This window comes from Borostomias antarcticus (genome assembly GCF_949987555.1).
Source record: "Borostomias antarcticus genome assembly, chromosome: 21".
NCBI classification, from domain to species: Eukaryota; Metazoa; Chordata; class Actinopteri; order Stomiiformes; family Stomiidae; genus Borostomias; species Borostomias antarcticus.
In genome coordinates, this window is record NC_140254.1 from 3938839 (window position 1) to 4083017 (window position 144179).

A 144179-nucleotide genomic window follows, 5' to 3' on the forward strand; every position below is an offset into this window, starting at 1 on the left:
CTACAGCACCACAGCAACATTAATGGCTGTTTTTCCTCAATGCCGGCAGGCTGTGGAAACTCCCGGAAACAAACACCGGCATTGTCTGTGCTAGCATGAGTGATGTTACATCACGACTAGGGGATGTCACTTCATATATTTGAGCAACCCAGGAGGATATAGGACAACAGAATAGTCTACCCAGTGGTGTAGTGGATGGTATTGGTACCTCGAGAGGTCGAACGGCCGGCTGGGGTTCGGAAGGTCCCCTGGTTCAGTCCCGTCTCCTGAGTGCCAAAGTGTCCTTGAGCAAGACGCAGAACCCCAAATCACTCACGCGCGGCACGGTGTCACACGGTGGGTCACTTAGCATTGTCACCTCACAGCAAGAAAGTCCTGGGTTCGATTCCTGCTTGGGACGATGTTGGGCCTTTCTGTGTGGCGTTTGCATGTTCTCCCCGTGTTCACAAGGGCCTCCTCCCTAGAACCCAGTACGAAAAACATGCAGAAGTCCAAGTTCTGTCCCTGACCAGGACCAGGACCGAGCACTTGGACTGATGAGACTGCCCACTGCTCCTGGCTGCCTCTGGAGGAGGACAGCTGGTAACGCTTTATAATACAGCCTGTGTCTTACATGTGTCTTACAGTGTCTTACCCGTGTCTTACAGTGTCTTACCTGTGTCTTACCTGTGTCTTACCTGTGTCTGAGACACGGGTAAGACACAGGTAAGACACAGGTAAGATGCTGGTAAAACAGTGTAAGACACAGGTAGGACACAGGTAAGACATGGGCTGTATTATAAAGCGTGCAGAGGACAATGTGTGTTGTGTGCTCACGTGTGTGTGTTGTGTGCTCACGTGTGTGTGTGTTGTGTGCTCACGTGTGTGTGTGTTGTGTGCTCACGTGTGTGTGTGTTGTGTGCTCATGTGTGTGTGTGTGTTGTGTGCTCATGTGTGTGTGTGTTGTGTGCTCATGTGTGTGTGTGCTCATGTGTGTGTGTGTGTTGTGTGCTCATGTGTGTGTGTGTTGTGTGCTCATGTGTGTGTGTGTTGTGTGCTCGTGTGTGTGTTGTGTGCTCACGTGTGTGTGTGTTGTGTGCTCACGTGTGTGTGTGTTGTGTGCTCATGTGTGTGTGTGTTGTGTGCTCATGTGTGTGTGTGTTGTGTGCTCATGTGTGTGTGTGTTGTGTGCTCAGGTGTGTGTGTGTTGTGTGCTCATGTGTGTGTGTGTTGTGTGCTCATGTGTGTGTGTTGTGTGCTCATGTGTGTGTGTTGTGTACTCATGTGTGTGTACTTGTATGTGCTGTGTGGTTGATTAAAGACCCCTAGAGGTCTTGTAATTATATATGGAATATACCCACTTTCTTTATCCATGGACCCACAGTAGACCCACTTCTTTAAACATGTAAAAACTGTAACATTATGCCACAGTATACCCACTCCTTTAGTAAAGAGTATACCCACTTCTTTAGTCACCACTACACCCCTGATAAGTAAAGAAAACTAGACTTCCTCTCCTAAATATGTGGCAATGTGATAAGCTGTATGACTGTGCCACCATTTCGCTGGTCTAATATGTACAGTCATTGGCATACGGTGACACAGAGCATACTGTATCTCAGGCTTACAGCAGCTGCCCAGGGACGACAGCCTTCACTAATCAGCTAATATAATAATAGTTTGCGGCTGTACCTGGATCAGCGCTCGAGCGGGCGCCGTCACGCTCCCACTAATTCAGTGATGAATCGGAGCAATTGTGTATTTTATGGCGGTCGGAATGAGCTCTGTGCTTGGGAAAGGAGCGCGGCGGGGAACAAACGCCTCATAAACAAGCCTTCACTGACAGATCAGCCAATTCATGGAAATGTAGGAATGCCATTATCTCCACTTGTAAAACCACAGATGACCTTTAAATATATGCGGAGCGGGAGATATGGGCTCTGCCTCTGGAAGATTAGTATAGATTCCTCAGCTAAAGGAGCCGCCTGCCTCTATCTGCACTGCTGGGAAAGTTCTGCCATTTAGAGGGCACTCAAGTATATCTACCTTTTCAAGGCTACCTAACCCAAAAGGAGTGTTTGAGAGTAGTTATCAAATCACACATATGTGTGGTTCTAAACGGTTTTGGCCTTATAAGCCTACAGTAAGTAGATAGAAAGTTATTAACAACTCAGTGACTTGCTGACCGTATGCCAATACGTAGGTTATTACTGGTTCTGAGGCATGGTGTACAATTCCAGTGACATACTCAATACCTTGATTTAATCACCTGGTTGTAGTTATAAGGTTGTCGTATCACTGGCAGTTACAGATGTTATGGATGTTGGATCTGACCTCAGTGACCTCCCTAAACTGGACTATCACAACCACAGCCTTGACCTCTCTCTCTCACTCTCTCTCTCTCTGGACCGGACTGAGATAAAAAACCAATCATTCCTTCTCTCTCTGCAGCCCACCTTGCTACAGGCCCCACCTCCCATTCTCTACAGTTTCAACAATTTCCCCCTGGGGATCAATAAAGTATCTATCCATCTATATCTACCTCTATGAACAGCTGACAAATCACAGCGCAGGGAGACATAACTGTGAAACAAGCTAGCAGGAGCCAATTACACTGAGAACATGCTCCCAACATCCGTCAACAGGCCCATTCAGGATGAAAAAGTTTTGTTGGCCTCCGTCACTCACCCTTACCCCCCTCTCTCTCTCACACACACACACACACGCATGCACGCACACACACACACACACACACACATGCACGCACTTACACACACACGCACGCACGCACGCACACAAACACACACACACACACCTACACACACATACATTACAGCTTTCACCAAATTAGTCCAATGATGTGTGTGGAGTGTTGATGGTGCTGGAGGTGAAGTTGGCGATACCCCTCGGCTGGAGCGATCAAATTCCAGACGAGTGTCGAGGTTTTTAGGGCGATGTGGACCCCCCGTCTATTCAGGAGCCAATCAGAGGGTCTATTTTTAGAGGTTGCGAGCACAGCGCTGTTCGGGATGGCAGATGGTATTTGGGAGGGAGTGGGGTGCAATTTACAGTAAACAGATTCTTTATCCTTGGCAGGTCATGGAGAGCGCTAGAACGGCATGGCGATTTAATAACAGAGTGCCTAGGCAAACGCTGGCAGGAGGAGACTTAAGTGAGATGGAGTAACCTCACACCGTCGCAACTCTGAAATACTTGCAAGCAAGCAAGAGCGTTTTGGCACTCGTGGCCTTATACAGTAGGTAGTGGTTTGTGTGCTATTGACCTTTGATGGGATGGCCAGTTGGTAGGGGTGTAACGATACACTAATCTCACGATACGATACACGATATTGGGTTGACGATAACAATACGATACGATACACTAAGGGCAGGTGTGAAGCGTTGCAGTAGTGCTGCTGTTCACACCAATAGTGCATTTCTCCACATTTCTACTCCACTACACTTTGAATTTAGAGATTAACTGTTGTAATATCATGGATAGGCCTAGAGACAAAAGTGTTTGTTACCAGCGTTGTGTAGCCAGTGTTCACTGATATACAATAAACATATCACGATATTGTTTTCACCTTGACAATACGTATTGTGACGTTTCTGTATCGCGATATATTGTGGCACGATATATTGTTACACCCCTACCAGTTGGCCACAGTAGCAGACCAAGGGTTGATGAACAGGATGGGAGTCTGTAGATGTTTTACAAACTCTATTTATGCACAGGCTATCGTCAGGTCAGCTAGATGTCAGTGGAACACATTCTAGGTAAATTAGAGCAGAAATGTGTATTCCACTGAGAGGATAAAGATATTGTGCAGATAGAGAGAGAAAAAGAGAGTGAGAGATAGAACGAGCACAGTGTGAATCTGAAAATAGAGATCATATTAGCGTATGTTGAATGGTTGCAGAGACAATTAGCTGGACTGGTATTTTCCTCTTTCCTCTTTACTTGATAATGTATCTTTCCACTGAGGAAGACACAACTGGCCTCTAGACTAAACAATAGTGCACAACATTGTCAAGTTGGTTGATCATTATTGACAGAGCAGGTTGCATTCAACCATGAGTTTTTTTTGTAATCAAAGAGTGATCTTTAGAGCCTTGAGGGAAAAGGGGGAATCGAACCACCAACCTTCCAGTGCGTGGTTGTGTGGCTCCTTGTGTGTGAACCACCAACCTTCCAGTATGTGGTTGTGTGGCCCCTTGTGTGTGAACCACCAACCTTCCAGTGTGTGGTTGTGTGGCCCCTTGTGTGTGATGTTGCTGCAGTGAGAGCGTAAGAGAGCTAAAGCATTTGGGCAGGGGAGGAAGTGAAGAGTGACATAAGTGATGTGTCTGTCCTTGGCGGAGGGAGAGAAATGGCGTTTGGTGGCGTGCTGAGCTCCTCTGGTCGTCAGAGCCCAGTGGTTTATGAGTCGCTGGGAGATAGTTTCCTGAGAGAGAGAGAGAGAGACACACACACACACACACACACACGCACAGCAAGAGCCAATATCCCCCAATGCATCCTATGACTGCTCACACACACTCCACAAAGAATTTATCTTCCACCTGCTATCTGCCCATAGTGTGTGTGTGTGTGTGTGTGTTGTGTACTGTAGACAACGACTGAAACAATCAAAGAACAGATGTGTCCATACTTCCATGCTGAAGTTCTAAATGATAGACCAGTACTCCTTCAGAAGTCCTGGATCCGGGAAGGTCGGCAGCCATGTTTAGACTCACAGCATCGACTCACAGCGTTGTCGAGTGAAACACAGTAGGTTATGAACAGCATTTAGGCTTACAAGCTGTACCCTGCAAATACAGATAACTATGACAACCAATCAATCTCCCAAAGCCTCAGTCACCAGGGTGTGGAGGAGCCTATTACCAGTCAAGGCACTATCAGAACATTGCCCGTTGATGTTCCGAAGGTAGACGGTTCTCTCAGAAGCTTGCTGGTGTCGGTGTGAATTACACCTTCCATAAACCTGTAATAGGACGACAATCAGTACCTTGTATCAGAACGGCCTTGCGGAGTATTTACCTTTTTATGTGGGTGTAAATTTGGCACGGACCAAGGACAAAGGCTCTCTGCTCCTAGCGACAACTAAAGGACTGGATCAGAGACCCTGCCAAAAGAAGACATTTTCTATAAAAATCACACCAGCGTTTTATAGTATTACTGCCAGGCCTCTGAGACTAGGAGAACACAACTGTGAACAAAATGGTGGATAAAGGCACATTTTGGGGCTGGGTTACTTGGAACTTTATTAGTAAGGTGATACAGGGAAGCAATGTTCTTCTCCTTTATTCTCTTTTGGCCATGATATAAACGGAAAGTAACGTCACAGCACAAACATTTCTGGAACGCTATCAGAATTATCACCCTGCCTGCGTCGCAGTTCTGATTGCTCCTTGTTGCAGCTGTCACAATAGGGCCATGTAGAAAGGCGTCTTGAATCACGGCCCGTTGTTTTAATGAGCGACGGTTCTGCGTGTGCTCTCACCAGCCGGGCGGGAACAGAGGTGGGCCCCTTTGCGTTCCTCTCCCTCTCACTTCTAATTTAGTCCTACTGGTGTGCATGCGTCACTAATGTCGTGCCAGACTGGAGAGGGAGATTCAAGTGTGATGGAAACCTTTTCATGGTCCTCTCACTTAATGAATGTCCTCATCCGGAGGCGTCAAGAGGGAGAGATTACATGAGAACACACAGCATGCGCACACGCACTCTTGGAGCAATAAAGTAGGAGAAACTCATGTCATAACACAGTAAGCCTGGAAAAGGTCAACGAGGCACCTCTCCCATACTGAAGATATTATTTCAGGAATTATCCATAGCAATTAAAACCGGGAGACACACAGAGAGCTAGAGAGAGAGAGAGAGAGAGAGAGAATAAGAGAGTGAGATAGAGAATATTTAAATCCCCCTGCAAATGTCACAGTGCCACTTAAATCTTTATACGTTATATCGTGAGCAAACAGACTGGGTGTCAGGGGAGGTCAACGCTGTCAGAACAAAGATTCTCCTGATTAAGATATGGCAGGAAAATACATCTACACAATCACCTGGAGAGGCGCCTCCGGTTCCAAAATGTTTACTACTCATCTCAAACATTCTCAGAGCTGCAGTGTACCATTATGTCTGCTTTGGCGAGAGTTTGTTCCATGGGCCTTCAGCAGTGTTAACAGAGTAGGCCTCAGGTGAAACCATTTTCCCAGTTCTCTGATTAATTAATCAAAAAATATTTCATCTGTGAGGACTAAAAAACAGATAGAGCAGATTGGGATGGTATATGGTTCTGTACTGCAGTCCAACCAAAGGATCTGAGCTGTGGAACATCAGTCAGTTGTCTATGTTGCGACATTAAGCAGTCCCAGAGAACCACTGCCATCAGATAAGGCATCGCATTACCTGCTTCAGCAGCCATGAGAGTGTGTAGACACCGCCGAAGAGGACATCAAGTGGACATAAAGACACAATAAAGACACTAGTGTTCTCTAGTTCTAGACAGCTGGCTGTTGAGCACTGCTCCATCTCGGCAGGGCTGTATGGGCATCGTTAGGGCCTGTTTAGTATGCTGGAGGTGTAGAGGAGAGAATGTCGGGGAGCGGGGCGCCGGAGCGGGCCACTCCGTCATTAATGCACCCATCGCTGTTATTACAGGCCTAATGACATCCCTCCTCAGACGGCATGCTGGGAACTTGGCGGCGGGGAGCCCGGCTCAAACGTCGGCGGGAGCCGACGCCTCCCATAAAAGCGCATCAATTGCAACGTGTCTCCTCCAAGAAAAAAAAATCTGAGCCCCCCAGATAATGTCTTTCACGGTTCAGCGGCCTTACAGGGGTTCCCTCCTGCCAGGCCTTGAAATGGGCAAATTAATAGTTGCTTTGAAACAAATTGGAATTACATCCCTCGATGCATAAATGTCAGAAGGCTAGCGTCTTGGTTTGTGAGGCGATGAGATAGAAAGATCCGAGAGCCTTTCATATCCCACCCACCTTTTTGTGTGAACGTGAGAAAGGTGGAGCATAAGGGAGAAGGAGGGTATTTACTTTGTGTGTTTACTGAGGGAGTGATTGTGTGTGTGTGTGTGTGTGTGTGTGTGTGAGCATGAGGGCGCACATCCCCCTATTAAGACGGACCCTGGTACGTATAGTATATATATATATAGAGCAAGTGTGAATGGGAGAATGAAACCCTTAAATAGGCAGTGTACTCTACTCCCCAGGACTGCTGTGGGGGAGACCCCTCTGAGTCCTTCACCCTACCGACCCTGCTGACCTCTCTGCTGAGTCCTTCACCCTACCGACCCTGCTGACCTCTCTGCTGAGTCCTTCACCCTACCGACCCTGCTGACCTCTCTGCTGAGTCCTTCACCCTACCGACCCTGCTGACCTCTCTGCTGAGTCCTTCACCCTACCGACCCTGCTGACCCCTCTGCTGAGTCCTTCACCCTACCGACCCTGCTGACCTCTCTGCTGAGTCCTTCACCCTACCGACCCTGCTGACCTCTCTGCTGAGTCCTTCACCCTACCGAGCCTGCTGACCTCTCTGCTGAGTCCTTCACCCTACCGACCCTGCTGACCTCTCTGCTGAGTCCTTCACCCTACCGACCCTGCTGACCCCTCTGCTGAGTCCTTCACCCTACCGACCCTGCTGACCTCTCTGCTGAGTCCTTCACCCTACCGAGCCTGCTGGACACTCAGCTGAGGGACCATCCTCCATTTACACACGCTCCTCCACCACACAGACAGCTCTGCTCATATTAAAGTGAGCTTTATTGGCACTTTTGACATTTACAAAGTATCTAAATACAGATTCTTCTGAGTAAACGGCTACCTGTAAAAAACCAGAGTTGACATACAATGTATTCATAGCACTTCGAGAGGTACAGTAATATACTTTAAATCAATAGTGAGGGTTTCTGAACAGGTTTTGTCTGAGAAATATGACTTCATCAAACTTTTGTGTTCAACAAATACAATCAGTATGAAGCGTTATTAAAATATCCCATTTGGGATCATTAGAATGTCCCAATCAGTATTACAAATTAAAAGTATTAGATACCAAATAGAAAACCATCCAGTTTGAACTGATGACTCAATCGTGGTATTTGCGTGCTGAATAGGAAATAGAGTTTGCAGACCAGAGACTCAACACCACTCTGAAAGCTCAACACAGTAAACAGGGCACTGTAAACATTATGCTGATTAGTGTATGAAAATAGATTGTAGGGAAATGTTTCAGTCGGACTCATAAATACATTGAGCAGACGAGTTAGCCAACTGAACACTTTCCCTGAGTTTATCTCTGCTGCAAAATTCTACCGTTGCTTTCCCTGGAAACATAAATCTATCAGCCCTCTCTGAATGGACACCCCCCCCAAGGATACATAGATGTGCTTCATGAAGATGTCACATACAAACACCACAAGGCCAGTGTCATCATCTCCCGCTAGCCACCGTGAGGCGACCTTGAGCCCTTTCCTCTTTGTACATTCTTTTCTAAAATATACTGTTCCTCTGGCTACAAAACTAATGTGAGTGGTACCTCGGCCGATGTGCAGTGACATCACGACAGTGAGACCAGATATATAAAATATAAAAGTAACTGTGCTATATTACAGGTTATCTGCAGACCCCTGGGGGTCGGTGCCACGAGGACATGGGAGCGTGACGGCTTGAACGCTTGCTTCGCTAGCTGGATTGTACTGTCTCAGTTGGGAATCTCGTGCTCAGCCATTTCCTCTTTGACGGAGTCCACGTCCTCTTCCAGTTCCTCCTCTTCCTCCTGAAACACACGACCGCACGGTGTCAAGTAGGGGTGTAACAATATATCGTGCCACAATATATCGCAATACAGAAATGTCACAATACATATCGTCAAGGTGAAAACAATATTATGATATGTTTATTGTATATCAGTGAACGCTGGCTACACAACGGTGGTAACAAACACATCTTTTGTCTAGGTCTATCCATGATATTACAACAGTTAAGCTCTTAATTCACAAAGTGTAGTGGAGTAGAAATGTGGAGAAATGCACTATTGGTGTGAACAGCAGCGCTACTGCAACGCTTCACACCTGTCCTTAGTGTATTGTATCGTATTGTTATCGTCAACCCAATATCATGTATCGTATCGTGAGATAAGTGTATCGTTACACCCCTAGTGTCAAGTGTCAAACTCGGACTCTTTCGCCACAATATTCTCTAATAACCTACATGTAAATAGCCTTGTGAGACCATCCTGATTTTGCGAGCTCGCATTCTGTTTCTCTTGCAAATCAGCCTGGGTACTCTCCATAGAGATCCGTTTGTGCCAGATCAGAAAACAATCTCATTCTGAGGAATTTGAAATACAAACAGCTACACTGGGCAGGTTTTATAGCGAGACGCAGTTGAAGTTAGCGTGTGATAGACGGTGATAGGCAGATGGTTCATCCAATCATCTGCCAAGTATTTCTGAAAGTGCCTGCCCTTTTCCAAACAGTGTCCAATGGAGAGTTCCTGCATCAGGTTAGTTCTCAAATGGCATCTATGGATAAAAAGAATGCCCAGAAGACCACAGATGAATGCATTGCACACAACGATCCTCCAATCAGAATATTTCTGAAGTGGCAACTGGTGACTTCGGAGGTAATGCCAACAATACAGGTAAAAGGTGATGGTAATGCTTGGCCTCTCCTAGCAAAGAGCCAGGGACAGAGACAGAGAGAGAGAGAGAGAGAGAGAGAGGGAGAGAGAGAGAGGGAGAGAGAGAGAGAGAGGGAGAGCGAGAGAGAGAGTGGCCAGCTGAGTTAGGAGGGGACACAAAGTGAAAGTGACGTTGGCAACGTCCGTGGCCGCGGTTAAACGAGTCTGACAGATGCAATTATCTCCACCCTCCCGAGGTTAATAAACACATCTCCACTCAGTAATGTGTGATCAGCACCCGGCCAGGAGGGCCACAGGCCTGCAGCACCACCCAAGAGGCCGCTTGGCTGGGACTGAGCCATACACAAGCCTGGAGGCTAGATACACACACACACACACACACACACACACACACACACACACACACACACACACACACACACACACACACACACACACACACACACACACACACACACACACACACACACACACACACACACACACACACACACACACACACACACACACACACACACTCCTTCAGTTAGGTTAGCTACACACACAATCCTTTAGTTAGTTTAGCTACATTGTGAAGGTCTACACAAATATTCCTCCACTATTGGGTCATCTATCCATGTGCTCCGATCCTGGAGAAAATCTATCATGAGTGGTTACTTACTGTATGGCATAAATAATGATATACTGTATGAGGCAGAGCAGATATAGTATCTCACTACAGAAGCAAGTGTGGTAGAATATCAGCTAATTGTGCCAAACTGAGCATTTAAATGCTAGCCCCCCCCCCCCCTTCCCCAGTTTATACAGTATCCAGGTATCAGATTATGGCCTGCCTCCTAGCGTAGCCTACGGTAGGTGCTGTCACCAGGCCACTTCTCTGTTCTGTTAAGATGTTGCTATAAGCAGTAAATCAGTCCAGCTGCGGGGCAGCATGGTCCATAGATCATCTCTCCATTCGCAGGAACCTTGTCTTCGTCTCCTCATGACTTCTGATATGCGGTCTCCCTCAGTGAAAAATGAGTTACTTTTTCCTGAACTCGGGGCCCCTTTCCCGGGGGGATGACACCTCATGAACCCCGCCTCCGTGTCTTCTTGTGCCATCCACCAAATCTCCCTGACAAGCCTGCCAATTTTCCAATTACCTGTGGCGCCATCCGTTATCGGAGTACCAGTCAGCTCTAAAATGGGAAACAAGAGGGGCGGTGGGGCCGGCGCATGCTAACCATCTCATAGAGACGTGGCCCGCCACCCCCCCCCCTGATTTAATGTCTGTCCTGGGGGCCGTGCTCTTGGCCTCTTGGGGCCCTTGCTCTCCCCCATCTCCGCACCCCCCCTCTGTGTTCCTGTTTGGGCCCGGGGGAGAGGAGGGGCTGCGTCTCCCCCGCTGAACTACACTAGCTCTAGCTGCTAGCGCACTCTTCTCGTGTGGAGAGCGAGAAAGGGTAATCTTCATTTCACTCTCTGCACAGGAGACGATACCTAAACATTGCCTTCCGTTAGGAGCCACTCGTCACCCCCCCCAGTCAGGCTTACCGAGTGAGTTTACAGAAATTGCCTCAGCGGCATGCAATCTAAGCTGCTGGAGAGATGGAGCAGACTAGCTGTTAGTCATGTTTGAAATACACACATATCACTTGAGGTATCTGGAGACTGGTGGCAGAATGTAATCCCGCGTGCGCACACACACACACACACACACACACACACACACACACACACACACACACACACACAAACACACACACACACACACACACACACACAGTGGGCACCAAAATTACTGGCACCCCTGACAGGCAATGCACAAACAATATTTTTAAATTATGAAAAATATAATTATAGAGAAACTCCAACTACCAGCATGTGATATGTAACCTGAGAATGTCTGAGACTGGTAATTTTTAAGCGAGATCTGAAAACACACCTTTTTAACATTGCTTTTACCACATAGTTTTACTTGTTTTAATATCTTAGTGTTCTTAATTTGCATTCTGTTTTATAGTTTTTTAAATTCTATTTTACACTATCTTTTAATTTTGAATGCTTTTACTTTTATTGTTTCTTTTAAATCTGTTTTCACTGTTGATTTATGTATGTATGATTTATGTTTTTATCCGTCTCCTTTAATGTAATGCACTATGTGCTACATTGATTTGTATGAATGGTGCTATATAAATAAAATGGCATTGACATTGATAAATACTGTACTATATTAATTTCCAGTGGAACCAACCAAAACCATTTCATCAAATCAAACGATTTCAAGTTCATCAAATCTATTTTTCAGTTGTCATGCTCAAAATGACCTGCTCACAACGAATATAGAATATCTCCCCAGCCACAAGGGCCCTTATAATAATCTTGGTGTCTAATGAAAGCTGTGTGGAGCTATGAGGAGCTATGAGGAGCTGTGGGGAGCTATGAGGAGCTATGAGGAGCTGTGGGGAGCTGTGAGGAGCTGTGGGGAGCTATGAGGAGCTATGAGGAGCTGTGGGGAGCTATGAGGAGCTGTGAGGAGCTGTGGGGAGCTGTGGGGAGCTATGAGGAGCTGTGTGGAGCTGTGGGGAGCTATGAGGAGCTGTGGGGAGCTGTGAGGAGCTGTGGGGAGCTATGAAGAGCTGTGGGGAGCTGTGGGGAGCTATGAGGAGCTGTGGGGAGCTGTGTGGAGCTGTGGGGAGCTATGAGGAGCTGTGGGGAGCTGTGGGGAGCTATGAGGAGCTGTGTGGAGCTGTGGGGAGCTATGAGGAGCTGTGGGGAGCTGTGAGGAGCTATGAGGAGCTGTGGGGAGCTATGAGGAGCTGTGGGGAGCTGTGTGGAGCTGTGGGGAGCTGTGAGGAGCTATGAGGAGCTGTAAGGAGCTATGAGGAGCTGTGTGGAGCTGTGGGGAGCTATGAGGAGCTGTGGGGAGCTGTGGGGAGCTGTGAGGAGCTGTGGGGAGCTGTGAGGAGCTATGAGGAGCTGTGAGGAGCTATGAGGAGCTGTGTGGAGCTGTGGGGAGCTGTGAGGAGCTGTGGGGAGCTGTGAGGAGCTATGAGGAGCTGTGGGGAGCTATGAGGAGCTGTGGGGAGCTGTGGGGAGCTGTGAGGAGCTGTGGGGAGCTGTGGGGAGCTATGAGGAGCTGTGGGGAGCTATGAGGAGCTGTGGGGAGCTGTGTGGAGCTGTGGGGAGCTATGAGGAGCTGTGGGGAGCTGTGAGGAGCTGTGGGGAGCTGTGAGGAGCTATGAGGAGCTGTGTGGAGCTGTGGGGAGCTGTGAGGAGCTGTGAGGAGCTATGAGGAGCTGTGAGGAGCTGTGGGGAGCTATGAGGAGCTGTGGGGAGCTATGAGGAGCTGTGGGGAGCTATGAGGAGCTGTGTGGAGCTGTGGGGAGCTATGAGGAGCTGTGAGGAGCTATGAGGAGCTGTGTGGAGCTGTGGGGAGCTATGAGGAGCTGTGAGGAGCTATGAGGAGCTGTGGGGAGCTGTGAGGAGCTGTGGGGAGCTGTGGGGAGCTATGAGGAGCTGTGTGGAGCTGTGGGGAGCTGTGAGGAGCTGTGAGGAGCTATGAGGAGCTGTGAGGAGCTGTGGGGAGCTATGAGGAGCTGTGGGGAGCTATGAGGAGCTGTGGGGAGCTATGAGGAGCTGTGTGGAGCTGTGGGGAGCTATGAGGAGCTGTGAGGAGCTATGAGGAGCTGTGTGGAGCTGTGGGGAGCTATGAGGAGCTGTGAGGAGCTATGAGGAGCTGTGGGGAGCTGTGGGGAGGCTGCACAAGTGTCAGAATCCTAATAGATGGTACTAATTAAGAGCAAATAGAGCTTGGACATGGTAAAACATCTAACATTTAATCTCGACCTAAAAAACCCAGCTTTTAGAGTGAATATCAGCTTGGAAACATGAGACAGTAGCCCTAATCATCTAGGAATCATTCCAATGTACGATCAGTACCTTTCCCAAATTAGACGCTAGTAATGTGAGCCAGTGCAACTTTGGAGAGGTTTTAGTACTGTTCTGTCCAGGCGGACCACCAAATTGTGCCATTTGGAGACCTTTTGGCACCATCATCGGTGCCATTTGACCTGATGCACCACACTGTAATGCTAATTATGGCTGTGAATCTTGTAGTACCTAGTTAACATACACACACACACGTACACACAGACACACATCAGTCCAGTGGATGCCCCACTGTCACCAGCAGACCACCCTGAGTCCGATAGATACCCCTGTCTGCTGTGGATGTCGTAGCATTTAGTTAACACACACACACGTACACACATACACCAGTCCACTTCCGGCTTTAGGCCTGGGCCATGGCAAACACACACCAGTATTTGACATGTCTCTCCCATGATGTTTTTAGCCTCTATTACTCTGAAAATGTAATTTAATGTAATTTATTGCTTTATAAATGTTCTTAGCCGGTAGACAAACATACTCCAGGAGCTTGCTCGATCGCCTTGTTGAGAGGGGTCAGGGAAGAATGTTTACAGCTCACTTATCTGGCCCCCGGGTGATACCGTTTTTTTGCTTCCCTCTGGAATATGTAGGGCTGGGTCGTACGCCCACCTCCCTTGTTCTCTGTAAAGCGCATTGTGTTGCCTCTGGGTATGAAATGCGCAATACAAATAAAGCTTTGATTGATTTGATTGATAATCTCAATGGAAAATGCACATCTGTGTGTGAGCTCACTGTGGGGTGGTAAAGGAGCGGCACGTAGCTCAGGAGGTAGAGCGGCAGGCTGGGGATCGCAAGGTCCCCGGTTCGCAAGACACTCACTCAAGTGTGGCACGGTGGCGCAGTACCTGGTTCTGTTCTCCCCATGTTCACAAGGGTTTCCTCCCAAAGTACCCAGTACGAAAAACATGCAGAGGAACAACTGACCAGGACTTGGACTGAGCATGTGGACTTGGTTCCCAGGCGCCATGAAAGATGACTGCCCACTGCTCCTGGTTGCCCCTAGAGGAGGGCAGCTTGGATGGGAGAAATGCAGGGAAAAATGTCCACCCGCAACCACCAAAGACTTGTGTGTGCTGCGTCATCCTCACTCATGTGTGTTTGTGTGTGTCACGTCTGGCACACACACAAACACCCCTCAAGGTCCAAGATTTTTTTCTTAAGCAAAGCGGTGAAGTGGCAGAGAATGACAGAGAGGGCAAGGGAGCCAACTGGCTTTAACTCCAGAACGTCTTCTGTAGAAAACTTCTTCCCTTTAAGCAAGAAAATGACCGAAAAAGAACTAAACACGACCTCTGTTCCAATCACGACGCGTCTATGCTAACAGACCATGGAGCTGAAGAGACGCAGTGACCTTGCATGTTCACTAGATCATTTTTAATCTTGTCTTTTGCGTGCCCCCCACAATTGACTCGCTCGTGAGCGTTTCACTCGGTTTCACTTCCTGTCACCAGCTGCCATTATCAGTTGACATGTCTGTAGGATTGTTAATGTGTCACTTTATTAAGTTTTAATGTCATTTCAGGCGAGAAAGTAAGGATGTAGATTCTCAATATGTGACCTTGCATGTCCACTAGCACGATCGACGTGTGATGATAATCTCAAACCCATTCAAAACCAAAAGCATCAGAAAGTGGATGATGCAAGTTCTGGTGGCAATGTGTTCGCTCGCGATGTGCGAAGTCTAGACACTTCGAATTAGCATAAAAGAGGATGGATGTCTATTTTATGCAAATTCCAGGTGAATTTCGCATATTTTAAAAATTCAAAAGATATGGAACCATTGAACGTCTCATGGATAGAGGACTCAACTGCATCCTCCCCCCAGGATACTGAGGAGGATGGTGAGAGAAGCAACACATCCCCAAGAATCACTGTGAAAGAATTGCAGGCCTTGGTGGGATCTTGGGGTCACCAGGTTTCAAAAAGCACCATCAGACGCCACCTCCACAACCACAGGCTCTTTAGAAGGGCTGCTAGAACATTTCCTTTTCTGACCACAAGATCAATCAATCAATCAATCAAAGCTTTATTTGTATAGCGCATTTCATAAAATAAATAATTAATGGGCGTAGCCCTGTGCTCTCTGAGCACCCTTTCTAGTTTAAATTGTGAATGGAAGAAGGTCCTCTGGTCAGATGAGACCAAAATAACATTTGGCGTTGAAACAGAGAAACATACAAAAAGAGGCACCTCATACTGTACCCATGGTAAAATATGGTGGTAGGTCAGGGATGTTTTGGGGCTATTTTAATTCCAGAGGTCCAGGGGAACTGGTTAAGATTGATGGCATACTGAATTCCACCAAGTATTAGGCAATTTTGTTTGACAATCTGGTTGCCTCTGCCAGAAGGCAGGGACTTGGCCGTAGGTGGACTTTCCAACAAGACAATGACCCCAAGCATACCTCAAGAGCCACGCAGAAATGGCTCTATGATAACCAAATCAATGGTATGCAATGGCCATCTCAGCTGCCAGACCTCATAGAAAACCTGTGGGCTAAGTTGAAAAGCGCAAACCCAAGAATGTGAAGGATCTGCCTAGAGGAATGGTCCAGAATCCCTCTCAATGTGTTCCTTAAACAGGATTTTGGTTGGTTCCATTGAAACATTATAAAGTACAGTATTTCACACGTTGGTATATTCAGTTTCTTTATATATAATGATATATATCTCATCTCACCCTTCCCAGGACTCACTGGCAGAAGCTGAGTTTTGCGTCGGCAGACCCTGACAGACACTGATCTTTTCTGGGTGAGATGGGAGGAGAGGTGGAGGAGGGAAGGAGAGGAGAGCCATGAGGAGGACCCCCCCACCTCCCCCAAAGCTCAGAGCCTGAGGGAGAAGACAACTGCTCAGGTATTATGGGATGTCTCCATCACTTCCCTCTGGGGAGAGAGGGGGGGGGGGGCAGAGGGAGAGATAGAAGGGGAGGAGGAAGAGAGAGAGGGAGAGGGGGATATAGAGAGGGAGGGGGAAGAGAGAGAGGGAGAGGGGGATATAGAGAGGGAGGGGGAAGAGAGAGAGAGAGAGGGAGATATAAGGGGAAGGAGGAAGAGAGAGGGGGATATAGCAGAGAGAGAGAGGCAGAGGAAGAGAGAGAGAGAGTGAGTGAGAGAGAGAGAGTGAGAGAGAGAGAGAGAGAGAGAGAGAGAGAGAGAGAGAGGGAGATATAAGGGGAAGGAGTAAGAGAGAGGGGGAGATAGCGGGGGCAGAGAGAGAGAGGCAGAGGGAGAGAGAGGGAGAAACGCAATCGCTTCCCATGGCGTAGCGGGCCCTCTGGCACTCCCATATGCATATATGATAATGAAATGTCACATCGTTCATTCTAATTGAGTTTGGGTGTTCTTAAAGGGCACCAGCAGCCTGTCCCCCGCTCGCTGCCGCTCATGTGATGCAAGAAGTGGAGGAGAGCGCCGACAGAACCCTAGGTGGCAACAAAGGCCCGTCGAGCGCTAATGCGTTTGAGGCTCAGACCCCCGCCGCCTGCAGCAATGCAATCTCTCCGAAGAGGAATAAAACAACCCTCACCTCCCCCGCCCCCCCCCCCACCGCTCTCTTCTTTGCCCTCACCCCCCCACGCAGGCAACTTCATAAACCGGGATTAAAAAATAAGGCTGTAAAAGAATTAAAATTTACAGCGCTGCATGTACTTAAATAAGCTTTGGCTTGCCTTTATCAAGCGGGTGCAGGCCTGAAAAGAATTAGTGGCTAATTACTATGACTTATTTCCTTATCACGTTTTTCTGCTTTTATTGTATTTACTTGTGCATGTGTCTACTATGCACAAAGTGCATGTTGCAGAGGAAGCTGGGTTATCGTTCCCCCTCTCCTTTGATAGACTGTGTCCCTCTGAGCTGGGTAGCGCCTTGCCGGGAGGACACACGCGCGCGCGCACGCACTCCCCTCCCCCCAACCTGGCAACCGCTGATCACACCTCATTTAATGACCCAAACCTTCCATTACAAGTCTCTTCCTTAGCGGATCACACACTGAAGGCAACGCTTGGTGTGTCTCTGTGGGTATTCAGACACACAGAAAATCATGTCTTTTCACAGGAGGGGGGGGGGGTACTGGGGTTCTGCTCCTTTGAAGGCAGATTCCAACTGAAAAAAGAAAGCCGCATAAGCGCAAAAGACGCATGGTTTGGGTAAGCAGTGGCGTCCTGGTGCATGTGTGTGTTTGAAAGAGAGACATGGGGATGGAGCGAGAGAGAGAGAGAGAGAGAGAGAGAGAGAGAGAGAGAGAGAGAGAGAGAGAGAGAGAGAGAATGTGTTTTATCTGAGTTTGAGCGTGTGTATGAAGGTGTGTTTGGGAGTATAAAATGCACATGTAATGTACGCGTGTGTGCGTGCGTGCATGTGTGTGTGTGTGTGTGTGCGCGTACTGCATGCACAACTGTGTGCACTGGTGTGATTTAACGCTCCCGTTGCCACTCGGGAGATGACACAATTGCAGTCCGTCATAAACAGTGGGTTCATTAGCCTGTTCCGACTCGGCGTTACGCGCTACATTTAACCACCTCTGCCCGCTCCGCCTCCTCTCCTCTCTCTCGCCAGCCCTCCGCCAAGCCAAACCAGTCACCAGAAAAGCACAATTAAATTTCATGACTGGGCATATTTGCAATTCCTATTTCGTTTATTACAAAGGGCATTCATTAATCTCCCCCTTTTTTCTCTCTCTCTCCGAGTAACGGATTTCCATTTTAGTGAGGCGTGACAGATACCGAGGTGACTGGCGACGGCTAATTTAATCAGAGGTAAAATGCACAAGCCGTTTTTTTTTTATCCTGTCTCTGATAAGAGCTGATGGTCCAAGTTGAGGATATATGGTGAGGGAGAGGTCCTTTCTCTGGGTTTCCAATCTGAACCATTTAGAATATGGCACTAAATCACAAACAAGGCAGAGTGCCCGGGCACCGTGGGCAAATTGGCCGTGTGTCTCTGCTATTATTGTTGAGTAATGTCCAGAAGACGGAAAAAATAATAATAATAATAAAAAAAAATGTCACGTAAGCTGAAAATGAGTAACCAAGAAGAGTTGTTTGCTGGCGGTATTGAGGGATGGCTGGTCAGTGTGTGTAGGTGTTCGGCTGCACTAGGGAGATATTATATTGTGGCTGTGAGGTGACTGATCTCACTGGAGGCTCTGGTGATGACGCACCGCCCCTGGGAACACAGCATGCTGGTCCAGGAGGAGGGGGTCCACTTCTCTACCTGTGGGTGCCGTCTCCTAAATGGTTCCCCCTCTTGGTGGGAGACAGACCCCCGGGTGTAGGGGAGGAAAGGAGACTTCAGGAGGGGGACACAACACTATGGAGAGCCTGTATAATATGAACAGAAAGCATTCCCCTGGTCGCCATTAGTGTGATTTATGGCATCAATGAGACACACTCCTCCACCCAGGCATTTGTTGAACAGTGTGTGTGTGTGTGTGTGTGTGTGTACGTGTGTATGTTCATGTGCGTGTGTGGGGGGCGGTATTACGACGCAGCCTTCTGCAGTCTACCTTAGTGTTTAGAGACCTACAGCCTCCATGTAACATACATCTTCCACATGAGGGGGAAAAAACATGTTGGAAAAATTTCAACAAAATGTGTCTCAGACGGTACGAACAGACAAGTGCCCATGTCAATGTCTCAGCTAGCTGTGAGCCGTGTGTGTTCTCCATGTGTGTGTGTGTGTGCTAGAGAGTTGACAAAATCAATCTCCAAACTACTCTCCTTATGTATCTATTAGCTCAACACAAGCTGCTGCAGCACTAGAGACCGGTATTGATTCTAACACATTGCCTAGGTGTGATGTGGCAATACTGTAGAACAGATTGTACCTTTGGGTTTTTGGATCATTTTTTGAAACTGTGGGCATAGGTGCTGCAGTGAAACGTTAGCCGGTTACAGGCAACAAACAAAAGAATACTCAAAAGAAAACAGCACCACTTTCATTGAATATAAACGTTGGTCAACACACTGTGACCCATGCAAGACTTGTTACTGTAGAGAGAGGGGCTTTTCTGCCGTCTCAGCAGTTGTAGTGGTTCTAGTGAGGAGTTTCCCAGTGTCAGCTCCAGCTGATACGACCATACAGTGTGGAGTGAGTCGGTTCGGTAAGTGGCAACATGCAGCGGGGTTCTTGTAACAGTGTTATTAAAATGGACGTTGGGCCAGAGTAATGGGGGTGCGTGGGGTGCACACAGGGGAACCCCCCCCTGTAGCAATCACACGGTCCTGTTTACTCTGCAAATTGGCCCCTGAGAGGGGCGTGGGCAGTGGGCCAGCCTAGTTAAAGTGATGGAGGTGACTCTCGCCCATCGATTTCCCCTCCATCTTCAACCTGCCGGCCGGCCGCCACCGTGCGCCCGGTCGCCCTGCGTCTCCCCGCAGGCTTGTTTAGTCCGCCGCGCCGGCCTCTAAATCACACTAAACTGTGGTTAAACTCCGGCCTGCTCTGAAATACCACCCTCATTTATGAGTTTATCATGCTTTAGCTGTTTGACTCTCTGGAGGGGCCAGTTGATCTGGGGTAACGGTGGAGCAGACCAGCCTTTACAGATGGAACAGAGAGGAGGCGTAGGGAGGGATTTTATTCATGCTCGGGGGGAGATTGCACTGCTACATCATGCAGTCACACCAAAGGGACATCAACACGAAGTATAAAAGGTGCATTTTTAAATACACTACACCCTACAATATACAGACATGTAAATATACAGATGAGCTGTACAATCCTGCTAGAGAATAGTAAGTGTTGAACCAGGGATCACAGCAGGGTCTTTAAATCCCCACTCTGCTGTCTGCTGGGTCACAATAAAACACTCACACTTCAAAAGACAGCGACAGGCTGTGAACACCCAAATTACCTCGTAGAAAATGTCAGATAGTTATCTTTTTCCTCCACTGAGATGATGCCTATTTGATGGTAAGATGGTGAGTAAGTTTTTTCTGTTCTCCATCTCTCATACACTTTATAAATACCATTACATCCCAAGAGTAATGAACCCGATTTTTCTTTCAATTTTCTCTCCATGGTGAAGTCGGCGGAGTGTGACAATTCATTAAGTTAATTAGGCTAACTTAATTACGCTGTTTCACAGGTCAAGATGGGAAGACTCTGATTGATGGCACTGCTTGTAAAGGTAATCTTCCTCTGAATGGGGTACAACATCAAAACGAACATTAACTGTCGCTGGCCCCCGTAAACAATGACAACTTTGTGTGAACATTTCTCGTAAAAATCTCCAAATTAAATCAAACAAGCGATGGAGAAAAACACCTTTGATCACTTAAACACCAGAGAGTGAAGACAAGGTCGCGGTAGAACTTCACAAACAAATTAAGCGTTGCGCTCGCCGGCTGGCCTTGAAGATACAGAAGAAGGAGAGAAGCACATCCACACTTTCACGGGCGGTAATTGCAACAGTTAAAGGCCTTTTGATGACAAGTCCAAACTGTATCTATAGCAGCACGGCCCACACACCCCCTCAGTCCAGTGCTGTAACTACTGCCAGAGCAGCTTAAAGCTGTTGGCATTTCCAAACACAGCCGCCCTCCAGATCCAGTCTGATTCATCACAGAGGCGAGTGCAGCAGGCCTGCGTCCCTACCAGGGTGTAAATAAAGCTTTAAACAAGCGCCTCTCGGCCCAGTAACAGGCTCTCAAATTAAAGGCCATCCGTATATTACGGCAGGACTGTCACTTTATTACTGGAATCAATTCGGCGAGGGTCCAGGGTGACAGCCAGAGGGATGAGGCCTTGGTTGGCGAGAGGTTTATCTAAGCCAGGCAGGCAGAGGGAAACACAGCATCCTTAATGAACTCAAGCCTGTCTAATAAAGCCTTTTATTGCTCCAGCTGCAACTACGCACGACAAACGTGTGTGTGTGTGTGTGTGCACGTGTGTGTGTGTGTGTGTGCACGTGTGTGCGCACGCGCACATGTTCACTGACAGCAACGGGGCTCAACAAGCCCTTTTTCAAGACGACAATTAATAAGAGACAATTTCATAACACAAACTACACAGACAAATCTTCCACACTGAGCTACTGTACTTGTGGTATAAATCAAGAGCCTCGGAGGCAGAAACCCATTTACTGTGACCTTTGTGGGAGAAAAACAATGAGATCGAGAGAAGTTGAGAGAGGCCAAGCAGAGCGGAGAGTAACAGTAGTACTGTATTTCCAAATGATTCAGGAATCAGTATATGGGCCTGCAGCAAAACACACTCCTATGACTCACAGTGAGTGAAGGCTGCTGGGAGATACAACATGTACTCTGACAAATCAACTGTCATCTCACTCACTTCCCCAAGCAGCCAGCTACAGACGACAGGCAGGCATGACCCCTGCTATCTCCTCAACGGGCGAAATCACACTCTGAGACGGCCAGGTAAAGTTTCTGAACTTAAAGTTGGCATTTAAAAATAGAAAAGAAAAAAACATTCCTACCCCGCAGGCAATGATGCTGTGCAGCCTGACATTTACATGCAGGTGATAAAACTTTCCTTAAATACAGCTCTCATCTCCAGAGTGCTTTCTCAGGCCTGAGTGGAGTCAATTATCTCCCACACTTCCTGTTATTAGAGATCCTCGGAAAAACCACTCATCTTAAAAGGTCTCATACGGCATTACGCTTGGTCGAGAAAGGAACGTTTTACACCGTGTTACAGTAGGCTACTTTTCTTTTCTTTATCAGAAACTGTTGTATAAATGTGCTTCCTTATTGCCACTGGTTGGAAAGAAGTGAAATACGTCTGACATTATGAAGTGACAGTTAAACCCTCTACAAGGAGTTTTTGACTGTTGCCACATAAAACAGTGTCATTTTAATACAGATGCCTCTACATTACCTATTAGCAAATGTGGCCATCTGCGAGAAGATTGGCTGTTTATGTACAGTATCTGCTCGTCTGATCAGGTCGTCCAGAACTAGCCCTAGTCCAGGTCGGTATACTATTCAGGGCTATACCCCGGTATACCGCCCTGCCAGGGACCATTCATTGCACCATAGACTTTTTTCACTGGGTCTACATTACCGCATCTACAGACAATATTATTTCAGAACTTACCGAAGTGAAGACATTTTTCAAAAGATGAAAGCTTTTTCTCTAAGGTGGCTACAGTTGCAGGCCCTCACCTTTTATCCACAAGCCTGGCTTTGCAACCCTGATCACATGATCTCTTTCTGATAGAGAGCATGTGAGATCACATGATTAGGGTCGCGAAGCCAGGCTAGTGGATACCATAATAGCTGAGTGGATGTTGGTAGATCTGTGCTATTTAAGTGCAAAATGTTAGTTTTTATATTAAAGGTGGGGGGCTACAAATGTACAAATGTCTTCAATGTCTAACAAAATAATATTGTCTGTAGACAGTGTGAAAAAAGTATATGGAAGAAGTGGTGCTCATGGGAAATGCTGCTTTAAGGTCCAATCAGTAATTAAAGATAGTAGACAACTGTGAGTGTAAATCAAATACATTATATATAGTAAAATATGTGTTTGCTCTAATGTTTAGCGGTTGTGCAAGTTTTCAGTTAGACCTAGGGGGACACTTGCTGACAGACTATATAGAGCTGTTGTCTGCTGAAGGTGGTAGAAGTGCCCTCACTAACCCTCCTCACATAACTCTCCTGTCACTACAGAAATGCTGGCTGCTCTGGGGCAGAGAAAGAATGGGAGCCTGAGGGGCTTGGGGAGTAGATGCAGAGAAGTGGGTGGGAGGAGGAGGAGGAGGAGGAGGAGGAGGAGGTGGAGGAGGAGGAGGAGGAGGAGGAGGAGGAGGAAGAGGAGGAAGGGAGCGTCTTCACAAGGGCAAGATATTCCATTGGGGATGAAATAGTCCCTTGACATTTGAGAGCTGTGTGTAAAGAGTGACCCATACTAAGAGAGACAGAGAGAGAGAGAGAGAGAGAGAGAGAGAGAGAGAGAGCAAGAGAGAGAGAGAGAGATAAGGGGAAGGAGGAAGAGAGAGTGGGAGATAGCGGGAGCAGAGAGAGAGAGGCAGAGGGAGAGAGAGCAACTGCTCATGTGTAGGGGCTATTTGTGTATGTGTGTGTGTGTCTGTGTGTGTGTGCGCGTGTGTGAGAGAGAAATAAAGAGAGATGTACATGTGTAGAGGATATGTGTACATGAGTGTTTTATTCCATTCTTTGCGTGTTGCGTGTGTTTGCATGTTTGTGGGAGATACACGCGTTTGTGGGAGATACAGCATGTTTGCATGTGTTTGCATGTGTGTTTGTGAGTGATAGAGTGTGCGCAAGTGTGTGTGTGTGTGTGTGCATGTGTGTGAGTGCGCTTGGAGCACACTGATTAAACCGGATCGGGTCTGGACCTGACGGTCTCCAGCGAAAGCCTGCTCTTTCTGCAGGTAGCACACATTTAAAAAGCAAAGACTTGTTTAATCAACCTCCCACTGCTAAAAGACCCTTTGTCTGCCTCCACAGCCATCCTCCCTCCTCTTCGGTCCAGAAAAGCACACTCCTGAATCAGAGTCCTGACGAATTAACAGTGGACAATTTAGGAGACGTGCCACGGAGCTACAGCTCATAATGCCCCTGTGTGTCTCCTGGTTTTAAAACGTTTTAAGTGGGCCTCGTCTCTGCAAGGCTGTAAAACATCCATTAGCTGGAAAGCTCCTCTTTGTGAAGCGGCATGAATCGAATGTGATGGCGGGAGCCACGGAAAAAATGGACAATGTTTGCATGAAGGAAGAAGGAATGTCGGACAGACACAGCAAGCATCGGGTCGTACGCTGTCCAAGATCTGTAGCAGAAAATGCCTTGCCCTTCCCGAGGAGGTTATAACCGTGATCTTTACAAGAGAGAGCGACGTCTGTCCTCTATCTACCATTTTAACTGGGGTTTAACCTTTTCAGTGTTTCAACGTTCCGCTCCCACTTCATGTCAATCAATCAATCAAAGCTTTATTTGTATAGCGCATTTCACACACAGAGGCAACACAATGCGCTTTACAGAGAACAAGGGAGGTGGGCATACGACCCACCCCTACATATTCCAGAGGGAAGCAAAAAAAACAGTATGTGTTCCTCTTCCTCTCTGGCAACATCAATTAACCCTGGTTTTCCACACAGACAGAGCCGAGCAGGACGGGCTGCCCTTTCCCAGATAAATTGAAATGCGTATACATTTATCAATTCAATGACGCTCCAGAGCCGTTGCACGCACGCTATTCTTGATTACACTGTAATTCAATAAAAATAAAAAAAAACATTACTTCAATTTGCGGTGGGGGGGGGGGTAGAGAAACAAATAGGTGCTCTGGTGGGACGGCCATTTTCAGGGACATTTGAAATGAAAATGGAATAGTGCTCTCAAGGTATGAGGGACGGCCATTTGAGCTCTGTCACTATTGGTTTAGAGGTAGAAAGACGCACACGCACGCACACCTCGGCCATCACAGCTCGGTCAGTCCCAGACATATGCCAGCTTCCGCTGAGCAGAGAGAGAGAGGGAGCAGGGTAGAGAGCGAGGGATCCGGGAATAAGAGCGGAACCGGAGCTGTTGTCCACGCCGCCATCGGGACGCTCCGCGGCACTTCAAACACGCTGCTTCCCTTTGAGCAATTAAGGGCGCAGCGGAGGTGACGATGAGTCTGGTTGGGGGACTAGTTCTCTAGCTGGGGAAGGGGGCTGGTTCGGGAGACAGTAGGAGCGTTACGGAGAGATTTACAGAAACACGCCTGAGGGACTCCGGTGCTGCCGGCATGGAGAGTCTCTCGGTCAGAGAGCGGTCTGAATGAATATGCTGCTGGAGCAACTGTACTTCAGTTATCATACAGCACCGTACAACGCATGCAGTATGTAGTACTACTGTACTGTACTACTGTCCATATCACATTCTCTTTTGTTCCAAAGATTCACATTCACATCACATGATTCAAGAATGAGAAACGACAATGTCAACTCTCCACCCAACTTATCGTAAATCATATTCCGCTATAAGTAAAGCCATTATGAGAATGAAAAAAATTGCTAGGAAATAGTACATAAATTGGCGACAACACATTTGAGATGGCTTATCTGTTATGATTTAATGGCTCCGTAATGTGATGATACCCAAAGATGCTGGAAGCCAGCCCACACCCTTAGGCGCTTGCCTGCACGCACACACACACACACACACACACACACACACACACACACACACACACACACACACACACACACGCATACACTCACCTTGGAGGAGGACACGTCACAATCCTGACAGATCCAGCCGTAGCCTGTCTGCTTAGGGGACTTCTTCAGGGGGGGGTCCAGGCACCCAAAATGGTAGCATAGATTGCACTCGTCACACCTGGAAGAGGGAGCAGAGAGGGGTTTAAAGAGTTGTGTGTACCCGAGTGTGTGTGTGTGCGTGTCAGGCCCACACACCATAAATAAGAGACCCCATACAACCCTCCTCCCCACCCCACCCACTAACAATGATTGATTATGACAAGGCAGTTAGTTGTCAGGCATGGGATTCTTAATAGATTCAAATCACATTCTGATTACACATTTCCTTGACCTTACATGGGCGGTGGGGAGAATGAATGGCCAGATAGATATGAGCTTCGTTATCGTTAGACAAAAGGTCTGTCGTCCGTCCTAAAGTCGGACTACCTGGGTGTCCTTGGGTTAGGCGGCTGCAGGGGTCAGCGACACACGGTCAACAGACATGAAGGGATATTGTCCATCACACATCATGTGAAAATGGTTTTGCCTTGTAGGCCATCTTGTGCCTGTATAGACTATGTACCTACAGAGAGTGGGGTTTATTACAGACCTGGGTCGAAATACTATTTGAAATTGTTCCAATTACTTCAGCGTTTGCTTGAGTCTGCCTGAAGAGACGGGTTGGCTTAAAGTGGACCAAAAAGTGTACCAAGAGAAAGAGAACTCAGTTTTCCTTGCATTCACACTGTCCCTTTTGAAAGAGGACTCGGATATCTTTCTGGTCCCCCCCCCTGATTGGGTCTCAGTCCACTTTCCGTTCACACTATTTTTCACTTGGTGTGATATTTTGACGTGAGTAGCCAAGACTACACCTCAAAGGCAGGAGAGAAAAGCCTAGCAGAATCACATTAGCCTAATTACCTCCGCCCCAGGGGCAAAGCCCCTCAGAGCGGAAGGTAATGTTTTCACCCGTCTGTGTGTGTGTGTCTGTATGCGGACAGGATTAAACAAAAACTACCAGCCCGATATGCATGAAACTCGGTGGAGGGGTGCAGCATGGGCCAAGGAACTCACCATTAAATTCTGACCATGATTCATTCATAGGTGGCTCTACAGTACCCATATTACTGTAACTTCAGTGTAGTGGGGGATTTAGGTTTCAGTTTCCTCATGTTTCAGGTTCTTGGCGCCAATTACAATACCGAGCTTGGCCACTTCGCCAAAAACTGGCTGTTCCTGGCCATGGGGGCTTGCTTCATGCGCCACTGAGCAACTTTCATTGGATTAAATGGGCCGCCATCTTTGCATGCCTTATCCACTTCTTATAATACATCCATGATCCAGCCATGATCAGTTATGCTTGCGTCAACAGGCTGATGTCTATTTACTTTACAGCTCGATCCAGAAGGTAGAACGCTAGACGCCTGACGAGACTACTGGCTGCAGTGTAGAGAGCGACAAACAAGCTGCTAAAGCTATTGCTGATTATGTTTTTTTTTTTAGCACAATACCACTTAGTGCGTTGTTATCAACTTGTTTGCTAACAAAGGCTAGAGCTACTAGTTAGCTGTTGATAACGAGATCAGCTGTTGCAACTGGAATGCTGACCTCGGGAGTGACCATTGCCAGTTCCCACTCGCACCTCCCGAGACTAATGGAATGCACCATTACGTTATATTTCTCATTTGTGTGGATAGTTGAAGCGATGCATTCTGTAGGCTACCTCAATAGAGTCCGCTAAATTACCATGTTTAATGCTTTATGTATACTATCTGTTAGTGTGAAGTGTGATGATTTCTATACAGTTCTGTCCGCTGAAGAACATTTTTCATTAGACCATGTTTCTGTATGCTGGTTTGAAATCCTCCTCCTGGTTAGGTAACTAATGTGGCTAGCAACTGGTTAGGTAGCTGACTTAGCTAGCTAGTTGACCTAACCGAACCTAGTGTAGCCAGTTAGCTATTGTGGTCAGAGGGAAGAACACCAAGCCTGACCGAGCTCCCATCCCTACCACCAGCTAGCTAAACGTTACATTTTTAAAAGCTATTTATTTACTTAAATGCAGATGTACTTGGGGTGTGGATGGGACATTGTCACGAAGCTAGCAACGATTAGCCGATCGGCTAACGCCATTTGTGTTTGGCCTGGGGATGGCTCATCAGCTAGCCAACTTCTGTGGCTAAAAAGTTTGACGTCTGTGAAATGCGACTGCTTGTCTGTCTATGGCCAATGGTCATAACATTTCAGCTTACCCATTCAAGTTGTAAAATAGATATAATACACAATCTATTGAGATAACAAAACAATAGATTAATTAAGAGACGCTATACATTATACATTAATTTATTTTATTTTATTGTACTTCAATAAAACTCTTCTTATATTTGCATTTCTTGTATTGTTGCCTATTTTTGAATTGTTGATGCTTTCTTGTTGACTAAGCATACTAACTGGACTCTGCTAGATGTTTTCCAGACGCGCAAAAGAACTAATCACCCCCTGCAGACCAGGCTGAGCCTTCATATACTCTCAAACACAAAAGTAACTCTTTCCCACCTTCAGACTATTCACAGCCAACTACATGCCTTCTTGACTACATTGAAAGAAATAACTCAAGAACACCTGTTGGTTTCAAATGTGTTTATTATAGCTGTAACCCAGTTGAATTGATTCAACTCACTCATTACAAATACTGCCCACCCACACCATCAAACCTTTTCAGTGGCATAGCTGACTGAAGCCGTGTTTATGATAAGTGGTGATGTGTGTTGCTGACAGAGGAAGCAACATCAAACCTGAATTGAATTAGTTAAACTCACTCCTCAGTATAAACACTTGTCTTGGCAAGTCAGAGGAGCCAATATTGAACTCAGTGAGCGTAAAGGCAATACTGCCAAGCAACACAGTGACACCTGTGATATAGACTTCGGTCTCAACTTGCATTTAAACGATAATGTAAACTTCAAGCATTCAAAGTTAACTGCAGACACTTTCAGGTGGATGAAAATAAAGTGTCTGCATAATAAAATAATTGACTTCATAGAAAACTATATCTCGCCTATAGACTACAGATTTAACATGTCATTGGCTGTATAACTCCCATCTCAAATGTACATCTTGTAAACTACTGTCTGCAGACTATGAACCAGCCCACTCCTCCCTCCACTACTGCTCTGCTTGGCTGTTAATTAATGTGAATGGGAAGTCTTCACAAAACTAGCAACGTTTTGGAAATTGGAGAGGAAAGATGTCAAGCAGAAAGAGGAAACTACAGGTGGTGCTACAGTAGGGGTGTAACAATATATTATGCCACAATATATCGCGATACAGAAACGTCACAATACGTATCGTCAAGGTGAAAACAATATTGTGATATGTTTATTGTATATCAGTGAACGCTGGCTACACAACGCTGGTAACAAACACGTCTTTTGTCTCTAGGCCTATCCATGATATTACAACAGTTAAGCTCTAAATTCACAAAGTGTAGTGGAGTAGAAATGTGGAGAAATGCACTATTGGTGTGAACAGCAGCACTACTGCAACGCTTCACACCTGCCCTTAGTGTATGGTATTGTATTGCTATCGTCAACCCAATATCGTGTATCGTGTATCGTATCGTGAGATTAGTGTATCGTTACACCCCTATGCTACAGTAACCAATTCAAAAAGCCAGTAGGAGAGCACAGCACATGAGAGGTGGTGGTGGGAGGAAAGGTAGAGGGGGGGATGTGAAAGGGGGAGAGCAGTTGAGGGGGGGTGGGGACAGGGGCGGAGGTCTGCACTCTCGTTCAAAATAGTTTTCATGAATAATGATGACGACAAATGAATAACAATAATGATGATGAGATTATTTCTCCAATTTAATAGAGACAATTATGATGATGAATGCTGTTTTCATAGCACAAATGCGGGGCTCTCTCTCTGTCTGTCTGTCTGTCTGTCTGTCTGTCTGTCTGTCTGTCTGTCTGTCTGTCTGTCTGTCTGTCTGTCAAAGGATACACAATAACCCGTCCAGTTCCTCGTAAAAGGGGCATTTGTCTTTTATGTCAGAGGAGGATTCTCCACTTTTTCTCATTGGTCTAGTAGGCTACATCGTTTTGACGATGCCGCAATGCACTGCGTGCGGTTCTATGAAGCCCCACGCTTTCATAAACGGACCATTGGAGCTTTGGGGCTTAATTCACCATTAAAAGTATAATGTAAGGTTATTTTTCACGATAACCTTATTTATTTTCGTATGTGGATTTGCTTTTTCCAGCCTTCCGTAATAACACTGCCATTCCAACAGACGGTGTCCGAAAATTATGTTCTTAGCCGGTAGACAAACATACTCCTGGAGCTTGCTCGATCGCCTTGTTGAGAGGGGTCAGGGAAGAATTTTTACAGCTCACTTATCTGGCCCCCGGGTGATTACTGTTTTTTTGCTTCCCTCTGGAATATGTAGAGAGTGGGTCGTACGCCCACCTCCCTTGTTCTCTGTAAAGCGCATTGTGTTGCCTCTGGGTATGAAATGCGCTATACAAATAAAGCTTTGATTGATTGATTGATTGAAATAGGATAGAGTATGCGCTTAAGACAAGTTTAGAAAGGATTTGGTGTTCAACAGTCCAGAATAACATATATAAGAAAAGCTTTTTACTGGGCATTTCGAATAGACACTGAAGCACTCATGTAGCCTGCGTTTATTGCAGGCGAACAGGTGACTGTCAACAGTGTTCCCTGCGCGTCTTTCAGCACCATTCTCCACGGATGTTCCAAAAGCATAAATCAGTTCCCCATTCAATGCATTTATTTCCATTAGTAACCTAAATCAACTTCTGAAGCATTTATTTAATATTTACAATTATAAACATTTATCAGTAGGTTTTATTCGTTTTGATTTTATTTGTTTTGAATAATGATGCAGTAGGCTAGTTTATTTCACTGACCAAAATACTCCTCCACTCTTGCTAGAGTTACCACCATGGTTCGGTCAATGTTTTTTTTTTTAGCTCACAAACAGGGTAAAGGGTGAAGTGAATCTGTTCACATTGCACAGGTTAACCGAACTGCAACACGGACTTAGCCCCCCTAGGTGGCCTGATCCTACAGATTGCTTCAGAGGGGTCTGAGTTCGTTTGGAGTGTTCAAATATGCGCAAAAAGAGATGGCTAATCGAGTTAATTTTGAGGGCTGAAAGCAAGAACATATGTGAAAACACCCGAAATAATTATGTCCTAATCCGTAGTAGATTCAGATTTTTTCAAATCTGATGAAGGAGAGGACAGGCGGACAGGTCAATCTGTTCCATCTCTCTATTCGTCTCCTCTAGACAAAGTAAAGTCAGGTGGGGTGGGGCGGGCTGTGCCTGTCTGGATTAGCAAGGGGAACTGGAGGCTGTATTCCCAACCAACTGCATCACAACAGTAGTCTCGTTAGTTTAGAGATAGGAGTAGCTCTACTGTACACTCCAGTCAAAGGCCAGGGTTGCAGGCAGAATGTTTTTGTTGAATGCCAAAATAGATTATGATATGCTTAATCCATAAATGGGACCAGTTGATACATTAGATCATTTCACCACCTGAAGGTACCTTTGAGGGACACCCAGGGAGGAACAAAATGTCTCACCTGTAACCATGCCAATGGTGTGTCTTACCATTATTCTGGGATATAGTGAAGGTGAAACTCACAGGCAACACAACCCAACAGGCCAACTAGACACAAAGACGGACCTGAACCAAAGACATATCAGACTGCCTCTTAAGGTTGGCTACAAGAGAGAGTTAGAAAGAGAAAGAGAGAGAGAGAGAGAGAGAGAGAGTACATTGCTGAGGAGCAGAGTTGCAGTCAGACAGTGCAGTGAAAGTTGCAGTGTTCTTGTAGAGTAATGAACCCATCACCTCCTGTCAGAGGAGCCCTTTTCACAGAAGGACCTAGCAGGGACCCCCATTCTCATCAGGGAAAGGCCAGGTCCACATCATACACTAATGAGGAAGCCCCCCACCCCACACACACACACACACACACACACACACACACACACACACACACACACACACACGAAGACCAGAGAAACACTGTAGGCTGTTACACTGCAGCATCACAACAATAGTAGTCTCGTTGGTTTAGAGACAAGAATAGCTCTACTGTACACTCAAGTCCAAGGGCAGGGTTGCAGACAGGGCCGGCCCGAGGCATAGGCGAAATAGGCGGTCGCCTAGGGCGCCAAATGGCCAAGGGGCGCCTGGCCAAGGAGCACCAAAAAAAAAAAAATTTTTATTAAAATAATTTCATTCCGTAATCCCTACTGTCTCTATTACGCTTCGCAATGCGATGCGGCGCCTCCGCCCAGCGCCGGGCGCCTCCCCCGTTAACAAATCGCGCAGCAGCACCCCCCCCCCCCCCCCCCCCCCGTCAACAAATCGCGCAGCAGCACCCTCCCCCCCCCCCCCCCCCCCCCCCCCCCCCCCCCGTCAACAAATCTCGCCTAGAGCTGCTGAAATGCTAGGGCCGGCCCTGGTTGCAGACAATGTTCTTGTTGAATGCCAAGTTAGGTTACGATATGCATAATTCATAAATGTGTTTCTAGTTCTAGTGCTTACTTTCTAAACTCAACTATCTTATTTACACTCAGTTATTTAAGAGTTATGTTTGGAAATGATCATAACCATTCGGTATTCCGATAACGACTGATGGGGGTTGGAGAGGGGGCGGCGACGTTTATCGCTGCATTTAATAGGGTTTGAGCAAAGCAGCAGTTTCCCATTGATGTTTAGGGGGTTGTTTGCCCTCTCCTGCTTCCTCCCATAGTCCACTAGCATCTCCTTCGTCTTACTGACATTCAGGTGGAGGTTGTTGTCCTGACACCACCCAGTCAGGAACTCCGCCTCCTCCAGATAGGTCTTCTTATCATTGTTGGAGATCAGGCGTACAACAGCTGTATCGTCAGCAAACTTGATGCTGGAGCTGGAATCAAGAGCGGCTATTCAGTCGTGTGTGTACAGGGAAAACACAGCAGCGAGGACAAGACACATCCCTGGGGCGCTCCAGCGTTGAGGAGGAGCTCTCACCATCTGAGGTCTGCCCGTCAGGAATCCACCTGCACAGGGGGGTGTTAATTCCGAGGTCCGAGTTTGGCGATGAGTCTGGGGTGTGGTTTGGTGTTGAAATTATTGAAGAACTGTCAACGAATAGTAATCTCACATAATTCCCCTTCCCTTTGTCCAGGTGGGATAGGGTAGTGTGGAGGATGTGGGCAATGGAAATCTCTGTACACCAATTGGGACGATAGGCAAACTGTAGAGGGTCGAGTGTGCTGGGCAGCTGGGAGATGTAGTCCTTGATCAAAGCACTTCATCACCACAGAGGTGAGCGCCACTGGGCGGCAGTCATTAAGACCGGCTGCTCTCAGTTTCTTGTGCACGGGGATAATGATGGACTCATTGAAGCATGTGGGTCTGACAGAGACAGGTTAAATATTGCTGTGAACACCGGCGCCAGTTGGTCAGTGCATGACTTGAGGACTCGCCCTGCGATACCGTCTGCTCCTGCCGCCTTCCTGGTGTTCACACACTTAAACTCGCTTTGCACGTCGTGTTCAGACAGACTAAAGGCTCTCTCCGGTGTAACTCACAGGCAACACAAGCCAACAGGCCAACTAGTCCCACAAGATCAAAAAACATCAACATCAAACGTCATTCAAAGCTGGAAAATGAATCAATTCACTCCACTTCTCTGCCAAAAGAATGAACATGGGTTCAATGGCAGATAGAGGGGTGATGTTCACTCACCACTCCAAAAAATCTATTCCACTCCACTTCTCTAGTCATAGTAGACACTCTTTCTTTGGTTATAATATACAAAGGAACAGAAGCCACTGAGTGTGTGTAGTGAAGTGATGTCTTCATCTGTGTTTCCTATAAGAAGCCTTCAAACTGTTCTCATTTGGACATCTGCATCAGAAGCAATTAGACATTAGTTCTGATACGACCATGCCCAAGGGGGCAGTCATTTCAATGCACCGCCCTTGGTACAGGAAAAAGAAGAACATTTCATTATAATGGAGGATAAATTGGGAAAACATCCAATTTCAACAGTTAACATGGAAAACGGTCGCCGAAGGATGTTCTTTGCAAGGTGTTCCATGTGTTCATCTCCTGTAGAATGAGTGCTCCCTTTCTAATACCCTAGAGGCATATGAATGTCACATTCATATATCAATGTGATTGCCAATTCATTCTGCAACCACATCTTTTGCATTCCAGCTCTGTCTGTATACATTGAGCTGGGATCAGTATCAGCCCAGTATATTCACTGTGACAGGCCAATGAAGATGGGCGGCCCCCGGCGACAGACTGTCACCTCTGAACAGCCTGGATCACACCATCTCCCTTGGAAGTGGGGGAGAAAAAAAAAATCTTCAGAGGAAAACGGCTGCTTTGCTCACAACCTATGATCCAACCTATGATTATGTAGCGGTGAATGCCCTCCTACCCTCACCAGTTGTTAGTGTAATACCGAATGGTTTAACGTTCATTTCAAAACATTACTCTTAACTGAGTGTAAATAAGTTAGTTGAGGGTAGAATGTAAGCACTAGTATGCACACACATATCCACAGAAGGTGAGCTCTGGGTTCTACGAGGACAGGACTAGAACTACAGGTATGGGGTAGATATTGGGATGAAGAATAGACTTGTGTGTATCTCACTGTTGACACACTCACCACAGTAGATTTACAGTCATTGACTTTGGCATTGGCCTAGATGGGGTTATTGGCATCTTACTAGTTGCAGAAGCAGAGTCCAACAGCTGCTGCACATTAGCAAGAAATCTGCCCGGGCAGGTGGACGTGCATATACACTCTATCTCTCTCTCTCTCTCTCTCTCTCACACACACACACACACACACACACACACACACACACACACACACGCACACACTTAGGCTACACAAGTGTAGATGGGCTGAGCAGGCATATCTGCCTAGGAAACGATGGGGAATTTAAAGCACCCCCCCCCCGTCACCTAGCAGGCCCGTGAAAAGAAGACAAATGACCACAAGTGTGTGTGCACCGCTAATGAGCACACTCCTATTGTTGCACACAAACCGCCAATTGATTTCACATGAATCTCTGGCTCAGGCGACGACCCCCCCCCCCCCCCCTGCCCACACTTGAAACACACTCCCCAACCCACAGGAGGGGTCTGTTTTTATTAGGCGAAATGTGAGACAATTCTCGCCCGCTTACTTCTTTAATTACTTTACCTTAATGAACCTATTGTTAACTTTTGTTGTGTATCGTGGAACATCGTGGTGTTGTGTATCGTGGGGGGGGGGGGGGGGGGGGTGATTACGGTTAATTGGAATTAAAAATGCAGATTTACAGTATTCATTATTTGATGGTGTTCCGAGAGGAGGTAACCTTTATGTTAAACTTATGTTTTCGGTTACCTTTTCTTCCTTTTAGGAAGTAGAGCGATAACAACTTACAGTACAGCAGCCTACATGGAAATAAGTTGGAAATAAAGGCCCATTACACTTAAATACATATAGCAAGGGGGGGGGCGGGGGAGGGGGGGCTGAGGCAGAAGAGGCTGAGGCCCTAACCGGCGATATAGCTAGCTGTGTGATGCACAGAGTCCCAGAGTGTCTCTGTGGGCCGGCGACCCACCTCCATCAGCTCCCCAAACTGCCCCCTGATGGCCCCTCGTCACAGCAAGGTCCTTGATGTTATCAAAGCAATTTGGCTCTGCTTTAATCATTGGGAAAATTGAGCAGCCCCCCCCCCCCCCCACCCCACCGCTCTCCTCTGGAAGCAGAAACAATCCAATCACTCATAAGAGAGGTTATTGATTGATGTAATCTGATTGGGTGTGAGGTGGGTTAGTGGGCGGCGGGGCAAGGGGACACGATTGATTGTTTTTGTCTGCTACACATGTTGCACTCTGCTGGTGACTCGTATCCCCCTTTCATCTGGTGTTTAATCTCTGTGGAGGGTTCTCGGGGGGGCCGATCCTCTGCCCCGCCCCCCCGGTACCCTCCCGCCTGACTGGGGTGAGAGAGCCTGGTCTCTAAGCTGGGCATGATCCGCTCTCATCCAACTCTTAGAGCCTTCTTTGGCACGCGCGCACACACGACCAGTATCATCTGCTATAGATGGATGGATAGATAAGTCTAAAATCTAAACTGTCAGTTAAGTCCATGGCATCCCGCCTCAGGTGGGAAGGACCTACAGAGGCGTTCAGTGGAGCATCATGGTGCTCCTGTGCCTGCCCCAGTCATGGAGAGCGCGAGACACATTGTTCATGGTGGCCTTCGGTTTGGCAGGCATTCCTCTCTCACTACTACTGACTCCAAGTTCAGGCTGACGCCCAGTACAGAGCCCGCCCCCCCGATCAGCTTGTTCAGTGTGTTCACTGCCTTCATACTGCTGCCCCAGCACACGACAGCAAAGAAATTGGCACTCACTACCACAGCCTCATAGAACATAGACTTGTGTCTGTCCTCCCTTCTTGTAGATGGCCTTGATGCTTTCTGCCCATTCCAGCCCATTGCCTAAGTGCACCTGCCTAATAGGCTGGAATGGGCAGGAAACATCCAACTTCCTCATTTCTTCAGATAGTTATGACATCCTGCTTCACATCTACAAACACTGTATTGTACAATACTCAGACATAATTTAATCCACCCTTTCACTTTACATTTATTGTTCGTCTTTCATATAATATACATCACATTGCTTGTATATGGATTGCATATTGCAAATATGTATGTATTGTCTGTAAATAATATGTATATTTTCGTATTGTGTGTATTGTTTGAGAGTCACCAACCGCTAACGGCCGGACCCAAATTCATTGCGTGTTAACTTGGACAATAAATCTGATTCTGATGTAAGCACGCCCAACCCCACCACACATAGGCCCACACCTCACAGTGCGAGCCCACGAGGGCCTCTTTCATTCCTTCACCCACACAGCCTGCCTGCCTGCTTACACTCATGTGGGTGGGGTTGTGGGTGGGGTTGGGGGTGGGGTTGTTGGGGGGGGGGGGGGTCATGCAACTGAAAGGGAGAGGTTAGTGGGCTTGCATGGAGATGTAAGATGAGCGTTACTTGAATCACCCTTGTTCTATCAAACCGCTTGAGAGGCTGCGGTTCAAGTCATATTGATTATAGAGGAACCTGAAAAACAACTGGATATCAAACAGATACGGGGCGATTAGAACAGTCTAGTCGTTATTGTAAAGGTGCTCATGGTTTTGTGAGTCAGCTACTGTAGGTTTGTACGTCAGAGCAACTAGCGTGGAGCTTGGCTTCGAAACCTAAATGAATATTGAATATTCTAAACAAGAAGGAAAATGCACGCTCAAGAACTTTATACAGAAGGCTAAAAGTGCAGAACTGCATTCTAAATCTCAAAAGGAAGAAAAAACACTCCAATTGGTTAAGAAAAGATTAGTGCTGCAAAAGATTGTAATTAAATGCTGTTTACTTGCATGAGGCAGAATTTGCTCGCCCTATTTTGATTAGCCTCGCTGTGGATTCACTTTAAGATCAAAAGTTCCCAGTCAGCTTAAATAACACATCGAAGCTGTCATCCATCTTTCCATCGTCATCATCATCCATGCTCTCGAACTGCCTCGCAACCAAAATGTTCAGACACATATCAACAATGTTCAACATGCAGAGAAAGTCAACGCTCCATGTCAACGCCCCATGATAACGCATCGAACCTGCGCTCCTGATTGCTATACAGCCGTTTCGGGCGCACGTACTAGGGGTCCGTGTATCGACAGTGGGCTTGTGGCCTCCAAACTTCTCTTCCTCCCTTGCCCGGCGCCCGCAGAGCCCCAGTGGCCGAAACAAGGCGCAGAATTTATCACAAGAGGGCAGTCCAATTACCTGGGGAGTGGCCACGTGACGGGGATCAATATGGCACAAAGCACTCAGCCATTGACTCCGGCCCATGACAAACTGCCCCGGTGGCTTTCTGTGAATCCTCTCTATAGAAAGGAGTAGATTATCGGTCTTTCTCTGCCTCCCACTTTTTGATTTACTGTTGGGCCGCTGCGACATTATTAAGGAGCCATTGTTTTACAAGGGGGGAGGTAATGAATGTGCAGCTGGAGTCAGGCCTGTGGATAGAGCCCTGCCAGGGAAAACTGCCTTTATTAGCTCATTAGGACACAACTCATTCACTGCTGGGGCTCTCTAGCCCTCACCTGGGCGGCCGTGTGGCTGCAGTTCCCCCAGTCTTCCAGCAGGGGGCCTCCGTGAACCATGCTCCGATGGAGGGGAGGCTAGACCAGGCAGGCTCCGTTTCAGGCGGCGGCGTCTGTGGTCTCTGCTCCCCGGGAGGAGCTCTTCCCCCCGGCCTCCGACCTAAGCAGAGCTCCAACCCGCTCGCCCTGTACCTCCCCGAGGCCCGCTGTGTCACAGAGGCAGCGCAGGTACGGCCTGCTCCGCCACCAACGCCTCCCCGGCCGCGGAGAGGGTGCTGGGCCGAACTGTGCTCTAATTAGGGTATGAGGCACCTCTGGGCAGTGTGAATCATCTTCAGTGTGTAGTTACTGAGACATGGTGGGGTGTGTGTGTGTGGGGGGGGGGGGGGGGGCGGGGCACTGCACTGCAGCTGATAAAGAGGAGGTATAGAGGGGGGACGGGACGCTGGGAGGAGGAGGAGGAAGGGGCTGCACGCATCCAGGAAGTAAGCCGAGCGGATGGACACACACTGCGGTGGAACCAGTAGCCTAGGATAAAAGAGGCAAGGGAGTAATAGATTTGAGCTGCTTGGCCACTCTTCCCACACAGCGCCGGCCGGCCTGGCCACTCGCGTCTTCTCTTTTAATAGAAGGAAGGGGGGTGGGGGGGGCGCGGAAGGGTGAAGTCAGCAAAAACAAAATGCCGCCATTAAATCATCTTCCCCGGATCCTGTGTCAGAACAGTAATGGGAAACGCACTCATCATGGGAAAGGTTACTGCTCGTCCAAAACCTCCCCCCATTCCACCTCTCTTTCTCTCCTGCTGGCCCCCCGCCTTGGTCCTCGGACCAGAACCCCTGGTCTCCACGGGCGCCCGGACGGAGGGATGAGGGATCGGGGGCATTTACAGATCGCCACGCTGTGCTGGTTCCATCTCGCAGACGGGCAGGGAGGCCGCCTCTGACTGGGCGCACCGCCGCGCTCTCCCAGCCTGCCTGTGCACTCGGCTGCTGCTGAGGCACCGTGCCGTACGCGCCGCCGCCGCTGCTCGCCTGCTACTGTTGGACACGTTGGGCCTTTGTCACGCTCCTCACCAGACTGTCCGTGAAAAAGAAGACCTCTCAATTCTCTCGCCCTTCGGCCTTGTATGTGGCTGTTGGCAGTGTGTGTGTACAAGTGAGTGTGCGAGTGATAGAGAGTGCACTGTATGTGTTTGAGAGGGAGAGAGACGGACGCGAGAGAGAGAGACAGACCGAGAGAGACAGACCGCGCACAAGAGAGACATACCGAGAGAGAGAGACTGACAGAGAGAGAGAGAGAGAGGTCTGTGAGAATCTGGACTCTGCTGAAATAAACAGATCAGTTCTCTCTTACTCTCTCATCGGCAACCTCTGCCCCCCCCCCCCCCCCCCCCCCTCGCCTGAGACGACCCTAGACTGGGGGCACTTCCCAGGTGATAAATCAAACATGACAGAGGGGGTTGGACGCACAAACGGACCGCCGCCAACGCACCCTTGCAACAATTAATTAGCTCACTGACACTCATTTATCACTATGGCAATAAGGTGAAAATGTCAAGAGTTTATTAAAGCTCGCGTAATGCTGTGAGCTGGAGGCCAAAGGCCTGGATACACACACACACATACAAACAAACAAACATCCATACAAACATACACACGAGAGAGCAGCAACATTCACATTCACGCTCAATATCACATTTAAGTCATACAAGATATTCAAAAATTACATGTAGGCATGTCTGTAAACAAATATGCAGGAAATTGAGTCATTTAAGATCCCATCTGGGGAAAAAAGGAGTTCAACTCCATTTACAGCACAAAAAGTCTTCAATGATGTAATAATCAAGTACTGTATGTAGGCATTAAAAAAAAACATGTAGGCACAAAAAACAAAGAGACAGCAGGCCTCTTCAATAAATACTGTACACATCACACAAGACTACCAGTTATCAGCTTTCACACTCTAGAGGAACATCACATATTCTCAGGTTAGTGTTATAAGGACTACTGTACAGGCCTAATGGTTAGATACAGAGTTAGCCATGCAGGGTGTGTGTGTGTGTGTGTGTGTGCTCGTGTGTGTGTAAAGCAAGGACAATCAACGCTTTCATATGGCTGTGGATGAGGCGGGGGGATGGGGGGGTGACATGGTAGAGAGGAGTCAGGAGGTCAACCTACACAGGGATCTCTTAATTTCCTGAGGAGACCTTCTGAGTCAGTCTGTCTTTTTGTGTTATCCAGCGGACCTCCAGCGATATCTGGGGTTTGGCTGCTCCCTGGGGCCCGTGTGTGTGTGTGTGTGTGTGTGCCGTGTGTGTGTGTGCCATGTGTGTGTGTGTGTGTCGTGTGTGTGTGTGTGTGTGCCGTGTGTGTGTGCCATGTGTGTGTGTGTGTGTGCCGTGTGTGTGTGTGTGTGTGCCGTGTGTGTGTGTGTATGTGTGTGTGTGTGTGTGTGTGTGTGTGTGTGGAGTCCCAGGCCGCGCTGAGGGAAATGACATGCAAGGGGCGGACTGTGACACTTGTCAGGAGGCCTGACAGGCCAGTAGGCAGCTGTTCTGTTGACGGGCAGCGAGCGGCAGGCGCTGGGGGACGCGCAGACGGGGCTGGGCCACCACTGACCACGTGTCAGTTCAACTGTCAGCCACAGACACGGAGGAAACGGCACCTCTGAAAATGCTTCAAACACACACACTCACGCTAATATCGCAAGTACCGCTAACTATTTACAGTGGCTTCTAACTTGTTACAATTGATATTCTATGGTAACCCTCTGTTAATATGCTACAATGCCACTACCAGAAATGGCAGTTGTCTTTATCAAAAGCATAGGCTACGCCTTCCTTTTTTTTTACTCTAGAAAGTTCTACACAATACTACCACAACACTAGGAGACGAGAGCTTAAGTTCAAGTGCATCGGCAATGCACGCTGGAAAAACACAGGGTGATTGGGGCACAGATGACTCCAGTCAATACCACTGATTGGATTGGATGATAAGCTTCTCGGGGAGGTCAAAGGAGCGACGCTGTCGCGGGAATGAGAAGGAAACAGACCAGGTGGGTGGAGGGAGAACGTGGCTCTGGACTCCCAATGAAAGGAAGATGGGGTGATGGTGAAGGGAAAAGAGCACATTTACCACAGAGACAAAGAGAAGAGAGGAGCGAGGGATAAGAGAGGGATGATGGGTTGAAGTGAGTCGGGGTTTGAGCTGAACTAAGCTCAGGACTTTGTGTTTAAGAATCCCTCCACAGTCCAACAGGCCTGAAGTCCAGCACAAATGGGACTGAAGGGCTGACATGAATGGAAAACAAAAAGGTGCCCCCCTGGAGGCCTGTCTAACAATGATGCATGACAAAGGAGCGTCCACAGGGTGCAGTCATACTGAACCCACATAAAATCCCTTAAGCAAACCTTATCGGCTCAATATAAAGTTCAAGTATTTAGATTCCTCAAGTTCATCACTGCTTCTCTCCCTCAATTTTCATTGGACAGCCGTGGGTGCAGTTTGTGGGGTCAGGCTCGCTGGGTCAGAGGCGTCCTTCGCGGGGACTCCTGCCCGCACCCCACCGCCATTCTTCAAACGCCTTAATTAGCCTCTCTCTGTCTCTAAGCCAAAGGTCATCAGTCCAGAGTGTTTTAGGGGAGGTGGGTGAGGTGGCTGCCCCGGCTCTCACAACCTGTGCAATGCAAAGATAGAAAGAGTCAGGGCAGCACACCTCACACCCCCGACCGACACCCCTTAACCCAACACGCTGACTCATCAAATCATTCCTACTGCCCACACTACGAAATAAACAATACAATAAGACACACATGTAAGGCCCACATAAAACCACATTACAGGGAACTATGTTTGATTTCTACCTAGTAAATATAGTCACTGCAAATCAGCGCAAATGAAATATGAGCAGTGAACATGAGCCAGTGATGGTTTGTACATCTCGTGGCAGACACATACGAACACAGTTCAGTCCCCTGTTCAAGTCCAGTCCACAATGGCAAAGATTCTGAATACTAAGTTGCTACAATTGAAGCCTACAGACGAAGAACCATATGAGTGCCATTTACATTAATAGTTGTGTTACTGTTTTGTAATCTTAGGATCTTCTGACTTTTACATAAAATAGGGTTAAATGCATGGCACTACATAGAGGACATTGTATACTTGCAAGTGATGTATATCATTCACACAAAATATTATCAGTATAGTCTGTATATCTGTTACTAATCAAGCGCTCAATAAAAAATCAAAATGCACATATATGGTTATTCATCTATAGGCCTCAATTAAAAGAGTAGTAAAGGGAAAATTCATGTTTAGCCCTGTTTTAAGGTTACTTATGATCATATACAATGGTTCAGATCAAAACGTTGACAAAACTAGCACTTTTGAGAAAGTCTGATAACTGCTCTACCACCCTTTTGGTCATACAATGGATGTGGGTGGGCACTGTGAAAAATCATAAAAAAAACATGTTAAACTCTCAATTTCAAAGACAAGAAACTCACCGAGGTGTTAGTTGGCGTTCTGACATATAATTCGCCGTAAAGTAAGATTCTAGTTCATCTGGAAAGGCTTTTTAAAATATTTAGCATATAACTATTTAGTCGCAGCACATACGTGTGTAAATGTCCGCAAACTAGGTAGCCTAGCAACATAAACAATAACAATAGCTACCGTAAGTAGTTCCGCTTCCTGAATCCCCTCTGCGGATTGATCTACACATCTACAACGGTCGCATCAATACAAGTCAATGGATTTCATAAAATGATCAATAAAACCCTACAGGATTCATACTTTGCGGCGAATTTGATGATTAACACCAACGGACACCAATTACTCCCTCGGTGAGCTTCTTGTCTCTGAAATCGAGTTTAACATGTTTTTGAACGATTTTTCAAGGTGCCCACCCACATCCATTGTATGACCAAAACGGTGGTAGAGCAATTATCAGACTTTCTCAAAAATGCTAGTTTTGTCAACATTTTGATCTGAACCATTGTAAATGATCATAAGTAACCTTAAAACAGGGCTAAACATGCATTTTCCCTTTACTACTCCTTTAACTGATTCATGATTAATGCAGAGCACCGTGAACCGGGCACTGAATTTGACTAAACTCTTAAGAAAGGTTCTGTTAAAGGGGCACAAGAAAGTGACACCCACAATTCTGCGAGAGGACCCAAATAGCTAGTGCTGTTCATTAGGCCCTAATGAACTGTGCCCAAGTGGGTGGCAGCTGGATGGAAGGGGCCAGGCTGCTGGCCTCAGACCCCTCATTCTGCAGATGCAAGCCAGCCACCACCTAATGAAGACTGAACTTTAATCATCGGGAGGATATGGCGGCCGCTCTCTCGCGCCTACAAACACACACGCACACACACGTACGCACACACATCACCCCTCCCCCCACGGGCACACATGGTCACTCACCTCACTAGGTTCTCGTTGTCACCCGGCCCTTTGCAGGTGGTGCACTCGGTCCTGGTGTCGTCGGCTTTGGGCTTCTTCTGCAGGGCCGACTGCCGCTGCCGCCGTTCCCGTGGCGGTGGTTCCTATGGAAACACGGGGGGGATTAGAACTGGGGGCCGTGTGTGTGTGTGTTTGTGTGTGTGGGGGGGGGGAGTTCTTGGAAGCAAGCATGTAAATACTGAGAAGGAAGGAAAAGTTCAGGGGAAACACAGCATTATTACATTATCTTAGATCCTGACGTAGCGTACCTCAATCTTCTCGTCTTCACAGATGGACACCCTCTTCCTCTTCTGCCCTCTGGTTCTCTGTGGAATTGCAAATTGCATTACTTTTTGGACACAGAACTAAATAGGTCCTCCATCTTCTCACCCTGTCATCCATCTCTGTCAGATTATATTTGATCAGTCAGAGAGCACGGGGGAAAGCTTAATCACTTCAGATACTGTGCGTAACCCCCCTTCACCCCAGGTCAAACGGTGTTGTACAAGCCAGTGTGTTTCTGTTCTTGTACTGGGGGGTGAGGGAACAAGGTTCACGTCTAAGGTTCTTGTAGGTCTGGTTCTGGTCTAATCCTGTCTTTCAGCCCGGCTAGTCCTATGACCAGGATCTGGGCTCTCTTTGTTTACGGCCCAGCAGACAGACAGAACCAGCCTGACTCACAGGATTAATAGCCGGCCATTCACTACGCAGATCATGCTGATGAACTAAATAGGATTGGTGGACGTGCCAGGCACACACTTCCTACAGTTTCCAATCCCAGAAACCCCCTGGCCAGCACACGCTGGCTCTAATGCTGAGGTCCGGCGTAGATCCCAAACGGCCCCAGAAGCACTGAGACACCTCCAGTCTACGTAGGAAAGGAGCATCTTGGCGTCAGCTGGGCTAAAACACAGGGGGGAAATAAAAATCTCCGTCTTCTTGATGCTAGCGAGACAGTGACACAGCCTGGTGGAGTTTTTTTTTAAAGGGGGAAGAAAAATCGACAACATATTTAAACAGATTGTGAAAACAATTCCATCTGTCGCCTTTGGCTTGCCACCACCACTCGACAGATGGAACACTTATCATTATAAATGCTAAGCGCAAGAAGGTTGCCAACTGGCTCTCGGAAGCCATTCTCCCGCGATGGCAGGATCAAACAAAAGGAGGCAACTTTATTTAATTATTTCTTCAATAAGGCATTCAGGACTTCATTTAGGTAATCTAGGAAAGGTCAGGGAAAGATCAACACAAACCCACAGGAGTTCAATGCAATGCAAACTCAGGTAAAAGAGAGAGAGAAAGAGACACACATACACAAACACACACACACACACCTAATCACAGACTCTGCTCAGGTGGGGAAATTAAAACTGTGGGCAGTTTATAAGACCCGCGCTAAAAATCTATCCTCTAATTAAGTACATCACTGCATCCTTAACAACCATGAATCATTTTGCACCGGATTAGAAAAATTAACAGAGTATAGGACCTAGCAGTGACATAGTAACTTAATTCTCAGGACTCTCTGTAGACTAATGGCATATGTTCATATGGGACGTTCGACTGTAATCACAGAGGAGTGTTAATAGTTAATCAAGTCCCATTAGGGTTGGACCATTCTGGAAGTGCAGTGCAAATAAATCCTTCAGAATGGTGTGTAGTTGTTTTTTTTAAGGTTTGGATGCATTGGATTACTTCCTGTTGAAATTGGAGGTATCGTGTCAATGGGGAGATTACTTATATTGCATATAAACTAAAAAGCATTCAAACATTTCAAGAAAAAATCGTCTTGGCCTTCAGAGGTTATTCTTGAGTCGGTTCTACACACCAGAGGACCACAGGGCCAGAACAAGGTCCAGACAAGTTCAGGCTTCATCTCACCCCTTGTGGCCCAGGGCCACACCACACACACACACACAGACACACACAGACACACACAGACACACACAGACACACACACACGCCAGCGGGAGGTCGATTAGCCGGCCCTGATAAATTGAAACATGGCTTTAGAGCGGTGCCAGCCCTGGAGAAAACATTAAAAATGCAAAGCGGGACCCTTTCAGCGGCTGCCATCGCGCGCCTTGCATTTGAAGATAAATGCTGCATTGAAGCTTCTCGACTGAGGCGACCGCGGCGGCGGCGGCGAGAGGAATCAGAAAAAAGCTGCTTAATCCTTGAGCACTTCAGCAGGATCCTCAGCGCACTCCTGGGCTAACGGGGGAAAAACACATGAACCCAGACCGGCTCTGCTGCTGCTCCCCTCTCTGACAGATACACAGAGCAGCCAGCCCTCCCCAGGGGGAAGGGGGAAGACGTTGCCCCCACACACACCCCTCTTCGTTTCCTGCGTGAAAAGGAAGGAGTTGTTTCATATTTTTTGAGTCAGTTAAATGAGGAGGGGGGGGCAGTTAAGTTAGGGTTCCGCCCGCAGACGTCGGTTACTGGCGGGCGGCGAAAAACAAAGCCGCCGCGAAGAAGGAGACAAAGACGAGTGTCACGCTGGAGACGCTGCCTCTCCCTCAGCCCTCCCCCTCTCAGATGTCTATCAGCGTTCCTGGAGGGTGGCGGAGGGGAGGGTAGAGCGGGCGCGGGAATCGCAGGATCAGGGTATGGAGGGGACAGATAAGTGGGATCCGTGGAAACGGACGCGGAGGGGCGGGTCCTATCTCCTCTGTCAGCTGGCAGGCGAGGCGGCGGCGGCGGCAGAGCCAGCCACAGGAGCACGGCCCCAGTGGGGCTCGTGTTTAGCCACAGGTAAGACAGGCTAACCGACAAATGGAGGATTTACTGAGCTACACGCAGTATAGCCCCCCCCCCCCCAACCACCCTCCACACACACGCGCTATTTTGCAGAAATAGACAGCGACAAGGTCTGGGATGGTTCTTTATGCTACTACAGTACCTTGGGGAACATTGCGCCTGGACTGCTCCGGTCACTTCCAAATGCATTCTAAATAGTCAGCTGTGTTGTATTAGAACTCACAGCTAAGATATTGATGGTTTTTGTTCTCAAGTGGTCATACTGTGACCTTGCTTGGGTGGCTGGTAACGCTTCAGGTGGTTGATGAGATTAACCAGCTCAGGTCAATGGTCTCTAATCAACACAGATCAATCAACTAGACCCTGAATTGCTCCTCAAGTCTAAATTACACATGACCAGGGGTGAAAATTTACTTTTTGGCTCATGGTGAGTCACCTGCCAAGGGGACTGTAGATGAAAAAAATCTACCGGCCAAGTATATCTTTTTTTCAGATAACTACCGAAATCTAATCGCCAATTGGAAATTTTACCTGCATTTGGCCGGTGGCAGGTGTTAATTTACCGCCCTGCACATGCGCAAGACTGACGTAAATTGTATTACAAAGTGTTGGAAAAAGACTGGCTAGCAGTGGCAAGGCTGACTTTTCTATAGACGCCGCTATTCTACTCTTTGTATGAGGAGTACGTAGCTGTGTGATTGACATTAATAATTTTTTTATTTAATATTTCTACTGCTGTGCGTCGATACACACCGTGCCTCTCACTTGGAGTTTCTTCGGCTCTGGAGACAAGTCCTGAGGGATGAATTTGATTGGCCCTTTGATTTGCCTCCTGGACCTCTTGGTACCGTCGGGTAGCGTCTCCATAGCGATATCGGCTTCGTCACTGCTTGCCTGGTCACACTCGGAACATTGCCTGGGGGGAGAGAGCGTGAGAGAGAGAGAGAGAGGGAGAGGGAGAGAGAGAGAGAGAGAGGTTTTCAGGCCCAAAAGCACCTCTCTCCACTATAGCATATTGATTTTACTATCGGAGAAAATCTTAAATGTAGAAAGTTGGCTTCTGAGGTTTTTTGCTCACTATCGAAACACGATTCAGATTCTGCAGATTACGTTTTCTATGAAACATAAACAAACAGTATGTATCTGTTCAATACCCAGATGAGACATGAGCCAGACTGAAGTGTGCTTCTGCTCTGGGTAAAGAAGACCCAGTGAACCCTGTTTATTGAGAGGCCTGGTACCTTCCTGCCACTGTGAATTTCTGGGCATGCAAATCCATGTAATTAGGTATGACTTGGCCTCCACACAATTCTATCCTTTCAAACGCGGTCTAATTTTCACCCAGTAAAGCGGAACGGCGTCGCACCTTTCTCCATTCATGGATTATACAAATTACTCCAATCACAGGCAGAGACCTGGCTGTGGCGCCACACAAACAAACAACATGCACACACTCTCTCTCTCTCTCTCTCTCTCTCTCTCACACACACACACACACACACACACACACACACACACACACACACACACACACACACTCTCTCTCTCACACACACGCGCACACACTCTCTCTCTCTCTCACACACAGACATACACACACACACACCACACATGCACACACCACACGCACACACCACACACACACACACACACTCCACACACACACCAGTAGACCCCAGGAAGAATAGCTGCTGCTATGCAAAAGCTAATGGGGATCTAAAATAAACAAACAAACAAAACACACCATTCATTTGGGATAATAAGTAATATGGTTAGATTTCCTATCATAGAAAACTAAATTACAGAGATTGAATACTGTACGATTCTTATACGAAAGTATGCACAAAATAACCGTTTATTACCCAATAAGGAAATCTAGTGTTACAGATTGTGGCAGTAAGCGCACCACCACTCGCCACCTCAAGAGGCAGCAGAACATTGTTAAATTTCGCCTAGTTGTTCATGCGGTTTCTTTCTGTGCAGAGAGACTGACAACCTGGTGTGGGACTGGTAGTAAGTCCGAACTGTTACATGTAGACTGCAGAAAATGTCTCCATTCGTGAAATTTGATCATTATTTTGACCCGTAGATAGTCTTTAGACACATAATTGTGTGTTTGTGTGATATTTCCCACACGTCTGCAGTGTGCTAAAATGTCACTTGTGATGTGAGCAAATCAGAGGTCGACAGACACTAATGTGTCTCCAGCCCACGTTAACAGCAGCATGCTCTTTCCACACAATGGCATGACGATTAAGGCGGCCATTAAGGTATGGTGACGGCACACGCTATGGTGGCTTCTGCATGTGAAGACACAAGTCTTTCCCCATCTACCTCCTTCTTTCATTTTTCTCTCTGCTCTCTCTCTCTCTGCTCTCTCTCTCCATTCTTCTGCTTTCCCAGTCCTTCCCTCGCCCCTAGGTGCCCCATGTGTCTCACCAGTAACTATTCTTGGTCTTCTTGGGCATGCGTGTGAGGGGGGGCTCCAAGCACCCCAGGTGGTAGTAGAGCTTGCAGGTGTCACACAGCAGCAGAAGGTGCTGGTCCTGGTTCTTCTTACAGATCCCACAGCTGCACGCACGCACGCACGCACACACACAAACACACACGCACACGATGAATCCATAACACTAACAAATAAAACTATTTATTAAGCTGGTGGAAAACAATACCCATCGTTTATGCCATAAAGTGCTGTGTTTTCCTCCCCTAAGGAACGATACAGTAGGTCAAACAATTCAGCCTCGCTCTGGGACTCGCCATCAATCTCCTTGGTTTGTTTTCCCTAGCCGCTCCTTTGGAGGCTGTTTGTTTACCTGTAGAGGACCGCCGGGAGGCTGGAGGACTTCCCTGGGGCTCCTCCCTCCTTCTTGCTGGGCCTCCTCTCTTTGGGGGCTTTCAGAACAGCTGGAGAGTTCAGTTTCTGGATGAGAAAAACAGACACACACACTCAACACACACAGCAGCTCATCTGCTTCAGGATTCAGTCGCCAGACATTAAGCCGGCGTAGTTGTATTTCTGCATTTTAGAAAGATCTGGCATTACATGGAAGATCTGTAGCACCACTGGCGCGAGTAAAAACGGTGTTGTTAAACTTCCTGAGCTTCCTGGTCCTCAGTGGACTAGCGAGGACTTGGGGGAGCGATGTGGTGAAGGACAAGTACCCACAAAGACGGAGGAAACCTGTGGTCTTTGGCTGAGGAGCACAGAGAGAGAGAGAGAAAGAGAGAGATAAAGAGAGAGAGAGAGAGAGAGAGAGACAGAGTTCGTTCTTCCTGCCCGGTGTCTCGGCAGCATCGCTGCTGTCCAGGTTAATTAGAAAACTTATCTGGTGGGGCCGACGCCACCGCCACCAAACCGACAGCCTCCTCCCTGGGGCGGCTCTAATCTGAGCGTGCTCGGTCCGCCCCGGAGGGGGGGGGAGGGGGGGCTACGACCGCGGGGTTATCTCCTAATTGCGGACCGCGGTCGGCCCTGTCAACACAGTTGGAAAGAGTCTCCACCATTGATATAGCCTCATGTCAGATACTGGTCATATCAGTGTTGGGGGAGTCTGAAGGTATTTGCTCCAAAGAAGATGCTGAGACAAGCAGGCCCCAGGCCATCTGGCATCTTCTGAGAGGGAGCCAGACGGGCTTGGTGGCCATGGGGCGATGGAGGGGATCCAGCAGCATGCTGGGAAGGGTCAGCTGACTCCTGCTATGCCTTCCAGGGACAGTCTCTGTCACAGCCGCCATTCTAAATATGATGTTCCGCGTGCACACACACACACACGCAGCAAACCCCCATTCCCCCACAGAGCACTGCATGGCCTATAGGGGTCCAGAGTTAAGTGTAAGATGACATTTAAACGCCACCTCCCGATCAAATGGAGAGGTTTGAATGTCGAAAGTCGATGGCTGGCTGAAAATGCTTCTACTTGAGTTTGGAGAGGTGTCGTTGTCCCTCGAGGCGTCCTAAACGCAAACGCTGACCCTGTGCCTCATGAAGGATGCGGTGGTCTCCAGTCGGGGGGACATCAATAATTTGTGGTAATGTACAGGCAGAATGACAAATAGGAAATGAAAATGCACCAGATAGATGACAGGAAAGCCGTCTGCCGCTGTGACTGATGTTGCTACTTAAGCCTTGCACGTTTCTAATTACGTGATTTATGGCGGTCGTTGCAGATTTACCAGCCTTCTTCTCTTCTCCCTCCGGTCCTACCTCCCCCTCCCCCTCTCCCTCCCTCTCCAACATCCCTCCACCATTCATCTGTAGAGTCCGCCCTCTCCCAAATAGTACTTTTAATCAAGCATCTTATACATTCAGTTGCCAGTCTACCCAATTGCGTCTAGAGAGAGTTTAGTCTGTTGAAAACCCCTCTTGGAAATCTAAAATGAACCGAGAATGTCCAGAACCTTTACTTTACTGTGAACTGGGTCTGGTGAAGCCAGAGTAGTGTGTGAGTTTCCGGAGGGAGGGGGAGGGGGGGGGGGGGGGCAGGCAGGGTGATTCTGAGGAGTGCAGGGCAGAGCTGCCCCCAGGGGTAAGATGGTGGGAGTGACAGAGTGTCGACCTTCGAGACTTGTTCAGAGGTGCCCTTGACGGCACACCCTGCCCCTCTCAGTGTGAGGCCCTGTGCACTGCAACGCTGTTGCGCCTCCGTGATTAAAATAATGACAGAGCAGAGACAGAGCACAGCCATGCTGTCTTGCTGACAGCCCTGATCGCTCTGCACAGGGAACGTATCAAACAGACCTCTGGTTGCCTAGGAGGCGTTAGGTGGGAGAGTGTGTGTGCATGTGCGTGTGACAGAGAGAGAGAGAGAGAGAGAGAGAGAGAGAGGGGGGGGGGGGGGAGAGAGAGAGGGGGGGGGAGACAGAGAAAGAGAGAGAGAGAGAGAGAGAGAGAGAGAGAGGTGGAGACAATGCCTGCAGCCTGTCAAAGCTTCAGTTCTCATTTTCACCTCATCACAGCACGACACACACACAATCTCTCTCTCACACACACAAACTGGTGCATGCGCATGTACGCTCGCACGCACGCGTACGCACACACACACTAGAGATGCACCGATACACTTTTTTCCAGTTCCGGTCTGATACCTGAATTGGGATATCTGCCAATACCGATCTGATACCAAAACCAGCGGTCTTTTTTCTTGAATAATGATTAACATTAACGTATTAATTATTATCATTAACATAGACTTTATACACTTTGCACACACCATATTCTTACTGTATTGCTACTGTACTGCATTGAACTGTTTTTAATATTAGGATAGCTTGTATGTTGTTGAGGAGCCAAATTATAATTTTACTCATCAATTTTACCCAACGGATGTAGGCCTAACAATGAAAGAATCCTTGAATCCTACTATGTATCCTACTATATATTCATTTTCACATTTCACATTCATTTTCACGTATCAGCACCCACGTTAATCAAATAACAAGAACTAACTAGAGCCCCCCCCCTCCCCCCTCTACCTTTCCTCCCACCTCCCACCACCACCTCTCATGTGCTGTGCTCTCCTACTGGCTTTTTGAATTGGTTACTGTAGCACCACCTGTAGTTTCCTCTTTCTGCTTGACATCTTTCCTCTCCAATGTCCAAAGAATTACTAGTTTTGTGAAGACTTCTCATTCACATTAATTAACAGCCAAGCAGAGCAGTAGTGGAGGGAGGAGTGGGCTGGTTCATAGTCTGCAGACAGTAGTTTACAAGATGTACATTTGAGATGGGAGTTATACAGCCAATGACATGTTAAATCTGTAGTCTATAGGCGAGATGTGAAGTATGAAGTCAATCATTTTACTGTGCAGACACTTTATTTTCATCCACCTGAAAGTGTCTGCAGTTTACTTTGAATGCTTGAAGTTTACATTATCGTTTAAATGCAAGTTGAGACACTAGTCTATATAACAGGTGTCACTGTGTTGCTTGGCAGTATTGCCTTTACGCTTACTTGCCCATGCTGGGTTCGATCTTGGCTGTACAGAAATCATCACACTTCACACTAACAGTTAGTATACATAAAGCATTAAACATGGCAATTTAGCGGACTCTATTGAGGTAGCCTACAGAATGCATCGCTTCAACTATCCACACGAATGAGAAATATAACGTTATGGTGCATTCCATTTGTCTCGGGAGGTGCGAGTGGGAACTGGCAATGGTCACTCCCGAGGTGAGCGTTCCAGTTGCAACAGCTGATCTCGTTATCAACAGCTAACTAGTAGCTCTCAAACAAGTTGATAACAACGCACTAAGTGGTATTGTGCTCAAAAAACACCATAATCAGCAATAGCTTTAGCCGCTTGTTTGTCGCTCTCTACACTGCAGCCAGTAGTCTCGTCAGGCGTCTAGCGTTCTACCTTCTGGATCGAGCTGAACAAGTAAATAGACACCAGCCTGTTTACGCGAGCATAACTGATCATGGCTGGATCATGGGTGTAGTATAAGAAGTGTATAAGGTATGAAAAGACGGCGGCCCATTTAATCCAATGAAAGTTGCTCAGTGGCGCATGAAGCAAGCCCCCATGGCCAGGAACAGCCAGTTTTTGGCGAAGTGGCCAAGCTCGGTATTGTAATTGGCGCCAAGAACCTGAAACATATGAGGAAACTGAAACCTAAATCCTCCACTACACTGAAGTTACAGTAATATGGGTACTGTAGAGCCACCTATGAATGGATCATGGTCAGAATTTAATGGTGAGTTCCTTGGCCCATGCTGCACCCCTCCACCGAGTTTCATGCATATCGGGCTGGTAGTTTTCGTTTAATCCTGTCCGCATGCAGACAGACGGGGCTGAACACCTGCCCCCGGCCAAATGCAGGTAAAATTTCCAATTGGCGACTAGATTTCGGAAAGCTATCAGAAAAAAAGATATACTTGACCGGTAGATTTTTTCATCTACAGTCCCCTTGGCAGGTGACTCACCATGAGCCAAAAAGTAAATTTTCACCCCTGCAGACACACACACACACACACACACACACACACACACACACACACACACACAGACACAGACACAGACAGACAGACAGACAGACAGAGAGACAGGGGCGAAAACATGAGTGAAATATAAGCTTGGGGTGCGACCCCTGTCTGCTCCGCGCTCACTCACTCAGCATGAGCAACAGAGTGGGTCTCAACCTGAGCAGAGAGCAACAGGGTCATATTTCACTATGACGCGACAAGAGTAAGGAGAGCAAGAAATGGCTCTACTCTACAGTATATTGCATACTGTAAGTATATAATAGAGTCCCTCTGTTAATAATAATAATTTTTGTCATTGTACATTGGAGACTCCTTGGCTCATGGTGAGACACCATGAAGGAAAGCTTGTACAGGTATACTGCTGGGAGTGAATAAATAACACAGTGACTGAATGTGAATAGGTTTTATTGGCGATTGCCACTGAAATCAAGTCCTTCTGAAGCTGCCTATTACTTAAACAAAGAGAGGTGCCGCAGTATTCCTGTACTCTTGATTTTGCCCTCATTAAATGGCCCGTCACCCATGGCGACGAGCCTGGGCGACGCGGTTGCCATGGTGAGCGGGAGTCGGCAGACAGCTTTTACCTCAGAGAGTCGGGTCTGACTTCATGGCAAATGACAGGTCAATCAGTTAGTGCAAATGAAAGGTTTTATTTATTTTTTTATTTTTAAACAAGGGGGGGTAGGGCTTTTACGACCCAACCGAATTGCTACTGGCAATCTAGATTCCTCTCCATCACAAAGTATTACCCTGTCTGGACCAGGCAGGGGAAATCCACCAGGCTCGGGTTAAAAACTGAAACAAAAGCTCTGCTCCTCGACTCTTTAGGGCCGTCGGAGGCACACAGACACGGGGGGTTGAGGAAGAGCGTGGGAGAGGGGAGGGTGGGAGGGAGCGGGGGTTTACCTGGCCCAGGATGCCTCCCAGCAGGGTCCAGAGGGCCTGGCCTTCGCTCCGCAGATCTCCGTTCACGCTCTGCAGATCCTCCAGAGACTCGCAGAGCTGTGCGGGGGACAGAACAGGGGGACAGGAGAGATGACGTGTGGCACGGGTACACCGGGGCGCCCCGGCCTATTAAACCATGCATAAGAACTAGCATGTACGCAAGTGTACACACACACACACACACACACACGCACACACGCGCACACACACACACACACACACTCACACTCACACTCTATGGTCTTGCATTCATCAGCCTTTGCACTCCCACTTCCCCCCCCTTAGCAGCACAGAGAGCACAGACAGCTCATTTGTGTATCTGAGAGCATTGAGAGCAGTCTCTGTCTCTTCAGACTCTGTCTCTAGACAGATGATGAGCCCCGGGGTTCTGACAGGGACCAGGGGTGGAGGTGAACCTCGCTTAAAGCATCCCAATCCAAAATGGGGTCAAATCTCTCTAGCGCTCTCCGGGCTTTACTTGATCAGACCAGCCAGAGGAGAGAGGAGGCCACAGCAAACGTTCACACACACACAAATACGCGCACACACACGCGCACACACACACATTCACACACACACACACACGCACACACGCACACACACACACACACACACACACACACACACACACACGCACGCACACACGCACACACGCACACACGCACACACACCTTGTCAATGCACTATAACTGTATCAGTTACAGCAAGACTCCTCCTAACGACCATTCCTCTCCCGTCTCTCTCCGAGGCCGGGCCCGTGTAAAAGCGAGTCGAGCGGCGCAATTAGCAACACACACTCCATTAATAACGCTTAACACGCGGCGCGGCAGCAGGCTGCACGCAACATTAACTCTTCTGACTTCCACTCCGCCGTTTCATTCCCTCCATCGGGGCTGATGGGAGCCGGCGAGGCGGCGGTCGGCGAGGTCACGCGTCGGGAGGAGAGACGGCGAGGGCAGACTGCAGAGGAATTGGCCTATTTAAAAAAACAAAAAAAACAACGCACATGCGGAAAAAAAACTCCGCCCTCGCGGAAAAACAGTGCTCCCGGCCTGACGAACCGCACGGCTAAGCCCGGTCAGAAAGGAACCGCCGCGCGCATCTCCCCCCCCCCCCCCCCCTCACCCCGGGTCACTCCGCGCACGTGGAAGCGGCGGCCGCTCACTGACCTTGTTGTACTCCACGTGCAGCTTCTCCTGCTCGCTCTCCAGCTTGTCTTTCAGGTCCTTCTGCTCCGCTATGTTGTCCTGGATCTGGATCATCCGCAGGTTCCGCTCTGCATAGCAATGGAGCCGGAAAATCAATAGTGCACGATCGCAATCTATATACAGGGAGAGGCCCACGCGAGAGTGTACTGATGGCAGATAGGCCGCCCTGCCGGGGGGTGGGGTGAGGGCGGGAGGGGGGGGTGGGGTGAGGGCGAGGGGGATGGGGGGGTGTGGGGTGAGGGCGGGAGAGGGGGGTGGGTGGGGTGAGGGTGGGAGGGGGGGGTGGGGTGAGGGTGGGAGGGGGGGGTGGGGTGAGGGTAGGAGGGTGGGTGGGGGCTAATGGAGTGTGCTCTCAAGGTTACCGGCGCACCGGCCGTCTACCCTACATCTGGCATCATCATCATTCATTTGGAGAGAAAAGCGCCTTAATGTGAGGCTTCACGCTGAGTGCCTGGGTTAAAGTCTGGCACTCGCTCTTAAACTGTCCCTCCCTAGTCTTTCTGAAGAGGCAGAAGAGAGAGAGAGAGAGAGAGAGACACAGAGAGAGAGAGAGAGAGAGACACAGAGAGAGAGAGAGAGAGAGAGAGACAGACAGAGAGAGAGAGAGGTAGGGGCTTTGTTCACACTAGGGATGTGCGCAGCGACTATTTTCACTGACGACTAGACGGTGGTTTTGTAACCGATTACACGACTAGTCTAAAAACAGGATTCCCAAGTTTCTACAACAAGTGCTAGTTAGAAAAATTTAGGATGTTTCTCAAACGATGCAAGCTAAGATGCATGACTATTCTTGATGTTTCCCAACCACTCAGCGGCAGCCAATTTGCACGCGTTGCGCAGGGCTGTCACACACTGTTTGCCTGTGCAAAACAGTAGTTCAGCCTGTCCTTACAGCTTATTACTTAGCTAAGATATCAATGTGATTTATTTTGTTTAATTGAAGAAGAGTAGGCTAGCCTATAGCCTGTAATGTTTCAGTAGGCTAAAACTAGATTTCACATAAAGACCACGGATGTCAGAGAGGGCAATAACGTTCGAAGGCAAATTTATTCAAACATTGGTCCACAAGGAATGATGCAAGTGAAAGAAATAATAGCCTACCGTGCAAAAAAATAGTGTTGTACATTTATTAAAGTGTTATATATAATGTTTTATATGGACCTGCGTGTCTGCAATAAAGTTCCTCTATCTTTCTAACCAACATTCAGCAGAAGCCAATTTTCACTCGTTGCGCAAGTCTGGTTTGGCTATTTAAAACACGGGGTACTTTGTGACAGTTGCTTGGGTGTATACTAGTATACATAAACCTATGTTTTGCGAATTTAATGGTCTGCCTCCTTCAGAGTTCAACTCGGCAATTAGGTAGTGAAAGCGAGCGCGCCTCTTGGAATCTAGTCATAGCCTATTGTTGCGCAGATTTCCGTCACGTCTTGACTTTCACAAACCAAATGATTAGGCTACATTAATTAATATGAGCACACTTTAGTGGCAATGTGCCGTGCACCTCTGATCATTGAATAGCATAAGTTAAATTACTATAATATTAAAGACCACGGATGTCAGACAATAGGCTAAGTATTAGGTGTATAGGCGCCAAATCCGGAGTTCCCATACAAAAGGAACGCAGCATAAACAATAGGGATTGCGCAGATGAATGAATGAGGTGACTAATTATTTAAGTCTTTTTATAAATATATTTATTTTTATCTAATTCTATTATATTTAGTTTAATCGACTATTATTTCTTAAACGACTAGCAAAAGCTGCGCCGTTTAGTCGTTTAAACGACTAGTCGCGCACATCCCTAGTTCACACGGCAGTGAAATGTGACCCAAATCCGATCTTTTTGCCTACATGCGACTCAGGTCTGATTTTTTCATGACCGTGTGAACAGCGCAAGTCACATGAAATCAGATTTTTTTTCAATCCAACCTGGGTCGCTTTCAGAGGTGGTGTTATTTCGGATACATGTCTGATGTTTTGCAACGCGCCCGCCGTCTGAACAGTCATGTTGCGTTTAATGCTACGTTTTACGTCACTCTAGAGCGGTGACTTGCAAATTCGTGAAGCGTTCCACTGTGGTGTGCTTGTGCGGCATACTGCACGTCACAAGACGATCCTCATCCTTCTTCTCATTACCATTTGCTCATACCGTCGCCGGCTTCCACTGCACAAATACTTGAAAATCAACCTGTAGTAAAGGCTAACTTCAGTTGTGGTTGTAACGTTATCCATGGTTAACGTTACTTCCGTAAACAGTGCGCTGCGCGTGACGTCCTGACGTCTTTGTTATTGTTCTTCTGCGCATGCGGGTCTGTTCAGGGCCGTGGGCTGTTCACACGGGAGTCAAATATAGGTCAAATATAGGTTACATTTAAAAAGTAATGTGAACAGCTAAACAAAAAAATCGGATCTGTGTAAAAAATCGGAATTGAGCATTAAGACCTGCCGTGTGAACTAAGCCAGAGAGAGCCAGCAGACACAGATGAGGCGGATAAGACAGGAACACATTCAGACATGCACAAGTGGCGGGTTAGGTTTCTCTTTATATTGCTGCTTTTTTTTTTTGTTGCTAACCTTTCTGTCATCGCCCAACAGTGGAAATGATTCCGCTCTGTAGTTTTTGGCGCAGAACCGTTTGCTTCCAGGATGGGGAGCTGCTAGGGAGTGATGGGTGTAGACTGACCGGACTTACCCAGGTAGTAGTTGACAAAATCTGCGGTCAGGGCGGGCTGCTTGTGCTTCCTGCGGCCGTCCACACTGGCACTGGTGTCGGACGTGTCCACGGGGAAGATGTCTGTGCTGATGCCCATCAGCTCCGCCTTCCTCATCAGCTTCCTGATGGCCGAGGCGCTGGAGGTCAGGGGGCGGGGCAGCTTCTCGCGAGGGACCCAGGCCTGCGGCCTCGTGTTCCGGGAAAGCTCAGCCTTGGCCCGGTACTGCTGCAGGCGCGTGGTGATGCGGGCCTGTCGAATTAACATCAATAACGCACAAACACACACTTCAGACTGAGGACCCACTGGCACTGGTTTGAATTCTCAAAACCGTACTTTTTTCTAACAAGACTGGGAAGATGAAAACACGTGCTTCTCTAAACAGCGGTTACTAATGTCATTAGTGAGGAAGTTCAAGGAGGTGATGAAGGAAGGGAGCGTTTTGAGAGAATCCTAATGTGGCCTTGGCACAGAGAAACCGTGTGAGCTGGTGACCTCTGACCTGAGCCTCAGGCGCCAGCTGCTTCTCTCTCTCCTGCAGGGAGACCTTACAGTAGGACTGCAGCGCCAGGTAGTTCTTCCTCTTCCACTTCCTGTCGAAGCGGTCTGCATGCTGCTTGCAGTAGGCAAAGAATGGGTCCGCAATGTCCTGGAAAAAAAAACAGAGAAAGCACAGGCCAAACTCGTAAGTTTACGGACACAACAGAAGCACCAGGCACCAAGAGCACAATGTACAGCCTGAACATTTGGAGTCCCAAAAGACAGAAGTGGCGTTGTTACTCCTTTCTATGGGTAACTAGAGTAGGTACAGTAAGTGAGGAAGAAGACTCCCCTCAGGTGGCCTGTCCACTGTCTGTCCGTCCCTCTATCAGGGCTGTCTGTCCGTCCCTCTATCAGGGCTGTCTGTCCGTCCCTCTATCAGTGCTGTCTGTCCGTCCCTCTATCAGGGCTGTCTATCCGTCCCTCTATCAGTGCTGTCTGTCCGTCCCTCTATCAGGGCTGTCTGTCCGTCCCTCTATCAGGGCTGTCTGTCCGTCCCACTCATATTTCGCGCGGGTATCTGCAGGGGTCCCAGACAGACCATGACAGGGACAGATTTTTAATTAATTTAGTTTGGGCTAGGGTTGCAAAATTCCGGGAATATTCAAAGTTTGAAAGCTGCCCAGGGGGGATTGCTGTACGCGCCACGGGAAGAAATCCCCTGATTCTGAGCACCCTTTCTACCTTTGACATAAAATACTGCTCCGAGCCGCCAGCCAACAGAAATACTGCTCCGAATAGAACCCGCCCCCAGCGTTCCAGCTGCCTACTATAGATTATCTTGCCTGCTCATTAGGCTTCCCCGATCAAACACTGAACTATTACCTCTCGCCAGCCTACTCTAGAATTATTTTGCCCCAAATTAGTGAGCGTTCCAGCTGCCTACTATAGAATTTGCTTGCTCATTAGCTGCCATGAGCTGCAGCTTTGCCTAAAATGAATACAGCTGCCCTGATACAAACATTGAATTATTACCTCGCATCAGCCTACTATGGAATTATTTTGCTGTTGCTCAGCTTTGCCCAACATTAGGGCATTCTATTGTCCACCCAATAGTAGTAGCTAGCTAGCTTGCATACAATAGCCAAACTCTGCAAGCTATCATTCAGACGGGACTTGCCAAACATAATATTTCCGCTATACTCTGGGGGGGAGACGAGGATACAGTATAATGGACTAAATGGCCAATTACTGATGCTCCAACTGGTATCAGAACTAGTATACAAAATTACACCATAGGTCGAAAAGAGTGCAAAAAAGGTCCCTCTACATTCCATTCTGCCTCACGTTGTCTACAGTAATAAAAAAATAAAAAATAATCTGCCCTTTTTTAGCTCCTGGTTCCCCAAGAATCATTTAGGCTTAAGGTGCTTGGGTGAATGCTATCAGCACTCTCACATGTTGATAGGGGACTCTCGCACAGCTGACTGGATTAAGTGGATTGCAATGAGAGGGCACTTTTCTGGGCCAGTTTATCGGTGCAGACGATAGTGTCTTCATGCGGCAGAAATAGGTGAGGCGAGGCGCAGACAGCACATGAGCTGCACCACAGACAGCTCATGAATAGCCATCATGACACGGGTCACTGCTGGCCCGAGACACCCAAGCCTGGTTAAAGGACTGTTTAAATGTCAATTTCTTGGACCAAAACCCTCTTATCATTGAATGGAAACCTAGTATTGATAAAGGAGATAATGAAGTCTAGCAATCGATTCAACCAATGGCACTGATGTGAGGCTAAGATGTACTGTGTCTACCCGCCACCCCCACATCCTGCTATAATATTAAGTCATATTTATCAACCACAGAAATCTGTCGTCCACCAATAATTCCTCCCCCGTTATGTTGGTCCAGTGGCATGTGGTTCATGCGACTCCTGTGCTGACTCACCTCCTCTGCCGCGGCCTCTGAGAGCAGACCCTCCCTCTGGGCACAGGTGACGTGGAAGTAGGAGCGACACATGCCGGCGTCACAGCTGATACACACGCCAGTCCGGGCGAAACGCGCGTCCTCACAGAAACTGCACTCCTAGATACGAGACGGGGGGCATGTGGAGAAGTCAGTGATGGAAGATTATGACTGGGGGCGTGGGAGGAAGGTAAATGTGCCGAGTATTCCCTATGAAAATTAAAATAATAATAGGCTAGCAATTTTTGAGCAGCACTTAGTTTTCACTTGTTAAAAGTCTGAATCACAGCGGACATCCTTTCATCAAATCAAGTGCTTCAAAGTTATTCACTTCAATAAAAGTGCTTTTCTGTGGAAGTAGTGACCCTCAAAAGGGGTCTCAGCTCAATAAATGTCAAATCACACCCACTCTGACAGATCCCATTGTTTCGTTGGACATACTATAAGGTGCTGGACAAAAACCAGAGAAGAGTGGCTTTATTACTATCTTACTGTACGTGCTGCTTCAAATTCTGACTAATTTATCACTGTGGCACATTTTCAGTACCAAAGACAGGTCCTGAATTTAATTCATTCTCGAGCTGTGACAAAGCAATTTAAAGAAAAGCTTTGCCAATGCTCTCACAACATTGTTGAATTGAATTAAACTGAATAAACAACATACAGGGCTAAAATCTGCTGGAGCAAACAGAGGGGATAGAGGGAAATGCACTTCCAATTGAGTTTTTCCTAGTGGTGATAACATGACGTTTTTGCATTGTTTCCACTGTTAACCTTACTTGAATGTTTAGAAACTATTCAGGAAAAGCACTAGTATTATATTACTAAAGCACGATATTCTGCGTACTACGGAGTACTACTAGTAGTACTGCTCCGATTGGACCAATTTAGCTCCTTCAGAACCTTCTAAGATTCACAAGATTTAAAAACATAAAGCTACACTTGCCTTGGCACCATATTTGTTATAGTTCATTTCCGTGAGGGTCACTGGGCGCAGTTTATCGATGTCCCCAAACGCCACTCCAGGAACGTAGAGCGCACACACCACGTGGACCCATCTGTGAGAGAATGTGTGAAAGAACTACTTCGAACTACTTCAAACTGCAAAATTGATGGAGCGTTCATTTACTTAAAATATGACCAAGTAAAAATGTTGAATTTTAAGTGGAAAAAGGGGTAGGACTTTAGGAAGTATTACGATATCAAGTGAGGAATGACAAATTAGCAGAAGTCAAATATGTAATAGACTTAGATAGATTAAATAGAAAACCTTCAGTGATAGATTTCTGCAGCCCCACATTCTAGCTACAGTTTGGTGTGACACATTTTCAAATACGGACTTTGGGGAAGAGAAGTCCAATATAAAGATATCCATCTCCAGCAAGCAAGCGCTCCACAGTTTAATTTGCTGTGTTTTTCATGCTCTAGTGAAGTAGTAAATTTGGGTGCAGGCTGGCTGAGGAGCACTATCAGCGATAACGTGGCTGAAGTCTCCACGCTTCACAAAACACACTCTTTTCTCTCCCTCTCTTTTTCTTCCCCTATCTCTTTCTCTCTCTCCCTCTCTCTCTTTTCCTCATTCCTTTCCTCCTCACCCTTGCCTCTGTCTTCCCTCTCTCTTGTCCCCTAATCCAACTTCTACTCTCTCCAAAACTGAATTATGTGTGCAATTAAGATGAGAGAGAGGCTTCTGGATGCCCTCAGTAACTTGACCAGTGGAACTTTTACTGTTTACTGGGCACTTCCAGTGGCATCGCACAAGTACTAGCCTAACGCCCGTCACGCACAGCGACCGTACCGTAACGTAACTTAACATATGTGCCGTTGACTGCAATGAGAGTGCCCACACATCCACCGTACCGTACCGTAACATACAGAATTCTAGAGTTTAGATTTTCTATGTTTTGACGGTAGCTGTCCAAGGCCGTCAATGCATTGAAATAAAGATAAATAACATTGATTTTGTATGTTTTCCGAGTCTATATGGCTACCATTATTTCAGAATTGTCTCTTTGAGCTATTTAGAAATGCAATAGGCTATACAGGCTATCTTCCAGATTGTATTAGCATATTGAACCATATTTGCGCATGTAGGCCTATAATCTCCATTTAATAATAATAATAATAATTTAATCAATCATTTGATAATAGCCTACTATTAATAATAAATATTAATCCGTAGCCGCCAACTTCATGAGTAGGTTCAAGCCATCCAAGTTCATCCTGGTAGAAACGTCAATCACATCTCAAAGTCATGTGTGACCAAAACCAACGTTTTTACAAATTACCGTTAAGTTATCATTCGCAAGATCAAGATGCCAAGAAGATATGGAAACATGATTTCAAGCAGCAACAAAGATTGCCAGTTGCCTATCTGATAAAGTGATCGGTGTATTGCTGTCAAAACCTCGTCTGCTGAAATTATATGTTCGCACGTCTTTCTCATCCCAGCCATTCATGATAAACCATTTCAGTTTAAACAAAGGGTAGCATATGACTGAAATAAATGATTAGGCCAGCTGAGAAATGTGAATTTCTATTGTAGGCTAACAGTTACATTAACACATTTCTCAAAATGTAGGCTAAATCAACATTCACATTTTGTCCTAACAGAAAGGTGTTATTGTATCAGTAGCTTACAAACATTTAACTTCATACAACTAGCTAATGACCAAAACGTTTAATAGGGTAGACCTATAGGCCTACGCCAACTGAAAAATTGGGTCGCTCTAGATATTGTAGCCTATTAATGCACACATTTCTCAAATGTCAACATTCACGTTGTCCTACAGAAAGGTGTTAATTCTTATCAGTACAAACATTTGACTTAATACAATTAATAACCAAAACTAGCTATACATACGCATATTGAATGTGTTCCTCTTCTTGAAATGTTCATCTACTGATTCAACGCTCTTCAGACTTCAGGACGCGCTCTTTACGGTACGGTACGGATTCAGTGTGTGCGTGCTATAGAACGTTACGTTCGTATGTTACGTTACCTTACGGTATGGTCGCTGTGCGTGACGGGCATAACTGAGCATTACAGACAATGTGTCGCCATTCAACCGACCTCCCGGCATCCGTTTCTTTGAAGATTCCGTCCTGATTGGGGCAGAGCTCGCAGCTGGGCGTGACTCCGTTCTTGCAGGCATCACAGAACCAAGGTTCTGTGGAGTTCTCCGAGGCAGAGCTCATGATGGAATCACTTTCGCCGTCCACGCCATAGCAACCTAGAGCAGATAGAAGATAATGTCAGTGACATCTATTTCATAATGTGCTTCCTCCAAACATTCAAGTGTGGTTTTACGCTATAGATATGGGGTCTAGCAGATGAATTTACACAAAGGTACAATACCAATGTAACCATGGAACAAGGAAGACCTGACTGTAGCTCACCTACAAGCCCCCCCAATAGCACTCATAACCCTACCCTTTCAGAGGCTCCAAACTGTTTTCCAGCCTTTTTGCTCCAGCCACCCTAATAGACACATCTGATAATATTATTGAGGCCTCAGACAAGAAGAGAAGAAGCCACAGGCAAGCATGTCAATGTTGTCTTCTTAATTTTCCAGGGTTGCCAAAACAATTATTTTGTTGATGCAGTTTCCATGGTGGCTATTACACCGGGCAAATGTGCTCGATGCTACCAAACGTGCTCAATGCTACCAATGAGGGCGGCAATAGTCCCTCTGCCTCCACCACAGAGATAACAGACTGGCTCCTAATTTAGCAGCCCAGCCTCCAGGCTTCCTGAGCTACGGGAGAGACTCAGAAAATCACTAGCACCACGTTTTACATGCATGTCACAGTGGACCACACTGGGGAGTCAAGACTATTGGGCCCAGAAAGCAGATATAGAGAAAGCAAACACTGGGCAAACAGAAGAGTTGATTGTGTGTGTGTTTGTGTGTGTGTCCTCTCTACAGATCATTTTCTGTTAGAGACCACTGCATGCATGCAGCAGCGTACTGGGCCTCATTTATCAAAGGAGCGCAGATCCGATCGCAGAAATGATGGTACGACAGCGTCCACGTGTGATCTATCAAACATTCGTATGCTGCCAATCCCATCGTACGAATGACCGGGCGGTGTGGATGAAAACAATAATCATTTAAACATCACCACCCCTACATACTCTGGCCTCGCTGTAGTTTACGGCATGGGGATTCAAATTAGGGCCAAGACTAGAATTTCTCTGACTTGTCCAATAGCAACTCTTCAGTCTCCATGAAAAGATCCAGGAAAACCATCTCGCATTTTACAATTTTAAGGGGTAGTTCACGCATGTAAACTCACACAATCAGACAGCGTGCGAGCTGGGCAGCTTCCTTGTTTAATTGTGTCGCCTATCCAAAAACCATTGCACATTGCTGTCAATTTGAGGATTTATAATAATGATAATAATAATAATAATAATAATAATAATAATAATAATTATAATAATTATAATTATAATAATTTAATCTAATAAGTTATTTGACCTTCCATACAGAAAAATGTATTATTGTGACAATAAATTACAAAATAACAAAATATCAAATTAGGGCTAACACCTGTGTGAATGTAAAATATCCCATTTCAACCAGGCCTATAGAAACTGGTGCACGTCAGGTTAAGAGCCTACCTCGCTCACCCACTCCTCTCACCTCGGCTGAATGATGCGCATAGGTCTTCTACAGAGCATTACTGGTATGATGACTGTCAATGCTCTTATTTAAATGAGTGACTGAAGCCTACCCGTTGCATTTCATTTGTTAATTTTGCTTGCTAGTAATTATGTCACCAGTACATTGATTTATTGGTGTAAAATCAATTTAACTTTTATTTTAAGACTTGTAAGGCTGCATAGTCTAAGCTGGCTCAAAATGAAAGCGAAATTACTCTATTATCTACACCAAAAACCTGTTTACCCTGTTAATTGCAAACAATTTGAAAATAACCATTTATGTTAGGGATATATAACACATAGAAGAGGCCTTTACTAAATGTATTTTGCCTTAGGGTAGGCTATATATTTTGAAGTGAGGAATAGGCCTACAGCATGTGGCTGCGCTGCACTTACAGTAGATGCCAGTCAGAATCAGTCTCATGGTAATTCTCAAACTTGCGTACAGGAGCTGAGACTTGACATGAGATTTGGTCGCAGTCTCTGCTCACATTGAAATTGATGAATGCCGAACATGGCGTGGAAATGAACGTATGGCCAGTTTTCTATCGTACAATCGCTTAGTAAAGGAGGGCCACTGTGACTGTCTGGCACATAGGCAGTCCTGCAGGCCTAGCTGAAAGTCTGAATTGCATCAATCAAGCTCCTGATGATTTCAATTGGGCAATTAAGGTACAACTGGAACACCATCTTTACCTCCAACAAAGGAACGATACTCAGAACATAACTAGCTTTAATGGGTACAAACCACCAAACAACTTCCCTTCACCATTCTCACCCACAGAATGTGACAGTATTGGGTGCTCCTATAGCTCAGCTCAACGTTTATTTTCTTAAAGAAAGGTATTACTGAAATACCGCTGGCAACAGTTGGCTGCTTAATACTGATTGGGCTTTGAACCATGGAACCGGGGCTCTGAACCATCACCATGCCGGTTTAACCGACTTATAGCTGAACCGTTGCTGCAAATCTCCGATGTTCCTTTTGAACTGAGATACAAAGCTAGAACCGCTAAGCCATGAGGGTGCTGGCTAATATGAGCTAAGCTGACAAAAAGTGATGACTACAGGATAGCTTGGTAATACACGAAGTGAAGATTATCCTTGTCAGAAATGACGAGCTTGGCAGTAAAAGGGAGGGGGGCAGGGCACTGTTGACTGAATCAAGAGTAGTACTTTGAACTGTATCGTGATTTCATAGTGAAGGGAAGGGACTCGCTGCTGGGGGTTACAAAATGAAGTTGTTGAGGAGTGTGCTTTTTTCATGGGATAAAGGGAAAAGTAATGGGCACATCATAATGGGGGGAGAGCAATCTGTTATTTTGACAGTGCACTGATGGCTCCTATCTTCGCGTTGCACCAATCTCACCCCTAATAATCTCTCTGCCGTTATAAACATGTCCAATAGCATGTTGCCACTCCGGGCTGAGAAACAGGTAGAGAAACACCATCACACTAATGTCTGGTACATTATCATCTGTGCTGGTGCAGTTGTTACTGTACCTGCTCCATTACTACAGTCCATTTAGACAGTCATCATACCTCATGTCTACAGTATTCCCATGCATTTCAAACCTGAAAATATTTCAACTGCCTTTATTCATTTCCATCAGTTCAGTTCATTAATTGGGGTGGATGAAGTAAAGGATTTGAAAAAGCAGAAGCTAACATCTTGTTTACTACATTAGGCCTAGGCCCATCTATTCAACTAACTTCTGTGGCAGTCAAAATATTTAATTTCTCAGAAAAATCAAGCAACCAGCTTCTTCAAGTTGGATGCACTTAGATTGAATTATGCCAATTTCCACATGAATGGTAACACTTTTCCTTCCATGATTAAGCGGACCTATCCAAAGCACTCATATAAGCAGAGTCAGCTTGCCAAACAGAGAGACAGACAACAGAGGCAGCTCGCGGGACCAAGAGACGTCCATGAATAAGCCCAATTACATGTGAAGTAATTGGTGGGTTCTATGATAGATGTAGGGCGAGGAGAGGAACACATCTGCCAGCTGCCTTCCTTTAAATCAGCAGTACTGAATTAAAACTACATAATAGATTGGATGGGGATGTCTCAAATGATTTTTCTTAAAACAAGGCAATCATTTTCATGGCTAGCAATCAATGGGATATATCATTTCCTCGTTATGGGGAAGGGGGCAGACACATTATTATGGTTTTTAATTTTGCATTTTAATTTTAGAAAGGAACAAAGAGAGCCCTAATTCAATAATAAGTAGCATTCAATGCTCCAGCCTGATAAAAGCTTGACAATGGACGATGACAGGGTTTATAAACTGCATTCAAACTGACAGTAAGCAGTACAATGCTTTTGAGTTCTTGTCTTGGTGATGACATACGTTATCCTTCTCTTGGTCTCTGAAGAGACTGAATCCAAGACATTCTATTAACCAGCAGAACATCACTATAAAAACTTGAGGGAAAACACGACAATTAACCTTCAGCAGGATACTGAGCCTAATGCCAAACTTACTCAGCTGCCTAAGTGGATAATGTTCTGTATCATGGTTTTCATACGGCTGGCGTGCACTGTGGATGATATAATCTGCTGTTCTAAGAAGCTGCCTGAGGAGGTCTGGATGGAGTGGGCTATTCACACTACTGAGGGGTATGTGTGCAGCCCAGAACACAAGCTACTGCACAATGTGATCTGACCAGACCACCAGACCAGATAGGACTAGAACAGACCAGACCGGACCAGACTGGAATAGACCGGACCAGGCCACTTGACCAGATCTGACCAGACTAGATAATAGACCTCTGCCTAGTTTTGGGGGTTAGGGTTCAATCAACTGTCATCCCTGATGTGCAGCTCTAGGTTTCCAAACAGAAGTTTAGTGTATTTTGTATTTCATGAAGAGAAATAAAGGATCACACACTTATAATTACAATTATAATTGTGGCTGTTAAATGTGAAATATGTTGTTCTGGGAAATTACTTCATTGATCCATTTAAACAAATACATCTCTAAATCACCCTAAATTAATTCAGAACATTTTGGGAAATACGCTTACCATGCAGCAGAACTCATTAGGACATAGAGTGGAATCAATATCAGTGCTTTAATTGGTGATGGAATGGGAACAGGCCTATTAATGACATTGTGATGTTTGTGTATAAAGTGACCATTTTAATGGCCACTCGCGTTAGAGTGACAGCGGCAATGATTACCGTTTTAACAGTAAAAACGGAACAAACAAGAAAGACCAGAGGACATAAAAACAACAAATTCCTACAAAAAGAGCCACAATTAGCGTACAGTCCAGAAAACATAAAGCAGTGAGGTCTTCCTAATAATGACAGTCTAGTTAATGATATCTGCTTAAACCACTGGCCAGGCGGACGCTAGTCAAAAGCAGCTCGTCTGCGGTCCAGAGCTGCTATAGGCTTTCTGGGCTGAGTGGGTGGCTGGCTCTCATAGGGCCCTGCTCACCAAAAATCTTTTGATCTCTTAACAGCAGACCCTCTTTCATCTATCCTTCAACTCTCGTCTGAGGAGGAGACACGGCGGCCGCCTAGACGGTGCAGTGCACCGGAGAACAAAGACGGAAACTGGAGTCGAACAGCGAGACGGACTCACATGAGCTACGGATAATGACAGCCCATCTCTCATCTCTGCCTCGACAACCCTCCCCCCTGCTCCCTTTCTACTGTGGGCGACCGCTCTGCTCAATGTTCTTTATTCTCAATATCTGATTTTTTTCTTTTCTAAAACAGGTATGCTAATCAACACAACCAGACTATCCGGTAAGCTACCCAGAGGCTCTCCAGAAGGAGCTATTGAATGTAATCACCAGAACTAAGTTCTGAATCGTGAGGCCTCAGCCACGGTACAAGTACCAGCTGTAGCCTTAGCTGTTGAAAATGGAACAGCTGAAACTCGAGATGGCACGGTGCCCGACCATCTTACTAACTTCTCCCAAGGTGGCTGGGCACAGTGTGTGTGAGAGGCTCCGGCTGGCGCCTATTTCATCCCACCATCGTAACGCCTACCTGTACACATGGTGGGTTATGCGTTGACGCCTGTGAGCGGGTCACCTTTCCGTGCGAGCGCACAGGACTCCGGCGAGCGTTTGTGACATGCAGGCAGCCGTGCGGGCTGCCACCCAACTGCCCCCATAAAAGCCCAGCAACTTCAGGGCCGGTAGCGCGGTGGCACAGCTGGCACACAGGGGGGTGGGCAGGCGGCTGGCGAAGGAGTGCCGTTTCAGATGGAACAGCTGTCAATTCAGTTGGGGGGGTGGCAGACCTTGCTATGACGGGGGGAGCGATGTGTAAGGCTATGGTTCTATGAGGGAGGGGACGGTGAAGGAGAGACCCCATCACTGACGTTCTGAGGGGCCAGTGGAGAAGAGACCTCGCGGCTGACGTTCTATGAGGGGCCGGTGAAGGAGAGACCCCATCACTGACGTTCTGAGGGGCCAGTGGAGAAGAGACCTCGCGGCTGACGTTCTATGAGGGGCCAGTGGAGGAGAGACCTCTCTCTATCTCCCCTCTCTCTCTTAAACCTGTATCCACTCTTTTTTCACAGTGGTTACAAATACAGTAAGATTTCCCTGGTGCCTGCCATTCCATTTCAATTCATTTTCCTAATAGACAGTCTGGTAAATGAAACACATTATTTCCAAACTGTAATTGAGCAAGACATTAGAAAATAAATAAAAGGAGGGCCAGAATAATTGAACCATAAAAAGTAATTTCAAGCAAAGCATTTTGTTAAGCGACTTTAGATTGACCTTAGTACAGTACGTGCATTCTTATGTCCATTACACATCATGTACTAGCACACACCACCTGGGGGTGCTCGGCGCATTAATTTTTTCCCATGCCAAGTACATTTTGCTTTATACATAAAAAACTATGTTTGGTGTCTCAGTAAAAGTGTTGTCTATTCTACTCAGGAGCCCGTCTACTTTCAAAATTCAGAGCTTGAGGTGTTAAGTAGCTCTCTTGGTGTTCTAAATGTTAGGATTCTCATAGGTTAGTACTGTATCTGAGTTAGGTGCATTGTGGGTACATATCATTTGTTATAGTCGTTATATAGACAGCAACAGAAAGCATAATACAATTTAAAATGTCTTACTACCAGATGACAAGATGGTTCACTCATTGATTGTGTGGCTCCCATTCACTACTGTTCAAGACTTATGGAAAGTTTGCTCAAGTGTAACATCTTCTCGTATTTTTAACATTTTTGATCGGAAGTTGTAGCCTACCAAGGTAACTCTGCCGTAATCCCACAATGCTGAGAGTTTAACGATAAAAGAAAGATTTTAATTCATGTGAGAAATGTGTCGCATCCATTGTATGGAAAACAACATAACGTTACATTTTGTTAACTTTGTAGGCTTATAGTTTTTATATTGCATTTTAGGCTCATGTCGTACTGGATGTCACTGATGGAAGTTCTTCAAACCGCTCGAGGGAAACGTACAAAACGGCATTAATAAAATAAAATAAAAATACAACTGCATTTCTACCTGCCGTAGTGCACAAACCATGACAAATGGCTGGCTAATCTTCTTTGGAAAATGTGGCACATCCACACATGGTTGTAAAGCTTGAGTTTTCTGTATAGCTAGTAGCTACTGTAGGTTGACATGATTAAAACTGGCCACAGTCACAGCCAGTCACAGCCTTGCTGCAGCACTAGAATAGTGGGTAAAACAACAATTCCTGAACACAGAATAAGAATCTGGAGAGCATTGCCGAAAAAACTCACTCCTGGGCCGTTAGTCATTTCAAGAATGTACTTGTTAAAGGAAAGAAACTGTGTTGTGGACACATTTTAAACGAACAGTAGATTATCATGCCATCTTATTGCATGGTCTTTTTTGTTTTTCATTTTGTTTTTGTTTTTTCCAACAGAAAGTTTAAATCACTTGAGGTTCTTTTTATATTAACTATTATCTATAGCCCTGATATTTTATTTCACTACTTACTTCGAATAAATGCTTACAGTACATTTGAGACCAAACAAAAAATATGATCTATAGATAAATCTAAAGTTGTATCTAGATAATAGGCACTATCAACAGTAAAACTAACGGCATCAGAATACAGAACTATCAGGTGGTTTCAGCCTATGAAGTAGTTAGTACATTTTTTGACTTGCGTAAATGTCCAGATTTAAGGAACTGAAATCTGTCAAATTAAATTGCATAATCTAGATGTAAATTGTGGGAAGAAAAAAGAGACAGCATTCCCGTCTTCAGAGAGAAGGAGAGAGAGGAAGATAAGAAATGTCCGCAAGTGCTCCCCCTGACTTCCTTCTTTCTCAGAGCACACAATCCGAGCTACTCATCTTCCCTCTTCTCAGGGAGATAAGCCATGTCTGGGGGACCAGATAAATGGAGGACCTGCTCCTGGTATCTTATTAGGCCATGGAGTGTTTCCTTGATTAGTGTGTATGTGCTGTTGTGTGTAGGACCGTCTCCCTGAGAGCATTTGTTTGCCCTGCTCTGAAGGACTGACTTCAACGCTGGGCTTGGCACATCAAAGACCCTGGATGCTTCAAGGTTAACCCCTGATTCAGTGCAGCTAATGGTCCTGCTGTGGGGTGGCTTGGTACTGTTGGTGTTGGGCAGAGCAGGTGTGTGTGTGTGTGTGTGTGTGTGTGTGTGTGTGCGTGCGTGTGTGTAGATGGGTGCCTTGTGAGTAAGTGGTCTGCCTACTGCAGGAACACAGGCTTACACAGCCAAGGTTGTGTGGTGCAGGCTGTCATCTATTACAGCATAATTTTTCCAATGCTTTGGGGAAAAATGTCTATTTCATTGCGACTCAAAAGGGAAAGTGAAGTGGGGATGCTAAATGAATACATAAGGGTCACTAGTATGTCACTGTATCAATCTAAACTATCTAGCATAAACCATACATTGCCTGGTGAATGGTGTGCATCCTTTGATGAATACCTGTGACAAATCTTTTCAAGGTAACAAAAGACCCACTCGCATTGTCTGTCATCGAAGACAAAAAAAAACATGTGCTGCTGCCTGTGGCCCACATTCATCTAAGGAGCTTAGATGAATGTGAAGGCCTTAGACCAAATGCTGTGCTAGAACACATTTCAGAAACTCTCTTTATATTAGAGGTCAAATTACACAGAGTACTCTTTTTCCACATTTTCCAAGGATAATTCTGTAGAGAGAAAAACCTACCGCGGCCTCTCTAGTGTTCTAAATCAGTAAAACGCAAGCATATAAATAAATAAATAAATGGGAGTAATTGAAAATTAGCAGTGTCACATTGATCCACCTTGCATGGGTAGCGTTAACTATGCTTGACCGGCAGAGAAGGCCATGTCCCAGAGACGATTTAAAAAGTCATTGATTTTGTTTCCAACAAGTCAGAGACACAATGAGCTGATAAAGCTAGATGATGATGAAGCTGACTCCCTCTTCTCTGTTTACTCCCCAGCTCCCTAGGATGATAATGCAATTTCAAGGGCTAAGGAGCTCCATGGCTACAGGGAGAAGACGAGAAACATTTTTCACATATTACTGGAAGGAGTCTTGAAACACCAGCCCAGACTTAAATCAAATGACAGGTTTGGATACTATCTAACTTTCTCTATCTAACTCACTCAGTGATTTGTCTCTTGGAAACCTAAATCAAAAAGAGCAACAAAAAGCCTAGTAATGCATAGACTAATAGCCTACCTCATAGCTACAGCAGTAAGCAGTGTTATAGCACTAGTAGTAGCCTACCACACACTGTAGCTACCGTAGTAAGCAGTGTTATAGCACTAGTAGTAGCCTACCTCATAGCTACAGTAGTAAGCAGTGTTATAGCACTAGTAGTAGCCTACCTCATAGCTACAGTAGTAAGTAGTGTTATAGCACTAGTAGTAGCCTACCTCATAGCTACAGTATTACAGTAAGCAGTGTTATAGCACTAGTAGTAGCCTACCTCATAGCTACAGTAGTAAGCAGTGTTATAGCACTAGTAGTAGCCTACCACATAGCTACAGAAGTAAGTAGTGTTATAGCACTAGTAGTAGCCTACCACATAGCTACAGTAGTAAGCAGTGTTATAACACTAGTAGTAGCCTACCTCATAGCTACAGTAGTAAGCAGTTATAGCAGTAGTAGTCTACCACATAGCTACAGTAGTAAGCAGTGTTATAGCACTAGTAGTAGTCTACCTCATAGCTACAGTAGTAAGCAGTGTTATAACACTAGTAGTAGCCTACCACATAGCTACAGTAGTAAGCAGTGTTATAACACTAGTAGTAGCCTACCACATAGCTACAGTAGTAAGCAGTGTTATAACACTAGTAGTAGTCTACCTCATAGCTACAGTAGTAAGCAGTGTTATAACACTAGTAGTAGCCTACCACATAGCTACAGTAGTAAGCAGTGTTATAACACTAGTAGTAGCCTACCTCATAGCTACAGTAGTAAGCAGTGTTATAACACTAGTAGTAGCCTACCACATAGCTACAGTAGTAAGCAGTGTTATAGCACACTGTTATAGTAGTACACAGTAATTAATAATAATGACTGAAGCAATAACTCATGAGAGGGAGTGGTATATATATCACCAATGTACCACGGGTAGTGCTGCGGTCGACCAGTACAACCCGGGGTATATTAGTGATATACCACAACCCTCGAGTGAGTTACTGCTTCAGTAAATACTGACTATATTCTGCCAAGAAAAGCCGTTCCTAAAACTATCCCATTGCTATGGAGTTTCAAATGATGATCATATTCCCTTGAGGAACAGCACTGACATCCAATAGTTAACATGGGTTTGGAACAGCTAATTAAAAGTGTCTGATCCTTTATCTTTCAGCAAGTTTCCCAGCCCTGGATACAACCTGCTATTCCATAGCAACGAACAATGAGCCCTCTCAACCAAAACGAATGCCTGACTTGACTTTTGATAGCTGGCAACCAGCTAGCCATGAATGATACTGTTATGCTTTTGCAACATACTGTACAGTATCAACTGACCAGTTGTCAAAACGAAATACCCACTGGTTATGCTAGCCAGCTAGTTTCCAGATAAATGTTACGCTTGTTTGATATGTTATTTGACTGCCACAATATATGATATATAATCAGCCATCCAGTCATGAATGACAGTCCCAGCTAGCATAGCTTTATGAACAAGTTTGTTTTTTGTGAACCAACTATTGTTTTTTTCAGCAACTATTAACACAACAATATATTGAGCTAGTTACTTTATGTATAATAATCATAGCTAGCTAGAGATATTGGCCCCAAAACACTTTTACAACTTGTTTAGTTTATGATGAACAAGTAGAGCCATCAACAAAGACCAGCACCAGAGTCCTGTAGATTTACAGCTGCAACGTTCAGAACGTTTTGGAGCAAGGGGCATCCTTGTTTACACAATGTATCAAATTAATTTGTGGTGATGCTGCTGCTCTCTAGATGCTAATAATAATGCCACATTATTAGCTACACATGGATAGAAAGCTAGCTATTTAGCTAAAATGTAGCACACTAATAACTTAAATAGAACTGTGAAGAGGCTTTACCCATGGTTCAGTATATCGTGAATATACAATGGCTCTTAGCCAATCAGATTGTGAGTTTGGAACTACCTGTTGTATACTAGTACACAATATCATCTGTTAATATATATTTACCAACAGAGAGTATTGTTCCCCAGCTCTGGTATTGCCCCGTCTTAATTCCACAGTAAAAATAACATTAGGCCTACATTAGCCTTAAATTAGGCCTACATTAGCCTTAAATTAGGCCTACACAGCAAACAAAATAGGCAAGAGTTTTTATCTGCAAATGAATGCCAAGGCCTGAATATAGAACTGCAGCGTTTATCCTCACAGTACCTTCATGCACAGTTACCCCACAGTTGTCACACTGGATGATCTCGTCTGCATCCTCGCTGTTGTCTCCCAGACACACACAGCAGATCAGGATATGCTCCATCCTCTGAGAGCTCCAGGTCTGGGCGCGCTCCAGCAGGGCATCCTGGGAAAGCAGGCATAGCCTCAGTAAAGCCTCTCTCAATCCCCGCCTCGGTCCTCTGACCACAGAGCCCAGTTATTGACAGTTAGTAAATCCCATACACCATGATGGACACACTAAGCATAAGTCGCTTACAGCAATCTCTGTGGCGAGTTAGCCAAAGCACTCTCTGTGGTTTGCATTGGACTATGTGATAACTTTGGGACACATTATGACATAGCAGGCTAAGTGCTGGGGTTTGTACTGTAAACAATGGAGTCATAAACTCTCAATGATACTATTTCAAAAATGAAAAGTTGATCCCTTTTTTGAAATTGCCTCCATTCCCAGTGATCCAAGAGCACCAACAACACTAATGATTGATCTCCCTTTTTTGAGCACCTGTTTTCTCACTGATACTAACTTCACTAACAACTTCTGGCCTGGCGAAGTGCATAACGTGCCAACCAAACTAAGAAGGGACTGAGGCTAAGATCGAGGTCATTTACTAAGGGCACGGTCAGAGAGGACTAGTCTAGGCTGGAAAGATACAAGTTGTGTGATGACTAAGTGCCAAGGTGCTCTGTAGCCCGTTAGTGGAATCTCAGCAGTCCACCAACCTCGTTGCCCTTTCCCTGGAACATGCTATCGTTAGTCAGCTCCTCGTCAAAGGCACTGCTCCTCTTCACCTTCCTCTTGGGTTTCTTCACCTCTTTGTCACTGTCGCTGCTGCTCTGCTCCTCCCCATCTTCGTTCTCAACATCATCATCGTCCTCATTTTCGTCATCGTCATCGCTGCCGCTCCCCTCGTCCTCCTCCCCGCTCTCTCCTCTCTGGGCGGAGGCCTTGCCTTTCTTCTTCCCAGCCGCAGGCCTCCAGTCGTTGTCGTCCTCGCTGTCGTAGTCGTCCATGTCGTTCAGCTCCTCCATGGTGGTGAAGTCCAACATGGGCCGGTTCCGACGCAGGTTCCACTTCTTGGGTTCGGCCGTCTGGCCATCCTCGGTGTTCCCGCTCCCGTTCCCGCCACTACTGGCCTCCGTGTCAGACGCCTTGTCGCTCGCCTTCTCGCCCTTCCGGCGGCCCTTAGGGGGGCCCCCTGCGGGGGGGTCTCTGGAGGCGGCGTCGGGGGAGGGCTGCTCTTTGGCCTTCTCCTCATCCTCAGTGAGTGTGTCGTCTGCTGTCAGCTCTTTGGTCTCCTCCTCGTCGATCCCATCGTCCACAGACGCAACGTTGTCCGACTCACTCTCTGAGCCTGCAGCCATCTCCTTGTCGGAGCCTTCCTCGTCACTCCCGACGCCGCTGCCCTCAGAGCCTGACAGGACAAAGGAGGGGCAGAAAGGTCATGAAACGCGGGATAAAAGGTTTTAATCACATCATTATGATACCTATTAAACTCAGCTTTTTTTATTTTATTTGTTACATCCCAGATGTGATAAATTTGTGCCCAAAAATCCGGTAAAGTGCGGCCGGTATTAGGTGTACTGTAGTTAAATTGTAATGCTTCCAGTTATATCTAGACTCCAACACTGTGGAGCCCAGGAGGTTCACAGTGGAGTTAGACCCCCCCGCCTGGGGCCTCATTTAGAAACGCTGCGTAAGCACAAAAGAATGCGTACGCCACTTTCTCCGCAACCTTTAGGATTCATTAAAAAAAAAAAAAAAAAAGGGACTTGAAAATGTCAGAGAATGTGCAGTTCTCCACACACACTCTGAAAAGATGATTTAGGGTGTAGGCCTATAAAAGGAAATAAGGAAATGTCTATTTTTGCAAAAGACACCCTCAAATATGTTGTACAGTTGAATCGAGAATTATATTTGGATCTGAAATCACTGAACAAATGGCTATGTAGGAATTAGTTGGTTCGTGTGTGAGTCAATGACGGTTTGAATTAGGAATAGGCTACAAAACCACGCCACCAACACATGTAGGCCTACAGGTAGCCTATGTTGGCTGATAACGAACAAACAGGATAATCCTTCATCTAAGTCAAATGATTTACACAATACTTGCATATTCTGACATTCTCATAGATAATGAGGTGAACAGTAGGACAAATTGTGCCATTTTTGACACCTCAGTTTCATAGTATAATATTGTTGTCACAGTGACGCGGATTGGGATTGAACCTATGATCTTCAGTTTACGAGTCCGACGCCTTGTCAGTCAGCCATCACTCCAGTCTTGCTCCAACTTCCGCTACAAGAACTTCTATTTAATCTACCATCATTGCTGTAATACAGTCATTATTTATGAATGGACGGATGGGGCGGTTCATTGACCATTTACAGGCAATTATTGGCATTAAAAAGGGTGGGGACAAGAAGCACGCACACGCGCACCAAGTTTAGGGTTGATTGTGACTGATAATAGAAAAGTGGCATGATACGCACTGTGTTGGAATATTTGTGTGCATATGTTTTCAAACGTAAATTCCCTGTACAGTTTAATAAATGAGGCCCCTGGCCTGTGCTGTGTGTATTTGTGTACTGCAGACCTAGAGGGAGGATGGAGAGACCTCAGAGCTGACGATTAGTCCGGCAGCCTAATGATGGGGCGAGATCACCTGAACGACCCCATCAGTGTCTGACTGGGGGTGGAAGACACAATGGAGGGGGGGACAGAATCCCAGACTCCACGGTGAAAGAGACGTGTTGAAAGGCAAAATTGCACCCCTGAGAAAACTTTTTTGGCTTGGGTAAAACTTTGTTTTATTTTTTATGTTGTTCAAGTCATGTCACATCACACTACACATACGATTGTATAGTGGCAACTGGCAACCCCCAATGATGTTGGCCTGGCCTACCTGAGGCATCTCCTACTTGAAAATCACTGTCGTCAGAGCTGTCGTAGTCCAAAGCATCCAGTAGAGAAGCAGCCAGGGGCTTCACCTGCCTGCGCTTTGAGCCGCGGTCCACTGGGAAAAAGAACAGATATTCTCATGGAGAAGAAGCACTATTCAATTACAAAAAATCACTAGTGTTTATCTATAGTAGTAGTAGTAGTAGTAGTGGTAGTAGTAGTAGTAGTAGTAGTAGTAGTAGTAGCAGTTAGCTACTGCTCTGTCTGGTAGGTATTTGAAAACCCATGGCCAAGTTTTAATATTCAGATATGGCATAGTACGCAGGCACTATAGATCAGACAGTCGTGGTGGCAGTTGCCCATGGATGCTCTACAGTAAATTGAGACATACAGTAAGATAGAAGTAAGAAATAGTAAAAAGCTAGCTAGCTAACATGCTAGAGCAATGGTTTTTATGATAAATTGCTTTGAACACACCAGGCGATGGAATGACTAATGATTCTGACCAATCCAGTGAGAGCGCAGGTACGAGTTGATCCGTGGTTCAATTATCTAGACAGGGAAGCTCGCCATGTAAAACTACATGAGTGATGGAGGTAACGTAGGGATGATACAACCACGGTTCATGAGTGATGGAGGTAACGTAGGGATGATACAACCACGGTTCATGAGTGATGGAGGTAACGTAGGGATGATACGACCACGGTTCATGAGTGATGGAGGTAACGTAGGGATGATACGACCACGGTTCAGCTCAATAACCCTGCACTGTGGTGTCGGCACGTCACCTAAACTAACCTGAACTAAAATGTATCTCATTCCCTGTATCTAAATAACGCTAGCTAGCTTTTATCAATGCCTAGTTAATTAGCTACTATCTTAATTTAGCAAGCTAGCTAGCTAACGTTAGCACATACAGGCATGGGCTGGCTAGGACAGAGAGGCTAACGTAGAAATACTGTGACTGGCTAATGCTAGCTAGCTATGCTAATTAGCTATAAAGCTTGGCTAACAATAGCTAACGTTCGCTAGCTAGCACTAGCTGGCTAGCAATGATTCAAGCAGGCTAGCTTCATGCAATTTAAATCGAAAAAATATATTTTGTAAAAATTCTTCATGACACGTCAAACCATTTTGTCAAATAGAAACAATATTCAAAACCGCACTCACTGTATCGTTTTTTTTCCTCAATTTTGCTTGCGAACACTGGCACAAAGAACGCCTCCTCAAACACGTAACGTGCCCACGTAGTCAACATACGTGGTGACGTTCTAGGCAGTTGGATGTTGAAACCATGGCGACGGCTGAGAAGTGTGGTCCTGATGCTGAGGGGGTGAGATGAGGGCTGAGGATTGAGAGGGCTTCACATTATTATCCTGTTCGTTGGAATTCACAGTGTATGTTGTATTTGTAGTAAATTGACAAATGAGAAATTGTTTCAGAATATGACTCGGTAGGCTACTTATTATTTATGGAAAAAAGAAAAGGGTACCCTACTTCATCATCTTGTAATGTCTAGGTTATCTAGTTTAGTTTATCTAACTGACTAAACTAAATACAATATAGCCTGATATATCTGGGGGGGGGGGGGCGAACCCCCCCTCACGACCAAAGGTCCAGAATTGAAGACAAAAGGTCCAGAATTTAAGACAAACCCCCCCCCCCCCCCCCCCCATCAACAAATCGCCAACAATGAAAATAACCTGCCCCGTCAACAAATCGCCCGACAATGAAAAATAACCTGTCCAACCCCCCCACCCCCCACCACCCCCCAACAAATCGAAACGATACAGTCCACTTTTGGAAAACGAACCCCCCCTTCCCCCACAAGGCTGGCTATGGGCCTGATGGACACTGTGTCAGCATGCTTGTGTGGTGACCCAGGTCTGGACATCTGAATTAAAGATGCACCCACCATATTATTCCTCTCGGTCCACGTCTCCTCTCTATCAATATCAATTCATCATTACAAATGACATCACAAACAAGATTCTGCGCTGCCTGCATAAAAGATGAGTATGATTTGTATGTATTTGTTTTACCTGAGTCAGATGCTAGACTGGAATGACTTAACATGTATTTACATTTCATTGAAGTAAGAGGGCTAAATGTGCCCTAGAGAAAATATTGCTGAAGTAATTGATGCACCATATTCTTCCTCTCCTGCCACTTCTGCTCTCTATTAATTTCAATTCATTCATTATTACATTATGCTAAACCTGGGTATGGCTACTGTTTGGGGGAAAAGAAATACAATTACATATATCACTCATTCATTGATTCACTCACTCACTCACTCACTCACTCACTGATTCTTTATTAATTAAAGAGTGAATTGTTTTGAGTGAGGCTTCAACTGACATGGTACCCATCATTTTGGGAAGATTGTATGTGGAAACCTTTTGTGTGAACCCACGATTAACTTTGGGAGAGATACCTCGACCCAGACACTTTCCATGTTTACACACCCACCACTGTTTGGTTAGATGATAAGATGCAGACTTGTGCATTTGATCTTGCCTTTGATTTAATTTGGCCATCGACTCAAAGTGCAGGCCCTGAGAGTTATGACAATACCATGGTTACTGAGTTTCCTTGTTTGCACAACTGGCTGGTGCCACAGGGAATAACATAGTCAATAGGGTCAGGTGGTGTGTCTTATCTCCCACTCCTTTACCCCCCCCCTCACAACTCTCTTGTCATCTACTGGGGAAGGATATTGAATGATAAATCACTTGAAAATTCAACTCATAATTGTATGGACCACAGGTAAGTTCAAAAATAATTTTATGTGCCTGTTTTATGTGCATGTGTGGAGGAGAAGATTTATATCCAACTATATTTCATCTCATTAGTTTTCCATGTCTGTAGTTGAACTTAAAATGAAAAAGCATGAAATGTAATTATGTAGTTTACACTAAACATGACATGTTGGTACAGTAGCATCATCTTTTGGTGCAGTACCTTAAATTAAAACCCTATTTAATTTAACAATATAAAAAATGGCAAACTGGCAAAAAAGGCCCTGTTTTGGCTGTTTTTCAAAATGAGGTTTGTTTCTATTGTCCTCCTTTGACTTTGCCAGTTTAGCAAACAGGAATGATTAAAACAAATGAGCCTAGATTGATCCTGATACACGGTGGGGGGAAGACTGATGGAGCAGGCAAACAAAAGGGATGATCACGACTGTCCTTGCCCTGATGACAAATAGCACTGTATTGTGCTATAAACACTTTTTTTTAATCGCTCTGTATTAAAACACTTTTGGGATATCATCTTAACCATCATCATCATCATCACCACCACCACCATTTCCATCAACATTGTCACTTTTCTCTTCATTCTTATTTGTTGTGCTCCACACATCTCAAATAGGGGCAGTTACTGGCTGAGTGAGAGACTGGCTCTAAGCTGGTCAAGGTCAAAATGCTAACATACACCAGACAAAGTGTACAGAGCCTTTATGTGATTAAGATAAACTCTCTAAAAACACTCTAAAATCCCTCTTAAAAGTCCAATCAGTTATACAACTTGTAACCATGTCTGTGCCCACACACACACAGATGCACATGCACCATCTCTGTGCCCACACACACACACACACACACACACACACACACTCACACACACACACACACACACACACACACACACACACACACACACACACACACACACACACACACTGCACTCAGTGATATGAGATGTTGCTGCACCCCTGTTGAGGATGTCAGGTGTAAACAAGACCCACACTGAGAGAGCATCTGGACATCAGACAGGAAGTTTTGACACTTAGAACGTTTCTTCTTCTTCTACTTAGTTAGATTGTGGTGCTTCTGGGGCTCGATTTAGGAGCTGGAACAGTCCTAGTCCAAGTCCTAGTGCTAGTCCAAGGTTGGCATGCCCGGAGCAGAGTGCTGCTGCTGGGATCTTGAGAAACTGTCCCACTGCCGGTATCAGTCAGCTCGATGAGCCAAAGGACAGAACCAATTACATTAAGAACAAGAATAACACAGGGTTTAGGAAATAGAAACATTACTATAAAGATGGTGCATGCCACAGAAGGTTTAAAAGCTCATTTGAAGAGGAGTAATTGCGTTGGATGTTATTTATGATTCCCGGAGTAGCATGTGATGGAATGTAGAGCTCCCCTCCACCTCAACATTTTGCATTTAAATTGAAATATTTGTCCATTCATATGGTGTGGCACCACGTTGTGTACCATTTCTCTTTCTTTAGACTCCTTTAAGATGCCTGCTATTTCCATATACTACACATCTGCAGAAACTGTGGGAGAAAGTTATCACAACCACTCAGGCAATATCTTTAAATTATATGTTTAGTGTTGTTTTCTTAATGCATGGGTCTACAGTACAGTATTTACCATTTCAGATATGATCATGGTCACCTTATCAAACTAGTAAATGTACAGTAAACTACTGATGCAAGAATGGGACCATTAATACCGAAATTTATGTAATTAATTTTACAGTCCGCTGCTGTGCTAATCTCAGGGTCTGGAATGCAATCTTCTTGTCTGTCGACCGCTTCTTTTCTGCCGACTGCTGTGTCATGTGAGATGAAAAGACTTCTACATATCCATGCCGTACCTTCAGTCTGAGCCCTCTGGTTTATGGTCTTCCTCAACACGCTCCTTGCGCGACCACCTAGCATCTCCATGTGAAGTGGTCATCTTTAATCAACCACTACACTGACCATTTGGTCAGCAATCCTCCGAATTAGACACGGTACAATATTCTCTTTGAAGTTCATTTTGTGATTCCCCCTGGTGTTCAAATTTTCATAGACCACAGACCCACTCAGGGTCTCTCTCTCTCTCTCTCTCTCTCTCTATATATATATATATATATATCTCTCTCTCTCTCTCTCTCTCTCTCTCTCTCTCTCTCTCTCTATCTCTCTCTCTCCTTTTCCATACAAGTGTGTTGTTAACCGTGATACTCTGGGATCAGGTAGTGGAAGGCATTAAACACAGAAGTCTATTCTTTTGAAATTGTGCCACTTACATCCTGACACCGTGGCACTTGGCCATGAATGAATACACCCATCTTATTGTACAAGAAGATTCAATGCCTCCCAGGTAGCCTTTCAACCCTGCTACTTTGTATGCCCTGATGTTTCAATCATGTTCTGTGAACTCATCTAGTGGAGAGATTCTCAAAAATAAAAAATAAAATAAAAAGAGGATGGCATATGTCTGACAACTTCCAATTTCCCTTAAAAATGCGCTACTATTTATAAAACTTCTGGACGCGCTCTCTCCTTGGTGCTTTCGACAGAGCCTCCATTTCCCTGATGGATTGGCTGTCATATTCCGACAGCACGGTGCTTCTTTTAGTTTCTAGACGTCTCTGTGCTCCTGACAGCGGAGAGCATGGCGTCGTTTTTCTCTCTTATCATTACCACGCCGTTTCCTCTGCAGACATAAACACAAACAAGCTGTGGAAGGAAGGGAATATCATCACTTTTGGGGGGCTTATCTGTCGCGTGATGTTCAGGTACCATGCAAAATAATCATCATTACTCACGCTTCATAAAGGTTAATTACAGTAGACGCATGCATATTACTATGTGAATGAATACACTTTGCGAGTGAAGGTGACCAGTGTATATTCCAGCGTTTGGATGTGTGTACTGTATGTATGTGAGCTGTGTGTGTGCATGTGTGAAAGACAGAGAGAAAGAAAGAAAGAGAGAGAGATAGAAAGAGATGTGTATGTTGAGTGTATGCATGTGTGTGCGTGTGTGTGTAGAGTGTAACTCATCTGGTGGAGAGTGTACAGTATGTATGTGTATGTGTGTGTGTGTGTGTGTGTGTACTGTATATATGTGTGTGTGTGTGTGTGTGTGTGTTCGTGTGTGACCTAGTGGACATTGTCTTCCCGGAAAATCTGGTCCCTCCAGCGGAGGCAGCTTGTGAGGAGCGGCTTATCAGCTCCGACCAGAGTCGCCCTCACTTCCCACCACCTCCATCGCCTGAGAGCAAAATAAATTGCACACATGCAGTTAATAAGAATAAAAATATTGTGAGTGTAGCTCACGCAACCATTAAAAAGACCTCATTGAAACGTCTGTAGGGAAAAGTTTAGTATTAGCAAACTCCATCTTATGGCTGCACGAGAGGAAAAGAGTGCCCATCTGTGTTCGACCCGCTTCTTATAATGAACAATGAGGGGGGTTACCCCTCCTCCACACTGCAAAACAAATATTTATTTCCACTGCATTGCACTGGGAGTGTCATGTGTGCATATTGAACACCATGACTGCATCTATGGAAGGTAATTACATATTGAATGCTGTTTTTGTTCATTCAGCTCTTGGAGAGGAAAATCCATCCATGTTGCATCGAAAGGCTGTATGGAGAAATGCATGTTTCTTCAAGCCTTGAACACAACCATTTGCATCAATATCAGAAAATGTACAGTAGGTAGTTCTGCTAGATACCTGTGCCATGGTAAATTAGGTTCTGAGAATACCACATAGCCTATGATATATTTCTTCATGCTCTGTGAAATACAAGATGTATCACATGAGGCCAGTTTTGAAAAATACGGTCTTCTTGCTTCAGTCAGAACCTTATATCATTTCTTATAAAGAAATGTCTATAACTAACAAATGAGTTCACCTTGTAAAGAAACATCCCTTCAAGACATCCCTTCATAATGATTTACTGTAACTATCAGGCCTGCTTAGTTTTATCTGACAAACTCTACCCTTTGTATGGTACTGTACATACAGTATGCATATTGTTCCTTTCCAAACAGTATCTGCCTGCTTATGCACCCCAGCTCCACCACACCACCTCCAAATCCAAGGAGCAACACACTGCCACCCCCCACAACTCTCCAAATCTCTGCCTGCTGCTGTGCCTGCGCCTCTGACAGATTTGGTAGAGAGAGCCTTTGTTTTCTGATGTAAGATCCTTTGCTTCAGCCTGTGGGATTAGCAGTGGTAATGCGCCGGCTTGGCAGAGCTCTAGCTGGGGTCTAGCGTGTGTCAGGCTAGCAGCACGGCCAAGCCACATGCCTGCCTGCCTGTCTGTCTGCCTGCATCCCTGCCTGCCTGTCTCTCTGCCTGTCAGTCTCTCTGCCTGCCTCTCTGTCCCTCTGCCTGTCTGTCTGCCTGTCTGTACCTCTGCCTGCATGTCCCTCTGCTTGTCTGTCTTCCTGCCTGTCTGTACCTCTGCCTGTCTGCCTGTCTGTCTGTCTGTCTGTCTGTCTGTCTGTCTGTCTGTCTGCCTGCCAGTCTGTACCTCTGCCTGTCTGTCTGTCTGTCTGTCTGTCTGTCTGTCTGTCTGTCTGTCTGTACCTCTGCCTGCCTGCCTGCCTGCCTGTCTGTCTGCCTGCCTGTATGTACCTCTGCCTGCCTTTCTGTCTGTCTGTCTGTCTGTCTGTCTGTCTGTCTGTCTGTCTGTCTGTCTGTCTGTCTGTCTGTCTGTCTGTCTGCTGATCTACTGAAGCTGGGTTGAAGGCCTCTACAGTGGGAGCCAAGCCCCCTACGTGAGCCTACAGCGGGCAGATCGGCACCACAATTCGCCCCTCTATGTCGTCAACACCACTACTATCACCACCAGCTACTACTGTGGGCCATTCACCATTCAGCAGCGTTTCTCTCACTCAAGATTCCCCCTGAACAGAAATGACTTTGACTGGTAGCATGTGTTTACTCATTCAGGTGCGTACTGTAATGTAGAACAACACAGCTATCTGTACCGCACAATTCCAGATCATTCTAGGCCGAATAAAGTGTGCTGCATCAATGTTCATATTCATTTCCTGCTGATTGTGTCTTTCCCATGTCTGTGATTACCTTCAGACAGCGCGCCAGGGCTGCTCATTTCAGAATGCATCATAAACAATTTACACGTCATTAGCTTTGTTTTGATCATATTTGTTTGACAAAATGTATACCCGCATGGTGAGTGGTTGGGGATATTTACCACATTTATAGAGGCGCAGGAAACAGGGTGTGTTGTGTTGCACTGTGTGATTAATTGGTATGGAACTTTGAGAAAGGAGAGAGAAAGAGAGAGAGAGAGAGATATAGATAGACAGATAGATAGATAGATAGAGAGAGAAAGAGAGATAGATAGATAGATAGATAGATAGATAGATAGATAGATAGATAGATAGATAGATAGATAGATAGATAGATAGATAGATAGATAGATAGATAGATAGATAGATAGAGAGAGAGAGAGAGAGAGAGAGAGAGAGAGAGAGCTGAACCATGATCTTCCAAAAAATAATAAAATCTCAGGGAACTACATAAAATCTCACACTAGGAAAAAGTATATCCTGGCAGAGTATCTGACCAGGGTAACTGATGCAACCTTCACAAAGTACAGACTCAGTGAGCACAGCCTGGCCATTGAAAATGGTCGCCACCGAAAATCCTGTCTACCTGTCGAAGAGAGGTTGTGTCAACACTGCTCTCTGATGGAGGTGGAGACAAAGCTGCACTACAACCAAATGAGAAAAATATATAAACATCAGAAAAATCTACTTCACTAAATTCAACCGGTTCTGTGCAATTGTCAACGACCTTCCTGATGAAGAAAAATTAAAACTACTCTTGGGCGAAAGAGCGGAGTGCTCTACACTAGCGGCACAGTTCCTTGCTGCCTGCTGCAATCTGATGGACAGTGAGAGATGGAACACAACCACAAAACCACAACACACCTATTTACACACACACATGCACACACACACGCACACACACACATGTTACTGTACTAATGTTATATATATATATATATATATATATATATATATATATATATATATATATATATATATATATATTTATTATTTTTATTATTTTATTACAATTATTAATAATGAGTAGGGCTCCGGAAGGCTGTTGCCATCAGCTAGCACCAATTTTTTCATATATTTCTGGTAATCGGAGGCAGTTAAGCCAGCAACATAATGTTACTCATCGCGATCAATGTTGGTGTTTGTGATCTTTGTTAGCTAAAAACGAGCTTGTCTGAAGTAAACACTGATGTAAATTAGTTTCTATGGCAGCATAAATCCGACAGTAAAATCAAATGAACTTTATTTATATTCACAGTACAGTATTCATGGTCCCGTATCAACAAGCTGAAGGAGCTATAACCTTAACTCATGTGTGGAACGTTAGCTTTTTGCCTAGTGGTTGCGTGCGCATCCTCCTTTGTTTGTAAACACAGAACCCATCTATATAATATTGTTTACTAATATTATTTACACACACATATACACACAGACACATGCGCACGCACACACACAAATACATCTGTTACTGTCAATGTTCATTTACTGTGAAAATCTTGACTGTTAATTATTACTATTACTTATTGTTACTTCTATGTTTTTTTGTTTTTTTGTTTCAATTCATATACATTTAATGTACAGTATCAAATGCTTTGGCCACACAGATGAACAATGTCATGCCAATAAAGAGAATCGAATTGAATTGAGAGAGGGAAAGAGAGAGAGAGAGAGAGAGAGAGAGAGAGAGAGAGAGACGAGTGAGAATGCAGATACAGTAGGTGGGTGGAGGAGTGACAGTGTATCTTGATTGGTTTATTAATCTATGCCAGTCATAGGACAGACGACATGTCCTCAAAAGCTAATGCAGCTGTAATTAATGTATTTACTGTAAGCCACTCATCCAAATGCAAACACCCTGTAGGGGACACACTGTACATCTAGCAATGCTAGAACGGTGTGTGCGTGCGTGCGTGTGTTTGAGATGACACAGAGGCTAGTCTCTCTGATATCCTGAAGAGGGCGGTAAAGACGCCAACAGCAGAGGAGCAGACCACTGCAACAGCAAACCCCAGAGCAAACCCAATCTTCACAGCAGACAGACCCTCACAGCTCTTCCCTTTACTTAACATCCAGTACACTATGCTGCTCTCTCTCGTTCACTTCCAATTCACTTGGATAAATCGTATTCTTTGTCAATATTTCTTACAGACTATTTCATGAACTGAAATGGAGTTGAATGTATTACTTATACTGGCTGTACCATAGATTCCTGATGCTAGATGCCAGTTCACTATCCGTTCACCCAGGCATTGGCCTCAGCTCGCTCCACGGATCGTCAGTTAATTGGCGCAGTGTCCGTGAAGCTGCACATTAACAAAGGGAACAGCTTTGGTCTGTCCTCCCCACCCCCTCCCCCCGTTGACTGAGGGGACAGCTGTTCCAGAGAAGTTGGTTCCTCAAGGCTTGAGGAGCCAACGCTGTGTCCCACTCTCTCCAGCTCCCAGACTGACGGATGCCAGGCCTGCCCAGGGCTAGCCCAGGGCAGCGTACACCATGCCACCAGCTTTGGGTACTGTACATTTAGGGTGAGAAAATGTGGAAGAACAGTGTTATTTTAATGACACGGCATGGTTGCAGACAGTTCCCTGTAACAACTGGGAATTGATGTAGTAAAAGAAGCATTTTTGAGAATGACCATCTGTGTCTAGGCTAATAACAAGCTTCAAGGCCCCCCTTAGATATATGAATGGTATTTGTTCCACATCAATATCATTGAGGGATTTAGAGGATATAAGACATTCATTTAAGGTTTTTATGTTTCTTTTGAACATGAAAAAGATATCTCCTTGCTCCCCCTGCCTCGCAGTACAGACACATTACCTGCATGCTTAACAGCTTGCCTCTTATCTATGATGACATAGCTTCTCTGCGCCCGCTGCTGCGTTAATATCCCTGTTGGAAATGAAATGAAAACCTGTCGACTATCGGCGATCACCTCAGACCCAGGGTTTGAGCTTGTGTGGCCACAGGTCTGAGCTCCAGAGATCACCCAACAACACACACTCCAGAGCAAATTGTCAGGGTCATACAGGAGAATATGACCCAAAACGGTTCAGATGTCCAGTAGGGAAGGAAACAAAGAGAGAGTGAGACAGAGAGAGAGAGAGAGAGAGAGAGAGAGACAGATAGAGAGAGAGATAGAGAGAGAGAGAGAGCAGGAAAGAGAAGGAAAATAACATAGAAAAATATCAAGGGAGAGGCCATTTCAACAATTTCTTCCAATTGATCTCCATCCACTCTCCTCCCCTCCCTCCCCAGAAGTCTGTTCAGTAGGTGAAGAACCGGCTTGCCCTGAGCAGCTTTATTTGAATAATTCATTCCTCTGTAAAGTAAAGACAGAAAATATTCAACCCGAATCAAGGGAGGGATTACGGATGAGTGGTAATCAAAGTCTCAGCCTGCTGTTTTTGTGCGTGGCTGTAAGCCAGCACACCATGGAGAGTAAATGTCGGGTTGTCCCTCTGTCCCTTCGCTTGTTGACCTGCAGTTCTATGTTGCTACCACAAGAGGCAGTGGTCCCAGAACCTGCAGTTCTATGTTGCTACCACAAGAGCATTTACCGTTTTTGGCCACAGGACGGCAGCAACAGGCTTAGATAGACAGTGGTTCCTTGTTTAGTTTCAGCAAGAGTATTTGAGTTAGGCTATTTAGTTTATTATAGTATAGACCCAATATGACGCGAGGGGGTGGAGTCTTGCCACCACGCCACGGACCCCACAAATCAGCCCCTGAGAGTACTAGTGACACATGGTCTTCACCGGTGGGGGCAGGTGGGTAGCCCGGAGAGGGCTCCACTGCCCCCGACCCAATATGACGCGAGGGGGCAGAGTCTCGCCACCACGCCACGGACCCCACAACTCAACCCTTGAGTGGGCTAGAGACACAGGGTCTTCACTGGTAGGGGCAGGTGGGTGGCCCACCACACCACGGACCCCACAACTCAGCCCTCGAGTGGGCAAGGTCCCAGGTGGGTGGCCCAGAGAGAGGTACACTGTCCACGACCAGCTCTGACCCGAGGGGGCTGAGTCTCGCCATCACGCCACTATCCACACCAAGGATCCCACAACTCAGACCCTGAGTAGGATAGAGACCCACGGTCTTCGCCAGTGGGTGCAAGGAGATTGCCCAGAGGTCACTGTACTGCGCTCAATCAGCTCTGACCCAAGCGGGCGGAGTCTCGCCACCACGCCACTATCCATGCCATGAACTCCACAACTCAGCCCCTGGGCGGGCTAGAGACACACGGTTTTCCCCAGTGGGTGTATGGAGATTGCCCGGAAGTAACTGCACTACACCCAAACCACTCTGACGCGAGGGGGCAGAGTCTCGCCACCATGCCACGGCCAATGGGCCTAGGATATAGACAATTAACTACCGGTGGAATGGTGGTGGAGCATCCATCGGGGACTCGCTGCAGGCCTGCTAGCCTTGTGTTATATTCCGCCAGAGGTCCGCCAACTCGTCCATCGGGGACCCACTGTTAGTCCGCTAGCCTTGTGTTATCTGGGTTTATCCCCTACCTTTGTCCAGAAACAGAAGTTGAACCAATTGCAGCAAAATAGCTAACATTACAGAAATCATCAGTGTAACTGCTTTAGCCACTGACTGCTACCATTAATGTTATGGAAGCTGCTGCTAGTTGTTGTGAGCTCATGAGCTAACTGGCTATCTTGTTCTTATTGTGCTGGATTAGCATTGGAAGCATTGGAACTGATGTGTCCAGGCAACAAGATCCATCTTAATTTATCAGAAATCATTTCATGTCATTTCAATTCACAGTGGCATGACTAGCTTCCGTCCTACCAGTCCGGAACAGAAACAAGGATAACATTAAGGTCCACAATTACTTTATTGTGTTAACCTTGACAATGTATCTTTTAAGCCATTGATGTAAAAATCAAATGAGTTTTTTTTTAAATGTCTTATCAAATAAACTAAACTAAACTAAACAAAAAAAAAGCCAGCCACGCACATAAGCCAGGCTGTACCTGGCCTGGTCCCCCCCCCCCCCCCCCTCAGGTTGTGCATGAACAGAATCAGTCAGAGGTTGGTGGTGGGAAGGCTTCCCTATGGCTGCCAGGGGACGTTCCAAAGACAGGTCACCTCCCAGGTAAGTAGGACAAAACTACAGCCCCCATGATGCCACTTGGACCAGGCCACTTCCGGGTCAGTGTGGCCTGTTATGGCTTTCCTGCATGAACAACCCCAGATTAAAGTGTCTAACTTTGGAGGAATATCTTATGTTTGGGATGTGCAAGATTCAAAAATGTTATGTGTTTAATTAAAGCATGTAATTGCATATAAACTATGATTTAACAACCCTATTGACACATAAACAAATAATTTAACCATCAAATATGCTTGAAGACCTTTGATGTTATCCCACAGTGACTCCCATGCTTACTGGAGACGGAGCCAGACCGCAGGGCTGTTCAGGTCCATGAGGCCCCAGATTTATCTAGCAGGGGGGCAGATTGATCTATTAGAGCCCCAATGTTGACATCACATCCACCATAGTCTGTGCTTATGCTGCTAAATGCCTGCTCTCTGTTGAGGCTTTCTGCTGAAATAAGCACTGTATACATGCTCCTTGGGGTAGGAGTGGGACGACCTCCGCAGCATGGCCCCTGGATCATCCATAACGGGGGAAGTGCTGCTCTGATGAACAGAAACGCCGCTGTGACCCTTCCCCACAGCCCAGAGAAGGTGGGGTGGGGTGCTTTGGGCAAACAATGTATGTTTCTTTCAACAACGGATAATGGATTCATTCAATCACACTCTTGTCAGAAGTGAAGCAGCCCCCAAGACGGCGTTGCATTTGATTTTCGAAACTGGCCTCTGATTGCAGGAGGGAATGGTACTCAGTGACAGTGCGAACCCTCCTCACAATTACCAGTGCCGACCGGTGCAGCTCCCAGCAATTAATTCATTTTGATTCATCGTGTATTTCCACAGCCTCCCATGTCATTATTGGTGATTAATTAGGGAGTAGTCAATTCGGTTGTCCTAGGGGTTCAACCTCATTTAACCAATAGTATGGCTGCAGAGACTGCATTCAAATGGTGTCTAGTTATTGCTTTGGCCCTGATATCATCATGTTTAGTTTATTAGATTAATATATGATATGAATAGACCTCCAAAGAAATACCTTGTTACAAAGGCCTGTGGTCTGGGAACCTACAGTATATCAAAGCATGATTCAATATTAAGCTATTTTTCCACTTTATAATACCCATCTTCAAAATCTATAAGCACAGCAGAATGCACTGGCAAATTTGTCTGGTGTGACACAATCCACATTTGTTTCAACTCCTTGTGATGAAAGAATGGGTAGGTTTTTGGTGTTGGACCAGAATCTATGGGGTCCACGATAGTATTGTACAGGGAGATGGGGGAGTATTGTAATACCAGGTTAGTTGTAACACTGTCAGTTTGACCAATCAGAAAAGAGTGTGATGTAATCAATATAATTTCCTTTTTGAGGTCACAGGAGAAGTGCTATAGCATGTACATAATCCATTCAGATTGGTATCTATCTTATTTTACCCTTATCTTTGTACTGTATAGGAATGGTGCCTCTTGTGTACTGTAATTCATAAATTTGTAATTTGTAAATTGGGTAAATCTGAGTTTAACTGTAATGAGCATAATTTCACTATGACTGTACACCTTACATTACATGTGACAAATAAAGGAATCTTGAATCTTGTATGTATATCTGTGAGCAACATTGTGCAACCAAAAATATGATTTTCAGGTGAGAAAGTTTCCTTTTTTTAATCAAAATTATTTTTGCCTTGTGTTCATTGCATTGTATATACAATGGTGTGGCTTACATAACCTAAAGTAGCAGTTTCTCCAGTTTAATTCGATGCTTTGCATTCATGCTATTGCTAACTTCATACAACCATGCTAAATCAGTTATTTGTGTAATGCTTACTTGGGATGGGGATAGTTTTAACAGTTAATTAAAATACAACCATCCCCTTGTGTTTTTGTACGCTTCTCATTTGTTCCAGCATGTCTACTGTAGGCAGGGGAAGTGTAAGACGGACAGGGGAAGTGTAAGACGGGCAGGGGAAGTGTAAGACGGACAGGGGAGTCCCTGCAGACATTCTGAGAGAGGCTGCAATTGAAGTCAGGCAGGGAAAATCAGTGAGATCAGTTGCTAAGGCCCATTCCATCCGCCACATCACATTGTACAGATATTGTAAAGCCTTTCAGAAGCTAAGAGGACAGGTTTCAAGTGAGCAGCCCCATGTACAGTAGGCTACAGTACAGGTACAGTAGTACAACCATAGTAGAGAGTCTTCAGTGAGGAACAGGAGGAACTATTGACTGAGTATTTGAAGGAAGCAGCTGATCTGTAATAAGGGATATCTCAGCGAGAAGTACAGTACAGTAACAATGAGATAGGCCCAAATTAAACATGGGGCACTGGTATTTCCACGGATGTTGTGGCTTGTTTACCACTGACCTACTGCCCCAAGGAGTCGTACATCATTCATGGGCAATAAAGTGTACCGTTGACTTAGATTAGGAGGTTTGCATACCATTTAGCAGTACTGTCTGGAAAGGGGCAAAATAAGAAAAAGCAAACAAGCAAAAGGCCCCAGCCCGCAAGATGATTCGTGAACCAAGAGGATTCATGAACACACTGCTGTTTTTGTGAAAAATTTAAGGTTTTCTAAGTATAAGTGTTTTTTCTCACTTTAAATTGTACAATTTGTTCAAAACAGTTTTTCTTCTATTATTCAATAAGGTTATTGCATAAATTATTTCAGCAAATTATCTCTCATTGTCACATCTATCTACAGCTTGTCACAACTAACCCGGGTAGTGGGGTAGGTTGTAACAATGGAACTCTTTGTATTTGATATTAGCTCACATCATCTGTGATTGTGTAGTAGATGTCCAAGTGAGTTTTATATATATAGTAGACCGTGTGTCTTTTGACAGTGTGTCAAAGTTTGAGAGTTACTGATGCCCAAACAAAAAGCAACCATGGCTTGTTTCCTACAGTATGTGTGGACATGTTCCTTTGGAAAGGGAAAGAGAAAGTAAAAACATGGGCAGTTTATTTAACACAATATCCCTATAGCCTACTGTACGTGTTCCTGTTGACTGTGGAGAGGCTGAGACACACAGTGGGAAAGCATGGGGGGACAGAGAAAAGGAAGTTATCACACTATTGTCATATCTACAAAGCTCTCCCTGCATGCCTCAGATTTGCCCCTCTTAATCTGACACATACAGCCTCATGCCTGCCAAAACCCCACCAAGCATCTCTGTGAGGCATCGCATCCTGGTCTGAAAGAACCGCATGGCAGAGGGGGGGGGCAGACGAAGGGTTGATGTGGAGAGGGCGGAGAGAGAGAGAGAGAGAGAGAGAGAGAGAGAGAGACCATTTTATTTTTGTTCTTTGGAGCAAACATGCGCATGGGTTTATGAAGTCAGTTAAATCGTGGAGGTTAATTGAAAAATGAGATAAACAAAGCCTGCGAGAAGCGAAGGGAGAGATTGTGTCTGGCAGCGCAGGCGGGCCCGCCGCCATTCGCCATTGAACCACGTACCTTCTTCAGACTGCGCAACCCAGATAAAAAAAGCGCAGTTAATTGTCTCGCTATTCTTTCCACCTAATTTCAATCCAATTTGAAAAAAATTGCTTGGAACTGTCTTTTTCCCTGTCATTATTATGTGCGCACCTCAGTAGAAAATAACTTGTGGGATCTTTCTGTAGAGCCCCCACCCCCACCCCTGCACACACCTTTGTGTCATCTTCCATGCCAAAATGTTATAATGCCAGAAGTAGTTTTTTGAATATCCAATAGGGAGAGCATTGCTATTGGTTAAATATCACTTTAAGTGCTACTGTACAGTAAGCTAAATGCTCTTTCAGGAGATGTGACAATTTAGGATGGATTTCATTGCTGGCTAATAATATGCCTGAGTGAATAAATGACGTGTCCTTCATTGCCTTCAGAAGAGCCGTATAGCTCCATGTGAGAATGACATCTCTCTCTCTCTCTCTCTCTCTCTGTAGATTCAGGTATGTAATTAACATCCATCACACCACACAGTTCGGTTGAACGCATCACTGAGATAGAAGAGGGAGGGAACTTTAAATGTCATGGCTCCTCTTATAGGGAATCTGGAGGGTTTGGTTTTTCAGTGAAATGGGGGGAACTTTTTCCATTTACATTTACATAGGTTATTCAGACACACACCTGTTCATGTGAAATAGTTCCCATGTCTTTTTAACAGCCCTTTATTTAGTTCTGTTGGTTATGTAAAGTACAGTAGCATATACTACCACCTTCTTTACTTCTCTTGGACCACAAAGAACTGAGACAGATTTACAAAATCATATGTAATTAGAATAGCTGGTGAGGGACTTCAGAAGGAACTGGCGGTGGACTTTAGAAGGAACAAGACCCCCTAACCCCTATTACCATTCAGGGGGAGGAAGTTGTGATGGTGGACTCATACATGTTCCTGGGAGTGCACCTGAACGACAAACTGGACTGGATGGACAACACTGTTTTTCCTCAGGAGGCTCAGGTCCTTTGATGTGTGTAGCAGCCTGCTGCAGATGTTCTACCAGTCTGTGGTAGCCAGCACACTGTTCTTTGCGGTGACCTGCTGGAGAGGCAACACTAGGTCTGGGGAGACAAGCAAACTGAACAAGCTGGTGAGGAAGGCCAGCTCTGTCATAGGGCAACAACTGGACAGCCTGGAGGCTATGGTGGAGAGGAGGATTAGGGACAAACTGAAGTCCATGCTGGACAACCCCTCTCATCCCCTCCATGACAAGTTGTGGCAGATGGGGAGCATCTTCAGCCACAGGCTCAAACCACCTACAGTAGGTGCAAAACAGAACAGTTCAGGCGCTCCTTTGTGCCAGCGGTCATCAGAGTCTATAATAGTGCCTGAGTGTTCCTGTGTGTTTCTGAGTGTTGTGAATGTATGTATGTATGTATGTATGTATGTATGTATGTATGTATGTATGTATGTATGTATGTATGTATGTATGTATCCTATAGTTATGCTTATTGTATATATGGTAACACTTTACAATAAGTGTACATAAAATGGGCAGTTACTGAGTAACTAACGAGGAACCGATGACTAGTTAATGAGTTACTGATTAACTCTGAGATTAGTTAATGAGTAGTTACTGATGGGAACTACTACAGTAGTTATTGAGGAACTAGAAAACAGACTGGGACTACTATAATAGTTACTGAGGAACCAATGATTAGTTAATGAGCATTTACTGATTAACTATGAATCCATACATACAGAGTATGTAGTCCTTCATTACCTCATCATTACTTAATTAGTTAATCATTAGGATTCAGAGTTAAGTCAAAAGTTACATTTTCTTAACCTGGATCCTGTGGCATTACATACTGTATAAATCATTTTATATCTGAATCACTGGGCAGATAAACACAGTAGCCCTCATTTAATAAGTGAACGTAGGACAGAAAACTGGGCATACAGTCATTTCCGTGACAAGTTTGACATTTATCAATTTGGACATGAGCGGGGACTGCGACCAAATTTCATGTCAAGTCTCAGCTTGTGTACGCAAGTTTGAGAATTACCATGAGACTGATTCTGACTGGCATCTATAGCGCAGCCACATATTGTAGGCCTATTCATCACTTCAAAATATGTAGCCTACCTATGGCAAAATATTATGTTTTGTAAAGGCCTCTTTTATGGGTCATATATCCATAACATAAATGGGTATTTTCCAATTGTTTGCAATTAACGTGGTAAACAGGTGTTTGGTATAAGAATAATTTCGCTTTTATTTTGAGCCTGCTAAGACGATGCAGCTACAAGTCTTAAGCTAAAAGTGAAATTAATGTTACACCAATAAATCAGTGTACTGGTAATTACTAGCAATCAAAAATAACAAATGAAAAGCAATGGGTAAGCTTCAGTCACATATTTAAATAAGAGCTTTGACAGTCATATCGGTTCTTCTTCTTCGTTTGGGTAGGTTGGTTGATTCGTCCTCTTCCCCCAGGCTCGGGGCCAAGGGACTGTCTTTTTACCACCCCGAGCCTGGGTGAGGGGGTCACCCAGGCTAAATATTCGGGCACACCTCCAGGAGCCACGTCACCATTTCCTCATCCACGACCGTCAGGCCACGCATTCCCTTGGGTGTCCGATATATCAGGCAGTTCTGGATGACGTGGTCTGCGGTGTGTTCCTAGGCGCCACACTCGCACGCCGCACAGCCCCATCTGTGCATTGATGAGCGGAAGCGTCTGACGCTGGTCCAGAGATGATTAAGCCTCACCTACGCCGGTCTGGATAAGTCCATCCCGGTAGGGGAAGGATCGGCATCCGGGATGTTCGCCTCCCACTCCGCACGCCAGGTGTAATCCTGCCTCACTAATGTTAAGATCTCTGCATGGCTGCAGGAGATCCCGTGCGGCAGGCACAAAAGAGTGTCTCGACTTGAGGCGCCGGGAAGGCTCCGCTGTTGCAGCGAGCCTGTCGTGGAGCAGGTGGTTAGGCTCCACAGCCTGGCAGGCGAGACGTGATGTGGTTCCTGTGCGGCGGAGGGCAGCGGGCTGGTTGTTGTTGTCCACAGATGTGAGATGCAGGCATCCTGTCATGATGCACAAGGCTTCGTTGATAGGCGGATCGATAAGGCGGGTGTGAGCACTGCAGCACCACAGGTGCGCAGTATTCACTGGTCGAGTAGACAAGGGCTAGGGCTGCCGTGCGCAATGTTGTTGCGCCGGCGCCCCAGCCTGATCAGACTAGTCGCCTCATCAATGTCACATGAGCTGTTAACTTCTTGCGCAGAGACTGGAGTACCGAGTCATATCGGTTCTTCTTCCTCGTGTCCGGCCATCTTCTATATCACGTCTTTCCAGTGGTTGGCGTAGGCGAGTGCAATGGCATTTGGTTCGGCCAGATCATCTCCAGTACATTGTGGAGCGTTGCTACATCTCATGATGTGTTCCATGGTTTGAGGTTTGCATGCATCAGAAGGTGTTAGTTTCCATTTCTTCATGGATGCCTTGCAGCGTCCTTCGCCGACCCGCAGACGGTTCAGTGTTTTCCAAACAGCCCAAGGTTGGTCGTGGCCAGTAGCGAGACATTCGTCTAGGATGATGCCTCTCTCTGTCCATCGGGTTGTCTTGCTGCCCAGGCTGTTCCACTGGTTGTGCCACTCAGTAATCCTGGCAGCAGGTGGTGTGGTCTCCAGTTCTTCAGTGGCGTCCAAGAAGCTACTCCTGGAGCTGAGCCGTTTCGGGGGGGGGGGGGGGGGGGGTGTTCATGGAATGAGTGCCAGTTGTCATTGGCCTGCTTTGTGCGCTCGGCTTTGGCGATGACTGCTCTGTGGATGTCAGGGGGAGCGATGCCAGAGAGGGCATAAAGACAGGGTACAGGGGCTGTTTTAATGCACCCAGTCACTATCCTGCAGGTTTCTTTGAGGAAAGGCTCTATTTGTGTGCGTGGCTTGATTTATACCATGCAGGGCAGGCAAATTCAGCAGTGGAAAAGCACAAGGCTAGTGCCGTTGTATACAGCGCACTTGGGTGAGCTCCCTACTTTGAGTTTGTTAGTTGTCGCAGAAGGCTGTTCCTGGTGGACACCTTGGCTCTCGTCTTCTGGATGTGTTCCTTGTAACTAAGGGTACGGTCTAATGTTACTCCCAGGTAGACTGAGTGCTGGTGGTTTTCAAGGTTTATTCCGTCCCAGGTTACGTTGAGCTCCCGTTTAGCCTTCCTGTTTTTAAGATGGAAGCTGCAGATTTGAGTCTTCCCAGGGTTTGGACGCAGGTGGTTTTCCAGATAGTATGCTGACATATCTGAGAGTCCTCGTTCCATGATTGACTCAACTTCTGGGAAGGTATGCTCCTGCGTTGCCATGGCTAGGTTTAGTTTAGTTTAGTTTAGTTTAGTTTAGTTTAGTTTAGTTTAGTTTAGTTTAGTTTAGTTTAGTTTAGTTTAGTTTAGTTTAGTTTAGTTTAGTTGAGTTTAGTTTAGTTTAGTTTAGTTTAGTTTAGTTTATTCGAATATCAGTTTAAAATACATGGCATGCATTAAAACAAATGTCAAGGATAGGTCATCTGCATAGATAAGCCTGCTGCATCCTTCTGGTAGGGGCTGGTCGTTGGTGTACACATTGAGGAGGAGAGGTGCCAAGACACTGCCCTGCGGCAGCCTGTTGTTCTGGTGGAGCCATCTGCTGTTGTTATTGTTGAGTTTGACATAGAACATTCGGTTGCTCAGAAGACATCTTATTACATTGCACAGTTTGGCATCCGCTGTCATGACAGCAGGTGATGTGATCTTATCACCATTTAGTTTCAGGATAGTAGACCAGGCTTTTTTGCTGTTCTGAGTCATGTTGATGTTCTCCTGCCAGGCTTTCCGCCTTTCCTTCCCTAGGAATTCCATGAGTGCATCACTAAGTTCGCTAGTGGTGTCTGAGAACGGGTCTTTTTGGAACTCATACAGTAGCACTCCAGCAACTGCGATGACTCCTCTGTGAGGCCTGCGATGTATTCTTTTCGACATCCGTGATTCCGTTTGGGATATGCGCACGAGCAGTCTTCTTCACAGCCTGAACAAACATGGTGTAGTTGTCGGGTGTGGGTTCAATGTCTGATAATGCGTTTTCCATTCCTTCACTATACTGTACTCATCCCATTTGGCCTACACAATGGCCCTATACAAACGATGTTGCTTCCGTTGCAGCTAGCCACTAGCACATCAGCCTTCGTTCTGGTGTATCCCTCAACATTGATTGAGGTTACTACTAGTAGTGCCGGCATCGTGGCTAGGAAAAACTTGACTGTCATTGACGGTCAGTGATTGCAGAATTTGCTACTTCAGTCAGTCACTGTGGGACAGTTTCTGTCTTCAGCATTGCCCTGATGCACCACGTGGAGGCTTCTGCTTGCATCCCATATCGGTAATGCTATGCTCTAGAAGACCTATGTGCGTCCTATCATTCAGCCAGGGTTAGAGGAGTGGGAAAGCGAGGTAGGCTATTAACTTGATGTGCACCCATTTCTATAGGCCTGGTTGAAATAGGATATTTTACATTCACACAGGTGTTAGCTCCAATTTGACATTTTGTTACTTTGTAAATTATTGTCACAATAATGTGACAATTGTCACATTTTTCTGTGCAATGGTTTTTGGATAGGCGACACAATTAAACAAGGAAGCTGCCCAGCTCGCATGCTGTCTGATTGTATGAATTTACATGCGTGAACTACCCCTTGAAATAAAATTTTAAAGTTTTTCCAGAATCTTTTCATGGAGAGTGAAGAGTTGTTATTGGACGAGAGTCGGAGAAACCTCTCGTTTTGTCCGTATTTCGTATCTCCATGCCGTAACCTGCAGGGGCGAGGCCAGAATATGTAGGGGTGTGATATTGAAATGACAATTGTTTTAATCCGCAATTTGTTTTATCAGTTTATCAACGCCGGTCATTCGTACGATGGGATTGGCAGCATAGGCCTACGAATGTTTGATAGATCACATGTGGACGCTGTCGTACCATAATTTCTGTGATTGGATCTGTGCTCGGATCTGCGCTCCTTTGATAAAGGTGTATTAGGAAAAATTACATTTTCTTAGCCTGATATCCTGTGGTAGACTACAGTATAACATATAAATTGAGGCATGACTTCAACTATTTCAACTCAGTTACACCAACAAAATGCATTAATGCTCGGAGGCCTGTGCTCTCTGAGCACCCTTTCTAGTCTATGTATATTCTCTATCTTTTCTGCTGTACTTTTTCCACTGCTGAAACCCCAACTTTCCCCCACAGGGATTATTAAAGTAAGTGAAAACATTGAAGTTAAAGGATCTGTGTGTTCCTCACCCAAATGGTCGAGAATACATCATCCTCTCTTACTCAGAGAAGACTTCAGAGAAAGTTTGAGCACATTAGCAGCTTTAGCACTCCAAAGCCTCTACTTTAAAATGAGAAAAATAACATCTTAATTTTAGATTTTGGGGGGGCGACTTTGAAGACTCATGCCTCACGGACACACTGGCATGATTAGCATATGTTTCCAGCGTGCGGCGGCGGTTGAGAGGGATATACATACATTAGAAGTTGTCCCATTAGTGGGCAGAATGACTGATTTATGTTCTTGGTTGCCGTCACCTGACAGGAACATTAGTGTTACAGATGGGGACAGGTGACATTGTCAGGGCGATCAGTCTCCAAGTGACGCCTAGCAGAATGATCTGAGAGGAGCAGGCATGGGGGAGGAGGGTTGGGGTGAGGAGGAGGAGGAGGAGGAGGAGGAGGAGGAATGAGTCATGGCTCCTCCGCTCCCGCTCAGACCACCTGCTGTAATATTTCTGCAGTGTCTCTCTTGTAGGAGTGAACTACCGTGACAAAAAAGATAGTTTCAACAAGTAGGCAAGATTCTGAGGTAGATTTATGACACAAAACAGCTATGATTTATGATCCATTATGGTTATGATTATGATTCATCCTATTAATCTACATGATGACTAGCACATCTGGCTCTCCTAAATATTGTTGACATGGTATGATGCAGTGTATGTTGTCATATGGAAACATCAGGCCAGAATGACATACTCTAAAAGTGGTCTCTTCCATGAGCATCTGGACTCACCTGAAGCACATGATGTCTGTTGAGAGGAGCTGGAGCAACGTACAGTAGCACAGTCAGAGAGAGAACCGGATGGATATGCTGGACTATATGGATTCTTACAACCCCAGTTGCTCAGAGAGAGGCTCTGTCCTGTTTACTTGTTTGTTTACTTATTTATTCAAACAGTGCAGTGATAAACTCTAAACTGTCAGCTGTGTAATACATAGCTCCAGAGGGAGCACAGGGGGCTGAGAGGGATAGAGAGACAGAGAGAGAGAGAGAGAGAGAGAGAGAGAGAGAGAGAGAGAGAGAGATAGAAGCAGAGGGGGGAGGGAGAACATGAGAAAGAGGGGGAAAGGGAATGAGGCATTGATGGAGAGGCAGGGGAGACAAGGGAGTGATGTACTATACAGAGAGTAAGCAGCAGATGAGGAGTGAGGGAGGGATTGAGAGAGAGAGACAGAGTGTGTATGTGTGTGTGTGAGAGAGAGAGAGAGAGAGAGAGAGAGAGAGAGAGAGAGAGAGAGAGAGAGAGAGAGAGAGAATCAAACGTTCGCTGAATTGGGCCCAAATATCCAAGGTTAATTTTGTGAGAAAGCTGCAGTGCCCAGATAAGACCATCCCTGCAAATGAGTTCTGCCTGACTGGATTACAGCTAAATTTATGCAGCTTTCCTTATCCTTTCACAAGCTGCTCTGAAGTGGCATAATTAACTTGCGCACATAAAATGTGCAGATTTTCTGCATGGGGGTAACCATTCCTCATTTCCTGCTTTGATTTTTTTGACCCCATTCTAAAAGGTACTTTTTTTATTTAGCTTTTTTCCTCAAGTTAAGGATTTGGCATAATAATGGTGTAGGATCAGCCGTTAAATACTTTAGCAATGCTCCGCTACTGTGAATCTGTGTTGTCATCAATATCTGTATTAAAACAGCAAATAAACAACCAATGCAAATGTTACATTGTGGCTATAAAGTACAAGGAGTAACCAACAAACAGATAATAGATTTTTCTGCTGGTGTACAGTAGGCTATCATTCATCCTATTTGTTTTCATGACAAGTGAGAGAGAGAGAGAGAGAAAGAGAATACTGTATGTACTGTATCAAAGACAAGAAAATAGACTCTTCCTTTTAGGACACCTTTGCCCAGTACACACACACACACACACACACACACACACACACACACACACACAGGTTACACCAGACTGTCCAATATACAGGCTGTGTGCTGAAGAGTGGAGAACGAGAGTGACCAGGCTGAGAGAAACCTTTGAATCTTCAAAGTGACTGAGATGCAAATACAGTAACGTTAAGCCCCACTTGAGGACAGAAGGGTTCTGCTATTACAAACTTTTTCCCACCATACCCTGGGCTAGTCTGTTTATCTGGGCACTCTCCAAATGTCCAGAGGAAGACTCCATCAGCAGGACCTTCTCTCTCTCTCTCTCTCTCTCTCTCTCTCCCCCCTTATGTCACACACACACACGTTTGCAATCCCTACTCTAACAACAACATATTTATTTTACCATCCCTACTCTTACATCAACATGTTTATTTTACCATCCCTACTCTAACATCAACATGTTTACTTTACCATCCCTACTCTAACATCAACATGTTTATTTTACCATCCCTACTCTAACATCAACATGTTTACTTTACCATCCCTACTCTAACATCAACATGTTTACTTTACCATCCCTACTCTAACATCAACATGTTTATTTTACCATCCCTACTCTAACATCAACATGTTTACTTTACCATCCCTACTCTAACATCAACATGTTTACTTTACCATCCCTACTCTAACATCAACATGTTTACTTTACCATCCCTACTCTAACATCAACATGTTTATTTTACCATCCCTACTCTTACATCAACATGTTTATTTTACCATCCCTACTCTAACATCAACATGTTTATTTTACCATCCCTACTCTAACATCAACATGTTTACTTTACCATCCCTACTCTAACATCAACATGTTTACTTTACCATCCCTACTCTAACATCAACATGTTTACCATCCCTACTCTAACATCAACATGTTTACCATCCCTACTCTAACATCAACATGTTTACCATCCCTACTCTAACATTATGTTTAGTTTACCTGTACCATCCCTACTCTAGCACCACCATGTTTACCATCCCTACTCTAGCACCACCATGTTTAGTTTGTGACATAACAACAGGATTAATACAAATGTATCCTGCTGGGAACCAACGACAGAGATGCTCCCCCTCTCTGCTAGCCCCAATCTCTCCATCTCTCCTACTCTCTCTTCTTTCTTTCTCTCACATCTCTATTCTCTGTCTGGCTGCCGTAGTTTCAAGGACTGACCCCACCTTTGAACTTTGCCCTTGGTTTCAGTCATCCATGAATAGACTCAATATCTCTTACTGCGGTTCAGTTAATTAAATGACCAACACCCTCCATGGATAGGCCTCTCTCTCACTGTTTATTATGATTAAAAGGCTGTATCTGATATAAGTGTTGTATTATCCTGTCTCTCTTTACAGTCAGCAGTGCTTCCATGAATTGGAATTGGAGATGCCATTTCTGAAAATGACTGTAATTATTCAAAAAATTGTGCAAAATCCACTCTCCCATTCAGTCATCTTGCAGATAAAACACACACTGCTGTTTATATCTTGATGCCAATCCAATATGAATCTTAATTTAATAAGCAAAGACTAATTAGGTGATTTAGAGAGAATGTTAATTTCATTCAAAGTGTGGGGTACAGATAAATTAGTTCCACTTACAGTATATGAAGTCCCTTTTAATTTTTCAAAAAGCATGTGAGGAAAATGAGCTTAGAAACTTTCAGCAACGGCAAACAAAATGTGCTGAGCTGTCGCGTGCGTCTTGTTTTCGGTTTGCCGTTATCTTAGACCTCCTTCTGTTCAGTGAGGTCTCCTCACATCGCAGACGCCACAGACCACTGAGGAGCACCGCCAGCATCCTCTCATTAGAAAAGATCAGAATACAAGATGAAGGGAAGGAAGGGACGCGACAGATATGAATTGAAGAAAGTCTTACAGTACACCTTGCACCTTACTGTAGATAATAAACAGAGGTTGATGTTTAGTATGTAACAAATGTTTGATAATCATTACATTCACCTGATTCAGATTTATTTTTGAAATCTACTGCAGGGGGATTATTTGATCAAATTGTGGCTGAAAATGATGGACAGTCAGGAGTTCACATAGAATGTAAATATTCCCTGGAACACTGCTGTTTCTATCTGACTGGCTGGTTGGCGCTGGGACTGTGATATACAGCTTTCTCTGACCGTGACAAATTGACAGAGTGAACAATCAATTAGTTTGGATGTGTTGATTTGATATGCCAAATGAAATGATACAAGAGCTTTGAGAATGAGCGCCACAGGCACTGAGGCGAAAACAAGTCAGCCACATGCAGATGGAAGCAGTGATATGATTTCCCACGCGTTTGATTGAACAGCACCCCATGGCAGAACAATGGAATCAAAATCCCCATGATGTCCCTTGGAGAATATCAAGTTCATGTGGTCACGTCAACATGCTCAACATGATCAAACATGATGAAAACTGATGAAAGGCCTGTGTGTGTTAAAGGAGTAGTAAAGGGAAAATCATGTTTAGCCCTGTTTCATATACAATGGTTCAGATCAAAAAGTTGACAAAACTATCACTTTTGAGAAAGTCTGGTCTACCACCGTTTAGGTCATACAATGGATGTGGGTGGGCATCGTGAAAAATCATTCAAAAACATGTTAAACTCATGATTTCAAAGACAAGAAGCTCACCGAGGGGGTAATTGGTGTCCGTTTTTGTTCTGACATCAAATTCGCTACAAAGTATGAATCCTGTAGGGTTTTATTGATCATTTTACGAAATCCATTGACTTGCATTGACGCGACCGTTGTAGATGTGTAGATCAATTCGCAGAGGGGATTCAGGAAGCGTAACTATTTACGGTAGCTATTGTTATTTGTTTATGTTAGCTAGGCTAGCTAGTTTGCACACTTATGTGCTGTGACTAAATAGTTCTATGCTAAATATTTAAAAAGGCCTTTCCAGATGAACTAGAATCTTACTTTATGGCAAATTATATGTCAGAACACCTTGGTGAGTTTCTTGTCTTTGAAATTGAGAGTTTAAACTTATGATCATAAGTAACCTTAAAATAGGGCTCAACATGATTTTCCCTTTACTACTCCTTTAAGGCCTCTTGAAGGCTCAGAAGGGCATCTCTACCAATGACTATTACTGTAAGGAAAAATGTGTGAGAAAAAAATCACTTCCAGGTGGTGAAGTAAGTGGTTTATGAGCAATCTCTACTGCCCTCTGCTGGTGCGTAACGGTATTGGCTACTCCTAATTGGTCTTAATAAATATCATGCTTTGAATGGAAACACACACACACACACAAGCGGATGAACACGTGTCAATAGAAGCAGCTGCAACACTTCAATATGATTTACAGTATTACCAATTTAACCACTTGGAGTCACTATGGCAACGTTTAATTATATATTTAGTTATATAATATATATTAGATATATAATATTTATTTAGATTTTTATTACAGACAAAATGAGCTGTACAGTGCACATCAGCCATCTGTCTGAGCTCCATTCTCCTCCATCTTTTCAGGAGGGACACTCTGACCCTGATTTCCTGTCTCCTATCAAAGATTCCAGTGAATAAAATTCATTCACGTCCATCCAGCGCAAGTGAGATAAATTTGTGAGCAATCTTGATTTTTAAATTATGTTTAAACTGCCGCATGTTCGTGTCTTCCACCACAACCGCTCAAATCTAATCTGGCCAGTTTCATTTGTGTGTTCACGAATGTTTGTACAAAGATTCACTTTAGGCCAGGGGAGCATTGTTCATTTGGTTGAAGAACCAACAGTTGCAGTTTCTTTCACATCTGTTTATCATGTCGTTTGAAAACGTAATCTCTCCCAATCTGACGATTTCCATTGTAATCCAACAATTTTTATGATCTGAATTCTTTTTTGTATTCTCCTGGACAGGCCAAGTTAAAATCTTATTTACAGTAATACATAATCCAGAGCACGAATAATCAAACACCAGAAGACATTTCTTGTCCTTCATCAGATGCTGAATTTCTGATTTCTCTGCCTCATTCCCTAAACAGTAGCCATGTTTCCATCCACTTGTCAATCAAATTGTGTGAGGATCGCTAAAAATATGAATGCGAATAAAGCCGGTGAACGTGCGTTTCCATCTAGAGCTTTAAATCGGATAAAGCATTTATCACAAAAGACTTTTATCGAACAAGAGAAAATCCGATGAGATCGACAGTACAAACTTTTTGTCGATTTTCATGATTTTTTATCGAATTTTACTGTTTCCATAAGGCATTTTTAATTCGATATAACTTAATTCGCATAAAACGTGTGGATGGAAACATGGCTAGTGTGTCTTGAACTGGCTCTTGGTTGAAGGGTCACCACAAAAAATACATACCACGGTGCACCACAATTTGTAATATTATTGGTGGAAAAACTAAGATGGTTTGAGGATCACCTACTGTATGACATGATCATTCTGAGTTTAAAACTGCCAACACCCTTTCCCTCTGTGCGTTTGTAGCCTTCAACAATCATGGCGCTGATTGTGAGGACAATGAAGTGTTTGATTGAGACATAATTCATACTCTTCATTAATCTAACTTCAAAGGACAATCAGTGGCTAGCAGGAAGACATCAATATTAAATTACACAGGAAGTAAGGGGTGTTTTACACCAGTAACCTTTCTATAGGGTGCACGCAATTTCAGTCTTTGAGGGCAAGCCTGTCACGGTATAACAAATCTTCCCCATCAAATACTCCTCAGTTTAACACTGCAAATTCCCAGGTCTCTCTCTCTCTCTCTCTCTCTCTCTCTCTCTCTCTCACTCACTCACTCTCTCTCTCCCCCTACACTTAGATGTTAATCAGAATACACTGTCATTTTTCTGTTGTAAATATTCAAATTGGCCTTGAATCAAGAAGCACTTAGCAAGTCCTAATCAGCCCAGTGTGTCTGTAACCTCCAGAAATTAGCCAGGCCTAATTATCATCTGAAAGCCTTAATTTGTTTTGCAACAATTCCCGGGCTCCAAGCATACAAAATGGAGAGGATCACTAGAGACCTTCTCACTCACTCAAACCCCTTTGCTCTTTTTTTTTATTTTTAAATTGTGTTGGTGGTGATTCCCTATGGACCTTTCTATCACCACATACCCTCTCCCCCAACAGCCACAGAATACAGCAACAGCTTGTAGGTAATTGATCAGCCAAGTGAACTGTAAAATATTCATTTTCTACTTCAACAGCCAGATAAATCTCGGGGGAGGGTTCGGGGAGGACGGCTGTGGATATATTGCTTATGCACCGCAGGCCAGGAGCAGCCGCGGCAGCACGATTGTGAGGGGGTAGATAAGAAAGGGGACTGTGACGGGGCGCCGGTGCCAGTGGTGACCAGTCATGCAACGCCCTGCTTGGCCTTGGAGTCAAGAGCCAACATCCCCCCACCCCGCCTCCACGTCCTCGGATCCCAGGCGGCGGCGTTGGAGGGAGCACGGTTGGTCAGCCGTCTCCATGACCGGGAGGCTGAAGGCCAGGTGCCATCCCAAACTGACTGAGCTGTGTACTGTAGCGTTGGAAAGCTGTTAGCCAGAAAACACACAGAAAACGCACGCGGAAACACACACACACACACACACACACACACACACACACACACACACACACATCTCAGTCCCTACTAACACAATCTAGTTGGGAGGCTGTCGTAGCAACGTGCTCGATAAGTGTCGCAACATCCGTGTTACATTCCGAACTCCAACTCAAAACTCATAGTTGATGCCATGTCATCAAACACTGATGCTTGTCATACACGTTAAGAGTACATTTGACCCACTGCCATTTATTCCAATAGTCATAATCAGTGATACAGTACAACGAATGGACCATATTAAATAGAATCAGAAAAGCCATGAAAGTTGAAAGGTCAAAGCACTTGCAAGTGAAGGTTTATTTCAGACAGTTTATTGCGCTGCATCTTAGAGAACAGAAACACCCTTTTCTCCAATGTTCCATACCCTTTCTTTGGTGTGTGATATACAGTATTACAGAGTAGAATCTCCTTTCAATATATCAGTTATACAATGTTCACTGTTGGCACCTCTATAACCCCCTCTCATAAATCTAGACTGTGTTAGGCTGGACACGATGGCCCTCACTGCAATCTGAAACCTCAGAGGTTTTATTGCCTTCCATGAAGTGCTTTGGTAAACACTTCATAGGCTGCAAAAGAGGAAAAATACCCCATATTCAACACTAGATTCCTGTATTTGTAATTAAGTAGTTAGAAATCAAAGCAATATGTGGAATGATTAATATTTCATAACATTGACTTTTTATGGCTTGGTTAATTGAATACCTTATCTTTATTGTGCAGATACTTCATAAATATGAAATATTACATATTAAAGGTAGCTGCTCTTCAAAACCTCACTGAAGCATTGAGAAATATAATTACATTTAGCAAAAATAAACCCAGGATTTTAATTTTTCCCATTCTTTTTTCTCCTGAGAAAGTTTTATCTAAAATGAACCTACGTAAACTAAATAACATATGGCTCTGTGGTCAGACTGTGAATTAACTCCCCATTCCCTCCTGCCGACTCATTTCTGAATTGTTGCACTGCATATTTTTTCCGAAACGTATGTCTTCAGTCTTTTATTATTTTAAGATCAATGTAAGCTCTTGGAAAGGGTTGATTAAATGCGGGATTACCTCTGAGCTCATCTGTGCAATATTTCAATATCAAATGTAATCTTCCTGTCCCCTCTGGGAGGAATATCTATGCTGGATATGATGAGTGTAGCAGTAATAATCTACAGCTGACGACACCAAGTGCAAGTGATGTTGTGACTTTACACAACTAAATCCTGTACATGACTAAATCATGTGGGATATTAAAATATGTTTTCTTCTCTGATGCTATAATTTACAGTGGTTGCCTGAAGATTCATGGAAGCACTGTAGATTAATACTTGTGTACAGATGAAGAGAGTAACTGTACTATGATAAACTTTGGTGATTAGCTGAAAAAAGACAGTACACTGCTCATGTGTTTTATGCAGCAGTGAACTTGATCCCCAATCTTTAATTAATCATTGTCCACTGAGGAAATTGTTTGAATAATTCCATTAAAAGTAATTACTGGGGCGGCAGTAATGTAGCTCAGGAGGTAGAGTAGTCGACTGGGAATCAGAAGGTTCCCGATTCGATTCCAGCTCCTCCCGGCATGCAGTCCTTGGGCAAGTGCACCCCATTTACATGTGTACATAATCTTATAGTACATTGAATTATAATGATCAGCATGGTATAGCCAATATCATCCTTTGGGATCACATTGATGTACTTGGTTTATCTCAAGAGCACATAGCCAACAAACAATGTTTCTAGTATATAAATTCAAGGCAAAGTGAAAAAAGTATAAAATCGAAACTGTAAAAAAAAAAAATAGTCACAATCTGTCGAGCCACATTGGCTCCAGGGTTTTGGGCAGTCAGCATCTTGTCTTGGCAGGGGGCATCCATTTTACCATGGCTACTGGAGGCTGATGAGCCTGACATGGACAGGCGCCCCCTGCAGGTTCGCGGAGGAGGTCTTCCCACACATTGCACCCGCCCACCACCACAGTACCCTGCGGAGGGTCAGACCTTCCCTCCTGATGCCCCTAACCCGTGTGTGGGGTTTGCCTCTCTGCTGTTGACTGTGATAGCTACCACTCAGGCTAGAGGATCAAAGGGAGGATGCCTCGGAGGCCTGATTAGCTGTACCAGAGTGATAAAACTCTCTCCAGTATGGAAATCCACAGAAAAGCTTCAGATAAATGCTATACAACTAGTAGCCTCACATGTCTGTATGAGATGATGTCAGCTGACAAGGGATAGTGATTTGGGTATTGCTCATTAGGCTGACATCTTGGTATGCACAGTGTTAGGACTCAGTATATTGATGACATACAGAATATACAGATATATGAAGTCCTAACACGCTGCATAGCGATATGTTCCCATTCCTGAGTTCTGATACTACTCAGATATGACATAAATCAAATTTGGATACAGACCCTTTTTGCCCTAGCATTGTTGTTATATTACAGTACACACAATGCGTCTCTTACAACGCATACAAAGGCATCACATATACAGTAATGCTATAGAAACGCGTTCACTCTGCAACTGCATCTCTCAGTAGCGAAAGCATTTCATACCGTACATGCACTTACTAAATGATGCTGGGCTGCTTCTGTCTGACAGAAAGCTAAGAGCGACAAATGCCAGCCTCAGCATTTTCTTCAGTTTCTTCTCTCTCAGGTTCCAGGTTCACCCCTCTCTTAACACTCACCCCCAAATCCTTCTCCCCTCCTCCAGACCCTCATGCTACTCACTCTTCCCTGCCCCCCCGGCGCTCCCTTGAGAGCCGCCCACAATGCACTACTATGTCACGCATTAACCTGAAATTAAAAAACGTCAAGTCAAGATGGTGACACGGGCGCCCTGACGCCAGTGGACAGTGCGCTGCTTCTTTTTTTTGTTCCAATCTTATTTCTGAATGGGGGGAGGAGTGAAATGTAATTAACCTCCTCAGAGGGGAAAATTCTATTACTAGCACCTATTCTGCCATGCAAAGTGTGACGCAGGGAGATGTCTCACGCTGTCAAGCAGAAAGCCAGGCCTGTCTGCATTTTAAACCAAACTCCCAATCCCCCCCCCATCTTTCTTCATTCTCACTGAAGCTGGAAATTGAGCACTGCACTCTCATGTGGAGAGGGAAGGAGGGGTATAGAAGGTAAGTTGTGTTTCATAAGCTATTTGTTAGATTTTAAATTACCTGTATGTTGGTGTCTGGCCTGCTGAGGGGGGAAAGGAGGACGACGGTTTCTCTCTTGGAACACCGGACCATGATGCACCAGAGTGACACAACCGGAGATGTTTCTACGGCAACCTGGCAGAGAAAATGTCACTGTCCCTCCTGGTCATCAATTCCAGAGCAGTTTTCACACATAACCGGACAGGATGAAAAGTAGTCCTCCATCATTTTCCTTTTAAAAATAATCCAGCACAACTGGACAATTCTGCACACGGTGCCTGCCAGCATGTGACAAACCACTTGTGGGGCATTGATTGACAAGTACTGTAGCCTACCAATTGCTTTGTATGGAGGGGGGGGGTGCAGAGAAATGTTGGGGTTATTAAAGTCCACTCTGCAGTGAGAAATAACATGACTTTTCGAGAGGAAATTACACAGGGAGTTTAAATATACTCAAGTGAATTGCAGACCATGCAAGGCCCTTAGTGCCTGCTCCCCTCTGAGGTTTGACTGACAGCTCCTCCGGAGGGAGTGTGCTGCCGCGGTCCCTCTGCCAGTCTGCTGAGCAGCGATGTGCGTTGGCATTGAGGGTATGGTGGCGCCAGAAGAAAGAGAGACTCAGACAAAACCAGATCTTTGTGCTTCAGCCTGGCACCTTCTAGGACAGATGTCCCATTCACTTCTTCCCAATTCTCATGACATGTTGGGAGTTGACGCTGTTGCATGTTGGACCAATACAGCACACTGTGTGGACTCGGAACAAAGCATCAAATTGGCACCACAACTGTTTATGTAAAATATGTCAGCCATGAAAAGTAGACTGCCCTCTTGTTTCCTGAGGAGAAATACTCTGTTTTTTTTTGTGCGGGTACAGTATGTGTGTGTGAGAGAGACATATACTTATACTGGGTGTGTGTGTGCAGGGTCACGGCTCTTCTCTGTCCTGGCCCCACAGTGGTGGAACGAACTGCCCACTGACGTCAGGACAGCAGAGTCGCAGCCCATCTTTCGTCGCAGGCTCAAAACTCATCTCTTCAAGAAGTACTACAACAATCCTCCCTCTTAAGCACCTATTGTATTTTAGATTGCTATTCTTGCACTTTGCCTTCAGCGCTAGATTATGCTCTTAGTCACTTGTTTTAGAAAGAAGATGCACTTGTGAGTTCTGGCAAGTAGTAGTACTTGGCTTTTCCTACGTTAAATGCAATTATTGGATTGCATTGATGGATTGTTAGTCGCTTTGGATAAAAGCGTCTGATAAATGACTGTAATGTAAATGACTGTAATGTAATGTAGTGTGTGTGTGTGTGTGTGTGTGTGTGTGTGTGTGTGTGTGTGTGTGTGTGTGTGTGTGTGTGTGTGTGTGTGTGTGTGTAGTCTTAGTGAGGTGACTCGGGTGGATAGCATCTGCATGACTTGCCTGCCTCTATTTGTGGTGTTATGAGACTGGATGTAAATATAAACCACATTAGACTTTCCCCCAAACAGGAAATATACTAGGTGTCAGCCTGCATTCCCTTAAAGTCCTCAGTGATTGGTTACTACGTTTCATTATGCTAAAAGAAGTGCTTTAGAGGGAGGGCAGCCAAGAAAGGCATCATGGGACTGTCTGAGCATGCCGAGCATCAACACCACGTGTACCCAGCCAGCTGCTTGTTGTGAACATGTTTTTAAAAGCTTGTGACAGGGTGTGCCACTCCGAAACAGCGACATCCTCCTCAATCCTCCTCTGGCCTGCTTTCCAGCGCAGCTTCCTCCAACAAGAATGAGGACGGAGCCTTGGAGATCTGCTTTGGTGCTGGGATCCTCCAACCATATCCACATTCCAAACCTGCTTGGAAATCCTCTCCCGGCAAGATTAACAGACAAAACAACTGCACACAAAAAAAGGAATACAACGAGCGCAGGGCTTAGAGGGCCGATGTGGCTATTGTCAGTATACAGTAACACCATTAGGCATAGAAAATGGGCATTGCTACAGTTGGTTTCACAGTGTACCAAAACATTCAAACCAGAGCTGTGATTTACCCCAATAGGAAGGCTACATTGTTAACATGGGTCTAGAGAGAGACGTTATCATGTCATCTCCGTGTGATCAAACATCAAAGCGATGCGCAGCAGCACTCTCAGGTGTCCCGGGGATACGCCACATGACCCGTCGGCTAGAGATTGCGCTGAACCCCCCAATCGGAACACGAATTAAAGCTGTCAATTTAGAGCTTGGACTAATGTCTGCCTGCACCGCAGAGCTTTGGATGGCCGGATGGCTGTCATTATGCATCCCCCCGGCCTGAGGTGTTAGAGGGAGGGCCTCTGGACCCTCCCACTGCAATGTGCTTGCCATTTCCAGCCAGCAGGTTTTGTGTTTGTGCAGGGAGAGACAGGGAATTGCAAATGGCGCCTCAATTTTTTTCCTGCCACTGACATTTTCTATGTATGGATTCAGAAGGTCACAATTTGAAAGAAATCTGTCAATATGCTGAATGTACATGTATTTGTCGCCTCGGCTTGTCTGGAGTGATAAGCTTAGTGATGATTCTTATTGTATTATGGAAAAGCAATGCAAACAACACAATATGTGTTGGTTCTTTGAAATCCCATACAAGCTCTACAGTACATATCTGTACATATCTCTAGTCGACATGTTAATGGGCCGACCATGAGAGCGCTGTGCGGGATTGAAACGGCCATATCTCCACATGGGAAGGCCACAGAGATATGCCGTTTGGACTGTCAGAAATGTCTCTACATAATGAATGCAGCAAGACCAAACATGTCCCACTCACATGCACGTGTGGGCGCACACAGCTGAAACAAGGTACAGGATTGAAACGGCCATATCTCCACGTGGGAACGTCACAGAGACACATGGTTTGGACTGACAGAAAGTTCTCGGTGTAACGGATACAATAATACCAAACATGTCCTGCTTGCACACACATGAACACACACACAGCAAAAACACAACTTTGAGCGAAGCCAGTTCCCAATGTGGGGGCGCTACAGACATAGGGTTTAGACTGGAGTGTGTGGGCGAAGAACCCCGAGTGCAGCGAACTGCCCCACGCAGGCTCGGATCGGAGGGGGGCGCCTCAGAGCCGCCCAAACACAGCCACCCATTCACCTCCATTCATTTGGACTTAAGCTCATGCGCCATATAGATATGATCATGCTTCCATACACACAAATGGTGGAGTGTTCAATGCTCCACTCTAGCGGCAGTTGGTAATTTCAAATACATACCCATTTTCTAACTTGTCACTACTCATAGTTTTTAAGCTACACTGACATACTAGAAAGGTGCATTTCCTGGAAAAAATGCATGTCGGCCTCTCCGGTCCAGTCCTAAATTGGTTTAGGAATTTTTTGTTGCCCTTGGTAACCACAGCTCAGAAAAGATTTGTGTGACCTGTGGGGTGCCTCGAGGATCCATCCTAGACCCCTTACTTTTCAGCCTACTTTTCAGCCTTGGTAGTGTCAGTTTTAGAATAGACATCAAAATTATTTTACAAGTCTTTAAATCTCTCCACAGTTCAACACATTTCAGACATGCTTGTTAGTTACATGCGAAGTACAGTAGATCCCACAGGTTCTCAGGTACTGAACTCCTAACAGTTCCAAAAACCAGGACCAAGAGAAGTTAAGAAGGTCCTCTGAGACTTTTTTCCATTAACGCTCAGTTATTCTCAGGCTCAGAGGTGAGGGGACAGAGATTGTCCAGAGAAGAGGAAAGAGTAGAGAGGAGAAGATCAGTGGCAGTATCAGAGGGTAGGAGAGAGAAGGATTTGGGGACATGGAGGACAGAGGTAACAGAAGAGGACAGGTCAGTAGGGGAGAGCGAGTGGAGGTGGCTACAGGTAGTAACCATGAAATGCAAGACTAGTGTATCAAGCTCCTCCAGGAACTCACCAAGGGGGCCTGGTGGAAGATACACGACAGCAATGGTGAGCTTGATTGGATAAGTGACAGAGACAGCATGAGCGACCTAATAAAGTTTATCTAAAATTACAAGCCTCTAAATTGTAAAGATACAAGGCGTTAATAGAATTATATATGTTTTATTGAAACAAACCATTTAAATCAGCATCCTCTCAATGTGTGTGTGTGTGTGTGTGTGTGTTTGTGTGTGTGTACTGTATGTGTATAGATGTGTGTGAGCGATGGATGGATGAATGAAGTATATGGATGCTAGAATGTCAAATATCAGGTTCTTCAGACACCTTTCGGGACTCATTTTGACATTGTGCACGCCAGGTGCAGAACCCAGTACAGGAAGGCCAGCAGAGAGGCACTGGCACTTTCCACTCTCCATGGTTTGCCTCTTTGCAATACAAATGAGTCATCTCTCTCACCTCTGTAGGTGTTGGGGGTTTCTTAAATAGGATTGGTTCACTGGCTCAATCTCTGACAATGTGAAAGTCATTTTATTTATATAGCACCATTCATACAAATGAATGTAATACATAGTGCTTTCCATAAAAAGAGATGGATAATACATAAAAACACAGTGAGAACAAATTTAAAAGAAACAATCAAAGTATAATTAAAAATTAAATAGGGTAAATAAGAATAAAAACTATAAAAACAGAGAAAGCAAATTTATAAACACTAAGACAAGTAAAGCTACGTGGTAAAAGAAATGTTAAAAAGGTATGTTTTAAGATCTCGCTTAAACGTTTTCATGGTCCCAGACATTCTCAGGTCCTCTGGCAGGGTGTTCCAAAGGCTGGGGGCATAGGAACTGAAGGCTGCCTCCCCATGCCTCTTAGTCCTGGCTCTAGGGACCATTAAAAGCTCAGTGCCAGAGGACCTGAGAGACCTACTAGGTGTTTATTTTAAAAACATATCTGATATGCATTTAGGTGCTTGATTATGTAATGATTTATAGACTAATAAAATAATCTTAACATCTATTCTATAACTGACAGGTAACCAGTGCAGTGATTTTAAAACTGGTGTGATGTGAGGCCTCCTTCTGGTCTTTGTAAGAACATGTGCTGCAGCATTTTGAATCAGTTGGAGTTGACTAATCGCCTTTTTGGTAGGCTAGACAGGAGAGCGTTACAATAGTCCAACCTGCTAGTAATAAAAGCATGCATTAGTCTTTCAGTATCGGTCTGGGAGAGGAAAGGTTTCACCTTGGCAATGTTTCTTAGGTGATAAAATTAGGTCCTTGTTACAGTACATTCTTTATATGGGACTCAAAATACATCCCTTGTCGACAGGACTCCATAGCAGAGGTTTAAGGATGTGAATTTGGGACAATTGCGCTGTCTGATTGCTCTTTGTACAAATGTTCAAATGCAATCTGTTAGTTGCATATTTGCAGAGGCGCCATCTGTTGTTAATGCAATTACTGTCTACATCTCAGTTCATCCAAGTTAGTGCACATTCGTCCATTTTCATTTTTGCAGTTACTCCTATTCTGTAACTGCTTTTTGTGTCACAGCCAGTAAGTGCATGACACCCCAGTGCAACGTAGGTGTACTGATTTGTAATTTGTAATTTGGTTGTATTGTGTTAGATGTTAGCTGGTAGAGTCAGCAAGCTCGCAGAGGCGCACAAAAGGACGTCATGCATGCTGTAGTTCTTTACCACCTCGTTACAAAAAATATATACATAATTCGAATTGTGAATGAAAATTAACTATGATCACCAGAATCAATAAAGTTTGTCTCCAAGTATATCATGTTTAAAGCATTCTACTGTACTAACTTTTCGATGTAGACCGAGATATAATTTTTCAGAAAATGTGCTATGAGAAATCCCATTCATTCTCTTGGCATTAGGAACACTACCGCTAGGGGGTGATGAGATTACTTTATCTCCCTATGGCCCCTCACTGATGATGTGTCCAGGTGAATCACAAGGTGATGTATTTCACAAGCTTCTGTCTGGAACAACCAGTCACCACCACAAATAGACTAGTTGACAACCAAGAACAGAGTGGTTAGCAGCCAGACCTGCATCTTCTGAGAGGAAGAACCCACAGCAAGCTACAGATCAATGGAAAAATACCCGCCTGAGGATCCACCTGGCCAAGATTAAATGCGCGCAGACAGGTGCAAGTGTCAGAGCGCTCAAGAACTACCCCTGGTGAGATGCAGAGGTAGCTACGCCAGAACCTCCAGGTGACACAAACCCAGACCCATGCAGAACAACGGAAGATCGTCAGGTCAAGATGGAGTGGCTCCAGTTCAACGAAGACCACCATCGTTGTCAGCCTATTAGGGCCTTTATGGATGACCTGAATATGACAACAACATCTGTCCCAGGGAGCAGGTGGATCATGAAGAGCCTGGGGGAGCTGATCACCTGGGTTTATATGAGCTTCAAGCCAGTGAAGTCCAGATCCCTGGTGTTGAAGAACGGAAAGACCATCAAGTTGCTTCACACTTGGCAGGACCCAGGTATCCGTATCAGTCAGAATTGCCCCTGATCTGAGATATGAATAATTTGGAATTGACTGTGGAAGGTTACTGTGAACGGGTGGAGTGATCGCTCTGAGGAAATAGATTTATCTGCGGATTCCGTGTTCAAGCTTCCTAAATCAAATCAGGCGGAAGTCACAAAATGTGCAGATCGCATAATCCCATATATCCAGATGTTGGGAGAATCAAATCCCGGTAGGCTATAGCAGGCAGCCTACTTCTCAATTTAGAATTTGTCAGCAGTGTGGGGGAGAAATATTCCATATAGAATGGATAGTAGGCCTACCAACCCAAGGGGAGCAAAGTCTAAAGTATCTTCTTAAAATCGACCATCACCCAAAAAAAAAATCAGTTTGAAGTTACAATTAGGTGTGAGTGTCCTGTAGGTTTAATCTTGGAATTAAGGCAAAAATTAGGTCAATAAACTTTCTTTTTTTTACTAGGCTTTACCTGGTTAAATAAAGTTTAATGAAAAAAAAACTTTCAAAGAATCCTGACTTTGTTTATTGCCATGCAGCTTTTCAACATACAGGGTACTAGGAATTCACTTTCAGTCATGGTGCATAACATGGATACAACATTGGACAGGGTGCAGGGATGAGACAGTACAAAGACAGGACAGTGCAAAGAGCGAGTACAAAATGCTTATTCAAAAAAGGATAAGCTAATAAAAATAACGATATACAAAAAGTTTTGAATGCGGTAAAGAAAGTAGTTTAATTGGTAGCACCTTTGTTAAGCAAAGCAGATTACTTAAGTTGTATTACGTAGCCTACCTCATAAAATGATCATGGTTAATGGTTCTGTTTCTAGTACAGTACATGCATCAGCTCCTATATTGTCTTGCCAAATATAACATGGGGAAACAGATGGATTCAGTATCATATCACAAAACAAATTAGAATTTCCTCATTAAATTAGATATTGGAACAGAGAATGCTTGTGCTGAAACTCGGCAAAGACCAAAAACAGTTGCGAGAGCTGTAAACAACAAATGATGTCACCAAGGGTGTCCCAATTCGATTGTAGCAGCCTCGTAAAGTGCAGGCTTTCACACTTGGCTGCGCACCTCCAAAAATACGTCACCCAAGTGCACACCTCAGTGAGATCTGCAGGGCTTAGGACAGGGCGATAGATAGATAGATAGATAGAGTGGCATTTGGGATTTGAATTTGTCTTGGTGCAGTTTTGACACTAGTTTGACGGCTGCCACATGCCTCATTTGATTTTAAGTTAGTTTGAGAGTTTTTTGTAGAACTTAAGAAGTTGTATTAGAAGGCCAAGCAAAGGCCAAACTGCCTGCTTCTCACTTGGCTCAACAAGAACATGACCTTCCCTTGGTGTCTATGGTTGTGAGTTCAACCCCTGGATGATGCAGAATAAACATGCTAATGCTTACTCAGGCATTGTACTTTGGCAAATTATTTGAAATATATTATTTAATTTAAGAAGTTTTAAATAATTAGGAACCGGGCAGAGATCCTCATGTATTTGTCATTTGTCTCCTCCTTCTTCCTCTTCCTGGCCCTGACCCAGTGCTGCACAGCAGCTATCATTTATTCTTGAGATACAAGCTGCCTTAAGCTGGCCATGCTTTCCTCATGCCTGCCCTCTAGTGCTGGTGTGCAACGGTATTGGTGAGTCCTGATTGGTCTAAATCTCATGCCACGAACGAACACACGGACATACATAAGGGAATCTTGAATCTTGGAATGGACACACGTCATGTATAGAAATGGATGCACTTCTTAAAAATGATAAACAATCCCTCTTTAAACAGACATGCCCATGTTGGAGTGTGTGTGCAGGTATGGGTCTGCTGGTCTGATCTGTGGTTCTCCAGTGGGGCCTCCCAGCCCTCCTGTACCTTCCCTTCACACAGGAGCTTCGGTGCACAGAGCTGATAAGAAATATGCCATGTCAAGCCTCTGATAAAGCAACCTGGGTCCCTCTCAGCCCCTACCCCTGCCGGGATGAGCCTTCAGACCTGGGTCCCTCTCAGCCCCTACCCCTGCCGGGATGAGCCTTCAGACCTGGAGAGTAATCCAGGGTGTGTGGCATGATAATCTCACCACCGGCTCCCAAGCCTCCCCAAACACCTGTCCTTAAACACAGCCAAACATACAGTATATGTGATAATCCCCTTTGTTTTTTTAAGAAGACAGAACGCTGAATGCCATCATTGTGTGGGTGCCTTAATGACAGATACACAACACATTACTAATGTTGTTCTCTCTGTGACCTCTAGCCTGACCAGCAAAGTGCCAAGTCTGGAAGTGCAGATGTATTAAATGGCTTATGGAAGTAAAATTTGTTTTTTTCACAGCTCACTGCTGATTACCATAGGATTATGTGGGGGAACAAAGACACACACAATTAATTCATCTAAAGACAATCACACCCAAGGAATTTAATTAGCCGGTTTGTCTTCAACAAATTGAGGATTGTCAATTTTCTTAGAAATTATGGAGGAAGTAATTTTCGAATCAGTCAACCCATACTCCAAATATAGGACATATAATTATTACTAATGAGATTAATGTCACATGTATGTAGTGAAAGATGTTGATCATGTAGAATATTCATTTAAAAACGTATGAATCACAAATGATTGTTTTCTCTGACCTGTGAGTGCTAGTCTGTCCTGTCCCGTCTTGTCTTTCCTGGGCTGCAGCCAATTGTATCTCAAACATTGTATCTCTCTGGTCCTTCTCCTATCTCGCTGCTGCTCCCTCTTCAACAGGACACCTTATTTACAGTAGGGAGAGGAGCATGTCCTCCTCAACTGCATCTATATCTGTTCCCCTTTGATTACAAATGCATTCAAATATTGCCTTTTAATACTTTTTTTCTTCCTCTATGCTCCAGTGCACACGAGATTAAGTGCAAGGTGAATTTTTCCACAAATCCCAGTGTGTAGGACCAAGATAAACACACTCCATTGAGCTTGCCTTTGCAATTACCTTATGGAGTTTTATATTGAAAAGTTTATTATATTACAGGGTCCTTCAAAAGTGTTCATTATGTTTCTCAAGAGCGAGCAGAACGTTGAATTATGAAACATAATCATGAAATAAGTTTTAAGTATGCTTTTAAGGACTTACTTTGTAAGCACTTTAAGTATACTGTGGGCTCGAGAGACTACTGCTTAGAGATCTGAGAGAGATAAGTCACTCAGAGGTAATTTGGCACGCATTTAAAAAAAAAAAAGAACAAGAAAAGAAAGGTTTTTCCCAATTCTGTTAGAATGAATTGTGTTTTATGTTTATAATCAACTCACAAAGCCTTGCAAGTCTGAAATGTTTGATAAACATGACAAAAGTGGCCCAAGTTATTGTTTTTCAAAAAGTAATGAATGCAGTAAATTTGAGAAAAGTAAAGACAAACAATCTGGCAAACTGATAGCGTATAGTCATTGTATGGAAATGATGTATTAGCCCTCCCTCTCTCAGTCTCCCTCTCAGGTCAACAATAAAATGATCCGGCCCACAGATTGACTTATCTACCTGAATCCAATTTTCATGTTCACTGACTGCAATGAGCGGCTTCATTCCGGGATGAATTACTCTTTTTCTATCAGCTTTTGATAAACAGATGGAACATTGCATCCAGCCTCTAAAGTGAAAATGTAACTCTGAGCACGCGCTATGAATAAATCACGGTTTAAAACCACACACTTCAGGGGAAGATATTATTTAGAAACTGAATCCGGAGATGTGTATTCAGCCTGTACCGCAAGGAGAGGTAGGAGAGTTATTTTGCTAACTTAAGACAACCATCCAATAAAAGCTTTTGCCCACTTTCATCTTATGTTTAAGACATTATTGTTGCTACATTTCCATTTAATCACCTGAAGATCTACTGTAGTGGGTAACAAACATTTACACTATGTAATGCATTTGTTTTGCATGCTTTAGTTGCACTTTGGTCATGATTTAATTTAATCTCCATGCTCTACCCCTCCCACTCCAAGACATTGTAATGCCATTAATGGGAGAAGACATTAGAGAGACAAGATGAGAGGAGTTGGCAGAGGGATGGTGGAAACAGCAGGGGAGGTGACATGCCTCTAGAAGCCGGGGTAATGTGGTTTATACACTCCTGATGGATGAGGTGATTTGAAACAGGTGATAAGTCATTTAGGATGTAATTTGTTGTGGAGCTGGGGAGTATTATGAGTTTTCTGGTATTTGAAAAAACAATGTTAGAATACCAACCTAGTGTGTATACTAGGACATTCATATTAGTTATTTGGAAGATACAGTACATTGTTAAATGAAATGTGTATTATTTCCCTGTATGTCAAGAGGAATGTAGCCTTTTTAAACAAACATTTAAACGGTGAAGATCAAATCAAATCAAGGTCTTTAGTCGGGGTTGGGTCTTTGTGGACTCGGAGCCAGAACTGATCCCAAGCAGCCAAGTCCATACTCTGATCTGCTCTATGGACCTGTTCCATATCTCCACAGTAGTCTGCAGCAAAAGCAAGAACTGATAAGGAATCCATGAAACAGGGGGACAAGCTGGACAAACTCACAACAAAAGACACAAATCAAATTGTACTCTGGAATGAAATACTGTATGCCATGAAAGATGATTATGCTTGACAAAAGCGATTGTGGGATTAGTGAAGAATGCAGCACCAATGGTGTTCACTGGGCTTGTTCCCATGACAGCAACCCATGTTTGCATCTACTAGTGCAGGTGCCTGTTGGGGGCCCATGCATGTTCTGCAAAAGAAAAGTTATCTTACACTAATAAGCTAGGCCTTAGCAATGGGGTGAGGTGCAAGTATAAAACATTATTCTAATTACAGCTACTGCACATATCAGAGTCAGGGCCGGGCATTTTGATGATGAATAAAGAGGAAGAGGAGGAAGACAAATGAGAAGTAGCCTAAAACTACTGGGCAACGGAAAACCCTACGAAGCAGATGTACTAATGTTTGCGAGCGCAGCGTAAACAGCACATTGGGCAGTCTGCAGAAAGCGCGCGTTGTGCTTCTTCAGTTTGCGTGAATGTTTGAATGTACAAAGCCTGCGCCGCACGGCACAATCAACGCATGTCACCGTAATGTGCGTGGGGAAAATATAGCGACTTGCAGTACGCAGTCTTGCTTTGTCCATAAGGCTACTTCTGTGTAACTGACTGCTTTAAATTATGAGGACTGATGTGGTAAGCTATCTTTAGGCTGGTCATATTTTCTATTGATGGTTTAATGCGATGATTGCATCAGCCATGTATCTTATTTGCAAGTGTACTGAGGCTACCCATAGCATATATTCATTTTCTAAAGCCATTTGTTTACAAAACCTTGTAGCCCTGAATGGTATGGAAGTTTTGTGGTGTCTTTATTCAAATGGCAATGCATTTTTCAATTGGCAATTCAATGTTCTATTTTGTCATGCAATTTGAAAATGCAAATTGGGATTGCATTTTAATTTTCAACTTCTGCGTGCATTATTTCACTCAATATTAAAATTAAAATGCAATCGTGTGATTTGAAATTCCATTTTCATGTACCAGTTATGTATGGAAGTTTGAAGTTTTGATTCTCATAAAAGGTTTTTGGCCTCTTTATTCAAACTGGCAATGCAAATGGAAAAAATGCCAATTGCATTTTCATTTTCAACTTCTGCGTGCATTATTTCACTCAATATTAAAATTAAAGGAGTAGTAAAGGGGAAATCATGTTTAGCCCTGTTTTAAGGTTACTTATGATCATATACAATGGTTCAGATTGCACAAAACTAGCACTTTTGAGAAAGTCTGATAATTGCTTAATACACTGGGACATAATAATTCTATTTAAGGTTTTTGGTTATTTTGGTTAGTATGCGACCTAAATATCAGTGTTGCACAAACATCGGATTATCAAAACTATTGTATAATAATTGTGAATGTAGTTCATAAAACTGTATGTTCATAACTAACAGGGGATATAGTTGTGTGTAGGCTGCTGGGTTAAGCGCAACTGGATTTCACCTACTTATCAAAGTCGGAGAAATTTCACAGCAAAACAGATGTGCGCTTTACACCACAATTTTAATACATACAATGGAATACTAATCTTTGCTCATACTGTATATGCTCCCCTTTTGTGCACGTTACACCCATCTTTCCCAGGACCTTCCCAGGAATGCATTATGCATGAGTTGCCACTTTCCATTCTGCGCTCCTGCACCAGGCAAAATGTGGTTTGACCCATGTGCGGTTTGTTCATACATACCATGTCATGTTGTCAGGCGCACGGTGCAACAAAATAACGCTAAAAAACGGGCGCTAACATGTTAGTACATCTGCCCCTAAATGTGCATACTGTAACGGCTAAGCACTAAACTAAATTAATCTATATATATGGGGAAGTGTGCAGAAAGGGCCTTTTGAGCAGCAAGAGAAAATGAGGAATGAGGAGGATGAGAAAGAATAATAAAATTATAAATACAAATACTAAATTGTGCCTTTAACACTAGTTGAGCAAGTAGACCTCACTTGTAAATAGACCTCACCTCACACATGCTCCTTGACTAGTCATGAAAAGGGTGTCTGTACCTTTAAGTGTCTTTAAGAGTGATAGACCTTTTCAGATTTTTTTCATCCAATCACCTGCCAAGTATTTTTGAAAGTGCCTGCCCTTTTCCGACACTACACGTCCTATTATCCCTATAATCCTGGGCAATACCCCTGCCGAATGTTAACTTCATACATTGCCTGGTTCTCGAGATAACTGTGCCCCAGAGAGACAGTTTGTGGCATTATAGTAAGATAACGTATCGGCCAAGGTTAACTAACATTATCTGGTTAGATAAGTACTGTAATAGCATTATAACACCCCTTCAGAAATACCACACAGTAACACTAATACAAACACACAGGCATAGGCTACACACAAACATACACTTAGGACACCTAAGACGGTTTACAATTTGCAAATACATATTTAGCCTAGGCTCTAAAAACGGAGGAGTCCCCAGTGTTCAAATCAGTCCAAGTCACCAAAGAAGAGTCCGAGTGGAGTCCGAATCGAGTACTTATTACCTGAGTCCAAGTCATCAAGGTTGAGTCTGAGTCGACTTACAGGATAGGCTCCAATGCTCCTCTCTGGCAAAGTCAAAGAGCTGACATACTAATACAATTTTAAAGGGAGTTCATTTACATTAGCCAAACAAATGCATTCGCCTACTACTTGTCTCCAGCTTCCGAGTTGTCAAAGTCCGAGTCATCAGTGCTCGAGTCCTGGACTCTGAGCACAAATAACTCCCCTAGCTGGTTAGCTTTGTTAGCTCAGTATAATCGCAATTCACTATTTGTATACTTACAATTAAAATCTGGACATACACATAGGTATAGCTCTAATTTGAGATATAGTTTGTCTTTCCACTTGAAAAACTCACAAGGGAATTTTGAGTTAAATGAGAGAAGTACAGTACGGTGCTGAAAATGTCTGTGGGCATTACTACCACTACACATGACGACAATATTATGTTGCAATTAGCCAAAACGTACAATTTATCAGCTTCACAAGACACATGCACATCCTTAGGTCCTGAGCAATACACCTGCGGCATATTAACTCCATACAGTTGGATCCCTCTTGTCATTTTTGGTTTGCTATTCCTGCACTTTGCCTTCAGCACTAGATTAGGCTCTTAGTCACTTGTTTAGAAAGTAGATGCACTTGTGAGTTCTGGCAAGTGGTAGTACACTGACTTCCTATGTTAAATGCAATTATTGTAAGTCGCTTTGGATAAAAGCATCAGCTAAATGATTGTAATGTAATGTAAATGTAATGGATACAGGCAGACACCATCAGGCAGACACATATCGGTCAGTCAGACACCCTTTCTCTCTTTGTAGAGAGATGAGCAGTTGGGTTAGACATTCAGCAGACCTGTACATGAATTATGTGTCCTTTCTTGGAATTGTTGAGCACATTTAGCTATTCTTTCAGCCATTCATGACACGTTTTGTGATGCTTTTGATCCACAAACAGCTAAAGTGAATTGTTTATACTGTATACTTTTTTCCAACCCTAATATGAGTGAGTCACAATTGAATTGAACTATTTGAATCAAATAGATTCCACTGACTCCAATCTCGAGTCCTTCCTCTAAGAATCTGTTACAGCAGTAAACAGGGTGCTGTAACAACAGTAACCAAACCTCAGAAGACCAGATGACGGCATCATTTTTCAAAATGACTCCAGACCGAATGCTCAAAGTGAACCTGTTTTTGCCTTGTCATTTATAAAACCAAATTCGATTTAACCTTGATAGAGTCATGTCTCATAGTGTTGTTCGGTGGTCCAGCATCTATATAGTAAGTCGAATAGTTTTAGAGAGATCTGACTCGATTTGTGCCCAAGGACAACCGAGAGCAGCTTGTCTGAATGTCACACCTGTTTGAACTGTATAGGACTCAATCTTAAGACTCAGTAAGCTGGAACTGGCTGTAATGCAATGCCATTACACTGGAAAACCAGGTCAAGGCTGTAGAGACACGGTTCAAAGTGCCATTCAGGCCAAGATGGATTCCCCCCCCCCAGAACCAAACACTGTCCTAAAAACCTACAAAGGCAATGTCCTTTTCTTGACCTTCCCAAGACAGAACAGACTAACTTTACCAAGGCCAGCTTACTCAGAACACCATTTTCTCTACAGATTCCAACTTTTATTCAAATACCAAATGAAATGTGTTACTATATTTGTATGTATTATATGGCTCTCCTCCTCTGGGTCTCCAGAACACTCCAGCAGCCCCTCACCTCAGCTGTCTCCTTCATTTCTTCGGCCTGTTCACAACAGGACCTGACAGAGTCCTGCACAGGACAGTAATCTCACATTGACGAGGGAACACAGGCTTGCCGGAATGTTAAGAGTCTTGAACGATTTCTAATCTTAAACGAGCAGGTGATGGACAGGCTAAGGTGAAGGCGGCAGACGGCAGTCCTGCTTGGGATGATCAATGAGTCTCTGTCAAGCAGGTTCCTCACAGTTGGCTCGCTGGCCAGATGGTGCTCAGCTTGTCACTCTCCAAATCACCAGTGAAGCTCCATGGGCCCCTGGAAGGCCTGACTCAACAGTCTGCGGTACATTCTGATACAGAATGGTCCAGCTTCGGAAAAATGCACTATTGTGCAATATGTGAGACTTCAGAACTGCGTGCCAGACATAGTAGTCTGCAACACTGGAGCCCCCCCTCCTGTTCACACTCTACACTTTGGATTTCAGCTACTGTACAACTGAAATGCGTGCCACCTGCAGAAGTACTCGGATGACCCTGCTATCGTTGGATGTGTAAGAGGAGGACAGGAGCAGGAAAATAGAGGCCTAGTGGAGGACTTTGGTGGGTGGTGTGCACAGAACCACCTACAGCTCAACATGGGGAAAACCAAGGAAATGCTGGTGGACTTAGGAGAAAGAGGGCTCCGCCGATCCCCGCCTCCATTGATGTCGAGATGGTCCAGTCATACAAGTACTTACTGTAGGTGTGCACCTGGATAATAGGCTGGAATGGACAGGAAACATCAAGGACATCTACAAGAAGCGACAGAATCGACCTTATTTCCTGAGGAGGCTCGGGTCCTTGTACTGTACTGAATGTAGGAAAATGCATGAATATGTAATACCATTTTGTGTTATGCTGTTGTCTGCTGGGGCAGTAGTATTAAGGCAGACTGAACAAGCTGATCAGGAGGGCGGGCTCTGTACTGGGGATCAGCCTGAACTCAGTGACAGTAGTTGCTGAGAGAAGAATGCTGACCAAACTGAAGGACAACATGAACATTAATGTGTCTCACGCTCTCCATGACGCACTGGGCAGGCGGAGGAGCAACTTTAGTGGCAGACTGACTCCACAGAACGCTTCTGTAGGTTTTTTAAAAGAATAGAATGTGCATTTGCCATGGGTATCGAGTACCGGTACAGGTACATTGGAATTCTTCTGATCACTTGTCCTTATCTTATCTATTAATGCTTATCAGTTTCTCATTCCAGTCCTTGGTTCCTCTGGTCCTTCCTACCTGCTGACATCACTTTTTAATGCATCCTCTGACTGGCGAGATGCCATGGACTTAATTTACATTTTCGATTGAACTGACATTTTAGATTTTAGATTCCGGTTTTATATTTTAGAATCCTTATTATTATATAATCCTTTTTATATACCACACTTTTATATAATGTTGATTGCATCTTTTTAATGCTTTTTAATGCACACTATTTTTTATTGTGTTGTTTGTCTTAAAGGACAGGTTCGGAATTTAGCATTATAAGCCATGTTAAAAGGTTATTTACGATCATATACAACGGCCAATATCAAAGTTTCGTGAAATGGTGCACTCTCAAGATACCACTAACACACTCAATGGATCCATATAGGTGCATAGACAAAATTCCTCAAAAACACCATAAACTCTTGTTTTCAAAGACAGGAAACTCACCTAGTGGTCACTGGTGTCTGTTGATGTTCTGACAAAAAAAAAGGTTTGACGAAACTTTGATATCGGCCTTTGTAAATGATCATATATTAGAACATGGCTTATAATGCTAAATTCCAAACCTGACAGTTTTCATTGGCTGCAACAAGTATTAGGGCTAAGGTGGGGTGTTCAAATACAACAAGTATTTAAGTATTCTTTATATCTGCAGTGTGTATCTATCTACCTACAGTATCTGTCTGTCGGTCAATCAATCTATCTATCTATATTAGATATTTAAATTGTGGTATAAAAGTAAACCACCTTATCAATTAAACAGTTTAAGTCGTTGATAATGGCATTCTTTAACATGTTGGTTGCATTTGATGGCCACAATGCAAGTGCACTTCACAAATATAGAGCATTTCTGCTCATAGCTAGAAAACATGTCTCCTGGTTCTGGTAGAGATGGGCATAAATACATCAAAATGTAATTTATTACAAATTACAAATACTTGCTCAAAAATGTAATTAATTATACATACAAAATATTAGTCTGAACAATTTAATTAATTATAATGATGTATTTATGTAATTAAAATACAAAAAATACATTCTACAAAAAATAATAATGATGTGCCATGTTCATGTTCATGTGGAGTCATTGATGTATTGCCAACTCAACGTGCAACTATTTTGATCATTTATTAATCATTTGGAGACATTTGTTTTTAGTTTTTCCCCTCTTAAATCTTTGATTCCAGCCTCTCAAATGTGAAATGTTCTGGTTTCTTTAGCTCTCACTGCAATATTCTCGGTTTTGAGAACTGATCTACCTCCAAACCTCCTGTGACAAACACCTTGCTGTTACCTGGGCTACCAGGTGCCTTGATGACATTAGACACCTAATACCTACTGCCCTCCTCCTCAGCTTCAGCCTGTTCTGTGGCGTACAATATATAATATCAATAAATGAAAACCAGAAAAAACAACTTTTTAAGTCAATTTATTGAGCACGCTCGTGCCAGGTCTCTGACACTATAAATCAATCAACATAAAATTATTTCATCTGTCCCATCTAGACACAACATGTAGACACCATAAGTAAGCTTTCAAAAAAAAAGAAGCTCTACCTCTTTGAACGATGGGAGTTGCAAGGCAGGCATGATTTGAGGGAGCTTGTCCCATAGAGATGTCAGCTAGCTCAAACAGTTAGCTTTCAGTTACAGTAGCTTTAAAAAATAAAAATAAAAAGTTTATCCATCAGTTCAGCTGTTAGTCTCCTTCTATATGGCAACAAGTGGCTCAGACGAACGACATGTTGCAGTCACTCAGTCCAACCCCCCCTGCATCCCGCTTCACGTTAACGGGTGCACGTCAAAGGGTTCACTTGTGCTATGCTAGAAATGTGTCCTCAGTTAGAGAAGTTGCTAACATTACGAATAATATATGGTTCACCAATGAAGCTCCCCAGTCCCAAACTACTACATCACAAGACACCACTAGCTTACTAGCACTATTTCAACCACGCTATTAGCTACGTTAGCAGTAACGCTAGGCTAATGTTAGTAGTGAGTTGGCTAACTACAGTAGCTAGCTAGCTAGGGTGAGCGTCAGCTAAAGCACATTTCAAATCGCTCTGTTGGCATTTTACATTTTACAACATTAAGCTTGCTTTAACATAGCCTACAATATCTGATCATACTTTTAGTTTAATGCTAGGTTACACAGACCTACCTTTGTCTCTGGGAGAAATTCCAACTGCCTCCAACTCGAGGCTTGCCGACAATATACCCACGCTACTCTGCCTCTGATAGGTGGGATGTATTGGTTCAGATTTGACATGTCGAGGCATGAGATTTTTGTTGGTGTAAGCTAAGTCAATCAGACATGAGTAAATAATAATAATATCATATATAATTGTGTTGTTGTTTTTTCAAAGGGGAGGATAAACATGTAATTTCAAAATAAAATGCCATAAAATAAAAACATGTATTTTATGTATTTAAAATACATAAATACAGGCTATATGTGTAATTAATTACAGAATACAAATTACTTTTAAAATCCCAGCTAAATACAAATTACAAAATACTTTAAAGTAATCAAAATACATATTTTAAATACTGTACATTTAATTAAAATACTGCCCATCTCTGGGTTCTGGAGCCTAATGTTGTTGGCTGCTCTCTGCCGAGGATATCCCTACAGACGAAGAGATGGCAGTCAGCAGGGGTGAATCAGTAAAACCGCCTCTCTGGTTAAATGGGAAGGCTGTGTGTGTGGAATAACTCAGCGTGAGAGCTGGAGCTGACTGATGGCTCCCTCGAGGAATTAACCCCTCGTTAGCTTTATTATAGACATATCAATGTGTTCCTATCTCGGCATACAGCACTGGGGTACAGCTCTCAGGGGTGGGTGGCGGTGTGTGTGTGTGTGTGTGTGTGTGGGGGGGGGGGGGTCAGGATACAGGGGCACTGCGTGTGTTTTTTTTATACACAGTAAATCATATCCATTATCCAGCCATATCTTCCCCAGCCTCTGCTGATATACCCTGGTCCCTTTTTTTTTATATATATTTTTTTTTTTTTCCTTTTTTTTTTAAACGAGGGGCGTTGTCATCAGGCTGGGGAGGGGATGAATATCAGTGTGGGGATTACAGTCCATTTCCTGTGGGGCCGGGGCTGTTTCCTCTGACCTCCTGTCTGCGGACCGGCACGTAGGCGGTGACGGGGGGCCCAGTAAGGTAATGTGGGAATGGGGGCTTGACTGGCAGGGTGGGCCGCAGGGTCCGTACGGGAGACCGCAGAGTTCAGCGGATCTGTGCATAGGCTGTATAATTACATGGCCCCTAAAGTGCTGCCGTGTCAATCTTTATAAGTAAGGCGCGGAGCCTGCCGCGGAGACAGCCTTTCTCAGTGTGGCTATGCTGACTTCCTTCGGGGGCAGGACTGTGTGTGTGTATGGGGGGGGGGGGGGGCTTTTGGGGAAACAGCCATCTGTGGTGTTATTACCATGTGAACCCTTAGAGTGACTTTAGAGCTGGTCAGTAAAGAACAAGGTCCTATAAATTCCTCTGTCTGGGTAATGTGTGCTATAGTGTTTGGCAAAAAAATAGGGATATACAGTATCTGGACCTTTACATTTGCCGGAGCTCTTGCAAAGCATATATGGAAGCAAATGTGTGAGTACAGGCCGTTGCTGCGTGGCACTCGAAGGTCGGGCCTTCCAGCGTGAGCCTGTGTAAGAGGTTAGGTTGGAGAATACAACGGCAACAGCATGACATCTGTCACCGCAGTGGGGAGTGTGCTACTGTAGCTGTTGATTGCCTGCCCTTTCTTGCCATGACCAAGTGTGGTTACTGGAAGGTCTGTAAAGCACATAACGATCTGTACAAGGCCTTCAGATTATGAAAGGGAAGGGAGACAAAATAATGGTTCTGTTGGGGGATGCAAGTGTTTCAAATTGCATACTGGCACTGTGATTTATAGAGAGACTTTTCATACAATACCATAGGGAGTTTGTCACTGTCAGACACATTGGTAGAAAGAGGAGTTTCTTTGAGGACAGCAAGGTTATAGATAATCTATAAGTGCAATTCTTCACAAATCGTGGCTTACCTAACATCTCTCTTTCTGAGCTAATCTAGTCAGGAACAGGAATCTGGGCTCAATACAATCGACCTCAAACGGGGTGCCTTAGTCCTAAACACATGATGATCCTGTTTGTCTGTCTCTCTGGGGATAGTAAGCACTTGAATATAACTGTGTGTCCCTCTGAAAAGGGAAACACATCGTTGTCAATGAGAACACCAAGCCATTTCTGTTTCTTCACTGATGCTTCAGCACCTGTGAAGTTTTGTTTGTAAAGATTCCAGAAACTTAATAGCTCCCCCATGGAATTGTTTAAACCTCCGTAAGCTGCAAGATTGAAATAGTTTGTAGAAGAGAGAGAGAAATAGAGACAAATAGACAGACTTAACTTTTGCACAGACTGACAGACCGACAGGCAGGTACAGTAGTAGACAGAGAGACAGAGTGACAGACAGACAGTGGAGGAAGAATACTGTCGCACGGCTAGATGTTTGGGCAGGGTAACTCAGGAGCTCTCTCTCGGTGCCTGCTGCTCCTGTGATTAGCTCCTCCATCTGGCCTCGCTGCATCGGGCCTGAGCAGGCAGGCCAGGCAGCCGGCCCAGAGCAGCCTGCTAGACGACGGATCTCCGAGCTGGAGGTCTTCCCTGCAGACAGTTGGCAGTGGCAGACAGTGTTTACTGACTCTGCCCTGCCAGAGCACAGGTTACAGAACAGAGTAAAAGTCAAGTTGAAACGGAATTTGTTGGTATGTTTTTACCTCAACACTGCATTTCACTAAGGAACAAATGAATGAACCATTTATTGAAGGACAATGGAAAGGTAATTGCTGTTGGTGGCTCTGCTCGGGGGGGGGGGTGGGGGGCATTATGCCTGAGGAAAGCATATGCTTACAATACAATAATAAAGGCAGGGAGCACTATAAGTAGCAAATTCCCAACCAGGTTTGCAATACAGTACAGTCAGGGGAGGTGGCAGGCAAGCAAACCAGGCCAGGTCCAGCCTGGCTTATGTACGTGGCTGGCTGGCTTGTTTCTGTTCAGGAGTGGTAGGATGGAAGCTAGTCATGCCACTGAAATAGCTATGAATTGAAATGACATGAAAAAATGTCTGATAAATTAAGATAGGTCTTGTCGCCTGGACACATCAGTTCCAATGCTTCCACTTCTAATCCAGCACAATAAGAGCAGGATAGCCAGTAAGCTCATGAGCTCACAACAGCTAGCAGCAGCTTTCATAACATTAACGGTAGCGGTCAGTGGCTAAAGCAGTTACACTGATGATTGTGATGAACATGTGGAGGTTTGGGGTATAGTCCCATAAAGTCATCCCCACCGGGTCTTGCATCCCGGTCTCCTGGGTGGGAGTCCAATGCTCTGACCACTACTCTACTTGTGCAGTGAAGATTGGAAGGTTGGTTTTGGTGTCCTTCTTCCAGTTCCTATTGTGGGTTGGGGTTAGAATATGGGTTAGGGTTGGGACAGGATCTGACCTATAAGGCAAGGGGTAAAGGCTGGAGTGAAAGTATGAACATATGGAGGTTTGGGTATAGTCCCATAAAGTAATCCCCACTGGGTCTGCCCGGTCTCCCAGGTGGGAGTCCAATGCTCTGACCACTACTCTACTCGTGCAGTGGAGATCTGTGGGTTGATTTTGGTGTCCTTGATTTTGCTGTGCTGGGACTACTGCCTCTTGTGGTGCCAACAGAGAGAGGCCAACACTGTCGGGAGTAAGGGAGGGAGGGAGGGACAAACGCTATACAGTACTAGGTGCTCTGGCTTCCAGCCACACACAAAAAAAAACCTATATAACAAACAGCCTAGCAGCTGGTGTATACTGTATATGAGTGTGTTTGCTTGTTAGCTTAAGTGGGCGTTATGTGATAGCGGCGCATACGATTGGAGAAACACAGCTGGGGTTGATTGCACGTCAGCCGACAGCTAACAGCTGATGACGTCCGCTGCTGCCTGAATTTCCTCTGAACTAGCTTTGCCCTGAAGTCTAGTTCACCAGCATTAATTACACGTCTGGATTGACATGTACTGTAAATGAGCAGAAGTTGGTATATGGTCACCAATTCAACAAATCATTTTGATATTCACATGTATTCTAGCTCCCTTCACAATGGAGCACAGAAAAGGCATCCATACAAATCGAATTTGTTAGGGTTTGAGGCTGGTGGAGGTAGGACCCAATAGCAGACAGCAGGCAGGCAGCGCAGGTTCAAAAACAAGGTTTTAATGTCCAAAAAATAAACAGGGGAACACTACAAGGAAACGCACCAACATAGACAATGAACGACAGAGAACAAAGGAAACGGGGGCATATATACTCAGGGAGAACAATCAAGGAACAACGTACAGGTGTGCAACAAGACAAAAAGAGACACAGGTGCAGACAATCACCCAGACAAGGACATGGAGGGATTCCAACAAGACACCAACACAAGGACAGAGGGAACTAGGCCACTAGGGAAGAGAGCAGGGAATGAGGCTAGGACCGGGAATGGGACTGGGCAGGAAACTAGAGGTGGGAGTAGAAACTCAAGGAGGGCGCTAGAAGGGAAGACTAAGCTAGAGGGACAGGAGTGGCATGGGTCTAGAGCTGGGGCTGGGAGGACACAAACCAACATAAAAGACAAGACAACGAACACAAGACCATACACACAAGGAGGCAGAACAAGTGACAATGTGATCATGTACAAAAGTCACTAGGGGTAGTGCAGGGGCCGTCACTGGGAGGGGAGGTGCTCAGGGTCCAGGAAGGTCCAGGGGGCACAGGAGCTCAGGGTCAGGAATCCCGGCCAGGAACAGGGGGTGAGCAGGGCGAACCAGAGGTCTGGGGCGAGGGTCTGGACCGGGAGCGAGCAGAGTGGACCAGGGGTCCGGGGCAGGGCGAACCAGGGGTCCAGGGCAGGGGCGAGGGTCCAGACTGGGAGCAGTGAGTGAGCCAGGGCGGCCAGGCCAGAACCATAACAATATTATACAGTAGTTGCCTGTTTCCCTGCTCTGTCTCTCCACTTACACACTCAATCACCTGGGGGAACTGGACTTAGCCCAATCAAGGCCTTGATTAATCGAATCAGATAGAATGAAGGGGGGGAGGGGACCCTTCCCCTTTCCCCAGCTCTGTGCTGTTTCGGTCGGGTACACGTGGCTGGGTATGTGTAGAGGCCATCTGGTGGTGCTGCTGTGCATAAGATCCTCTCCTGCACACAGCCTTTTGCTGCGCTCCACTGGGACAGCACTGGCGGAGGTTGAAGTGACTTTTATCCTTTAAATATGGTAATGTGACAACGTTGGCTCCTGCCCTCAGGGCTGCAGAGATTCTCCAGAAACACAATATGAATGAATGTACAGCAACACTATACTAACTACAAATATTGTACATTCGCACTGGGTAACTGACAAAATGTGTTTCATTTCTCATCATAGTTAACCACTTCCAGAATGGCTTACTATGTTTTCATAGTTGGTTTTTTTTTCTAGCATTTTTTTTTTTTTACTCTAACTGCAGCCGGAGGCCTTTATAGGGACAAGCCATCTTCTCTCAAGGGAAAAATAATACAGTATGACAGTATTTTGATGTCAGTGTTCATCTGCTTGAGCAGGCGCTCAACTTTGTTTGCATGTTTGCTCTGCTATACACAGAGAAAAATCAAGCTATTGCATTTCTTTATTGCTTCACAGACACACACACACAGACACACACAGAGGCACTCCCACACTCACTCTCACACACATGCACACGCTCGCACACACACACACACACACACAAAGAGGCACTATCACACACACACACACAGATAAAACATTCTCCTGCAGTGTGAATGCGGGGAAAAAGAAAAATGACATGGGGTAATCACAGTGAAGCGTTAGCAGTCATTACTCTGGGCTGTCACTGGGAGACGGCAGACAAGGCTGCATCTCCTCAACTCACAGGGCTTCACGGCTGCCATGCTGCAGTCCGGCAACGCTAGATTGATTCTGCCAGACACCACTCCTGGAGCCCTCTCCCTCTCTCTCCTTTCCTCTCTCCCTCCCTCACATTTCACTCTATTTCGTCTTCCTCTTTAGAGGGTATTAAGTGAGGCTGCTTTCATGGATTTCTCCTCTGCACTTCCTGCATGGCGGACAGATGAGTGAATCACCTCAGCCTCAATCCACTCTCATGTTGACCTTGGTACATATTAGGATTACTGCTCCCAGTGGTTATGACGAATACAGCTATAAACTGGGGACAGTGAGGACAGCTATGCAACTCTAGACTTAAACTAAAAAAATAAAAATAATAAATATAAATATATATATATATATATATATATATTTATATATATATACACACACTATATTGCCAAAAGTATTCGCTCATCTGCCTCGTTCACACGCATATTAACTATCCCATTCTTAATCCATAGGGTTTAATATGACGTTGGCCCACCCTTTGCAGCTATAACAGCTTCAACTCTTCTGGGAAGGAGTGTGTTTATGGGAATATTTGACCATTCTTCCAGAAGCGCATTTGTGAGCGCATTTGTATATATATATATATATATATATATATATATATATACACATACAGTATATACTGTATATATATATATATATATATATATATATGCCATCTGAATAGTATATACTGTATAATAGTATACACACACACACACACACACACACACACACACACATATATATATATATATATATATATATATATATATATATATATATCCGAACACTGAACCCTTTCCCTCTGTGAGTCAGCATTCGCTAACAGCATACATTCCTGATGCCCACATCGCCTGGTAGACAAACCAGCGTCTTCTATATTGCCTCCAAAATGTAGGAGCAGATGAGACAGGGCCAGTGAGAGAGAGAGTAAAAAAGAGAAAGAGAGGGGGAGGGGGGTCAGAGAAGCGAGCCTAGAGTTCCCTAGAGATTGACTTCTCCCCTGTCACTTCCCCCTCAGCGGGGGGAGAGCAGAGGCCCTAATCCACAGAGAAGACTCCACACCGCTCCTCCACGTCGCACCCAGAGCCGGGCCTATTGAAAGTGATATCTGAGATTAAGTTTCATTCCGGCAGCCCGGCATCTATTAAACAGGCCAGTGTGGCTGTGGAAGATTCGACCAGACAGTCCCCCCCTCACCCAGCAGACACGGTCCACTCTCCTCATGCCGTCTCTCCTCTCCTCTGCACCCAACCATCCAGCCATTTATATAAAACTACAGAAGCTCTTGGAGGTAGAATGGCTTTTTTATTGTTGCTTTCTCTGCTTTTCTGTGAAATGCAACATTATTTTCAAGACTTACAGCACTGTTACACTATATTTATAGTACCATGGTATTACTCACTCAGAAATATGCTGCACTTTGCTGAAATCAAGCATTTGATCAGGTTTTGTTCTGCTCTATAAGTACTAGCCAGCTCCAACCATCAACACAGTCAGGTGTAAGGTGTTGAGTCTTCACCACTGGGTTTGAAGACTCGGATGCCCAGATGGTTATTTCTGTTGCCAGCTCAATTACTAACACCATTGCAGAGAAGGGTAGCAGGTCCCTTTATTGAGCCAACTGAAGTGATGCCTGTGTGAACTTCCATAGAGTCCTAGCATGCTGTGACACAGAAGTGCCTCCAACTCTAGCAATATGCCATATGAGCACCATGGTCCCTTGGGGCTGTGGTTGTTTTACCCTCTAGCAACATTTTTTACTGCTCATTCCAGCCAGCCATCATGGCAAGAGCAAAAACAGCTGTGCACGTTGACTGCCACCCCACGTTCAAACATCGGCCGGGTAGCACACGGGTAGCTAGACAAAACCGTCTGAATGGTATTTTTGCTGTAACCATTAGCTTGCAAATGCCCATAATAATCTCTCGGCAGATGTGTATCAATTACTCCGATGGCAATTGGAAATGGCTTGGCTCGTTTTACTGTTCCCCAAATGATGCTCATGCAATATCTTAATCGGAAATAGGCTGATCTCCAGCCCAGCAAGTCATGCAGTCATGAGGCTTTTTCAAAGATAAACTTTAATAGAAAGAAATAAACATAATTTATTGCAATAGGAAAGCAAAGTACAATTCCTCAGAGCAGAACATTACCAGAAAATCTCACATGACTCTCTTCATGATAATGTACTTTGCTAATGCAGAAGTCTGGTTTCTGTTGTTGGACTAATACAAGCTCACTCTCAACTTGTCTCCCATATCCAGCGCTCCTGCTGCTGTCTTGTCTTTGGGGTTTGCAGCTCACGCCTTCAACTTTTTCCCCATCCATGCCGGAAATTTTACTTTGAATTTCAACAAGAATCTTGAAGTTCAAACTCCCCCAGTGCTTTGTATCTCTCCTTGAAGCATTGGATGTTATATGCCTACAGAAATATACGCCATGGGGTTTCCTCTGTGTTACCCAAGTACTGATCTTGAATGCCAGGAAGCAAAATGAAGACAGATAGTGATTTCCTTCCATCTATTTAATTTAATTCCCTTGAATAAAGATCAAGTCCAATTATGCTGACAATTGACTGGCTAGCAAGGTACTATAGTAAACAAGTAATTTCCCAGTCCTTGCTTGGGTTTGTAACAATGAGACCTTAGTTCTTGGTGGCATACTTGTCATACTTAGCATGCAAACTTATATGGTATGATGGGGAAATAGTAACGCCCACCAGGGCCATCGTTTAGAGTTGAAAGGTGATGACAATTCTATAGATGACCACAGCCCTTTGGGGGCCCTACAAAAACAGCAGTAGCCTATTACAGTATATAGCCCCCCCTTTCTACAGCTACATTTTCATGCATAGGCCTAACTAATAGTCAGACTAATGCATCAGAGTTAAAAACAAAGCCACAAAACCATGCAATAATACTTTCCAATTTGTTTGATGCATCACTCAAACGGCAAATATAATCTCTAATAGCTTTTGCATATTTGTTTTGAATAAACAGTGAGGCAGAGAGAGATATCACGCCATACACACAGCACTGTCAAGGCACGCGGCAGCAAGGTGCACAGAGAGATCCGAGGCGAGGTTTGTCGAGGAGGGTGGATATGAGTGAAGACAAAGTGCTTTAATCACTTCCTCCCTGGCTGCCGTGGTGATGGTGTTTATCGTCGGAAAGCATCTGAAATATATGTACGCTTTCCTCAGCACAGTCCGATTTATCACCCCTGGGAAAAGATCTATGTGGCTTTTTTGAGCGGCTACGCTGACCTTGAGGGACTTTGTGGATACATGGGGAACTTAGGGTACTGGGCTGACAGGGTACAATGCTGTGTAATTGTTACTCCACCCAGAGCCCCTCCATGTTTCTGAAGAACATGACTGTGTGAACTGTAAAATAGACAAAATAACAACTATGTTATTATTCCATTACACTATATAATACATGAGAACGTCTTGAGATTTCAGTCATAGGTGCAGCATTAGGGATTATGAATCTGTCTCTAACCAGCTATTAAGTAGCCGTTGTCAGGTTGAGTCTGACTCTGAACATAGCCAGTGGATAGGAACAGCGCTGATGGAGCCTAAAGAGCACATTAGAGAGCAGGGCTACTCTTAACTCTCCATAAACCTAGGTGCTTTCATTTGAATAGCACTTGGGGTAATTATGGGAGGCAGCTCATCCAATGATGGTTTTTGTGGCCGATTCTGTCTCCCTCTTTCAATTTCCTGCCTCGTTGAAGATGCTTGGGAGATACAAGGCAGGGAAGGGGCTTGCAAACGTAAGCAGGACTAAACCTCCTCACAATCAAAAGTGATTGCAGGGTTTGTAGTTGAGCTAGAGCCATGATAACCTTACTTATACTGTATGTATCAGATTCTGAACATAGTGAAAATGAAAAAGAGGGGATATTTGTCTCGATGCATCACAAACCTCCAACATTTCAGTAATATATTCAAGACTCAAGATCTGTTTATTCGCCATGTACAGTAAATAGTTTACACATACTAGAACTTATACTAGGGTAATGGCATACCCTGATGAAGACGACATAGGAAAGGGTGCAGAACAGGCCAGTGCAAAGACAGTGCAATGATAGTGCAAGTGTAACACAAAAACTGCAAATACAAAATATAATACTGTATAACCGATAAAAAGAAAGGCACAATGCAAATTACTCAATATATACAGAATATAATGTGGTGCGTGCATGAGCAGTGTGTGTGCAGAGTGTAGTGTGATAGATGAGCGATGTTTTATATACAATGTGTGCAATGTGTGTGCTGTTGAGATCAGAAGCTGAGAGCAAGTGGTGCAAAGGGTAAAGAGTCAAGGGTGGGGGTGGGGGGCATCGTGGGGGGACACTGGGAGACGCACCGTCTCCTACCAGAGGGGAGTGGCTCAAAGAGACTGACCGGAATGGGAAGGGTCGGACACAATCTTTGTGGCCCATCTTAGGGCCCTGGAGGCGTGCAGGTCATGTAGGGATGGCAATCTACAGCCAATCACCCTCTCAGCAGAGCGGATGATGCGCTGCAGTCTGGCCTTGTCTTTCTAGTTGTACAGGGTTAATGTCCAAGCAAGCCATCTAGATCAGTCAATCAATGCTCATAATGTGTAGTGCATTTTAGAGAGTCATTAGTCACAGTTATCAAATATAATTTGAAATACTGAGGTTATGAAACAGGAGTTCTGCACATAATTCAGAAATGATCCAGACAAATTGATTTAGTCAAGAATATGAACCAAAATGCTAGAGGGGTTGGCACTGGGAGGAATGCACATGTAAAGGCATTATCAGAGAGTGAACTTCAATTAAAGTACTAAAAGCCCACAGCTTAAAGAATGCCAAATAGCCAATTGGTTAATCTATTTTAATTACTTAATTCACAGATTAATTATTAATTGAATGCATTTCTCTTTCACATTTTCAGCCAGAGAGAATGAAGCAAACTCTCATTTAAGAGAGAGGAAACCAGGAAGAGGAGCCATCACATAACAAAAGGTCACTTCCTGTTAACAGACCATACTGTTTACTTTTGAGATTTGAATGCAACCCATCTGTGCCCATTCAAACTCTACCCTTTCTGCCCATATTTGTTTTGGAGATTCAATTTACAATGCATCTTATTGAAATCACATTACTGGTCATGTCTGAATGATTCACATCTATCTTGCTTTGATTCCGTGATTGATTTCCCTTCAGCGACGGAGTGGGAGGTGGAGTCGGGGGACGTTGCATAGGGGGACGACATCATGTGTTCCAGTTCACAGGCAAGACTCACAGTGCTAGCTGGTGTCAGCTAATTTGTTTCTGATTGGGGCGCGGGTGGAAGACAGGTCCTCGTTGATGGCATTTGGGTGGCTGAATCACATGACTGATCTGATCTCAACTTCGGAGCACTTTCCAACTGCTCTATATTCCGAGGTTGCCTGTAAAGCCCCTAGAACACCCAAACAGCCTCTCTGGCGCCTGCTGTTACAGTATTTTAGTTTGTTTGGTGTAGGCCTGTGTTCTGAATAAATCAGTCTCACAATCATCTATCCATATAATTCACTGGAAATAAGCAAGGAACCATTAAAAAAAAAGAAAAAAAAAGATTAAGTGTGCGTGGTTTCCAGGTTTCCCATGGAGTGTGAGTGCTCCGATAAATCTGGAACAGTCACCACCTTCCTATTATGGGCATGCAAATATCTACTCTCTGCTCCAAATATTGATTAAACAGATAAAATAGATAAAACAGTACAATCGTAGATTAAAAAAAACAAAAACAGAATCATCCCTCTGGGACTAAATTGTTATGAACTAATGCACTACACATTATGAGCATTATTGAAGCAATATTATTATCCTACTATATTTAAAAGCAATATTATACTAATAGGCTGACTTCAGTTATGCTTTAGTCAGTTAGGAGACTTTAAAGCTACATGAGATATCTCGGCACGTTGGCGGCCCATCTGGTTGGAGATAAAACCGGCACTGCGTTTTAAGAACCACACTTCCCACAATTCCCCACTCACTTGCTGTAATGATGGGAAAATATGATAATAAACGTGCGTGGAGCAGACTGGATTGGAAGATTGTAGCTATTTCAATGGACTTTCTGGAAGGATGGCTTCAATGCAGGTAAATACTGGTCTTCTTTCTTTTATGTGCATGTAGATAAATTCGAGGGGAGAAGTGTTTGTTGTCTTCCTGACATTGTGACATGCAAAACGTCACTTCCACTTCCACAACAAGATTGCCCGCCAGTGTACTAGCCAGTACACCGAAATTGTAAAATAATAAACTCACAGGGTTTCATGCAGTCTCATGTCATGAAAACGATTTTGGGGGTTTTGCTAAGGCCAATCCATAAACTAATAGCAAGTAAAGGTGAATATTGAACTATGAAAAAGTTATCTCATTGAGCTTTAAAGGAGTAATATGGTGATTGAATGTGACACTTAGTCTTTAGGCAACAAAACAAATTTGCATACTTTTTGTATTATTCAGTCGTTTAAAAGTATCCAGAATGTGTGGGTGTGGTCATGAGATCTGTCAATCAACTGATGTAATCAATTGATGACAGACCATGCCCCACCCCCCACTTGTCAACCTGACCAGACGGCTGTCGCTTGGTGTCCTCCTCATCTTTTCGTTTTGTGGAGTTGGATATGAGTCTAATAATTGAATTTAACCTACTGGTAATAATGCTTGCATTAAAAAAATATCATTATATACAGACTTGAAACTTAAACTTGTTACCATAGCTACCATGATAAGCGCTCATCTTGGGAAACTGCATTTTCAAAAACTAGCTAGCACTAAGGATAGGCCCTACGTTAGACTCCTATAATAGGCCTAGCTGGACAATGACTTCCAATAATAATTTTGGCTATTTAGCTAGTTAAGATAAAAGCACAATTATAGCTAATATCTGAACTGCTTGCTAAATGCACCTTATGATAATGTAGCAAACTATATATGAAATATATGCGTTGTCATCTCGCTAGGGGACTGTTATTTAGAATGAGAGGTTACGGATTGGATATGGAGTGCTCTGAAATAAAAACATGTGACCCTCCCTCAGACAGAAATAGCCTAGCCTTTATTTTTCCTTCACCAAGTGATAGGGAAAAAAATGTGAAGCTCTCCCACCAAATAACCTAATGATAGTAAATAACGGCTATAATTTTTTAAATGGACAAATCCATCCCTCGTTTCTAATGATCAGTTTGCATTCAGCATGTAAAGCCAGGGAAAGCTCCGGGGCCTGATTCTATCTGCCCGGAGCTTATACTCCATCCCGCGCTTGCCTTGAAGTCCTGGTTAAGAGCGTTCCTGTATTCCTGCTTGCGCCAACTCAAGATCCCCAAAATCTGGAGAAGAGCCCTAGTTGTCGCGATCCCTAAGCTGAACATGCCTGAAGGGGACCCCATGAGTTACAACCCCATCTCTCTGTTATGTATCCCCTTCAAGATCCTCGAGCGTCTCATCTACGCCTGCGTCGAACCAATCATCGACCCGCTGCTCTCACAGGAGCAGGCCGGGTTCCGAGGCGGGAGATCGACCGTAGATCATGTCACTTTGATGACTCAAGACATCGAGGACAGCTTCTCGGCTAAAAAGAAGGCTGGAGCCGTATGGCACCGCGGCCTCACCTGCAAGCTGCTCCGCCTACTGCCAGACAGGCACATGGTCAGCATGATCATGGAGCTTGTCCGAAACCGCAGCTTCACCCTCACCACCAGTAGCGGACAGCGAAGCAGGTTGCGAAGCCTTAAGAACGGCGTCCCCCAGGGATCTGTCCTGGCCCCCCTCCTTTATAACATCTATACCTACGAACTGCCGATCACAGTCTCAAGGAAGTACGCCTACGCAGACGACCTTGCGCTGGTGTACTCAGCTGGAGACTGGCAGACCGTGGAGGAGACCTTGAGCCAGGACATGCAGACACTAGCGGTATACCTCCGGAAATGGAGATTGAAGCTCAGTGAGGCAAAGACGGTGTCGGCGGCCTTCCGCCTTAACAACTAGGAAGCCAAACGTGAGCTTCGAGTGCACATTGATGGAACACTCCTACCATGCAGCGCCAAACCAACCTATCTCGGTGTGACATTGGACAGGTCGCTCACGTTCCGCCGACACCTCGAGTCACACCGCCTGCGTCACACTCCTCTGGACAACCTTCCCATCCTTGCAGGCATCCAGCCCGCTGGCCTCCGCCGCACAGGAACCACAGCATGTCTCGCTTGCCGGACCGTGGAACCTAACCATCTGCTCCACGACAGGCTCACTTTAACAGCGGAGCCTCCCTGGCATCTCAAGTCAAGACACCCTTTTGTGCCTGCAACACAGGATCTCCTGCAGCAATGCAGAGATCTTAACATCAGCGAGGCAGGATGGGCGGACCACACCTGGCGTGCGGAGTGGGAGGCAAACACCGCCGGTCCTTCCCCTCCCGGGATGGACTTCCCAGACCGGCGTGGGTGAAGCTTAATCGCTTCTGGACCGGTCCTATCCTGTGTGGCATGCGAGTGT

The 144179-nt window shown here is 45.0% G+C and overlaps 1 protein-coding gene across 1 annotated transcript; it reads right to left on the reverse strand.

Moving 5' to 3' along the window:
• Positions 1–8580: 8580 nt before the first annotated feature.
• Positions 8581–79072, reverse strand: phf14 (PHD finger protein 14). Its single transcript, XM_084454867.1, has 18 exons — positions 79066–79072; positions 77900–78010; positions 75716–76407; positions 74978–75119; positions 63537–63696; positions 61410–61521; positions 60446–60583; positions 58518–58664; positions 57997–58267; positions 55263–55369; positions 54055–54150; positions 48976–49082; positions 48599–48730; positions 46913–47075; positions 43663–43719; positions 43376–43497; positions 25758–25875; positions 8581–8770 (listed from the first exon to the last, which is right to left on the reverse strand). Coding segments are annotated over exons 1-18 (2751 nt in total). The 5' UTR covers positions 79067–79072; the 3' UTR covers positions 8581–8695.
• Positions 79073–144179: the final 65107 nt, after the last annotated feature.

Bases quoted from the DNA above. Each gene is read 5' to 3' on its own strand.
- phf14 (XM_084454867.1), bottom strand. The intron at 54,151-55,262 runs GTCAGTGAGCGG...TCCCCCGCACAG, and splicing joins TGCACGTGGAGTACAACAAG to CTCTGCGAGTCTCTGGAGGA. The intron at 48,731-48,975 runs GTAAACAAACAG...GCGTGCGTGCAG, and splicing joins CTCCCGGCGGTCCTCTACAG to CTGTGGGATCTGTAAGAAGA.